This window comes from Apostichopus japonicus, chromosome 2 (genome assembly GCF_037975245.1).
Source record: "Apostichopus japonicus isolate 1M-3 chromosome 2, ASM3797524v1, whole genome shotgun sequence".
Lineage (NCBI taxonomy): Eukaryota > Metazoa > Echinodermata > Holothuroidea > Aspidochirotida > Stichopodidae > Apostichopus > Apostichopus japonicus.
The window spans coordinates 22,475,193-22,609,053 of record NC_092562.1 but is presented as its reverse complement, the minus strand read 5'-3'; the positions used below and the strand labels follow the sequence as shown (position 1 = coordinate 22,609,053).

General features: G+C 36.4%; 7 protein-coding genes across 13 annotated transcripts in view; 3 read left to right on the top strand and 4 right to left on the bottom strand.

Moving 5' to 3' along the window:
- Nucleotides 1–3,147, bottom strand: part of LOC139982592 (alpha-(1,3)-fucosyltransferase 4-like) — a 4,613-nt gene extending 1,466 nt beyond the window's left edge. Inside the window, exons 1-2 of the mRNA XM_071995521.1 lie at nt 2,961–3,147; nt 502–877 (exon numbers count right to left, since the gene is read on the bottom strand). Of these exons, the coding sequence (XP_071851622.1) occupies nt 502–877; nt 2,961–3,036 (452 nt within the window). The 5' untranslated portion in view covers nt 3,037–3,147. The remainder of the gene's footprint in view (nt 1–501; nt 878–2,960) is intronic.
- A 9,724-nt stretch (nt 3,148–12,871) lies between these two features.
- LOC139982569 (4-galactosyl-N-acetylglucosaminide 3-alpha-L-fucosyltransferase 9-like) lies at nt 12,872–34,103 on the bottom strand. 2 transcript variants are annotated; one of them, XM_071995486.1, is made up of 7 exons: nt 33,869–34,103; nt 29,155–29,521; nt 27,598–28,457; nt 23,974–24,160; nt 21,879–22,025; nt 21,097–21,215; nt 12,872–15,959 (listed from the first exon to the last, which is right to left on the bottom strand). In XM_071995486.1, exons 1-3 carry the CDS (start codon nt 33,960–33,962, stop codon nt 27,698–27,700), a joined length of 1,221 nt encoding a protein of 406 aa, XP_071851587.1. In that variant the 5' UTR covers nt 33,963–34,103; the 3' UTR covers nt 12,872–15,959; nt 21,097–21,215; nt 21,879–22,025; nt 23,974–24,160; nt 27,598–27,697. The 2 variants fall into 2 exon arrangements, with proteins under 2 accessions (XP_071851587.1, XP_071851578.1); XM_071995477.1 differs by lacking the exon at nt 12,872–15,959 and having other exon boundaries at nt 19,485–21,215.
- Nucleotides 34,104–43,142: 9,039 nt separating this feature from the next.
- Nucleotides 43,143–64,022, top strand: LOC139982554 (uncharacterized). Of its 3 annotated transcripts, none has more exons than XM_071995448.1 (11): nt 43,143–43,232; nt 44,230–44,338; nt 52,625–52,742; nt 53,537–53,721; nt 55,810–56,009; nt 56,662–56,830; nt 58,225–58,307; nt 59,062–59,290; nt 59,985–60,260; nt 61,315–61,454; nt 62,189–64,022. In XM_071995448.1, exons 1-11 carry the CDS (start codon nt 43,158–43,160, stop codon nt 63,155–63,157), a joined length of 2,553 nt encoding a protein of 850 aa, XP_071851549.1. In that variant the 5' UTR covers nt 43,143–43,157; the 3' UTR covers nt 63,158–64,022. The 3 variants fall into 3 exon arrangements, with proteins under 3 accessions (XP_071851549.1, XP_071851559.1, XP_071851566.1); XM_071995458.1 differs by lacking the exon at nt 43,143–43,232 and adding an exon at nt 43,748–43,810; XM_071995465.1 differs by lacking the exon at nt 43,143–43,232 and adding an exon at nt 44,010–44,030.
- A 6,212-nt stretch (nt 64,023–70,234) lies between these two features.
- LOC139982534 (adenosine receptor A3-like) lies at nt 70,235–76,094 on the bottom strand. The gene has a single exon (XM_071995429.1). The coding sequence runs from the start codon at nt 75,150–75,152 to the stop codon at nt 74,085–74,087; it is 1,068 nt and encodes a 355-aa protein (XP_071851530.1). The 5' UTR covers nt 75,153–76,094; the 3' UTR covers nt 70,235–74,084.
- A 4,400-nt stretch (nt 76,095–80,494) lies between these two features.
- LOC139982519 (dimethyladenosine transferase-like) lies at nt 80,495–91,915 on the top strand. The gene is made up of 11 exons (XM_071995414.1): nt 80,495–80,985; nt 81,668–81,741; nt 82,747–82,833; nt 84,338–84,399; nt 84,967–85,110; nt 86,794–86,917; nt 87,525–87,617; nt 89,192–89,256; nt 90,037–90,100; nt 90,816–90,922; nt 91,089–91,915. Exons 1-11 carry the CDS (start codon nt 80,928–80,930, stop codon nt 91,129–91,131), a joined length of 921 nt encoding a protein of 306 aa, XP_071851515.1. The 5' UTR covers nt 80,495–80,927; the 3' UTR covers nt 91,132–91,915.
- Nucleotides 91,916–92,807: 892 nt separating this feature from the next.
- LOC139982484 (mesoderm induction early response protein 1-like) lies at nt 92,808–109,174 on the bottom strand. Of its 4 annotated transcripts, none has more exons than XM_071995396.1 (10): nt 109,083–109,174; nt 107,096–107,120; nt 106,340–106,461; nt 105,794–106,082; nt 104,962–105,041; nt 103,329–103,398; nt 102,614–102,765; nt 99,930–100,106; nt 99,087–99,214; nt 92,808–98,787 (listed from the first exon to the last, which is right to left on the bottom strand). In XM_071995396.1, the coding sequence occupies exons 1-10, from the start codon at nt 109,089–109,091 to the stop codon at nt 98,247–98,249; spliced, it is 1,593 nt and encodes a 530-aa protein (XP_071851497.1). In that variant the 5' UTR covers nt 109,092–109,174; the 3' UTR covers nt 92,808–98,246. The 4 variants fall into 4 exon arrangements, with proteins under 4 accessions (XP_071851497.1, XP_071851485.1, XP_071851490.1 ...); XM_071995384.1 differs by lacking the exon at nt 109,083–109,174 and adding an exon at nt 107,992–109,062; XM_071995389.1 differs by lacking the exon at nt 109,083–109,174 and adding an exon at nt 107,998–109,062.
- Nucleotides 109,175–109,283: 109 nt separating this feature from the next.
- LOC139982473 (dynein axonemal intermediate chain 4-like) lies at nt 109,284–133,133 on the top strand. The gene is made up of 23 exons (XM_071995377.1): nt 109,284–109,470; nt 111,354–111,561; nt 114,786–114,902; nt 115,552–115,622; nt 116,641–116,756; nt 117,199–117,380; nt 117,969–118,076; nt 118,581–118,650; nt 119,226–119,333; nt 119,819–119,937; nt 120,563–120,665; nt 121,254–121,411; nt 121,612–121,698; nt 122,147–122,224; nt 123,734–123,807; nt 125,928–126,069; nt 126,662–126,816; nt 127,280–127,367; nt 127,684–127,812; nt 128,592–128,689; nt 130,011–130,086; nt 130,952–131,029; nt 131,632–133,133. Exons 1-23 carry the CDS (start codon nt 109,445–109,447, stop codon nt 131,695–131,697), a joined length of 2,457 nt encoding a protein of 818 aa, XP_071851478.1. The 5' UTR covers nt 109,284–109,444; the 3' UTR covers nt 131,698–133,133.
- The last annotated feature ends 728 nt before the right edge of the window (nt 133,134–133,861 follow it).

Genomic DNA, 133,861 nt, shown 5'->3' with positions numbered 1-133,861 from the left:
ATTACTTATACCCCGAAACGTAGAATAGTACACTGAGTGTGTGACATCGCGAAGAAGAGAAAAAGGACATGATTCCCAACACTGATCATTTGAATGTCTATTCCTGTTCTACGACGTCTAAGGACAGTAGCAGAACAAAGTTCCGAAAAAGCTATTTTTAATACAATTTTTTAAGAAGGAACATGGTAGATGACATAGTTCAACGAACACTCACATGACTACTATAGATAACATATAACATACCACTGAAGTAATAAGTAACCACATAAATGTCATAATCTAGTCGGAAATACAGTACTATGTGTAACGATGCAATTTTCCTAACTGTAATAAAAGCCAAGCAACCCAGTGACTAAGGAATTTTTAAGCTCGTTATCGATAACAACTTATGAATTGAACCAAAGTTTTGTTGTCTCCGTTGTCGACGCTATGAAATTTTTCTAAAACAGATGGAACGGATTTCACATTACATGAAAAAAGGAAAACTAAATATTTCCAAACCTTTCGAAATCTAAAATATTCCAATTTCCAAGATGATGAAGTATAATCACGTGGCTCTTCTTCGAGACAGAAAAGCTTCGCTGAGATGTGAAAGATGCAGAGCAATTGATGTCTGGACAGTAGTATTTGCCATCCCGTAGATTAAATGTTGGCCCTCCCCAGTACTGGATTTGCTTTGAACAAATAGGAAGAAGAGGAGCTCGAAAGGTTTGAGTTCCGTTGACGGTTGGTATTCTATGGTACTTTATTCGTCTCGCTGCATCTGTAAAACTAAGGGATCGTTCCGTTCGTTCGCTCCTCCTTGCAAGATAGTATATAATGGAACTGCATAAAACTACAACAACAAAACTTTTCGTCCTCGTTGAAAGAGCAGAACCTGTTAATGACACAGACACAAGAAATTCTAAATTAATATCATGTATCAGCACATGTTGTACTACGAGTAGGACAAGTACAAGGAACAAAACAAAAAAACTACCGAAATTGTAGCTGAAATATAGAAAGACGATTGTCTCAATGTCTTAAATATGTTAAAAAAGTTGTCCCACGTATAGGTTTTTATATTAATAATCATAATGTGATTACAAGAAAAAGTAAACAAACCAAAAGGGAGTCCGTTATTGGCATGTTGTGTAAAACACAGAATGGTTATATTGTAATGTGGCGTTCCTAAGTATAAGTTATATTTTTCTTTGTCTGAAAATACGGGTTCCTAAACTAGACCGTCAAAAAATGGACCAAATGTATTTCTTTACATGGACACCGTTGGAATTAACGAGGGGAAACTTGAAGGTCAAAAGTGCAAAAGGGTTAAAGACCTTGCAGGAGTTTGAAATGAACTTAAAGGAGGTATAATATCACTTCATGACAATATATAGCTATAGTCCTACCCTCAACGCATTATAAGAAAATATATATCTGAGTGTAAGTATCGTCAATGAAAAAGTCGTCGCAACAAAAGTTACTTCTACCAAGAAATGTGCTTCCGCTAACAACATTGTCTACAGTCCCGGCGATCGTCATCGGTTCCCTGTTCTTGTTCGCGTTTGTATTCTTTATAGTGGTCTCGGTTATGAAAAACGTGTTGGTGTATGTGCTTGTGTTTGCTTGTGGGTTCGCATTTGTGTTTGCAATCATAGAAGTTGTCATGAACAATCTGTCCCCATTCGTATTTGTGTATTTTTTAGTGGTTTTGGGGTCGTTTTGGTGATGTTGTTCATGGTGGTTAATGCATTGTGACATCTTGGTTTGCGTTTGTGTTTGTTTTCGTGTTTACAATTTTGGTGATGGTCATCGTCGTGTTCACGAACCTCCTATGCGTGTTTGTGCTTTGGGCAATAGTCACGACTATATTACTGTATAACCTTTCAGCCGGTGTAGCAGTCGGGTTACTATGAGGTTTGAAGTTACTCATCTGATGAGCCCCTGTTTCCCAGCCCTGTACCAGCCATTTCGGAATACTATCCGAATGGCCATGCTTAACGCATGTATTGGTCAATCTGATTTAGTCATTGACAGGTAGGTAACTTTGGGCAAAGCCTAATATTGGAATGGCATTCTAAACGTCGAAGGTTTATATTTGCAATTATGTTCATTATATGTCAGTTATAGGCATAAAGATAATATGTGCATCAGGCATAACAATAAATGACTTGCTCTTAGGACATCCACATTACGTTCGTGTGTCATTGTGCTGTGGCGTCGAGAGCCGATCAGGCCCAGTGGACAATTGCACTTGTCACGGACCCTTTCCTAAAGTCTTCGTTCCCCCCAAGTATATAAATGAGAATACATTACTCTGTATCCTACACGATTTCCCCTGCCACCTAGTAAACCCATGCCCTCGTTGCTATATGCCCCACCTCTTGTCCACCTTGACCCACCTCTTGTTGGACCGGCCATTGTCTGCGCATTTATATAAACTGTATGTTACAATCAGCTATAGGCCTCACTGATTACTGCAAGAAAGACTGCAATGTAAGAAGTTTGTGATCCAAGCAGGGGATGAGGTGGGGTGGCTTAAGGAGACGTGGAGGTATATGAGGTATGTCTTTCCCAATACATTAAGCAAGCAACACGAGACTGTAACTGTTTAATCCCACTTAATCTTGGTTGAGTGATATTCATTGCGTACACAAGTGTTGGCGCTATACTACTACGTCATTATTATCATTGACAGTCACCGCAAGTGGGAATGGCCAAGCGAAGCTAAATCAGCGATGAGTGATACGCCAAACCGAGAGCGAAGTGAGCCAGTTATATATATAGTTGCAATTATTTCAGGGAGACTGACTTGTATCCGCAGAATTGGGCAATATAACGGGTTACTGGACCAGGTTTCTATTGGGAGACTTTCACGTAATATATAGTTCTGAAATGTTTGGTACTAAAAGTTTATTGCAAATCTGATTTTGCTGAAGCAAGGTACATTAGGGAAGGATTAATCATGATGACCTTACTTTTGATTATCTTTGTATGCACTTCCATTTTGGTGGTGATTTTAGTATCTACCGATAGTTGTCTCTTGGGCCACATCTTCCGAGCAATCGTAGATCCGCTATTGGTTAGTACCACTGATATATGTTAACCTATCTTGTCTTCTGAGTTGCTGTTGCAATCTTGCTTTCCTCTGACGTATCAATCAATCTGAGTAAAAACAAAATTGTCAACCCTTGATAAAACACCAAGCTATACGATATTGAAACTTGTGTCATATTAGATCTAACTTTCTAAGGAGAAACGAGTACGAAATATTCAAGTGATGTCGCCTTAATAGTTCAAATTTAATCTTTGTAGATCTGTATTTAAGTTTGTCTGAAATCAAATTTGTAGCTACCAATCTCACGATTGGCCAAACTACAACTCCAAAATTAGAAACTGGTCATCCCTGTTTTTGTTTTTCTTTGTTATATCTTATAATAAATGCAGAAAATTGTTGATACCAATCCTTAAAACCTAGCTTAGTAATTAAAATGCACTTACCTTGGACAAGGTTATCAGAAAGAGTCCCTAAACCTTGACATTATAGAAAATTTAGTGCCGGTAGCCAACAATGCTAGCGTGCTGAGTATTACTTCACTTTATATTTAACTAAATCAATGTTAAAAGGATTTTATGCTTGCTCAAATTGATTGAGTTTCTGTATCTGTTGGTCAAAACCATATCCTCATATCATTTTGTATAACAAATATATGACGTGTTTTTAAAAGTTGGTTGTATTGTGTAAATGTATCTGGCAACAGCAGAATGAATGATGTCATCAAGGCATTTGCGTAGGTCTTGTTTTTTTCTTTATAATATTTCAATAATTTATCCACAGAGGAAGTTTATTTTTGCACTTTGATGAAACTCTAACTATACAAAAAGTACTGAGGTTAGCCAAACACTCCAACGTCATCAGCTTTCAAGGATATCATCAACAACAAAATTAATTAGCAAAATTAAATCATTGGAAGAACATTTCGATCGTTTCCGACATGCACAGCAATGCAAACATTAATGAAAGCAGCAAGGCGTTTATTACGGGCTGTGACGTTATTTATATAGATGTTCCTATTGGAAAGTACAATGATCTTACCTTTCAAAAGCATAGATATGTACAAAAAGTCGGCAAATGCAGTTCAAATGGACTTGGCTGTGATTGGCTCTTCAATATACACAATGGTACGAACCTACCTGTATAAACAAAACTCACTAGCGGGCAGAGAGCAATTGAAACCACCTAAGAGTAAGACATAGGCTAAACCTGTAGTTTTGAATTTCGTTAAGCTAAGCCTATAGTCTTGAATTTCGCTAAGCTAAGCCTACAGCCTAGTCTTGAATTCGCTAACCTAGTAAAGCGTTACGGCTGTTTACATAAACATTTGTTTCCTTATTCGCCTGGCTCCTAATATTAGTCGCATAGCAAGATAGAAGGCCAAAGCAAATAATGCATATACATCCTTATTTTATCAAGCTGCAGGTGAATACTCCTAGACCTAATCTTATTGAACAGTATTTTCTTCTTACCTTGCTGCTAGACGCCAGACTGTAGGCTGCTGTTGGTCTAGCTTTAACTTCATAGTTAGGCATATGCTACTTGCTAGGACTGGGTTAGTGTCATTGTGTTTCGGCGACAGATAAGTTGACATGTGACGTACTTCCGTTTCCAAGACACTATTTTTTTTTTTATTTATTTATTTTGTTTGCCACAAAAGTACAAAGTGGAGGAAGTCTTCCATAAAGCTTAAAAGCTTAACAATGTGGAAGACTCCCTGAAGAAAGAAAAGAAAAGAAAAGAAAAGAAAAGAAAAGAAAAGAAAAGAAAAGAAAAGAAAAGAAAAGAAAAGAAAAGAAAAGAAAAGAAAAGAAAAGAAAAGAAAAGAAAAGAAAAGAAAAGAAAAGAAAAGAAAAGAAAAGAAAAGAAAAGAAAAGAAAAGAAAAGAAAAGAAAAGAAAAGAAAAGAAAAGAAAAGAAAAGAAAAGAAAAGAAAAGAAAAGAAAAGAAAAGAAAAGAAAAGAAAAGAAAAGAAAAGAAAAGAAAAGAAAAGAAAAGAAAAGAAAAGAAAAGAAAAGAAAAGAAAAGAAAAGAAAAGAAAAGAAAAGAAAAGAAAAGAAAAGAAAAGAAAAGAAAAGAAAAGAAAAGAAAAGAAAAGAAAAGAAAAGAAAAGAAAAGAAAAGAAAAGAAAAGAAAAGAAAAGAAAAGAAAAGAAAAGAAAAGAAAAGAAAAGAAAAGAAAAGAAAAGAAAAGAAAAGAAAAGAAAAGAAAAGAAAAGAAAAGAAAAGAAAAGAAAAGAAAAGAAAAGAAAAGAAAAGAAAAGAAAAGAAAAGAAAAGAAAAGAAAAGAAAAGAAAAGAAAAGAAAAGAAAAGAAAAGAAAAGAAAAGAAAAGAAAAGAAAAGAAAAGAAAAGAAAAGAAAAGAAAAGAAAAGAAAAGAAAAGAAAAGAAAAGAAAAGAAAAGAAAAGAAAAGAAAAGGAAAGAAAAGAAAAGGAAAGGAAAGGAAAGAAAAGAAAAGAAAAGAAAAGAAAAGAAAAGAAAAGAAAAGAAAAGAAAAGAAAAGAAAAGAAAAGAAAAGAAAAGAAAAGAAAAGAAAAGAAAAGAAAAGAAAAGAAAAGAAAAGAAAAAGAAAAGAAAAGAAAAGAAAAGAAAAGAAAAGAAAAGAAAAGAAAAGAAAAGAAAAGAAAAGAAAAGAAAAGAAAAGAAAAGAAAAGAAAAAGAAAAGAAAAGAAAAGAAAAGAAAAGAAAAGAAAAGAAAACAAAATATATATATGTGTATGAATACATACATAGATATAAGTACAAATTAAATGTATATATATAGTAATTACATAGAGGTATAATTTAGTTTTAGTCAGTAACTAGCAATTATTTCCTTACAAAACCACTTCTTAAAGGATGTGACTGACTTTTTACTCTTTAAATCGTTCATTAGAAGATTCCATGTTTTTGTTGCACGGTTTTGTAGGCTTAAAGTTCCAATGGTGGTATTGTAGAGATTATAGTGGGCATGATTAGCATGCCTCGTGTTATGATTATGTATATCTCTGTTACTGGTTAAAAAATTGTCAAAGGCAGCTGGTAGTAATCCATTCCAGGTCTTGTAGGCAAATAATGCAAGCTTAACTTTAATGAGATCGTGCAATTTTAGTAAGTTGAGTTTCTTAAATAGGGGACTGGTGTGCTCACGTGGGGCTGAGTGTGTTATGTGGCGAATGGCTGCCTTTTGGAGTATTATAAGATTGTTATGGTTGGTGTTGTATGTACCAGACCAAATAATGGAACAATAAGTGAGATGCGGGACAACCAGGGTCTGGTATAGTGTTCTGAGTATGTTTTCCGATAGATAATATTTCAACTTAGATAATATGCCAACATTCCGTGCAATTATACTGCAAATAATTGAAATATGGTTGCGCCAGCTAAGTTTACAATCAATATTTACACCTAAAAACTTAGTAGTATAAACTTGCTTAATTATTTTACCATCCATACATATATCTTTATTCCAAATAAGTGTATTACGAGTATTAAAGACAATGTAATTACTTTTTTGTACATTTAGTGATAATTTGTTGGCTGAAAACCAATTACAGAATTTATTTAATTCATTTGACACGTTGGAAGATAATGTGATTATGTCGTCGCTCTCGAAGAAAATACTGGTGTCATCAGCAAAGAGAATGATTTTGGCTAGTTTGGAGACATGACAAATATCGTTAATATATAGAATAAATAACAAAGGACCTAAGACTGAACCCTGTGGAACGCCGCAACGAATTTTAGCAAGATCGGATCTAGAGTTTTTATACAAGGTATACTGATATCTGTTCGAAATATAGCTTTCAAGCCAGTTGAGAGTAGTTCCTCTAATGCCGTATGAAAATAATTTATTGATAAGGATGGTATGATCGATCGTGTCAAACGCCTTCGAAAGGTCGAGGAATACACCAATGCAATTTTTGCCATTATTAAGACTAGTATGTAAACTGTTAAGTGCATCTGCCAAAGCCAGTTCAGTAGAATGTTCGGGTCGAAAGCCGTACTGTTCTTTACAGAGAATATTATATTGGTTAAGAAAATTAAATATGCGATTGAACATAAGTCGTTCTATGATTTTAGAAAAACAGGAAAGCAATGAAATCGGTCGATAATTCTCATGTACATTTGAATCTCCCTTTTTATAGATTGGTATAACCTTTGCCGTTTTAAGTTTATCTGGGAATACGCCAGTGTTAAATGATAAATTACATATATGGGTCAAAGGCTTAGCAATAAAAGGAATAACATTTTTTATAATACCAGGTTTGAAATCATCATATCCTGCTGCTTTATTGGGTTTCAAGTTGGAAGTTGCAATTTTAATAAGTTCTTCTTCAGTGACTGGGAATGTGAATATTGAATGACTATTGTTATCACGGATGGTTTCATGTGATTTACCTTTGTTTTTTATTTTACTAGCAAGCGATGGTCCAAGATTTACATAGAAATTGTTGAAGTTATTCGCAATGATATTTTCATCACTGGTTTCTTGGTCACCATCTTTGAAAACAGCAGGATATGATGATTCTTTACGGTTATTGTGCAACATTTCATTAATAGTACGCCATGTATGATTTGTGTTATTTCTGCTCTGATTAAATTTACTGTCAAAATAGAGCTTTTTCGAAAGTCTGATTACTTGATTGAGCTTATTACGATACGTTGTATACATAGACTTGTACATAACTGTAGGAGACTTTAACTGACGTCTGTAAAGTTTGTGCTTCCTTTTAATGGAAGTCAAAATACCATTCGTAATCCATGGGTGTTTCTTTCTACGACGCTGTTTATGATTGATTTGGCGAATAGGAAAACAATTATTATAAGTTGAACTGAGATAATTAAAAAAGGTATTATAAGCAGAATTGACATCATTTTCGTTTAAAACATTATCCCAATATGTGTCCCTTATTTCAGAAGTAAACCGCGTTACGTTGTTAGTATTGTAATTACGTCTATAGATGGTGTTGTTAGATCTGATTTTCTTCCCTACCACTTTTAGAAATATCGGAAAATGGTTACTTATATCAGTGATGAGAACCCCTGAAGTAATCGTAGAATCATCGTTTGTAATGATGTTATCTATCAGGCTTGTAGTAATGCTACTAATACGAGTTGGGACATTTATTGTGGGGATGAATCCGTTCGAATAGAGAATATTTAAAAGCGTAGTTGATTTGATTGCATTCGTTAAATCAATATTATAATCTCCCATTATGTAGGTTTTACAGTTTTTATTCGAAATGATATTGAAAATATTTTCCAGATTAACATTAAACTCATCTAAAGAACCATTAGGTGGTCTGTAGACTATGCCGATAAGAAATTTATCTTTTGAATTTATGTTAGTAACCTCTATAAAGAGAGATTCTATAGAATTATTAAAAATTGATAGGTCGGGTCTACAAATAAAACTTATATCTTAATGTACAAATAGACAGACTCCACCGCCCCGTTTATTGTTACGATGTTTTTCAACAAGTTTGTAATCATCCAATTTTATGAGGGGAGAAAAATTATCATTGAACCAGGTTTCTGTGAATCCAATTACCGTAAAGTCATTATTTAATACAGAAATGAAAGTGTTAACATCGTCAAACTTATTGTTTAGGCTACGACTGTTGTGGTGGCACAGTGATATACCGTGATGAGGGGGCAGATTGTTATAAGAGTCTATGTTATGGTACTTACACGAGACATTATTTTCCCTGAGGCCGTTAATATCGTTGAGTATAGGTGACGCCATTAGTGATAACATTAAAATTGGTAAGTAAGAGAATATAAATCTTATTTTGGTTCTGTTCGTTCCCTTTCCCTAGTGTGATATCGCCTGGTGGTTGTGACGTTGGGCCTGGGGATGTTCTTCCTCTGTTGCTGGTTTGTGCTATTCTTTTTTACGACTATCCAGTCTGCTCCATCATTCGATGATAGGGTTCGCTTTATCTTTGCGCCGACTTGTTGATTTAATTCGCTCTCCGTTATCGGCTGAAATTTAGTCTGCCGACTTCTCTCTTTCAGGTCACTAATACATTCCTCATCTTTATCTTTTGTTAATACCCCAGTATTCGCAGGTCTCGATTCACTTTCCTGTGCTTCATAAGTCGTTGGTTTCTCTGTGTCCTCGTGAGTCGTTGGCTTGTCAATTGGGTTCTCGATTTCTGTGTCCTCATCCATTGTTTCCGTGTCGTCCTTTTCATCGCAGTGATAACTCGTGTGGCCCAGCTTGTTGCATTTGTAACAGAGGATTTCAGGGCAGCGGTTCCTTGAATGCCCTTGTTGACCGCACTCTCTACACGTGTATTGTGGGCAATCTCGCATTATGTGATCATCTGATAAGCAGAGATTACACACCCGTGATTGTCCATTGTGCTTTAATCTTAAGTGAGTTCCCTCTATAGTGATTGCGTACGGTAGAGACTTTACACTGTTTGGTAATTCGAGTCTAACGTATCTGATGCCATTTTCTATGTCGGGGTAGTCTTCGTAATATTTACGTACCCATGGGGATCTTAGTCTGCATCCGTATTCTTCCAGTTTTCCGGAGATTTCATCATCGGTAATGTACATTGGGACTCCAAAAACACTTACGGTTATTATGGTCTTGGTCACTCCCATGATGTCACATACCTCATTCCCTATTTTTAATCCAGTTTCTTGAATAAGTTCTGCATCTTCTTTGTTTTTTACCGTTAAGATCCACTGTCCTTGAGTCTTAACACACCCGAGAATATTTTTCTTTCCAATGTCGTTGGCCAAAGACTTCAATATGTCCGTAGATTTAAAATTGGCATCAACAAGCTTCACACTGTTGGTTTTAAACACGAAACTATTTGGCGGCATTTTCGCGGATCCGGTACTCATTTTCTGAGATAAAGCCTGGCGCCAAGTGGCGCCTTGGCACTTGTATCGTTTGAAAAAACTTGTACAAATTATATCGATGTTTTGCCAAATTCGTAATAAAATCCTCCTGTTTCACAGGATAATGTTAAATGCCTCAGAATGAGGCCAGAAAAATGCACGAAAGACAGAAAATAAGTAAATAATCGAGAGCCGTTGAAGAGATGTTTCCGCTCTGATGTCAATGCAATTAAGAACCCTATTAAGAACCAAGAGCCTGTACTGTGGCCATCACGTGTTAACGTGCAAATAGCTTGTACTTTAATTGTAGATGAAGGTGATGGCAACTCGGCAGCCTGGTCTTGAAGTAAAATGAGAGCAGACTTTATGTGTTCTCGCGACTTGAACTGTTTTCGTTTGGGAAAATTATATGGGCCAGGCTTTGCAGTTTGTAGCTGACGGCAGCTTAGGCCTCAAGAGGTAGCCTCAAGAGGTAAGATAGGTCTAACTGTATAACCGTTAGCCTGACAGTAACAATAAACACGTTCACAAATGAAATATCAAATATAAAATAAATATTAACGGGTGTGAAGACTCGCGCAAGACGAAATGTCTAATGTCGGTAATCTGACCTAGTTACGAATGAGGTGTAACAGAACAGTCTCCAGGTTGCTACGCAATTAACTCCGACGCTTTCCGTGATTCATTTTGAACGATACACATCCCCGATTTCCGTTACTCAAAATTTTACACGTGGTGACCAAATTTTTAAACTGCCGTAACTCGGCGAAATGTTATTCGATTTGACTGAAACTTTCGGTGCTATCTTAAAACATAATCATAATGCAGATTCCGAAAGATTTTTATAATCGGTTCAGTAGTTTTTGAGATATTAAGAGACTAAAAATCGTTACCCCAATAAACCTTGCTTAAAAAAAGCTGTATCCCGATATGTTGGGTACTTCTGTCAATCATTTTTCTGGCTTGTATATGTAAATGAAGGTCTATTCAATCTACTTGAGAAAGTTCAGCCCCTTTCCCTATTTAGTTTGAATATTATTCATATTTGAAATCTTGCTCCGTTTCGGATTGGTGCTGGCATCTGGAACTAGAAAAACGACATGACGTCATATGTAAATTTTGACCCCATATGTAAATATGTGACACAGCCTCATTTGCGAATCTGGGACAACAAATAAACTTTCCACCGCAAGTCTGTTCATGGACCGAAAATGTTGAAAATGAAGCGTTTACTCCGCAATATCTTCGCTTAATTGAAGGTAAGTGACATCTAAATACATTAACTACAATGTCGGAGGTAATTTTGACGTACAATGTTATGATTTTGTTGCCGAATTCAGCAACAAAACACTCGGAAACTGAGCTGGCAGTTGCGCGAAAATTATGTGTTGCACTGCAGTATAGGCTACGCAATGATAATGTCAGTGAAAGTAGCGTTACCTTAGTCCGTAGTACGCCTACACCATTGAACTTAACGAAGTCTACTGAGTGATAAAAATTGAACATTTATCGTATTGTTTATTGAAGGGAAACATATTCAGTCTTATTTTTGGTAGGGTTTGATTGGATTCGCTAGGGTGTGATTGAATTTGGGTCAGGTGTGGTTTAACTTTCTCTTAAGGCTGGGCGTCTTCGGAGAAACATATCTCAATATATTTCAGTAGGAACTTAAAACTGTTTACTGTTCAATCTTCATGAATATTATAGACCTAAGGCCCATTAGGCATTTACTTATGAGATGGGACTAAGTTATAACTGGTTAAACCCAATCAATGCCTAATTCAGATTTTCTGAAAGCCCCATTACTTTTTCTCTCTTACACTATAAATATCAGTCATTCAGCATCCATATTCTTCCTACTAAAATACAAAATACAAACGATGACAAATAGTTTTAAAGCTTTATTATGAACTTTAATGAATAAATTCGAACCTAGACCTAGTATAGGCTATGGAAGTTTATGTTGTTGTCTGGGAAGCTCATTCCAGGGAAATAATCTTCCTATTCCGACACACACCTTATGATATTTACACCGACATGCTAATATTTAGGCCAGATTTAGTGAAAATTATGTTACCTTTTGAAAGTTTCAGTGGGCACTTTACTTTAAAGTCCTGCATACGGCGAAGCCCTGTTCAATTGTTTTTTAAATGAAGTTTTTTAAGTATCCTCACTGTTTCAATGTGTTGCAACTCTCGTGATGGTCAGATGTATGGAAACAGAGTCACATTAATCAAAGAACTGATTACATTAATTTTTTTTTTCTTTTTGACAAAAAGTGGCCCCATATCTAAAAATGCAGTTTTTAGCTAAACAAGCCGGTTACAGCGATGTTTAAAAATTCACTGTTCCTGCACAAATCAAGCATTAATTCCCTAAAAAAGAGGGTGAGTGCTGCTTCGATCGATTGTATTATAATCCTGTAACAAAAGAAATTTAAGAATTACAATTTTTCCACTAAAGATGTAATTTTAAGGTATAGGATAGAAGTTTTTTTCCTGTTTAGAGTTTTCTTAGTTTTTTATATTAACAAATTATTCTTAATTCATGTAATTATTATTCAAGTTTCAATTTAGCTCTGGAAGTATGTGTCAAACACTCAAAATTTCATGGCATGCATGTAATGCGTACATATCAAAATGCTGATTTTTGTTTTTTTGTGAATTTGGTTAATTATTAGTGATAAACCTTTGTTAATTCTTAATCTTCTTCAGGCTATCTTTTGAAAGTTTTTTTCAAATGCTGTAGCAAAAATTCCCCCTGCTAAAATCATTACTTCTAACTCAAAAAAGTGAAATACTGTATAATTTTGTGTAAATGGCATACCAAAATTATATAAATTGGCCAGGAATAAAAAATCACTATTTGAGTACTGTATTTTGTGGAATAGCAGGAATCACGGATAGCTGTATTTGTGTCATGTGTTGAATTGTGTTCGCTTTCCAGTTATTAGAAAAAGACAATTGTTATAGAAGAATTTCTTTTCTCCCCACAGCAAACTGTATCATGCAGCATTCCAGACAGAATTACAAAGGAGCAAAAAAACCTTGAACAAATATGACTTTCACAAGAATGTAAAAGTGCAAGTTTGTATGTAGCATGTATTGGGTAAGCGAGACACCACATTTCTGATTGCTCCAGATGACTTTGCTGCAAATTAATATTAGCGTGCCGTGTTGTTAGTCTGTGGTGGACTTGCATCTCATCCTGTATTCTGATCTGCTTTCTTCAAGGAAACTGCGAGTCGTGAGGATAAGCACTGGACTCTTCAAACTTTATGGAAATTCAGCAGGATTGAATCTACAAGAACATTATTTCTAGTTGCAAGTTGCTCAACACCTAAACGGAGACTGGATGTTGTAATATTCGTCACGAAATACAATTAAGAATAAAGGTGATTTATTTTCCCTAAAATGCAGTGCAGAATCAAATATTAAGATGTTTCAGGGTTTTTAACTAGGCTGTAGTCTCTTATCTTCACACAAACATTTTGATGACCATTTTTGATTGAACTGCTTTGTTGTCTGTTATTTCATTAATATTTTGTGAATTTTGGGGAGGGCCCAGGAAACTTGATGGATAGGTCGTTTTGAGTACAGTAACTTGCAACTAGCGTTTTCCTTTGTTTTGACAATGCATGTGTATACAACTTTATGGGTTTTATTACGTGCAAGTATTTTTATTCATAAAAGAAATATTTATCTTTGTCGTTAATTGTTAAGTATACAGCACAGGTACAAGAAAGAGCACAACAGTTGAAAGGAAAGATTTATGAAAGAAGCAGATAATATATGAAAGAAAAGAGGTTATTTTACATTTTAGTCTTATCTCTTTTTATATTAAATCTATTTATATTAGGATAAAAAATCAATGGTGGATCCAGAAGGGGGTGGAGGGGCAACCACCCCCTTGCAGCTCGTGAATTTGTTTTATTTTAAGCCAAATTTTGTGAAATCATCATGTGGCATGCACCCTGGGCCGTCGTCGATAAGGAGGTGGACTGGCCCCTTGTTAACCATTTTAATGTAGTGACCTTTCTTCCCCTTTAGAATATTGGTTTCCAAAAATTAGGATTTTTTTTTGAAAATCTGGTGGGGGGGGGGTGCGTCAATGAAATAGTTTATAGAATTGTGTCGTCTATGGTGAAACTGCAGACAAAGTTTTTCCCTGGTAAGCATTTTGGAATTGTTAGGATTTGGATGGCATGTTGCCCCCCCCCCCCCCAATGTGGCACTGGTCACCATGTGCACAAATATCCATCTATAAGACTAGAAGTTATTAACAAATGCCTCTCTACACCAGGGCTGTTATCCTCTTCACAAAGTGGGCAGCCTTAATGAAGTGGAGAGGGGGTTGGGGATCATAAATTTTCTCCACAAATAAGGGGGAACAGTATTTTTCCGAACATGCCAGCTGGAAAGTGAATGGAATTGGTCCCACCCTATCACAAGAATTTTTACCGTGCTGTACAACCACCCTGCTACCCCCGAAAAAGTTTGTGTTTCCGTTTATTATGATGTTATCCCTCCCCCCCATGAGACAAGCCTGCTTCATGATCCCCTATCAACAAAATCCAAGCTCTGCCATAAAAACCACCCAATTATGAATAAGATGCGACATGGACCAGTATCACCAACTGCGGCCCACAACAACCTTATTTTAAAGCAGGGGTGGTGCCATGATTTCCCCATGGGGGTATGACTCTCAGACAGGGGGCTAAATTGCACAAAATTTGTATTAGTATTAAATTTTTTTTATACCTTCCCCCTTAAATATTTCAAAAAATATCTCCAACGGGGGCTAGAACTCTCCAACGGAGCAGGGGGTGAGGGCCTAACCCCATGCTGGCACCACCCTTGTCTCCGAGTTCTTGTATCAGCGTAGGATGATGATTGGGGGTGGGCCGAGATCGATTTTCCCAAAAAGTTCCATATATGTAAAGATAAAAATCCAAATTATTGGGGCTACACCTTCCTGAGTACTTGGCACCACCCAGACAGAATGGGTAAATATTTCGCTAGAATGTTACAATAATCATGTATTCACTTCAACTGTGTCAGTGTTGTTTACTTGTTTAGGGACCACTTTAGTACAAAATGTCAAAGTCCGGTAGTCATTTATACGTTGCAGATTTTATTCAGTCAGCATTTGTGCTAAGAAAAATGTAAACGTGTAAAAACGAACCATAAATCTTCCCAAACAATATTTTTAATAATTAAATTTAATCACAATCGTTACACAAATTCCATTTTGGTAGGTTTTGATTCCCATGATTAGTATAATACATCAACCCCGTACGAGATTACGTCATTTCGCGGAACCGATATAGCCCGGTGCATTTTTTCACAGTTCATTTACCCTTAGTGATAGAAGAAACTGTATCGTGTTCGTTTGCGTTATACTTTCTTTCCGAGACTTACGTATTTTGTAGTTGATACATATGTTCAACTTGTGCAGAATGGAAAAATTTTAGAAAGGTTGGAAAAGATACTTTTGGGAACGATTTTAAGTACCGTTTTGTTAAGTTTGTGTCGATTTTCATTTGGACATCACACGTGAGTTTCTTACAGAGATTTCACCTACTACGAGTTGCCAATTCTCGTGATATTTACGTGAGTGAAAGTTGAATGTGTTCTTAAGTCGTCTTTATCGTAACTTGCAATATTATTAATTAATTAATCCACAATCCACAAAACAAAATGGGTTGTAATTCGTATCAAATTTCACTGGGGCTATGCAAGCCTACGTTGCCGTTGCGCACTATTACATAACCCAATTAACTCACGGTTAGTAACGGCCGTATAATGACCTAGCAACCTGGAGACTGAGAAGTGTTAATCACCTCCATCGATCCCAGAAAATACACAAACAGCTTGCTACCGTCGGTAATTAGACACAAGTGTACACAGCACAGAATACAAACGATACAGCGATGGACATCTCAGGTCCAGCTAAAGATAACAAGGTATCACGTTTGATAACTGTCTTCCTTTTTTTTCGACACGCACAAAACGTCACTTGCAAGCAACAGAAAGTTAACTTTTTCAGATGGCCACACGCGGTTTGGGGCGAGTCTTCAATGCCTTTAAATAGAACATTAGCACAACAAGCAATATTCTATTCGAGTTCAGCTAGAAGATAAAATTTCTGTAAACCGTTACTATTACCAAAATAGGACAAGAGAGAAATACGAAAAAAAAAAAAAACTCATGTGCAACGTTGGTCTTTATAAAAAATTATAATATAGATAGGCCTAGGCCCTACGTTAGGTCTACTCTAAGGTTGGTTTGGAGACCCAAGTATTATAAATCTTGTTGTAGGTTATTTCAATATGCAAGGTGCCGGTAAACTGCAGTCGGCTAAGTAAATGATTCTTCTTGGTGATTTGTTTAGCCATAATAAAAATCTCTTCAGGTGACGCAGAATTTATTCAGCAGGTGGTTCAAGTCCACCAACAGGTATCAAGATCATATATATATATATATATATATATATATATATATATATATATATATATATATATATATATATATATATATATATATATATATATATATATATATATATATATATATATATATATATATATATATATATATATATATATATATATATATATATATATATATATATATATATATATATATATATATATATATATATATATATATATATATATATATATATATATATATATATATATATATATATATATATATATATAGTAGGTTGGCGTCTATCTTGGCGCAGAGTGCTCTATGTCCATTGGACAGAGCGTAATATATGTTGATACTAGATGAGACTAGTGGAACACTAGTAGTTGTTACTCGGAGTTTCACGCGTTATAGCGATCTTCAGACAAAAGAGTTGTCTGAAGATCGCTATAACGCGTGAAACTCCGAGTAACAACTACTAGTGTTCCACTAGTCTCATCTAGTATCAACATGTTAATGCAATGGAGGTAAACGACAATATATATACGACGATATATATATATATATATATATATACATATATCCTTACCTTCCTTACCGGTTTCGAACCTCTGGACACACAATCAGCGTCCATAGCCTAGTGGTTAGGGTGTCCGCGTACAGAGCGGGAGGCCCGTGGTTCGAATCCCGGTGGAGGCTGAAAGTTTTTTCACTGTTCTTGATTTTCCAACTCATTACGATTTTCATTTATATATATTCATTTGCCTTTGTCGTTTTCCTCCATTTCATTAACATAAAGTCTGTTCAAAGTATCTCTTTCGAGATCCGGCTTTAGGAATCACAAATGATTTTCGAGTTGGATAGCATCATATTTGATCTCTAGAGTAAGGCAAAATATGTCACTAAAAACAGAACTAGTATTGTTCGATACAGGTGACAAACGCCTACAGTGGAATTACGACCTTCCTTACCGGTTTAGAACATTTGGACATACAATCAGCGTCCATGGTCTAGTTGGTTAGGGTGTCCGCGTACAAAGCGGGAGGCCCGGGTTCGAATCCCGGTGGAGGCTGGAAGTTTTTTCACTGTTCTTGATTTTCCAACTCATTACGATTTCATTTATATATATTCATTTGCCTTTGTCGTTTTCCTCCATTTCATTAACATAAAGTCTGTTCAAAGTATCTCTTTCGAGATCCGGCTTTAGGAATCACAAATGATTTTCGAGTTGGATAGCATCATATTTGATCTCTAGAGTAAGGCAAAATATGTCACTAAAAACAGAACTAGTATTGTTCGATACAGGTGACAAACGCCTACAGTGGAATTACGACCTTCCTTACCGGTTTAGAATCTCTGGACATACAATCAGCGTCCATGGTCTAGTTAGTTAGGGTGTCCGCGTACAAAGCGGGAGGCCCGGGTTCGAATCCCGGTGGAGGCTGGAAGTTTTTTCACTGTTCTTGATTTTCCAACTCATTACGATTTTAATTTATATATATATATATATATATATATATATACAAGTAAAAGCGTTCCCTTCGATGGTCTCTTTGAACTTCAATCTGATGTTCACTATATAAAGCATGAAAATTAATCAATTTCTTTTTTTTTTTTTGTGTTTCATGAGCCAAATGTATCACTTGGAGAAAACTTAATTAAAACCAACAAATTCCATGTTTAATGGTGGAGTGAAATGATAGCAGTGATAATGATTATTGTTGTGATGATGAAGACAACGACAAGGAAAAGGTGACGATGTGAAGGATACAGAGCAATTGATGTCTGGACAGTAGTATTTACCATCCCGTAGATTAAATGTTGGCCCTCCCCAGTACTGGATTTGCTTTGAACAATTAGGAAGAAGAGGGGCTCGAAAGGTTTGAGTTCCGTTGACGATTGGTATTCTATGGTACTTTATTCGTTTCGCTGCGTCCATAAAATTAAGGGATCGTTCGCTCTTCGTTGCAAGATAGCATATCATGGAACTGCATAAAACTACAACAACAAAACTTTTCGTCCTCGTTGAAAGAGCAGAACCTGTTAATGACACAGACACAAGAAATTCTATATTAACATCATGTACCACATCAGGCTGAAATATAGGAAGACCATTGTCTCAATGTCTTAAATATGTTAAAAAATTTGTCCTACGTATAGGTTTTTATATAAAACACCACCATATTGTGTTTACAAGAAAAAGTAAACAAAACAAAAGGGAGTACGTTGTTGGCCTGTTGTTGCAAACGCAGAATGGTTATATTGTAATGTGGTAAATATCGCCGGTAGCTCGGTAGGGATGGTACTATCGTTGTCCCCGGGGAAAATTATTTAATAGTTTATTCGAAAGCCTAGCTCCAAAAAACTCCACTCAAATAAATTAATAAAACGTTCTGTTGAATTATCCTCTTTGGGACAATTAATAGTTCAATTAAACGGCGTTAAATTACCTTAAGATATTGATTGGAAACATTAAATAGGTGTAAATTATTTGGTCATAAACTACTGATCGTGAGTACTGGATGATTCCTTTCTAGAACTAATTTTCCTCTACAATAACTACGCAGAAGTTCAAAAACCTCGCGTTATGGGGCATCTGATCCATGATTGGTTCAATATTATCTACTTCGGAACATCAATAACATTCAGCAAATTTACACTCTAAAAAAGCCCTGGTTAAAATACACCAGGATGGGGTCAAAATTTTACCAGGTTCCGGGTCAATATGCCACCTACACAATCCTGGTCAACTTGACCAGGAAATCCTGGTCAAATAAGCTTCACCAAGATCCTGGTTAATTTGTGACCAGGATTGATGGTCAGTTTGTGACCAGGATTAATGGTCAGTTTGTGACCAGGAATAATGGCCAGTTAGTGACCAGGGACAATGGTCAGTTTGTAACCAGGAAAAATGTCAGAGGTTTAACAAATTACCTGGTTCTTTATCCATAGCATAACCAGGGTTTTATTCATTATTTTATGAGACATCATTGTCAGATTGTAAACCCACCTCTTTATCAAATAACCTAGGCCCAGGACAAAAAACAGCCTATAGACTTCCCTGGATAATGCATAACTAAAGCATTGTAATGTGGCGTAGTACATATTCGGAACAACAAACTGAAACGCCAACAAGTAAATACGTGTACAAAAATTAAACAAGTACAAAAAGTAGAGGGTGTAACTATCTATTTATAAAACATCTTTAGTAAATCTTCAATAAACAAATAGTAAAACATGAATGTAAACGTAAGAGAATGTTTGATGGCAAGTGGTGTAAATATATACATAGTTTAATCAGGCAATGCATTCGAAGAATGAGAGGCATAATGGACGGATATAAAGAAGGTAAAACTTCTACTAGTGTTTGCATCATATTAATAAGTAAACATGTAAACTTTAAAACAACATTATGGCAAGTGTTTCACATACTTAAAGTACAGCTATTACGCCTAAAAAAATACAGCTAAACTTACTACAAAAAACATGGATAGCACACATGGTGAAAGATTTGAAGTTTAAAGTAAGCATATAACTACAAGTAATTAATTACTTTTAAACTGTTAAGGAAAATAATGTTGTACTACCGCCTTAAGTCATCTCTTCTTAAAATATTCCAGCAGGAGTTGAATAGGGAAATCTTTTGAACTGCTGAAAAGGTTTAGTCATTATTATTCAAAACCCATAGAGAGCAATCAAATACAACGTAGGTGTCTTATACTATGATGAACCATACATGAATTTCGCATCACATGTAATTTTTGTGCTACAAGGTTGTCAGATGTTGACCTTTGTTCCTTTTTGACATGGAACCATGAAAATTATGTACTTCAAACAAGTTTCGATTTCAGTAAGATTTAATCATAGATTGAACTTTTCATAACGGTTTCAGTTTGTCAAATGACCCTTGATTCCATGAACAGCAATACCATGTCTATGAAGTTTAAAATATACAACTAATTTTGATTTATCATGCTATGAGTGAAAATAAAAGTGTTAAAAGTCTTGTCTATGTAAAACAAAAAGTATTTTAAAGGACTAGAGGAGAAACTTGGACTGACCTGTCCCTAAGGTTGAACAATGAATACTAACTGAATGCATAGTTCTGGTCTTTGACAGATAAGTACACACAAATTGAAAGCAACTTTACGATGTATTGAAAACTTAAAAACCTGTATGTAGGACTGTAGATTCCTCTTGGAGACTAGTTGGAAGAATTGCTACAAATGTTGACAAAGATAGGCCAACTATGGTACTGTAGATAGGGAGAAAAGTTATAACAAACGAATGATATCCATGGCAAGTTTCCACATGTCACAAACCATTACAAAGAAAAAAGAATGAACAATTGTTGGAGATAAGTGATGTTTCAAGCTTCTGGCATCAGTCATCCATTCCTGCTTTCAATGCAGCCCTCATTGCAATCACGGCAGGTGATGTTTTCGATTTGACTTTAGTGTCCAGTCCGTATAGAACCTTCTGGACAAACTCCCATGTGACCACACATTGCCACGGATAGTGAAGGTCTAATACATATAACAACTTGAAGCAAACATCAAGAGCCTTTAGTAGGGTCTGCTGCTCTAATCCATGCCCAAAGAGCATCATGAAAGACGAGTTGCAAAGACCCGATTGGTCGAAGATACTGCATAGTCACTGCAATTTTCACAGCTGATAGTGTGTTTCACTACAAACTCATCAGTCTGCATATCAATTGTTACAAATAACAACTGTTTCATTGATTTGTGACAACTTGAGTGTAACTGTAGAAGCCATAATAACTTACAGGTTGAAGATCCACAAAGGATTTCATCGCATCATCAATGCTGCACCTCTTCTTCTCTTTTCTCCCAGATGGTAAAATGCAGGGCAACAAATTCAATCCAATGTTACTCTTATTTTCATCTGAAAAATACAGAAAATGCAGAAACCAATCTTTGAATAACTACTTCAGTTTTAAATAATGTTGACTCCGTTTTGCTTATCACACAACGCAAACTTCAGCTTGTGCATTTTTTACCTTTCTGTCAGCTGCAAACACCATTAGTTAATGTTTGAACGCTGCAACATACATGTATGTTGCAGCCTGCCAAATCACATCTACACACATGTGTACAAACATATGCTTATGTATGTAAATCCTGTATCTAGTTTCCCAACACAGGATTAAGATGTCATAAAGCAGAAGAAGGAATATTAACATAATTTTGGGAAACATGCGGGTTAACATATTTTGGCATATGTTAACCCATATTGTTCAGAGTCTTAAAGTGACTTCATGCATCATCTTCACATCATCTTCACAGTGATTACTACTTTAATACATTGATTAACAATAGTTGAGCAACTGCAAGTGTTGTCCTTTGGTGTACAAGGTGTACATCAATATCAACTTGGATCTACTGGTTTTGACTACATTACTGCTGTTTGTTATATTATAAAATCTTGAAGCTCCAATTTGAACTTCTCTCTGGAAGTATATTACGTAAACAACTATAAGCAACCAAACTATCAATGCAATTGCATGATATCTTGTTGAAATATGTTATGATAGCAATATGTACATACCAGAATCAAGCCTGTTTGCTTTGACGTTGAGTAGGATTGCCACTTTCCCTGCAGATCTGCAAAACCAGTTTTCAACGAAGGGCGAGGTCCACTGCATGAAAAGGTTATCTGCAACATTAGGATTAATTCTGCGAAATCCATCTCAATCTTAAAAAGAGAGGGAGAGAGAAAATGCAACACCTTCATACATGGGTTGTACAAGATATATGAAGCCTAGGAAGAAGTTCTGTTCAATTTTCCACCCACCTATCCACCTTTCATTCATCCGTATATCTTAACACAACACATATTTAGTCAAGAGAGAATGACAAAAAAATGTGTACTTTCTTTTAAGGACAAGGGGACCTGTGAAGTTAGGTTGTCATAGCAAATGGGCCAATTTTTTTTTTGATAAGCCTCTCAATTGCAATGTTGGATATTACTGGGTTGATTAATGGTTCAGTGGGAGGCCTGTTGTTATATTATTATTGGCCTGACACATACTGTAGGCCTAGTAATAGCCTAACTTAGTAACAATTAACAGTGGGGACTAACATTAGTATACGCTTAGCCATTAGTATCAGCAGGCCTAGCCTAATACTGTTAGGATATGCGTAGCGTATGCACAAACTAAAGAGAGTTGCAATCGTGATATGGTAGTTGCTACAGTAGGCTAAATTTCTGTCGTCAAATTTTGCAAAAACAAACAAGAGTTACCAATTTTAGTGGCGGTTCGCTCCTTTTTAGGGCAGTTATTTACAGGGCGGCATAAGTGACGGCAACTGGTTTAATGTAGGCCTAGCCTTAGAATTGTCTGCATTATATTAGCCTTCGAACAGGACTGTGCAAAATTTAAGGTACTAAAGTAAAGCACAGCCCTGTTCGACAGCTAGCAATGTATAGGCTTATCCATTGCTAGACCTGTCCTAACGTTGGGCCTAGCCCTTTTACTAAGTCAACTTAGTGTTAGCCCACTTTATTGGCCTACCGAACGTCTGTTAAGACAATCGCACGTATTTCAAAGAAAATAGGTCAAACCTTTCTGCATCACAATAATCAAAACAAACTTTACCTTCAAATATATCATTCAGTGATGATAGATTCCATTCTGCTAATTTTTAGTGGTTTTGGGGTCGTTTTGGTGATGTTGTTCATGGTGGTATATGCATTGTGATGTCATGGTTTTCGTTTGTGTACATTTTCATGTTTACAATTTTGGTGATGGTCATCGTCTTGTTCACGAACTTCCTTTTCGTGTTTGTGTTTTGCAATAGTGACTACCATAATACTATATAACCTTTCAGCCGGTGTAGCAGCCTGGAACTATGAGGTTTGAAGTTACTCAACTGATGAGCCCCTGTTTCCCAGCCCTGTACCAGCCATTTCGGAATACTCTCCGTATGGCCATGCTTATCGCATGTTTTGATCGATCCGATTTTAGTAGTTATTAACAGGTATAGGTAACTTAGAGCAAGGCCCAATTTTGGAAGAGCTTTCTAAACGTCGAAGACTTATATTTGCAATTATGTTCATTATATGTCACTTATAGGCATAAAGAAAGCATATGCATCAGGCATAACAATAAATGACTTTGCTCTTAAGACATCCACATTGTGTTCGTGTGTCATTGTGCTGGTGGGTAGGGCGAGGACGTGGAGGTATATGAGGAATATCTTTCCCAATAAATTAAGCAAGCAACACGAGACTGTAACTGTATAATTCCACTCAATCTTGGTTGAGTGATACTCATTGCATACACATGTGTTGGAGCTATACTACTACGTCATTATTATCATTGACAGTCACCGCAAGTCGGAATGGCCAAGCGAAGCTAAATCAGCGATGAGTGATACACCAAACAAAGAGCGAAGTGAGCCACTTATATATATATATATATATATATATATATATATATATATATATAGTTGCAATTATTTCAGGGAGACTGACTTGTATCCGCAGAATTGGGCAATCTTACTGGTTACTGGACCAGGTTTCTATTGGGAGACTTTCACGTAATATATAGTTCTGAAATGCTTGGTACTAACAGTTTATTGCAAATCTGATTTTGCTGAAGCAAGGTACATTAGGGAAGGATTTATCATGATGACCTTACTTTTGATTATCTTTGTATGCACTTCTATTTTGGTGGTGATTTTAGTATCTACCGATAGTTGTCTCTTGGGCCACATCTTCCGAGCAATCGTAGATCCGCTATTGGTTAGTATAACTGATATATGTTAACCTATCTTGTCTTCTGAGTTGCTGTTGCAATCTTGCTTTCCTCTGACGTATCAATCAATCTGAGTAAAAACAAAATTGTCAACCTTGATAAAACACCAAGCTGTACGATATTGAAACTTGTGTCATATTAGATCTAACTTTCTAAGGAGAAACGAGTACTAAATATTCAAGTGATGTCGCCTAATAGTTCAACTTTAATCTTTGTAAATCTGTATTTAAATTTGTCTGGAATCAAATTTGTAGATACCAATCTCAAGATTGGCTAAACTACAACTCCAAAATTGGAAACTGGTCATCCTTGTTCTTTTTTCTTTGTTACATCTTATAATCAATGCAGAAAATTGTTTGATACCAAATCCTTAATACTTAGCTTAGTAATTAAAATGTACTTACCTTGAACAAGGTTATCACAAAGAGGCCCGCATTATGTTCGTATTAGGAGAGCCTTATCCATTGAATAACAAAAACATTGTGCAGCAACAATATTCTACCCATATGAAAACGGTTTAAATTAACTATATATACCAAGTATCGTTCTGCAACGCAGACGTTGTGTATGTAGGATAATACAGAAGCGCAACCAGGCGTGAACCGATTGTAAATATAATAGAATAGGCCTAAACATTGTTTTTCACTGCGGTTAGCCAACAATGCTAGCGTGCTGAGTATTACTTCACTTTATATTGAACTAAATCAATGTAAATATACAGGCTCTCTAGTGGATAGGCAGTTTGCTAATAGTTTTATTTTATTTTAAATCAATGTTAAATGGATTTTATGGTTGCTAAAATTGATTGCGTTTTTGCATCTGTTGGTCAAAACCACATCCTCATATCATTTTGTATAACGAATATATGACGTGTTTTTTAAAGTTGGTTGTATTTTGTAAATGTATCTGGCAACAGCAGAATGAATGATGTCATCAAGGCATTTGCGTAGGTCTTGTTTTTTTCTTTATAATATTTCAATAATTTATCCACAGAGGAAGTTTATTTTTGCACTTTGTTGAAACTCTAACTATACAGAAAGTACTGAGATTAGCCAAACACTCCAACGTCATCAGCTTTCAAGGATATCATCAGCAACAAAATTAATTAGCAAAATTAAATCATTGGAAGAACATTTCGATCGTTTCCGACATGCACAGCAATGCAAACATTAGTGAAATCAGGTAGGCGTATATTACGGACTGTTACGTTATTTATATAAATGTTCTTATTGGAAAGTACAGTGATCTTACCTTTCAAAAAGCATATATATACAAAAAGTCGGCAAATGCAGTTCAAATAGACTATATTTGAAAAATGCAATCAACTTTTGTTATGTTGAGGTTATGTCTTGCAGCTTTATGAAATGAATGCGTAGCAAGTGGTTTATTAATAATACAATATTACCCCAGTCAACGATAACCTGTCAAACATAGGGAAAATCTCTCCACATGGCAACAGCTAAACAGCGCCCAGCTGACAGTTTCATCTCACAGGTCCCCATTTATACACCTGGGTGAAGAGAGGCAATGGAGATAAAGTCCCTTGCACAAGGACACAATGCAATGATCTGGCCAGGACTCGAACCTGCAATCCTTAGATCACAAGTCCACTGCCTTAACCACTTGAACACAACGCTCCCACTAGTATGACAAATATTAAAAAACAAAAAAAAACAAAACTGCAGTGTGGTTTCGATGATGCTACATAAATAATCTGATATGAATGTGGCACGATAGGCTATAGGGTATAGCCAGGATGAACAACAAACTTCAATCTAAATGGTACAGTAAAAAGGGTTGAGATATGACAAACAATATTCACATTAGCAGCTGATGACCTAGATGGAAACTTTTCTGGTATTAAGCATGCAGATTGATCTCTACCAAAGACAACATGATTCTTCTACTTAATGTGGTACACTTTCAAGTCTTACATTAAGCAGGCGCAGGGCGACCTTTACCCGCTGGTCCCCAAGATTTTGCGTCTGGTTTGCCTCTAGAACATTTAACAGCTAATTTTCGTTAACGGCGCCTGGTCGTTTTCCCAACGTTACTACATCCAAACCTGAAGTTTTTATTTGGCACTGAATCTCGATAATTGCGTAATACCACGGAAAAATACGTGGAGAATTTAAATGACATTTGACCTCCGAATAAAACAATATGCTTCGTGTCACGTGTCACAACTACATACTAAATATGAGATTGGTCCAAGTTTGCCTTCTTGAGATATCGTGTTTACAAGGTTTTCACTATTTGGCCCCTGGTAATGCTTTGGACAAGTACTTTAAGCATTGTAATTGGGTCTGAATTTTGTGTGTCTTCTATTTTTTCCCTCTCCTATAATATCCTTGACAGGGACTTGATTGTCCTTCCTGATCCTTTTTTTCCCCTACCAAACTAAACTAAACTAAACTAAATGATTTGAATGGAAAGAGTTGTTATCGCCACAAGATATGTATGTGCGAAATTGCCAAAATTTCTGAACTGAAGGTATCAGGGCAGAGAGCAACTGAAACCAACTAAGACACAGGCTAAGCCTATAGTCTTGAATATGCAAGGTGCTAGTGAACTGCAGTCGGCTAAGTAAATGATTCTGCTTGGTGATTTGTTTAGCCATAATAAAAATCTGTTTTCAGGTGACGCAGAATTTATTCAGGAGGTGTTTCCAGTCCACCAACAGGTAACGTTAAGCCTCTCAGTTTCCAAGAAGAATGTCAAACCTTTGAGCACTTAATGTTGCTATAGAAAAAAAGGCTAATCCTATGATAGAAATTTTGTATGGCAATTGGCAAAGCGATCAATGTGTTCTATAGTAAAGATCATATATATATATATATATATATATATATATATATATATATATATATATATATATATATATATATATATATATATATTTATATATACACACACACACATATATATATATATATACATATTTATATATATATATACATATATATATATATGTATATATATATATATATATATATATATATATATACATATATATATATATATGTATATATGTATATATATATATATATATATGTATATATGTATATATATATATATATATATATATATATATATATATATATATACAAGTAAAAGCGTTTCCTTCGATCGTCTCTTTGAACTTCAATCTGATGTTCACTATATAAAGCATGAAAATTAATCAATTTCTTTTTATTTCGTGTTTCATGAGCCAAATGTATCACTAAGAGAAAACATAATTAAAACCAACAAATTCCATGTTTAATGGTGGAGTGAAATGATAGCAGTGATAATGATTATTGTCGTGATGATGAAGACAACGACAAGGAAAAGGTGACGATGTTGATGTCATTAATAATGATGATAAATCAGGCAACAGGATATTGAGCACATTGTCATGCAATTTTATTGCAGCGTTCATCGTGCTTTAATGATAAGCCATTATTACAGAGGTTGTTGTTGTAGATATGCTGCAGAATGTTTTTCATTCAGCGTATAGCCTACTACCTGAACATGTTTTATCTTTAACGTGCAAGACCGTTATCGCCCGTCTGCCCAACATCATCCAACCCTCCTTCGGTACCTTCGCTTTCAAGCTGAAATCCAATTAAACTGGTTTAGGCAAAGTTGCTTTAACACATGATTTTAACCATGCGGTCGTGTCTTTTGCCGAAGAAGATTCGTTCACCAATTTTTTCACCATCGAACACAATGTGTCCGCAGTAATGACTTCAGGCACATATGTCGTTTCTACATCCCATTCATTTCTCCACTCAAAGAATGAGTTATACAAAGTATCGTTAACGTCCAGAACTTTCAGATATGAAGCAAGTGATGACATGTTAAGAAAATCATTAACATGAATAAATGAATTCTTTGGTGCAACTTTCTCGTAATCACTTTTTGTTGCACCGTACACCACCGGTATCGCATCATTCTGAAAGGCGTTTCGCCACATCTTTTCTGTGATATAGTCGACACATAAATGATTTTCCAAAGCAAGATAAAATTTGTAATCAGAGATTTTCTTCAAGCAAGTCCTATCTTTACAGACTAAGTTCCCACACTTACCAAACATGTCAATGTTAATAAATTGACTTAGGTTTTTGACAAATGTAGTTCTTGGCCAAGACATGCGGTCGCAATTGGAACCGAACCAAGCGGCGAGTTTGGTTTTACCTTCAGCCCAATTTTTGTTTGGTCCAAAAGTACTTTTTGACTTCTTCAGAACACCGTATGGAATTGGAAAATCAGACGAAGAGCGATATGTTATGGTCCAATCAAAAGCACTGAGGTCCTTTGATCTAAAACTCAGTGGTGGACTTTCACGTGTCATGTAAGCGAGTATCTGACCAGTAGAACGAGCCCTGTTTAAAAGATTGGGAAAAGACTGAAAACTTTGAACAAATGTTGAAGGACATACTGTAGTATCGAAGGTAGATATTGTTTTCAACTATTGTGTTTGTATTAGAACTATATACAAGTAACTACTTCGAAATGCACTGAAGTATCGTCCTTAATCAATAACTCAAGGGTATCTTTGTCTTAATGCTATATTACATTACTTATACCCCGAAACGTAGAATAGTACACTGAGTGTGTGACATCGCGAAGAACAGAAAAGGGACATGATTCCCAACACTGATCATTTGAATGTCTATTCCTGTTCTACGACGTCTAAGGACAGCAGCAGAACAAAGTTCCGAAAAAGCTATTTTTAATACAATTTTTAAGAAGGAACATGGCAGATGACATAGTTCAACGAACACTCACATGACTACTATAGATAACATATAACATACCAATGAAGTGATAAATAACCACATCAATGTCATAATCTAGTCGGAAATACAGTACTATGTGCAACGATGCCATTTTTCAAACTGTAATAAAAAGCCAAGTAACCCAGTGACTAAGAAATATGTAAGCTCGTTACCGATTGCAACTAATGAATTTAACCAAAGCTTCGTTTGTGTCCGTTGTCGACGCTATGAACTTTCTCTAAAACAGATGGGACGCGTAATTTCCACATTCAATGAATAAAAGCAAACTAAATTTCCAAACCTTTCGAAATCTAAAATATTCCAATTTCCAAGATGATGAAGTATAATCACGTGACTCTTCTTTGAGACAGACAAGCTTCGCTGAGATGTGAAAGATACAGAGCAATTGATGTCTGGACAGTAGTATTTACCATCCCGTAGATTAAATGTTGGCCCTCCCCAGTACTGGATTTGCTTTGAACAATTAGGAAGAAGAGGGGCTCGAAAGGTTTGAGTTCCGTTGACGATTGGTATTCTATGGTACTTTATTCGTTTCGCTGCGTCCATAAAATTAAGGTATCGTTCGCTCTTCGTTGCAAGATAACATATCATGGAACTGCATAAAACTACAACAACAAAACCTTTCGTCCTCGTTGAAAGAGCAGAACCTGTTAATGACACAGAAACAAGAAATTCTATTTTAACATCATGTAGCACATGTTGTACTACGAGTAGGACAAGTACAAGGAAAAATATCTACTGAAATTGTGGCTGAAATATAGGAAGACCATTGTCTCAATGTCTTAAACATGTTTAAAAAAAATTGTACCACGTATAGGGTTTTATATAAAACACCACCAATGTGATTACAAAAAAAGTAAACAAAATAAAAGGGAGTCCGTTATTGGCCTGTTATGTAAAACGCAGAATGGTTATATTGTAATGCGGCAAATATCGCCGGTAGCTCGGTAGGGATGGTACTATCGTTGTCCCCGGGGGAAATTATTTGATAGTTTTTTTTTAGGAAACCTAGCTCCAAGAAACTCCACTCAAATAAATGATTTGACCTTTCTTTTGATTTATTCTCTTGGGGACAATTAATAGTTCAATTAAACGGTGTTAAATTACCTCAAGATACTGATTGGAAACAATAAATAAGTATACATTATTTGGTCATAAAATACTGATCGTGAGTACTGGATCATTCCTTTCCAGAACTAAGTTTACCTCTATAATAACTACTCAGAAGTTGCAAAGCCTCAAGGGATGGGTTATATGATCCATGATTGGTTCAATATTACCTATTTCGGAACATCAATAACATTCAGCAAATTTATCAATGAATACACCAATCATGAGTGAGAAAGAAAACAACACCCGGTCATAAGTATTAGTTATGTTTTTCTTTGTCTGAAAATACGGGCTCATAAACTAGATCGTCTGAAATGTACCAAATAATTTCTAATGTATTTCTTTATATGGACACAGTGGGAATTAACGAGGGGAAAACTTGAAGGTCAAAAGTGCAAAGGGTTAAAGACCTTGCAGCCTAGTTTGATGTAAACTTAAGGGAGGAATAAATATCACTTCATGACAATATATAGCTATAGTCTTACCCTCAACGCATTAGAAGAAAATATATATCTGAGTGTAAGTATCGTCAATGAAAAAGTCGTCGCAACAAAAGTTACTTCTACCAAGAAATGTGCTTCCGCTAACAACATCGTCTACAGTCCCGGAGATCGTCATCGGTTCCTTGTTCTTGTTCGCGTTTGTATTCTTTATAGTGGTCTCGGTTATGAAAAACGTGTTGGTGTCTGTGCTTGTGCTTGCTTGTGTGTTCGCATTTGTGTTTGCAATCATAGACGTTGTCATGAACAATCTGTTCTCATTCGTATTTGTGTATTTTTTAGTGGTTTTGGGGTAGTTTTGGTGATGTTGTTCATGGTGGTTAATGCATTGTGATATCATAGTTTGCGTTTGCGTTTGTTTTCGTGTTTACAATTTTGGTGATGGTCATCGTCGTGTTCACGAACCTCCTATGCGTGTTTGTGCTTTGGGCAATAGTCACGACCATATTACTACATAACCTTTCAGCCGGTGTAGCAGCCGGGTTACTGTGAGGTTTGAAGTTACTCAACTGGTGAGCCCCTGTTTCCCAGACCTGTACCAGCCATTCCGAAATACTATCCGAATGGCCATGCTTACCACATGTTTTCATCGATCCGATTTTAGTAGTCATTGACAGGTAGGTAACTTTGGGCAAGGTCTAATATTGGAACGGCTTTCTTAACGTCGAAGGTTTATATTTGCAATTATGTTCAATATATGTCAGTTATAGGCATAAAGATAATATATGCATCAGGCATAACAATAAATGACTTGCTCTTAGGACATCTACATTGCGTTCGTGTGTCATTGTGCTGTGGCGTCGAGAGCCGATCAGGCCCAGTGGACAATTGCACATGTCACGGGACCCTTTCCTAAAGTCTTCGTTCCCCCAAGTAAATAAATGAGAATACATTACTCTGTATCCTACACGATTTCCCCTGCCACCTAGCCGTAAACCCATGCCCTCGTTGCTATATGCCCCACCTCTTGTCCACCTTGACCCACCTCTTGTTGGACCGGCCATTGTCTGCGCACTTATATAAACTGTATGTTACAATTAGCCTAGGCCTCACTGATTACTGCAAGAAAGACTGCAATGTAAGAAGTTTGTGATCCAAGCAGGGGATCAGGTGGGAGTGGCTTGAGGGGACGTGGAGATATATGAGGTATGTCTTTCCCAATAAATTAAGCAAGTAACATGAGATTGTAACTGTATAATCCCACTTAATCTTGGTTGAGTGATATTCATTGCGTACACAAGTGCTGGAGCTATACTACTACGCCATTATTATCATTGACAGTCACCGCAAGTCGGAATGGCCAAGCAATGCTAAATTAGCGATGAGCGATACGCAAAACCGGTTATAAATATATATATATATATATATATATATATATATATATATATATATATATATATATATATATAGTTGTTTTATTTCATGGAGGCTGACTTGTATCCGCAGAATTGGGCCATCTTGCAGGTTACTGGACCAAGTTTCTATTGGGAGACTTACACGTAATATATAGTTTTGAAATGTTTGATACTAAAAGTTGATTTGCAAATCTGATTTTGCTGAAGAAAGGTACATTAGGAAAGGTTTTATTATGATGACCTTACTTTTGATTATCTTTGTATGCACTTCTATTTTGGTGGTAGTTTTAGTATCTACCGATAGTTGTCTCTTGGGCCACATCTTCCGAGCAATCGTAGATTCGCTATTGGTTAGTACCACTGATATATGTTAACCTATTCTTGTCTTCTGAGTTGCTGTTGCAATCTTGCTCTCCTCTGACGTATCAATCAATCTGAGTAAAACAAAGTTGTCAACCTTGATTAAACACCAAGCAGCATGATATTGAAACTTGTGTCATAGTAGATCTAAGGAGAAACGAGTACTAAATATTCAAGTGATATCGCCTTAATAGTTCAAATTTAATATTTGTAGATCTGTATTTAAGTACGTCTAGAATCAAATTTGTAGCTACCGATCTCACGATTGGCTAAACTACAAGTCCAAAATTGGAAACTGGTCATCCTTGTTTTGTTGTTGTAATATCTTATCATAAATGCAGACAATTGTTGATACCAATCCTTAAAGAGGTTATGAAGTGCTGGGTTTTCATGTCTTGGAATGGTTTATCTACATTACTACAACACCACCCATGCACAACTTTTCATAAATGCGGCTTAAAAAAGATATTCGCTGTCAAAGTATTCCGTAGAAACCTCTCGAGCTGCCAGTCATAAAATAATTCAAAGTTGCCCATCTCAGTTCATATGACGTTATCAAATGAACCATTTAGCCAAAGCCGACTCCCCGCTTTTACCGATACGGCGTCATATAGTTTACTACATGTAACCACAACACTCTCCTCAGTCATCAATTGAAAATGTCTTCCTTTCGAATCTTCCGATTTGGAGGAAATGTGACTTCACCTCTCAGAAACTTCGTCAAGCTTTGACGAAAATGATTTTCTTGTAGAAGAAGATGAGGAAATCGTTTTCGAGGGTGATGAAGATATCGGTGTTTTGCCCTATATATTGAGCCCCTTGCAGAAGAATTGTAAAACGATCCCGATGGCAGAGACGCGTCGCTACCGATCGAAGCCCCCGACTATCCTGTACCAAAACTGGTCGGTTGAGCATAAACAAAACCACCATTTTTAAGACAGCATTATATGATTTAAATTATCTCCAATGTCGATGATCCTGATACTTAACTGTTACGTAAAATCATAACACAACTAAGTTTAACCACAAAAAACTATTGCAAATCTAGTATTGATTGTTCTAAAACCAACTGGCTTTAAGTTTTGTGCAAAATATTAGGAAACCGATAAAAAAAATCGTCAATGCTGCATCAAAGAGGCCTCGGCTATGGTCATAACAAGTAATTTGGCAATAGTATAGGCACACAGGCACTCATAACGTTGTGTATGTGTAGTGTTTTGAACGAGTCGTGTCCAAATTCTTCGATTTCTGTCATGCCGGTGAAATCCGTCTTTACTTGTGGTGGAGGAACCTGCAACCACACATCAGCTCGGCATATTTAACAATTACGAGATAAATTTACGTAAAAGCAAAACTCCAAACACCAAATCTCAATTACTACAGAGCACTGCAACAGTGTATTGTTGTGTCTTCCCAGACGTTTAAGAATGTAAACATAGCGTCCTGGAAGTGAGTTGAGTTCCTCGACTGACGTCACGCCGCATTACGGTATATACAACAATTTTTAGAAAATTGTTATTACCCTCGAATTGTTGATCGTTTATTCCTCAAGGATGCAAGCTTTGGGTATCATTGGAAAGCTACGAGTGTATAGAAAACGATGATTTATAAAAAGTATTCCATTTCATCCCCTCTTTAAAACCTAGCTTAGTACTTCAAATGTACTTACCTTGGACAAGGTTATAACAAAGAGGCCCGCAATATCTTCGTATAAGGAGAGCCGTATCCAATGAATAACAAAAACGTTGTGCAGGCAACAACATTCTACCTATATAATACGGTGTAAATACTAACACTATATTCTAAATATCGTTCTGCAACGCAAACGTTGTATATGTATAATAATATAGAAGCGCAAACAGGCGTAAACCTATTTTAAATATAATAGAATAGGCCTAAAGCTTGTTTTCAGTGCCGGTAGCCAACAATGCTATTGTGCTGAGTATTACTTCACTTTATATTTAACTTAATCAATGTTAATACACAGGCTCTCTAGTGGATAAGCAGTTTGCTTACAGTTTTATTTTATTTGATTTTAAATCAATGTTAAAAGTATTTTGTGTTTGCTAAAATTGATTGCGTTTTTGCATCTGTTGGTCAAAACCACATCCTCATATCATTTTGTATAACGAATATATGACGTTTTTTTAAAGTTGGTTGTATTTTGTAAATGTATCTGCATGGCAACAGCAGAATGAATGATGTCATCAAGGCATTTGCGTCTTGTTTGATCTTGTTTTGTTTTTCTTTATAATATTTCAGTAATTTTTGCACAGATGAAGTTTATTTTTGCACTTTGATGAAACTCTAACTATACAGATAATACTTAGAGTAACCAAACATGCCAACTGTATCAGCTTTCAAGATATCATCAACAACAACATTATATTAGCCAATTTGAGGCATTTGAAGAATATTTCGATCGTTTGCCACAGGCGCAGCAATGCCAACGTTAGTAATCACATATAGGCGTATATTACGGGCTGTGGCGTTAATTATGCAGCTGTTCCTATTGAAAAGTATATCTTACCTTTCAGAAAGGATACAAAATGTCGGCGAATGCAGTACAAAAGGACTGTATTTGAAAAATGCAGTGAACTCTTCAATAGGATTAGGATTTGTACTGCAGCTTTATGTGTAGCGAGTAGTATGGCAGATATATAATAATTATTAAAGGTCAGCACATCAGAAACACTCCAATTTATGACCGGTTTAGTCCTTTTGTGACTTACCTTTTGTGACCCAATCATTCGTATCACAGACCTAAGGCTGTGACCCTGTTGAAATGCTGAATACGGTGTGAATTTCGGGAACCATGAAGGTATATGAAAAGGAAAAAATCTAGGGGCATTCCCCAATATACAACCGTTCATCATCGATAGTAAAAGTAAAACTACTTACTTTTTCGGTCACGAATTGTTTAGAACACGAATGCACCGAACATATGGGAAAGTAGCGCAAAGTAATGGCCCATAAAAGCAACCAGGAAATTGAAAAAGATTATTATACCTAGTTTTACGGTTTATACGGTTACGGTATACGGTATATATATATATATATATATATATATATATATATATATATATATATATATATATATATATATATATATGAATGGTCCTCCTTAGGTACCGGTACTTTGTCTAGTCCTCTGGTATTCAAAATGGGGTCGCGACTAATTTAGGTCCATAAAATATGAAATCACCGATATTTGTGGGAATGAAATGGAAAGTCTTGAACATAAGTTACTTCCAAAGTTGCAAAATATAACACCATTTGCAAGTAAGCACCCGTAATCATATAGACATTTCTCGAAAGAGTGGGGAAGGAGAATACCTCCTTCTCGTAACCCGTGGTGCGAGACCACAACCTCTCCCTTTGGAGGGTTGCAGAGAGGAAGGTAACATCAGCAAGCAAGTTCGTATACCAGGGATTTAGTCTATGCAGTGCAAACATATAACTGGTTACGTAACCTAATTCGACAGAAACAAAAGTGCCCTTTTCTCAAACATAGATTTTTTATCTTGTTTTACTTGATATACTCTGCCAAATAAGGCGAATATAACATCATTGCGTGTGTTCTCCTTATGTACTGTACTTTCTTTTGCCCTTTCATATGATCTGTGCTTTTGGTTTTACTTATATATATATAATAATGATAATAATAATAATAATAATAATCATGCAGTTATTTTACGACGCTTAATCAAACACGACCTCCTCTGAAGAAACGTGTCAATTCACAATTGATTTACAATGATATCCTTTGAAATTCCTGTCAATTATGGATTTATTGAATTTCTAAAGGACAACTTGTTATTCATACAAGAGTTATTTACCCACTTGGCTATAACTGCAAGCCTTTAACATTGGATTTCCACTTTCTAAAGTACAATTTAATATTAAGCTACTCATTAGTTTTTGTCATGTTTTGTTGCAGCAGATAAGGAAAGAATTATATTTGTTCTCTCTAAGTAACATTGATAGTTGGGAAAGTAAAAAAAGTAAATATGAGGCGTAGTTTTCGTACATCCCACTTGTTCATGTAATACAACCTTCTTTAACTATCGCAATGAGAAGGAACTTGCAGATATAGCGTTTTGGCCGTGACTTGTTACCACACTAGCACAGGACAGTGGGCTGATTTATTGTTCGCGGGTTAAAAAGTATTGCGGGCCGGGATCTGGCCACCTGGGCAAAGAAATACATTTGCACATCGTCAGGCTTAATGAAACAATTCACTACGTTACCTTATGAGCTTCAAGCCGCTTCAGCGACAGAAATGTACCTTCAAACATAAGTACGTGAGTAGAGCCAATGTATTAATTAGGCCTGCCTATTGAACAGCGATGGGAACGTTCTGTGTGCAATGTGGAAGTGTAATCATAATGGTACGTAGTTTGTGCCATGTACAGGCGCGTAGCTAAGGGGGCGGGGGGGGGTCGAAGAGGGCGACCCCCCTTGAGCATATTTTTTAATTTTTTTTATGATATCGCTAGTAATTTCAAAATAATTTTTTTTAGATGCAACTTAAAAGGCCTGGGAAGTGCCATTTCCAGCGATCTGGGAGGCATTTTCGGCCAACATTTTCTTCTACGCTTCGCGCCAACTAATAGTTGAGCTACGCTTAGATAGTTTGCCTACAGACTTCGCCCCTCCCTTGGCAAATTCCTCACTACGCCCCTAGCCATGAACATGTCTGTACTACTAGTTACTGTTTTAATCCCAGACTTGATTTGCAGACCACAGGCAGTGTTACTGCTATATAGTTTACACATAGCCTATAGATTATTGTCAATGTAGGCTATATATAAACTATGTAACATTGTATTAAAAGGCAGAAGGAATATTATTGAAGAATTGCCTTAAATGAGGTTTACGTTATTTGTTTTATAGGAACAAGAACAACCTAACAGGGGTGGACTTCCAATGAAAACAGGAAGAGGACAAGATAGGGGATGTTAAATAGTTCGAAGAGGAATGAGGGCGTGTTGGCGTACAGCAGCACAAAGAACAGAGAGGCAGAGAACGACAAGAACGCATTAAATAAAAATTAATAAAGTATATTAAAATTCAATCTGTTCACTTCTTTACGTAGAGCAACTTTGAAATAGGATACAGACTTACATAGAATTATACTGAGTCAAATAGATCATTCTATATAATTTGTTGATGTGACGTTATACCTTGTTTGTCATTTTATAATGTTGTCGGAGCAATATTTCTTATTTAATTGTAAAAGGCATTCATTAACGGTGCAAAAGTATTTGTCACTCATTACTTCTCTCTACATGTGCTGGTTGACAACATGGACAAGGAGGCAATGAAAACATTTTTCTAAAAGAAATTGAGCAGAGAGGAAACCTGGACTGCTCCTGGACATATGGGAACTGCAGCTTTTAGATGAAGGTCATTGGCACCACGTTTAGTCTCCCTGGTGTACCTTTGGAAGGTGCCAACCATCGAAGAAGAAGAAGAATCGTGTCACACAGGGGGTCAGAAAAGCTGCCCAGCAGACAGGCCTGAAGCCAGACAGGGGCATCGGAGCCGTTCCCTTATCTCGTGCAGACCTCGGTGCCCCTATTTGGAAAATCGATTACGAAACGATTTAGGCTACAAACAAGTTTTTTTTTCTTCAACTGAGCGTAATAGCTTCCTATTAGAGATTATGGAAAACTTTTCACCGGTATTTTGATTGTTTTTATACCAAATAAGCTATAAAATAAGGGATGATGGTGTAAATGGACACTTGTGTGAAACGAATAGGCTGTTCTTCTCCGGCATTGGTGCAAACTTGCTTGAGATTGATTTGGTGAACGCTCGATTGGATATATTTCCCTAGTGTGTACAATTTGAGGGTATAATATCCTGTTAGACTTGAACGTTAAGTTTGAAAAAAAAGGTATGGTGAATTCATGTGGATTTTCCAAGAAGAAGAGTAAACATCTATTTTTTTTGTCACAATCGTTTCCATTTGTATAACTGAAGAAATTTAAGTAATCTTTGAGGCTCCTGATAAGCAAGGGAGGATACCTTCCCGAATACTCTTCCAAGAACATGTCCCCTGTGCAATGCCCCCCCCCCCCATCTAAACATTTCTGTCCAAGAGCCTGCTATCTGAAGAACCGGTCAGTTATTTATCTCGCAAGCCATGTATATACATGTTATTGTAATCATTACATTTTACTCTGAAAATTAAAACAGATTGAAGGTTTCCTAAAATGCAGGATAAGATCTACCAAATGTATTGCTATCCAGCACACCAGCTGTTAAGCCTCTCCCTAAATCAGTTTGCTTCATTGTGCAATCCAGCACTAACCGCCGTTCCCACAGGGTATGTGTCTACTTGGCGGGTTTCTAACAGTAGTGGATATGTTTTCTTCTTTTTAAATTGATAAACTTATTTTGGTTGTCTACCCTTCATGACTTGTAAATAATTATACCCTGACATATGACATAATCTGATTATATACCTTTCAAGTCATCGGCAAGTGGCTTAAAAGAATAACCCACCCACTAAAAGAAAGTTGATTTTTTTTCAACATATTCCGTTCTGTATTTTCAGGAATAGTACAATGTTCTTGACAATGTTATAAGAAGTCATTCCACTCAGTGGTCATGTCAAGTAAGTTACATCTATTTCAATAACTTGAGCCAGCCTCCATTGACCAGAGTCAAATGGTAAAGTGCTCCATCCATAACACATGCCATTTCTTCTCATTCGTACACAGTATTATTTGTCGTTTTCATAAACATGTACGTGGTTTTGTTTTGTATATAAGGAAAACTAACCTCTTTCATGTTTCACTTTGGCATGTTGTCTGTATAGAGTTTCCTCTACCCCGTGGCTGAATTATTGAGTGAGAAGAGAACAAATAAAACTCTCAGATTCAAGAACATTAACAGTCGTTGTACTTGCTCATTTTGTACCCCTTTTCTCTTTTAACTGCAGTTGTAGTTTATGCTAAGTACACAGTGGTAAACGTCATACTACTAGAGAACAAATCTGAGAAAAATTCAAAAGTTTCATTCATAATGGCTTCTTGATCCCTTAACGAATTCCCTCTATCGTCCTTTATCACAGAAATGCATTTATTAAGGGCAGACCTCTTCTCAAGATTCAAGAAGAATTGTGAGGGTTTCTCCCCAATTCCAAACAGCAAGACTGTCTTCTTATCATGGCACCTTTCATAGTAGTATTCCTAATTACTTCTAATTCATGTTTCTTCTCATAAGGAAGATCACAGTTACTCTCATTAACATTTACTTCCAATAATGATATCTCCCGCAGCAACAAGTTCTCCCGTTTCTCATTCTCTTTCTTCCATCTAGAACCAAAGGAAATAGTTTCACCTCTTACAACAATGAGAAGGGTTTCCCAAAACAAATCTGCATCAATAATGAAGTGCAGATTTTATATAGGGATAGTAACAGCATCAGAGTTGTAAGGTGTAGCGATATATTGAATAATAGAATAATCGAATATCTTATTCACCAAATATATGTAATCATTATTCTGCAAGAGAGAGTAATTACACTTCCAGTAACTGTTACCCTTGTGGATTATGCTCATTGAAGTATTAACATGTAATAAAATGAAAGAGTGATCTCTACGATAACCCGGTAAAGTTTTTTGTAGCATTAATGAAATTTAACAAGTTTTCTCAGAAACTAAGAAAATATCAAGTCTAGCTTGTTTCATGAGAGTTTTCCTTCTTCATGTAAATTGATGCAAAAAAGGATTGAAGTTTCGCCATAGGTCAACAAGATTAGACTCATGTTTTAGTTGTATAAGTTTAGAAAGAGCATTCGGATTGTTTAATCACAATCTAAATCAAATTTTTTGACCAAATTCCAATCATCGCCAAAAATTGTGAAATCACAATCAAAATTTACTGACTGATTAAAAAGGTTGTCCAAAATATGAGGTTCATCATGACCATTCAAACATGACCATAGATTATCATATTAAGGGTAATAAATTGCCTTTTCTATCCAATGCAATATTCACAAATTCAATTCATAAGCAAGATTTTTGTCAAACAAAACAACAACCCCCTTGAATTGGAAGGAAAAGAACTGAAGTAGATATCACTTCCCCATTCTGAATAATAAATTTACTCATTGTCCCTGGTCTAATAAACCTCCTGGAGACATATTATATCAAACTTGAGGGTTGTGCAAATGATTAGACAGTTCCAATCTTTTATCTTTCTCCCGAAGACCTCTACAATTGAAGGAGCACATTTGCAATGATTCCATTTACTAAGAAATACAACAAGTTTATTTGTCACAACAATGTACCTTTGCAAATGTCAGAAATACTTATCTTTTGCATGAAGAACTGAAGGATATAAAAAATTATGCTACCTGCAACAGAACAGATACTCTCAGTATCAAAACAAATACGAAACACAACTTCTGTTTTGGTGTAGAAAAAAACTGGCAATCAGGAAAACATGGCAGGCACACATGTCACCATTTAGAAATACGGTAGTCAACAATCAGACGGAACACCTCAAAACGAAAATTGTGACTCTAGCTTCCAATAACCTCGTATGCAGTAATTTAACTTGACAATTCTTTCATCGGTACCATTAATTCTCACAATCACAATAGCAGCTGGTACTGTCCATGGAACATATGCATATTTCACCTCCTCCTTTCTCTGATGCTCTTTAGTTGATAACGAAGCTCCTTTCTTGACTTACGAACTGAGGCCGAGACGTCATCAGAGATGAATATTTGCTTGTCTCTGAATTTCTTTGTTTAAGGAGTTTAGGGGCAAGAAACATGATCCTTTCTTTATCAGGAAAATGAGTGAAGGCGACAATCACTGATCTTGGAGAAGATGCTGGCTCTTTCGTATGGTGGATTCCACGACCTACTCTATGTGACCTTTCAATTGCAATCATATCACAGTCTGGTATCTTCATAAATTTATGAAGAAACTCCTTCATTATGAAATGAGTACAACCGTGAATATCTTTACCTTCTAAACCTTCTGGGATTCCATGAAACAAACGATAATTTCTTCTGGATCTATTCTCCATATCGTCAAACTTGGTTTGCATTCTTTTATCAAGAACTAACAACTTATCTTCTAAACTACTTACTTCCTCCTTGAGCTGAAACTTCATCAATTCTGTTTTCTAAAAATTCAACAGAGTCCCAAAGATCTTTTTCATCCCTGGAGATGTGAGCCAAAGCATTCTGGACACCTGCAAATTCTTGTTTTCAGATCGTCAAACTGTTTTGGAATAGATTTCAATGACTGGGGGCGGGAAATAAAAGCATTTAGTTTTGATTCCATAGTTGGTTTAGTTGAGCTTCTTGTATTAGGCCTAGTTATTTTCTCAAACTGCGATTTTCTTGATATAATACTGTACCACAGATTAGTTGACTGTCTGGACAACTGTGAACAATACGCATTTAGTTATTATTCATTCATCTGATCAGAACGAAATTCACAACATTGTAAGCAACTGTCACAAACAACAAATAGATTTCGCTCAACTGGTATAGGCTAAGTGTCCATGCATTTACTCAGTGTGGGAAAAGTAATTCGAATATTAAACAATACATTGTCCGCATTTTTCTTTGTTTCTCCAGGCACGGTGTGAATCGAGAGATACTTTACATTGTATATAGTAAGCAGATAGATAAGAACAAAACGTATGATTCGTGAACCTGGTCGATACCGTAGATTTCACGATAACACAGTCACCAAAGACGAAAAAGAATTTTCGCTAAACTGGTATAAGCATCACGAAACTGACATCTCGTACAACGTCGTCTTTACAGACGCGAATTTTACTCAGAGCAGAATGAAGAAATCCGCAACAACACACTGTCTACATTCATCTTTTGTTTCTCCACTCTTCATATTATAATGTGTTTCTTTCCAAATAACAATTGTTGTTAAAATTAATGTTATCGCTGTGTTAGCGATTCAGTTCTAGCCAGCAGCCATGTTGTTCTTCACTGGCTGAAAGTTAAGTCTTTTGCACTACCTGTATTTACTTGTGCAGTTAAAGTTTGAGCATTTCGGTGTTAGATTTCACTGACAATTGCCAGTGGGCCCGGACACTTGTCATCTATTGGGCTGAGTTCTTCGCGATATAGATTCGCCTTTAACTATATTCCCTACTGGAATCTTCTTGCTTAGTTCCTTCGTTCTTTTATCAGGTTCTTGCGAGAACTACTTGCTTCCATGTTTACGGAAGAGGACATTAGCGAAACGCAGTAACGTTTCGACAGGGCTTAGGCTACTATACATATAACCTACCATGTGTAGTTTAGTACATGTGCATTTGTACTATATAGTGTAGTTGTTGTGTTGTATCAACGAAAAGTTGTGAGTTGGTTCGACTTATACTGGATATGAATTACCTAGTATATGTTCATTGGCTTGTTCAACAAGGAGCGCGGTTAACTTGAGTAACAATTCCCCGAAGTTTCTTTATTTACCTTAATTGGTCGGATTCGACTCATGCGAAACGATGTGCCAATATTTTGGACCCACAAATTTTAGGTATTTCTTGTTCAAACACACATTCCAACTTTAATTCTTTGTTGAAATTGCAATTTCCTCCCTGAGTCAACTTTCCAAAACATGAGACGGTAATGTTTTCGCTATGACCATATGTTACTCCGAATTATAATGCCCCCAATATGTATTGGATTTCCGCTGATATTAAACAGTTTTTTTTCTAGGCAGAAATGTTGATATCCGGCCCTTCCGCTTGTTTACAAATATGTCCCCTTTGGTAGACGGAAATATACTTCTAGCTCGCGCAGTTTACTTTTATCCTCGAATCGACGAAAAGTCAACCCGTCACGCGTTGTTAGTACGAATCGCCTTGAGATTAACTCTGTCAATTATCATATACTTTGGACAAGATCTAATAAGCGTCTTATAATTATGACCAGTGTTGTGATATAAATCAGTAGATCCGATGACTTTTCTCTATATTTCTGTCATTTCTTTACATATTGCTTCCTTGGTTGTACAAGGGTGGCAGAGCCGGTGTGTAAGCACAACAGTTTCTGATCACCCCTTCGCCCATCCCGACCCTACAATTTTGTGGAAAACCATGGTGAATAACATCATTTACATAAGACTGTGGCATATTACATTGAAATTCGTGCCATGAAGGTTTACATCGTATATATGTTCAGATAACTGTACAGAAACTGAACGGAAAGTAAACTGATATGGATTCCTTTCACTTTGACTGATTGTTCTATCACAAAAAGCAAAACAAAAGAAGTTCAAACTTCGTCTAATGAAAGATTGAAAGAGCTACTTTCTTCTTTGATAAGTGTTCATACTTCCTGTTTAAATGGTCAGCAAGACTTTTAAATATCAATTGAGGCACAAATCTGCAAACCATTTACTCCTCAAATTGCGAACGTGTTCAAATTGTCAAACCCACAACAAACAAAAAACAAGCCAATAACGTGGGCGAGAAAGTATGAAAAATGAAATTGAAAGTGTCGAGTTACAGACGAGCGTTGGACATAATAAATAAAAACGATAAATCGTTTATTAATATATTATATGGGAAATTACCATGTTCAGATATACTGTCAAGTTCATTGGCCACATGTAAGTCTTTTTGCTGATTCTTTTGTATTATGTGTTACGGTATTGTAAAAAAAAAATAAAAAAAAAAAAAAAAAAATAAAGCTATCTTGATTTCACTACTATAAAAAAGAAAAAAAAAAGAAAAAAAGTTCATTGGCCACTGAAAGAATGTTACACGCGCTAAACCAACCCTTGTTGCGACCTTGAAAAGGATGCTCCTCAATGCACTATTATGATGCAGGCAAGTGTATTACTTTTTAAAAGATCAATTTCCTTAAAAAAAAAAGTGTACTGAAAACAGTAACACTTTCTACTGAAAAAGAAACTAAAAACAAAATAACTATCAGCAAAATTAAACAGGGGGCGGGCATTGAAGGAGTATGTTTTCAAGCTTTCACTTTTGCAGGTTGACAGTTCGTGTTTGTTTTGTTTTTCGTCAGATTAACCTTGGCCGTGAAGACGTACGGTTGGTCAAGATGTTCTTTCCTGCTCAATTGAGAGCCCTCTTTCTGGGTCTGGTACTTTTTAGTAAAGTCAAAGGGGAATATGGTAAGTTGCTCTTTATCACTAATCTACTGACCACAGATTAATATGTTTTGCAGAAGATAAATACGGGTATTGAAAACTCGGTAAGGTAGTTTTTGTGTCACATTCAGTTATTACGCAAGGACTTGTAATATGAGTGCACGAAGGCTGCAGGGTATAAACAGCAGTGTGGCGGACACAACTAGTTCGTATCGCCTAGGTTATTTATTTATCATTTTATGCACCTTGCATTTTGGGCAGGGAAGCTTCCTTTTGTATTTTCTTTTTGTTCTTCTCGTTTTCAAGTTGAACACAAAAGTTGAAGCCATTTTAATAGTTAATTATGAGTTCATTACTTGTACAATACTCTGTGCTAAAGGTTTTATGTCTAAACAGTATACTCTCTGGGCAGGATTTCTGTATGATGTATATTACATATAATGACTCTTGAGGCAGCTTCCCCATGCTCACACCATCTCTCCCCACCCAAATTCGTGAGACCGCTTAACTGACATGGCAGACGCAGCAAACTTTTCCAGGAGTTGCCTTAGTTCAGAGTTGCAGATTTCAAGTCAATTCAACCCTGATTTCCCTTCAATTTGGGGTGGTCGGATTATATTGACTAAGCTTATCAAACTGGTTGTGTCGTTTACTAAATCAAATATGAACTTCTGTACCGCAATAGGTGACAATCACATCCTGTTTTATAGACGAGATATGAATATTTTACGATTTTTTTCCAATTTCTATCTGACAATCGCAAAGGGAGCTACACAATCATAGCAATGTTTTTTTACACAAATAGTTTTACAATATTATGAAAGAACAAACATATTTTGGCCAAAAACTTGCTCTCATTTCGGTTAGTTATTTCAGTGAGGGGAGGATTTTAGTTTTCGAAAGAGGTCATTTGCTTTTTTTCTCCCTCTTGAACTTCCTTGCATGTCACAGAGAATAATTATTCTGACAAAAAGTGGGGTTGTCAGCATTTACTCTCATTTTCTTCTTCATGCAATCTTCCATATCTCAGCTCTTTCTTCTCCCTTTTCTTTGCGGTTCCTAACGACTAAATTTGTGACGTCTCTTTTTGCATTATCTCAGTTTTTCTTAACAATTTGTATCTCAAATGTACTAACTGTAACTTTTCATAAATGCCTATTTTGGTAAGCTGCAGTTGCTTTGTTAAGGCTATAGGAAACGTCGTGCATTCTAGTTCACGACCACATTCTCATAGCATTTTGCATGTCGAATGTATTTCAAATCCCGTGATATTTTATGAGCAAATCTGGCAGCAGGACTATATATAGTCAGAATAATGTCACCACTGCAATTGAGAGAATAGCGACAGCTTAGTAAACATTTCACATGTGGCCCATTCACTAGTAATACTTAACCAGAATAAATCACGGACCACCTATTGTAATCCAATTCCTGGAGTGTAAGAGACTGTTTAACCCGTCAAACTAGCCTGACTAACCAATATCTCGAATTAGGTACAAGTTACTGAAATGGGGGTTATAACCTAACATCGTGAAACATAAATTTCTCTGTAAGATAAGGTTTATACAATATGTGCCATGGGGGGGGGGGCAGGAAGGGGAGGGGGAGGGATTGGGAATATATCCCTTGTTTTTTCATCTCCCGTTTACGTAACGTGGGACGCCTTTCCATGAAGTGAAATACATTTATATGTTGACATGTAAAACATGACTCATGCTGTCATTGTACTTAACTACAACTTAAGGGTATTTCCAATTGCTGATGTGCAGCATTTGTGCCTGGCTTTTTTTTTTTTTGCTGTTTACGTAGCACTGTTTTGTTGTCTCTTATGTTAGATCAAACTCCTGCGCAATAACATATATTTCCCCCTCACAATTGACCTATTATGTAGGGAAATTTGTACATCTATTTAAGGAGCATCTTCCGTTTAGCACGGCAACAAATTTGACAGAACGTGCTTGATTTTCTTCCTCCGAAAGCTTAGGAGGTTTTTCTTGTTCTTCTTTTCTTGTACTTATACCACGGTATTTACAAATACCCGCATTGTCTAAAGAAATCTTAGAACATTATGACAATAAAACTGACGATTGTATAAAACAAAACAAGCCATCCTCAAATTTGACCTGAGTTTGATAAGTGTATATATTCGGCCATATTTAATGACAAGTGGGAAGTCCCTTTAAAACTAATATAGTTATTCATCAGCCACGATTTATTCATCCTCGAAACGGAAATAATATGTGGGTTCCTTTTCAAACAGAATTCAATGCGAGAGCAGATGGTTAATCATCAAACACGATAAGCAAGTTTCTATTTCATTTTGGTTAATGCGGTTGTTTTATAACCAACTGTAGGTTTCGTGCGAACTGAGACGGCCCACTCTATATTGCACAGTAATTGCTAGGTTTTAATTAAAGGTCATTAGCATTGTCTCCACATTTAGCGTGTTAATAGTGTTTTTCCCTCTTCCCTTTTCTTCAGTTAAAGTAGTCTGCTAGAGTTTCTATAGCTTGTATAACTATTCCCAGACATAGAGGAAGGTATAATGAGAGAGTTCAATGTCTAAGAGATGTACATGTGCGTCCTGAGGGTGCATGCAGTAAATTGGCTGAAGAACTTCGAGTATGGGGAGACCATTACTTGACGTTTCCAGCAGATATTTGGCGGTAACATACCAATGACCTGATTTCTGATATGTTGCATATTTAAAACGAGAGTAACATGAGGAACTAAACATATTCTATGAAAACTAACCTATGAGTAATATGCACAAAGTTTTCTGTGTCTTTAAGGTCGACAGTACCCCCCCCCCCCTCAAAAGAGTTGCTAAAACTTACCAACATTGCATTCTGGAGGTTCTGTTCTCCGTTTTCATAGATATTCACGATTGTTAAAATGGACGATTAAATATCTCAATGTGGATATCTACATTTAGTGTTACAGTAAAATGATTGTACTTTAAATATTAATATTGTGTCCTTTAGGATTATCCGAATTTCTAACATATTTGCCGGGGTTATACTGGGTGACATATAATCAGGCGTAGACCATGAACTATGTTGTATATGTCAAACGAGTTGCTCCACACATAACACAGGGTGCTCTTCCGAGTTGCTGCTCACTCTGAAAAAAGTTGGGCAAATACTTTACTACCTAACACTGGGTACGTATTTATCCAACCAAATTTGGTAAAATATTTGCCCAAAAACAATTGAATTTTACCATAGCTTTACCACTTTAATTGTCGCTAAAATGTGATAGGTTTGTCCAAAATTGTCTGCATTTTACCTGTTTGGGGTCAAACCTTGACCAACCTTCGGCCGATATATTCGTACCGTTGTAGTGTTGGGTTAAATATGTGCCCACCTTTTTTAGTGTGTTCAGTGCCATGTTTCTCATTTCCTGTAAACTGCAGATGCTTTTTCTTTAACTTATAGTTCTGTCAACCCGAGTGCTCATTTCAGTTATACAGGTTCATACGACGCAATCCCCATCTCCTCTCCTCTGTAACCAGATATCTTCAGTATATACCTGTCAAGCTTTATAATTATGATTTAACTGTTATTAAACAGAACGTTTTTAGTCGATTACAGGCTAATTAGGTAGACTGAAAGTAGTAATAAAACTCAAAATAACATTATAGTGATCATAGCCAATATACGGACAAAGGATTTCGCAAGCGTGTGCTGAAACATAACATTTCTTGTCAGTGGCGTAGGAAGGTACTTTTGAATGGGGGGGGGGGGGGGGCTGAAGACTGATGGCCGGCCTGGGGGAGGGGAGGGGATTTTTTTTTTTTGCATTTCCAGGTGGCCTCAGATGCAATTTGGTGCAATATAGCACTCTTCAACCCACCCACTCCATTTTGTATATAATTTTGCATTTTCACCTGGCCTTAGATGCAATTTGGTGCTCCAAATGAGATTTTTTTCTCATTTGGAAATGAAAAAGGGGTTTTCTGACTTGCGAAGCGGGGGGCGGAATGATACTTCCGCCCTCCATATTTTTCACTGGGGGCTGGCGCCCCAGCCCCCCCCGGTTCCTACGCCCTTGTTTCTTGTGCTAATTAACGAACATCTATATAAGTCTCTTTATTACGAGCACAAACAATCTCAAAAATACTGCATGTCAAGTGTTAAAGTCTCAGTACTTGTTTTGTCCCCCCCCCCAAAAAAAAAATCGACCTTTCCAGCTTACTGCTTTAAAAGCTCAGTGTAAACCGTTCTATGCAATTTCCATATCAATATTCATTATTTTGATTGAGTTATATGTTGTAAAAACATTTTGAGCTGAATAAAATTTTCCAAATTTATTAACGAGTCCGTAGATTCTAGAAACTTCAATCAAAATTTGCAAGCTCCGCTCAACAGATCATGCGCCAATCAAATCTCTATGTTTTGTATACGACCGTGCGGCCTAGTAGGACTACTTTCACTTTCGTGGCTAGCCTGCTTTAGGTCACTTTTCTTGAATAGTATATTTCTCTCGATCTTAACGATGTAGCTTGCAAAATTGTGTCATTTCCTTCCATTGCAATGAATTAACAGGTGTTTTCAGACGTTTCCTCTTTGGAATTGGGTAAAAAAAGTGGACGATGCAAGTATAGGAACGTTTTAAAATCTTGATCGGGCCACATATGTAGACTATTTTGTTAACATTTGTGTAATGAACATGCTGATATGGGCGGTCGCTGTGATTTTTAAGGTAAATCGTTCTCGCCATTAGGGCAACAGAAAATAAAAATAAGTTTGTTTTCCGAAATTCATCAGCAAACATGTATTCAGACTTTAAACGACTCGAGATGACTCCGTTTCATGACAAATAAGTTTTACTTTAGTACATGATTTATACCTATAGATAAGATAGAGAAAATCTAAGAAAATTGCTTTTAAGTGTAATCTTGCTGTTGCAATTATTGAATCTTGGCACAGTTTGGTTTTACGACGTAACCGAATCGCATTTCCTGTAACAACTTAAAGACGCAGTTAATTGTCATAACATAAACACATTTCTCATTAACTTCCCTTAAGTCATGTGATTTGTTATTGTCGTATCTTGGGAGCCCTAATGAGAATTCAACACACAGTTATTAAGATGGCGGATTTGCAAAACGTGCGTCAGCGTCAGCTGATCGAGGTTGCATCGTAATAAACACTTCCCTATGCACATAACAAGCATAAATATGATAAACCTCTACCTTCTTATAAGGCGAAACTATACAGTATTTAAGAACCAACAAAATACAAGTGAAACAAAATTCAAACACGTATTTTCATTTTCTATTATTATTAGAGTACACATGCATTTAAATATTCAAAGAGTCATCTGACTCCTGACTAGGAATACTTGGTTCTACCAAATGGGGTGGGGGTGGGGGGGGTGGTGGAGGTGATTGCTTGAGAAGGGATGGAATTTTAACCGCCTAACTCTGTCAATGATTTTATACCGGTTCGGATGGTTGTCTAGCAGACCTGGCACAGTAACAGGAATGCCACGTGGTTGCATTTGGTGGTTTTCACATTTCTATAATAATCATAGTCTTTCCGGACCCAGATAGGTCATCAATATGACAAATCTTGTACTAAGACCACCCTGATACCCTTAAAATGTAGGTACGTGGTCAACAGACTTTGATGACCTTTCAATGGATTCATTTGACCTTTGCCCTCTAGTGTTTCTAACACATACTCTGTCATTTACTTCTTTTTTTGTCTCTACTCTATCCCTGTTGTGATACTTCTCTTGGGTTATTTGCCAGTATTTCCCAAATCTGGTTTCCAGAGGATTAATCAAGTTTGAGGTTTCCCCTTTAGGAATAATTCTGCCGGAGTGTGTCCATTTGTTGCCTGAGGCGTATGTGTGTAAGCCGAATTTCCGATTGTGGACAATAAATTCAAATTCAATTTTCAGTTCCAATGCCATTTGAGTATATCCATTCAAGCAGTCGAACTCAGTACAGCTGGAGCTCAAGTAGCGTATCACAATGTACACAATGTACATAGACACGAGAAGCAGACGACATAATTCGTTGTTTCTTAACACCACAATGCTCCATGCAGTATACTATATGGTAGGAGTGACTGTCGTTAATAATTTATAAGACTAGATCTGACAGAAGATGTTCGAATAGTAGCCATCGTCCATGCAGAACAATTTTTTCATGAGGACGGAAAGTAAATCTCTACAACATTATCACTCAAATTGAAGTAAGCACTTATTCTCAAAGTTACAGTAAAGTCTGCCCTGTTGTCTACGGAACGCCTATCTATCGGCGAAGAGACAAAGGGTTCAATAATATGTTAGTAGCACCTGGGAGCATGTCACATGACTCTCCATGGTTGGTACGTTTTCGTACTGTGGAGTGCTCCTTTATTACATTAAGATTCGATGGCACTATAGCTGATCAAGTTTTGCATCGTAATAAACAGTTCGCTATGTATAACAAGCATCAATATACAAATAAATATGGTCATTGACTTAAGCAGATTCAGAAAGTAATTTGCCCTGCACGTCCCACTGCATACCCGCCCCGCTCCTCGTCATTTATGTTTTGTAAGTGTATCTTACTATTTTAAAATCCGATCTGGCCAAAAGGGTGTAACCAACTTTCAAGGCATTTCAGGTTTCTCAAAAACAAATCAAATTACATAATTAAGATATAACTATATCAAAATGGAAAGTCATTAATAGATAGTATGCTATTTTAGCAAACTGAAAGTAGAAATATCAATCAAACAAAACACCTACGGTGAACATTGTCGACATTGGAACATAATATTTACCTGTATGAATTTCGCTAAAGGTAAGTGTTCTCCACAAGTCAATTGATTTTCCAAATGAAAACGTAGATGAGCCTTAAGAGACCGTAAATAGGTGAAACACACGCAATGTATTCGGTAATCACTTCGGAAGACTTATTTTTTGGTTAACCTCTGGTAACCTCAAACTTATTTTGATGTCCAATATGTTCCTTCACCCCCAACAAGAGGAATGATACTTGTCGTGATTTGCTTCTTAAATGTTCGGTTTGTTGTTAATTAACTCTGTTGACCTCAAATGATCATGCATTTCTAATAAAATAATTAACCGATCTATGCGTTTTGCTCTCAGTGGTATCTCGCGGGGAGTATTGTCCAGGCAAAGTGGACTCCCTGTCTGTTTTGAAACTCGTTAACATGCACTTTTGCAATAATAACTACCGGAAACGTAAAGGAATGAACTTTGCAACAATAAATACCGAAATCGTATAAGAATTTAGTGGCAACCAAAATCAAAGTAAAGTATATGTTGTTTACCCTGGGCGGGAAAGAAATATATTTAGAGAACAGTTAAAGAATGTAATTCAAAGAAAACAAAAACTTCTCCTTTTCCTTATAATTCTCCTTCTCATTCTTCTTATTCTCGTTCTCATTCTCAGTCTCAGACCCATTCCCATTCCCAATGACTCCCACTCCCATTTTCATTCCCATTCCCACTGATTCCCATACCCATACCCACACCCACACCCATCCCCATTCCCATTACTATTACCATTCCCATACCCATACACATTCCCATACCCATACCAATACCCAACCCATAACCATTCCCATTACCATCAACATCCCCTTTCCCATATCCATACCCAACCCATACCCATTCCCATTCCCCTTCCCATATCCATTCTCAGTCTCAGACCCATTCCCAATTACCATTCTCATTCTCATACCCATACCCATTCCCTTACCCATACCCATTTCCATTCCCATACCCATTACCAATACCATACCCATACACATACACATTTCCATCCCCATTCCCATTCCCATTACCATACCCATTCCCATTCCAATTACCACACCAATACCCATACTCATTCGCATACCCATACCCATACCCATTCCCATTACCATTACCATATCCATATCCATTCCCATTCCCCTTCCCATATCCATATCCATTCTCAGTCTCAGACCCATTCCCAATTACCATTTTCATTCTCATACCCATACCCATACCCATTCCCTTACCCATACCCATTACCAATACCATACCCATACACATACACATTTCCATCCCCATTCCCATACCCATACCCATTACCTTACTCATACCCATACCCATTCCCATACCCATTCCCATTACCATACCAATACCCATACGCATTCCCACACCCATTCCCATTACCATATCCATTGCCATATCTATTCCCATTCCCATTCAGTCTTCTTCTCAGTCCTCTGTCATGTATTCGTCTCCTCCTCCTTGACCTTGCTTAAAGAACTTATTCACTCGGCATTTGTTTCTATTTCTTCATCTTTGCATGCGTAGGAATAACCAATATGGTTTTCAAGGCATTGAATCTCAATGTCACATTCATGTGGGATCCGTTGAATATCCCTCCGCTGGAAAACGAAGTAATCTACTACACAGTAATTCACGAGGAACTGTAAGTATTACATAATTGTACACTGGCATTAATGTGTATGTGTATGAGTCATGTATATATTAACAATATATTATATAATATGTTAATAAGTAATAGTCCACACTCAAGTTAGAACTTAAGACTATAGATCTATAGTCTTAAGTACCTAACTTAGTAATTCGCATTCATATACTCGCACTCAATGTACTAGTAATCGCACCCGGGTTATTTTGGAAGTTATACTTAGTGTATGATGAAGTACGTATGGCAAGGTTGTCGAATTTGCTATTCTGTAGTATTGGGTACAATGCATGATTTCTGTTGGGATCGACTCTTTCATGCTACTATAGCAATTGTTTTACATTGGGGCGCCCATTGTCTGTCAATTGAAAGAATTATCTACCCAGCAACGCTAAATACATTAATTTTGGCTAAGTATGCTTGTCGGACTAAGGGTTTGAAAATAATGAATTCGAAATTTCATGTTGTTCTCTTACTCACAACACTCTTATTTAGGTCAAAACGAAAATGACATCGAATTGGGACAAATGATTTTAGATTACATATGTATTAAGCTTTACAACCATGTAGGCCTAGAAAATGTGCCGATTGCTTCAGTAGTTTTATCGAACTCTCCTATTTATTGTTACGAAAGTCAAATGACTATAAATTGGTATGACTTGGAAAAACTGCCATGTCAAGAAAAGAATTACCAGAAAGGAGACCGTATAATGAGTAAACTTTAAGATTTTCTTCCGATATGTTGTACACAATCATTATTATTGTTTTCTGATGGTTTTATGGCTTTCTTTCAGGGACACAGATATCAATGTTCCCGGCTGCATAAACATAACAACGACTGTTTGCAATCTCGTTCATCACTTTTCCACCGAGAATCCATTTAGTATGAATGAACATTTTCGAGTAAGCTTCTTCTCCAGTGCAAGAACAGATGTGAAGGGAGAAACTGGAATGAAGACCTTCAACAATCATTATGTTGGTATGATGTTACGTAATAAAGATTTACGAAAAAACAAAATATCAAACAAGATAGAAGTGCCGACTATAAGCATTGGTTCAAGTTCTCAGTAGGCATAGCGTGCTACTAGGCCATATTAATATAGCTATACATCAAACATATACACAGGGGCGTATCCAGGGGGCGCAACAGGCGCGCGCCCCCCCTCCCCCTATTGGCCGTCACCCCAAACAAAATGTTTAGCAAAAAAAAAAAATTGATGACGACCTTTATGTGAGATGTCGGTGATCGCTCAACCCCCCCCCCCCCCCTCCCGTATGCTTTATTTTTTGTTTGCCAAAAAAAGGTTCTGGCGAAGTTCGGCGGCAGAATAGTTTTAGAAACATAGATGGTAATTGTGTTTGTATTATCACTATAAACACTAAGTGACATGCCAGCCATACTAAATTGTGCATTTTGTGTCCATATTTACTGGAAATGTTGCTTATTATTAAGGTCGAAAAATGGATCACATATGGCCATGGGCGGCGATCCTGGGTGGAGGGGGGATATATCCCCCCATGATATCCCCCCATGAAAATGGGTGGAGGGGATGTAATGCACCATATCCCCCCCCCCCACCACCAAATGCCAGGGATAAGAATATTTTCATGCCTACATTTATGCATCTTCGTTAATGTACGGCTCTTTTAGCTTCATTTCTCGCCTACCATAAACGCAGTGCGATCTTTTCAAATAAAGCGTCTTTATAAAGCAAAAGTAGTTGACTGTAGGCTTCATTGGCCCTATAACAACAAAATGTATTATTGCGCCCACGGTATTGATATAGTACATATATGCACCCTCATAGTATTCATATAGGCCCTATAGTAGGCCTACACACGTACATGCATGTTCCCTCGAACAGCTGAGAATCTCATGTAACCAGGGTAATGCTTAATACACGTTTCACCTGGATGCCCTAGCAATCGGTACCTAGGAATGTAACTATGTGTAATTGTGTATTGCATGTGTATAGGCCTATAATAGCCTGCATGAGGCCATTTTCTTCATCGAATAATATAAAAGAGCTGTCGAACATTCTAACGTTGCGCCTGAAACAAGATTGACAGGGGCAATTTTCCCAAAATAACACCCGAAATTAAAAAAAAAGTATTTTGGATCCTGATTATGAGATATTTCGGACATGACATCCCTATTTTAAAGTTGGGTTTATGCCGCTTGGAAACCTCGGGAAGTGCCGTTTCCGGCCATCTAGAGGGTTTGTTAATCCCAAAATTTTCTTGAACGCTTCGCGCCAACCCATGGTGGCGCTACGCTTAGATAGTCAACAAGGTCATATCCCCCCCCCCCCCACTCGGAAGTACGGATCGCCGCCCATATATATGACACCATTTTGCATTTCAGCCCTTCTTCGAAAGCAAAAATTGTACACCCCTCCCCTTAGACCCATCCCCCAGGACGGCGATCATTCATGCCTGACGCCCCCCCTATTGGAAAATCCTGGATACGCCCCTGTATACATGATGATTAATTAGAACTGCACATATCTTTATAATGTCTACAGTGAGCCTTCATTCTTGGCAAATTCACACTTGCTAGTACTTTCATAATAAAGGTTACACACAGACATCGTATTAACTGTGTTCTTTGACGATATTTTCGTGTGGAAAAAATAAATTATCGTATAGTTACAGAACAGTTGGGTGGCCACAGAGCACATAGAGATACCCAATCCCCAAAATTACCATAAAAGTCAAGGGACAATAACTTTGTAACAATGACACGTATCCCATATTGTGCCTCAACCCTACCACAAACCCAACCCCCTTGTAACCCTCCCCCACCCCAACGAATTTGGAGGACCTCGCAGAAACTTTCATCCTGGCTGCTTCGCAAATGTTTTCTATCTAAAAACCTATTTTGCTAAGTAATGAAATATTGACGTCATATTTTACTAACTGTATGTATCTAATATACATAGACCTACTTGCACATTCGATAATGGCACAATATTGCAGAACTCATGTGTTAAGGGCCAATTCTCTTGTCTTATTATTATTCTTCATTTCTTTAATTATGACGCTATCGCACTTAACATTTATATAGATATTTCGGGTCCAGTTATATACAAATATGTCGTGAACTCGCGTAACGTCACAGTTTGGGTCCACGGACCGTGGACGCCTTTCACAATAGACAACAACACACTCTACATTGGTAACCACGATCCCATCGCAAGGAAAATGTATTTGGGGGTTCTCTGCTTCAGGTCATTTCTGTCAATTCTCGATCAACCCAAAGCTTCAGTGAGTATATATATATATATCTTCTTCGTTGTTGTAACTTGATATCAGCTTCAGTGAATATTATGTTCGGTGGTGTAAGACAATGGCGGTTTATTGAATATAGGTTCGCTTTTGTAGGTGTAATGTCAGCTTCAGTGTGTGTATTGTTTGCTAGTGTTAGTATATGTTAGCGTCACCAAATATATGATCGTTGTTGCAAGTAGAAGCCTGCTTTACTGAATATATTATATGGCCGCTGTTGTAAGTAATACCAGCTTCACTGCATATGGTCGTTGTTGAATTGCAGCTTCACTTAATAGTTTTCTTAAAGTTTGAAAGCATGCATGCCAGTTGTCATTGGAATATGTCGCGAGTATACGTATAGTTGTGCCGTCGTCAGCATACAGTGTTGCTATTAGTATACGTGAACGGCGCAAGTGTTGTAGGCTTATACGTATACCCTGTGTTATGAGTAGGCCTATACTGATGTAAGCTGTTGCATTGGTATAAATATTGTAACGTAAAAATGTGTGTATTGGCAATAATACCTACCAGCTGGGGAGGCCTACATGTGATCTTCGTTGAATATATATATGCAATTTCTTATCAACAGACATGATGGTGAATTTGGTAATAATACGATGTATAAATGTACTGTATTGATTCATTTCAGGAACAATCAACCGAAACGAACATTGCTGACAATGGTAAAGCTGTGCTGGTTTACACTGGCTTGAACCCGCACACCAGATACACCTTAAGGGTTGGAAGTAAACTTGGTTTTTTTAGTGAATTTGAGCCTGATGCTGAGACAACATTTGAATTCCGTACAAAACAAGAAGGTATAAATACGCTTCTATGCACGGTTCACGTTTTCCTTCTCCCTCTCACTATCCCTTCCCCTTCTTCTATTTCTGTACTTCGCTTCAGTATTTCTTCTCCGTCTCCTGCTAAGAGCCTTATACACTTAGGCTACTCATACAAATGGAATTCTATTTGTACTCGTCATCATGCTGGTGTGCTAGTTCTACCCAAATCTGCTGGGAACCGAGAGAAATATTCAGCATCGTCAGTAAAGCAAGAATCTCAATATGCTATCGTTATTTCAATGTAAATTATTGTTACCATATATAAATCATTCCTTACTCCAGGATGTGGATCATACATGTGCTTCAAAGCTTATTATACAACACCTTATTGTATTCTGGTCATTTGATTGGTCAATTGCTCGTTGATTGCACGCAAAATCCGCTCTATTCCACTCTATGAAATAGAACCATGGGTTATACGTTTTTGATAGCACTTTTTTCAATGGTAAGAGAGCAGAGAAACCTGTCTGTTCAAAACATGAGTTGACAGATGGAATGTTCCATTCAACTCAGCTGCGCCTCGTTGAATGGAACATTCCATATTTCAACTCATGAAATATTTGCACTATTGCACTCATAACTATTCATTATTTGTATACTATCCTATCATCATATTGTTGTCGAATAGTCCCTGAAATGTTATAGATTTGAAGTATATTTGCTGGGTTGCCCAATGTTCTCTCCTCATTTCGAGTTCCATACCATGCAACCTGTTTGGTAATTGCATTATATTCTTCAGTTTAGAAATATTTTGAATACGAAATCAAGGAATTTTGCATGACTTCATAACAAACTCTACTGTTGCCAAATGCAATTAAAGTGGTTATATGATGTCATATCGAATTATTACAATGCAGACAATTTCTAGCAATTTGGTGAACGATGAAAGTCAGCCACCGTAATATCCCTTGGGTATAGCGAACTGGTCTCAACTGTAATGTCAAAGGGTCAAATCAGCTAGATCATCGGCTCTCGCCCAGGGGGTGTGAGACAAGGCTCCAGTGGATACAAAGCTATATAGGCATAAACAACAAATTAAAGTATTCATCCACATCTGATAAAAAGACCTGTCTTCAATTACTAAAGTGGTACGAGAAGTGGCACGGGAGGTGAATCAGCTCAGCTAAATCACGGTTAACCCTGCGGCTGATTTGCTTATTCAATGTCCGAATCAAGAGGTAGTACCGATACCTTCCAATTGTTGATCGCATAGTTTGTCTTGTTATACCAATAGGCTCTACAACGGATTCAACTTCAAATCTAACGTATACGTGTAGGAGACAGGCAAAATTTGTTTTCTTTCCTTCCTCCGTTTTCTTTTTAAAGTTCTCTCTTACGTATTAACTTTATCTTACCTTCTTCCACAGCGCCCGATCTCGGCCCTATTATCACTCATTATAAAGAGACAAGGCGCAGTTGTGATATGAGAGACATTCGGTTAACGTGGAAGGTATAGGCTTACACATTACGTTGCGAATTAATTAGTCATGTAGTCCTGATAGGGGCAAAGTCTTAAACAGCAAAGTTTGCCCAAATTTCATACAGACTAGGCCTCGTCACCCTGACTTTATATAAAATGATTATTCAACTAGATTATAGACTAGCTCTAGCAATTTCATGCTAACCTCATTCAATTCTTGACCATTTCGACAAGGCCATTCAGATCTAAACAGTTATCATTACTTCTTACGTATTAACCCGACAGAGACAAATGCACTAATACCTTGTTGCGTTGTGGCTGTTACGTTACTACTTTATAGACCTATCGGTATACCGCATATGAACATATTGACCTAACGTTATGTTGTAAACGAATAACATTAAGCTATTAGATACTGACGGTTGTCAACGGATTTCACATCCAGTTGCGCACACCGATGCGCACTAAGTCAGGACACCATTTATTAACGGTAGTTTCATGTCATAGGCCTACTTCAAAACACTTGTAACGGCAGTTTGAGCAGTATGCATATCTTGTATGGTTTGGACCTTGTCAGTGCCGTCAGTACAAATGCTTTAAAGCATGATATATGAGTGCAGTATAGAGTGGTATTGGTATTTGAAAAATTGGTCCAACTTGCTGGATGAACTAAGCATCTGTGATAACCTTGTGACGCTGAACTTTTGACATCTTAAAATATTAACGGGAGTTATAAGTCGATTTCACTGAGTCTCCATGTTTTTTCGTTTTATTAATTTTACAGGAGAACAAAGGGTTAAGAGATAACGTTGAAATATCGCATTACGTTATCACTTGCGAGAATAAAGAATCAGGAGAAAAGAAACAAGTAAAAGTGACATCTGCGTATCAGTCAACACGCATATTTGATGTGTATCGCTGGGCAGAGCAGGTTGTGACGTTGCGATCTGTAAACAGCGCAGGTACTGCGTCGAGCGAAATCTACAACATACCGCCAGACGATGAATATCCAGGTAGCTTAAAACGTTCGCTATTTCGTTGTGATTTGTAATGATTCAACGTGTACTACATAATTGGCTACTACTATAATTACAAAGCCATGACTGTTTTAGGTCTACACTTCAAGACCACGTAATTTGAATAGCCTACTTAGATTTCGTTGTTGGATTCATTTACTGGACTCATTAACACACACCACTACATTTCGTGCAACATATATAACCAAAAGGTACAATTGGCCATTGTAACAATATTGATGGACGTTTTCTGGCCACACCATAACACATACTGTAATGCACTAAGAAAATATCAGTATATATTTATTGACTACAACTCTTACATTTACCGCGGCGGGGTGTATACCCCTTCCTTTTTCAACCTCACACAAAAATCCAAAAGTAGTTATAAGTACAACTTTGCGTTTTAGAATCTTTATCATAGACATATTTATGGTCTAAATATGCTTTGGAATGCACCATTCGATGTATAAACTAATATTTTGGGAAGATCCCCAAGCCCCCTCCCCCACCCCCATGAGGGGGTCGGCTTCAACGACTCCAGGGTCACATCCTCTCATTTAAAATGTCCTGGTTCAACATCTGAATTCTGCAACAAAATAAGCTAAGGAAAGGCTGTACCAGTTTCTTCTGTGGCATTGATAATGTAGACGAATGGAAAACAAAATTAATGATGCTTTTTCGTGTTTAGAGACTTACAGAATCACGAAAATGGCGATTTCGAAAGAATCTGCCATGAGATGGCGCCTTACTTGGGATCCACCTTCACACAATATGGAGTGTATCGTAGGATATAACATAAGCACTTTCTATGACGGAATATTAGAGGAGACGCATGCGCTAAAAGATACATTATCAACTACGCTAAGTTTTCAACGGGTCGGTAGATATATCGTGGATATAGTCCCTGTGGTAAACAACAGTGTAGGAACAACGAAAGTATCTACCATGGAGTACACTACTGCGGGTAAGTATAGGGCTGACATAGAATTTCCCTATGCGTGGCATGGGTACAAAAGAATTATTATTACTATTATTATTATTATAATTATTGTTATTATTATTATTATTATTATGATTATGATGATGATGATTATTATTATTATTATTATCATTATTATTATTATTATTATTACTATTATTATTATAATAATTATGTGCATATATATATATATATATATATATATATAATTATGTGCATATATATATATATATATATATATATATGTATATATATATATATATATGTATATATAAATATATATATATATATATATATATATATATATATATATATATATATATATATATATATTTATATATATGTATGTATATTTATATATTACAATTACACATATTTATTATAATGACGGGATTGGAACACGGTGACCTCTGGTTGCAAAGCCATCGCTCTACCAACTGGGCTGTCCAGTCCCTATATTTGGTGGCGATCTCTGTATTATGCCAGTTTCAAACCAGAAATAGGCAGGAAAGGGACTTATACTCTATATATATTAGTAAATGAACTTCAGACAAATGCCTGTGTTCCAATTTGAAACCTGTGAACCGTGTCTAAATAGATTAATATCGTTGGTAATTTGCTTCAGCAGTTAATGATAACACACACATACATGAGCCAAAACAATCCATTTTGAAAGCATCACTAAAATCACTGGATAAGTTTCAGTCTTCACTATCACAACATTCACTGACCCAATTTCAGAAAAAAAGATCACTAATTGAGAGTGAGAGAGAGAGAACCTTTTCAAACAAACCCGAAACAACTCAATTTCAAGTCTGTATAATAATGTGCACACTTTCCACACACAACAAATCGATTTGGTGAATATCACGTCATTAAGACGGTGAACGGATGGGATCATTGTAATATTGTTAACAAATATATTTATTCCTCAAGGCCGTTCTGACGTACAACATGCGTTAAACTGCCGTTAAATATCGGATACTTACTGTAGATGAACAAAATAACACTTTTGCTGTTTAATTCAATTTCCTGCTAGGTTTGAAGTGGCGTCAGTGGACTATCCTGGCATCCGTGCTCATCCTTGTTTGTTTAACACTTTCGGCTGTCATTGCTTTGTCCAGAAAAGTTTGTTGTGATGCATCTGGTCTTCCGGATTTCACCAAGTCCCTGTCGGTGGTAAGTGACGTTGTATTTTGGGACTATCAAGCTACCCAGATCCTATAGTGATATATGATTACAACTGGCAGACTTACCGAAACAAGTCATCCGATATCCAGTTTGTGACAGTGTTGGACTTTGGAGTCCTAATTGTTACAACGTGCTTCTGTTACGCATTTTTCTGTTTAACTGTTGTACCTCTAATGAGGAAAAACAACGTTCAAGCACAATATAGTTGCAATAACACTTGTAAAGTTGTTGATATTTTCAAATACGAAGGTCAGACTACACTAATTTATATACCTATAGAATATGTTTAACTGTTGTGCCTTGTACGGGAAAATTCCACAAGAAAAATACAGCAATATTTTAGCATAACAGAGTTGCCATTAAAAGTATTAATAACACATGAGGAATGGAGTAGCATTCCCAGTCCCAACGTCCCGATATAAGGCAAAGAAATTCAAGTGCAGATTTAATTATTTTTGCATCGTTTTTGACATATTGGTACCTATCAAGACATTGCTGAAAACTAGTAGCCTCAAATGGATTATTTCAATAGTACAAGTCAATAACTATTCTGTTTATCTTTAACCGTATAATATGCATTTAATGCATTAGAGACATTCATGGAGTAGTTGATATTATATATTATAATAATTATGTTGATTTATCCAACCATCCATCAAATCATATATTCATTCATGTATTCCTTCATTCATTCGTCCATTCATATTTGTTGTGTTTTACAGCGATTGGCAGCTAATCGCAGCGTCTTCGTTCATTCTCTAAAGTCACCTCCAGAGAAGGAACTTTTCCATGCGCCTCGCAACAGTCATACTTCCATCGTAGTGACAACACAGTATGATGAAGACGTATTTGAACCCAAATCTACTTCTTCAAGTCAGCTGATAAATTCGAAAACTCCCAGTAAATGCAAAGACGAAATCGCAGCTACGGAGGTCAATGAGAGCCGCGAAAAAGCGAATACTGATTCCACATACTTGAAATTCAGTGTGAATCGTCCTCAACAGAAGACAGACACTTCAGATGCACCTGCAGCAGTCACTCGCAGCAGTATTGGTAGCCATCCAGATGGCTATGTGTCTCATTCTCTTTCTGTAAAGGCTTCGTTGACGGTATACATCCCCAGAGAGGAACATTCGATGAAACCCGGGTCACTTTCTCCCCAATCAACATCCTCTGATTCCGGGATCTCTTCCTCAGCTTACACCGGTTCTCTTTCAGATTATGTTCCACCCTCTCCTTTCTCTGACATCGACTCTGCACATGACACATCACGTGACTCATGGAATGCCTATGACGTCAAAAGTCGATTTCCGTATGTAAAGCATGGCGTCAGAGAAAATACCTGTTATGGAAATGACTTCGACGGTCAATCCCCGTATATCAAGGAAGATACTGGATGTCAAAGTGACTCTTACGGATACAACTGCTCGAAAGACTCGCCTTATGTAAAGTCTAGTGCTGTACAAAACAACGAGTCTGGGTTCTACGGCAAAGAAGACTCACCATACGTGAAATCTGGGGTAGCTGGTCAACCAGGTAGGATCATATCTACGAGTGATCCGTTGCAATCTCCTGGCACCAAAAGTTCAAATCAACCAGACGTACAGTTTAAAGGATACCTACCAATGACGTCATCTGTTACACACATTGATGGCTATGACCAGTACGCAAAGCTCTCATCTAAAAGCTAGATTAATCTGAAAACAAGGTTCCATCCAAAACAAAATTAAAGAGAACGATATGAAAGTTGGGAGAATAGTCATAGTTTACCTTTGTACGAGCAACTGGACACAATTCTTGTTTTTATCGACTGAACCAGTAGATAACGGGTATAGTCTACATTTTAGTACTTGGCTAGATACACACTTACTACAGTACTACCAACATTGAGACATGTTGAGTAATACATTCATTTTGTTGTCTTCCTTTTTATATGGTTTGTTTGCTTGAAAGCAAAAACATCTAGTTCAATTTAGAAGTACTGCATACTTTTATACTAATTTCCAGTGTGTAGATACAAAATTTTAAGACATTTTCTCTCCAAACGAATATTTTTAAATGTTAAACGAAGTAGAATACTTTTTGAAATTGTTCATTTTCATATAGCCTATATATATATATATATATAAATATATATATATATATATATATATATATATATATATATATATATATATATGAATAGAAAACGAAGAGAATGATTACTTGAGCTTTAAACAAAAATGTAGCAATTTTAGAGAAAAATGTATTCTCTTGAATGAAATCATTTTTGGTTAAGATCACGTTTATGCTAGTAAAATTTGTAAAATATCGCGATGCCCGTACACGAGTGAACCATTATGATTAACCGTGAATATAGTGTTCTTCATAAGGCCAGTAAACGTATAAATCTATGCACATGAAATTTTGTATTTTGGCTACAATATATACATTTTTATACCGTGCAAGCATGCTATATTTGCAATTAAAGGCTATGCAATGTCTTTATTTCCATGTAACATTTTTAATCATAGTTTTATAACTGATAAAAAACTATAAAGATTTGCAGAAATGGCAGATTTAAGTGCATGTGATGTTTTGCTTCCTGTTGTATACTTTTCAAATATTAACTTCAATGAAAAGTTGTTAAGATGACGTCAGACCTAACGGTTAATATCGAACTGATTTCTAAACATATATGTCAACAACAAGGGCACCAGTCCCGAACTGACCAAGCTACCCCCCCTCACCCTTTCCAAGTTCTGGAACATATACACACTTATACATATCTATCTATCTATATATCTGTATATATATATATATATATATATATATATATATATATATATATATATATATATATATATATATATATGTGTGTGTGTGTGTTGAAAGACTGGTCCATATCACTGTGTGTGATAGTTATGACGAAGATGTACCTATTGCGGCACAGGGAAACCTTGGAGGAAAAACCAGTCAAGAAACTAACCAAGATGACCAGCCGTGATGACTGCACTACTGCGCTATTACCAAACTAAACCCTTCTATCACTCGGTCCCCTTATACACTAAGCACCCAGCCTAGCCTACCCAAGTTTCTTTCCAATATGACTGTAATCATGTGATTGTATCTATGTCACAGCTAGTGCAGCAGCGGTACTTTAGAGACAATCGACGCATGTAGAACATGAACCGGAAGGTCAAATTAACATGATATCACTCGGAAACTGCCCCGATTAATAAAACACGTACCCGATCCCCACACCACACAGCCACGCACTGTCCCTCACAAAATGACGTTGATCGTTTCATCTATTTAATTGAGTAGAGGTTACGTTACGTACAATACATCAACATACTTACTTCAATGTGTTGCCAACTCATATTGGTTAGTAATATTTAATATCTCACATGAGATAGATTACTTGTTTTCTGTATTGAATATTTCAAATCTTAATAACGCAGGGTCAGCTCCTTTATGCTATCATTGTGTACCTTAACTTATATATGCCGATGAAGAAACGTAGGTGAGGACCGGAACAGTACTTTGAAGATATTTTGTGTGTGACTTATAATACGATAAATTAACTATTTCTGTACATTTATATACGATTATTCCCTCTCCAATCATCAATACACACTCAGATAACCATAATCATGGTAATATTGTAAATATGTATAGGAAATAATTCACCAAAGTATTAAGAATGACACTAGATCCAGCGCTATAAAACCTGTGGTTTGTCTGAATCAAACATCAAATAGTACCTCAATACAGAAAATAGACAGTTTGCCCCTAAGCTACACGTATAGTTGTAATAAATAATAATGTTGCAATGATAAACTACACATTTAGTCAATAAATATTAAGGGATACGAGAGAAACATCAAATGCAAGGAATATTTTTTTCACCGATAACTATAGTAAAGTATATTACTTTATTTGATAATTTATATTCGAATATTATAGGTAAACGGCGAGATGAAGTTCTACGTTGTGCCTACATTGAAGCTATAGCCTATTTACATCCAAGCTATTTAGTTTAGCCTTTCAGCATATTAGCCTATTAGCCTTTCAGCATATTAGTCTATTAAGCCTATTACTCCTTTCAAGTATTAATACTACATATACTACTGTTATTTAACACACATTTGAACTTTGTCTCAGTTGTGTAAACCAACAACCATCAATACAAACTCACATGAACTCCTACATAATGTCATATACGCTAATATATAACAGGTTTAATACAACACAGATAAAGACTCAACGCTGGTTTTCTCTCACATCCTACCATTCATCCAACATCATCATGTGGTCCATTTATAAGAACTTTACCAGACTCCCTGAGTCCCTATACAATAAGGGGTGTCGTTTGTTCATTGTGGCCTTTGGCCATTTGAATTTGACGTTGTCGCCGTTTTAGTATCAGTGACGACATTCCCTTTTCGAAAGTTAATTTTTTTCTCAGTGAGTTTCAGTCCTTCTTGAAATTGCTTATACTTGCAGGCGTAGATGACTTGATTTATCCAAATATTAATGAAAACCACAATGATTCCTACCTTATACGGCTTCCCTTGGATGTCGACTGGTACTCCGAAATAATACAAAAGGAAAAATATTGAGTGGGACACCAACATAGTCCAAATACAACAATTACCAAGAAGAGAGTTTTCACGATATTTAGTCGAAGTTTGTTGTTCTTCTTGTACCTGGTAGCCGATGATTGTTGTCCTGGTTAGGTATATCTAGATTTGTTCGAACTTATACCGCGATTTGAGGATTCTAACGCTGGTCGAACGTTTCCTATTGTAGATTTTATATTCGCAATGATTGCGATATAAACAACAAGCAATATCAGGATTGAGATTAACTTTTTTAACGAAACACGAAAATTCCGAATAATACCACAATATTTTTATGGCGAAAACTTGGAGAGCAAATGCCCCCTTCAAAGTGATAAGCTGCAGGTAAGCACAGTTGGAAGACGAATCCCAGTAGCCACGGTAAGATGACAAACACCATTGCAGTCTTCCAAGTGACGCGATTTCTGTAAACCAAAGAATACACCACAGCTACGTATCGCTCTACGGTCAGAACAATCAGGTTAGAAGTTTAAATTACTTAAAAGAGACCAGAATATGTACTGAGTTCCCCAAAAGGACAGACGAAATATGCCCAAGATTTATTGTTTCAGTCTGAGTAGTCGATTTGATATGCGTTAAAGAACGTCATTATAAGACACCAAATCGATAATTGACTGATTGGTAATGAAGGAATTAGTTATTGATCGCAAGGATCGGACTCGTATCATAACAAATAGAACCAAGCTATTACCAGCTATTCCAAGTATTCCAAATATGAGGTACAATATTTGTAATATGTCATCAAGTGATATTCCTGCATGACTGGCAGGTGCACCTTCTGCGCTATCATTGTGTCCAGCCATTATCAATACACGTTAGACTTTTTATCCCTTTAAAACGTAGGAATCAGGGATCCCCTCAAATTTAAGAACCACATTAAAACTGTATACGAAGATGTTTCCATCAGCATATCCTGTACTCCATATATTTATTTACATATATATGTAATTTATATAAATTTGCAAACTTAAAGTACTTTCGTTCCAGAAATTTACATTTATCTACGATACTTGAGTTCAATTTTTGGAATAATGCGTAAATATCTATAAAATGAATCTAGAAACTTGAGTATAACAAATTGGCTTCTTTTATTTCACTTTAACGTTCAGTTTTCCCAAATTATGCTATGAAATCTTGCGTTCTATATTAATTTGTAACATTGCAATGTCGACTTTCCAGTACATGCCAATTAAATTCACCTTAATGGTGTATTCCAATGAAATGTTTCCAGGAGTCACGTATTTGAAATCAGAACTTCTACGTTCATTTGCTTTTGTTGCCATGGAATTGTTAAGACATTAATCCATATCGTCACTCAAATATATAAACACATACACAATACGCACATTTTAGCTAGGAGTATTGATAATATTACTGATCATTACCGCCAAAAGACATTATAAATATAGGTTCGTTGCTATGACTCGACTAATGGACACGTACAGCTGAAAAAATGCATGTGTTTATGTGGTATTCTTATAAATACTTTAACATAATAGAAGTTGAATTACAATAAACTATGTTTTTTATTTCATAATGAACGCAATTGGTTTTGACCTTTAGATGTAATGATGTTTTGACAGTTATAGTAGTTTTACTTGGGGGTGAGGGTCGTGGAGCTGGTTATGCTCACCTTGATCCTTGATAACTTGTTTATCTTACTCTTGGTAATATTATATTTAATATTTTCAACTCTATACAGGAAGTGAAATTAGTACGGGAATACATGAACATTTAGTGCTATCGTTATATTCAATGGTGCAAATAGTGAAATGCATTTATTTCCACACAACAACAATAAATACATGTTATAAGTCGTATACATTAAGTGAAGACTTTGTCTTTTGTGCTTTCTTACGTTCAAGTACCAGCTAGTAAGATACAACTGAAAGTTGTTACCATATAAATCTGAAATTTTCGTGACCTGAACAATAGGTTTCGGTTGAACATAACTTAATTAAACATTTTATATGATATTGCAGGATTAAAACAGTAAAGGGGATTATGATCATGATCCCTAAGAACCAACGCAAGCTTTCATATTTGGTTCGTTCCAAACCACATATAATTTGGTTCCCCTTTTGGTGCTCCGTGGTATTCCTTATCCTCAAGTTTCAGACAATGTCACTTTAGGTGAATAGTCACACAAAGTTTGTATTTTGAAATCATTACTTGAAGAGATTTTGTTGTCATATTGCATTTGCAACTGCAAGTTATAAGGCCAAATATACCACATTAGGATTTTAAAACTACATTGAGCCATTATTTATTATATAGATCAAAAGACATGTAAAGCAGTAAACTATATTTATGAGGTGGATGAAACAACGAGACGAAGAAAGCAGCTAACTTTAGTAGTTCCAGTAGCAATCGTACTAACTTCCACAAAGCGTATATGCTACACTATATACTTAGGTTCACTTAATAAGATCAAGAGTTTAATGATGTCAGGGTACCACGGGGTAATAAAAAAGCACTGTCCGCTTAATAACATCTAATGGAGGAAAAAAGTGGGAAATAATCATGGTTGGAAAGTATATGTGTGTATGATGATCTTCAATCTAACATGAAATTACTGGAATAAAGTATAAGCCCCCTTTTCATACAAGCAGGATAGTTATAGGCCTCCTAACACTACATGTAGTTAGATGACGAGCGAATTGCAAATAAAGTTAAAAACTACAAACTTTCGCTTATCCACTTCGAGTCCTAACGAGTCAATTTCCCTACTTTATCCATCACGTCCCAATATCATTGTTTAAAATATTTTCATTTTGACTTTACAATTCTGTTTCTAATTTTAAATGCCACAATTTAAACAAACAATAAATGAATCATATATTCCGACAATGCAATATACATATGAGGAATAATTATACAAATTATATACTTGTGTACAGTTTGCGGTCATTGTTACCTCAAACAAGTTGAGGACTTTTAGCTATAGTCCCTCGTTCAGTATGTGTTGCAGCAGATATAAAGAGCATCTACAATTAACACGTTCTGTCATAAGTGACTTCTTATACATATCATATTAGAATATTGATCAGTACTCTCATAACCCGTGTATATTTATACCAATTAAATAATTATGTAACAAAAAAATCCACCTAAGAGGTCTTCGTCACTTTTATTTCTACCTCGTACTACCAGATACATTTAAAAATAAAAAGTATTCTAACATTAGTACTCCACAGCTGTCTACATTATAGCTATGTAGGATTTGTCGCGGCACGCTGAGATTTCTTAAACATGTGCTGCAAACTAATGCTTCGTTTTACTCTCATCTATCGATCGACGATACATAACTCAGCTCTGATGTTCTCATGCGCTTTTTTCCATCGATTTTCACAATTGACAAGCTGGATAATACCTAGAATAGAGTAATTAACTTGGGGATTGATAATATATCACACAACTAAATCGTGCGAATATCACCTATACAACGATTCAAGCTAATTATGATAGAGATTTTGTATTATTTTCATGTTAGCGTGATGAAATAGAATGCATATTTCGGCTGAATATTATAACATTAAATGTACGATCTAGCGGTAAACAAGGCATTTCATCATAAAATTTAATGACCACGAATAGAAGAGGTAGCCTTTATCTATATCTATATATATATATAGTTAAAACACATAGTGATATAAAGGACTAAAAACGGGACATGCGAGTCATCTTGAAATATTTCGTGCCTTCTGCTGCATAAAAACGTAAACAAAAACTAAACATATGGTTTCGATATTGGTACTGCACACGTACATGCGCTTTTTTCCATCGATTTTCACAATTGACAAGCTGGATAATACCTAGAATAGGGTAATTAACTTAGGGATTGATAATATATCACACAACTAAATCGTGCGAATATCACCTATACAACGATTCAAGCTAATTATGATAGAGATTTTGTATTATTTTCATGTTAGCGTGATGAAATAGAATGCATATTTCGGCTGAATATTATAACATTAAATGTACGATCTAGCGGTATACAAGGCATTTCATCATAAAATTTAATGACCACGAATAGAAGAGGTAGCCTATATCTATATCTATATCTATATATATATATATATATATATATATATATATATAGTTAAAACACATAGTGATACAAAGGACTAAAACGGGACATGCGAGTCTCCTTGAAATATTTCGTGCGTTCTGCTGCATAAAACCGTAGACAAAAACTAAACATATGGTTTCGATATTGGTGCTGCACAGTCTACGATATCAGATTTGAGTGACATAGCCTTGACAGAAGATACATATACAACTATATTGACCAAATATATTATAGTTGAGATTTATTTCCAGTTTTATTTGGTCTCTGCCGATACCGTATTTGTTAGGTTTGCCGAACTCATGTTCGTCTACAAAGGGAGTCCATTTTGCATTAGGTAAAAAGGAGGGTGGGACGGGGTGGAATGAGACCAAGATTTCTCGAACTTTGTCTTGTGAAAAATGTTTTAAAAAAAAAATGTGAAAAATAAAAGTAACGGGACCTGAAAAACACCTCAAGGCCCTAATCAAAACCAGCACGCATTGGATCACCAAACCAATGGGTAACATGAACTCTAAGGACATTGTATAAGAGTACCCTAATGCGTCTTGCCCAATCCAAAGAGTGCTTGACCAATTTAAATGACCACTACACCATCACTTCTTAAATTAATGTCCATCTCATATGTTATGTTTCGTGCGTTTAGTGTCAACCGGTAGCATTACAAATAGCACTTTGGACCCTCAAGGAATGAAAAAGAAAGAACTAGTTTTAAGTGCATTCCAATTAATAGCCGCATGTCTATATATGGCCAAATTCTTTAGGAAAATTTTTACAATTCGGAAAGTTACCTCTAAATGACTTCCGAATTCATCGATATATAACACTCTAACTTGCGCAAATCACTAAATTTCAGCCTAATCAAAGGGGGAACATTGCAATGTGGCAGTTATTTGAACACAATGGCATAAAGCGACAGCATCTTTCCAGGGCTGTAGCAAGGCTGTAGCAGGCTTGTAGCAGGCATGCACTGTCATTAAAGCTCAACTGAAGCTTACAGCCGGACAAACAATCAAAGAAATAAAGCATCCCATAGGCCTACCATGTATTAATGGCACATGCAGTAACGTTCAAACATTGAACAATATCACTTTAACTCTCCTATAACGTGTGTCAGAGCATGGAGAGACATTCGTAGAAGGAAAGAAGGAAATTGTGACTATTTCCGATATTTAATTCATTTGGGAATACAAATGCGAAAAAGCAGTTAAACTATCAACATGCTGCAGATTCTTTCAGTTATCTATCACTTAAGAATTTTAATGGTTCGACACAAGGGAGCAATCACGCTATGATAAATATGAACTCTCAGCCTTTTAAAGGTAATTCCATGGACGTTAAATGATGGTAGGCAGTCAGTTCGTACATCGATATCAATTAGTTCGAGCCTAATGTTCAAGCGCTCTTTTACGAAAGAAAACTTCTAGAAAACATCCTGAATGAATCATTCAATTGCAATCAGAACGCATGGTCCTTTGTTCCGCTCCTTCATATTTGTCTTATGAAGTATAGTGAAATGGAACATCTTTGCACATAGATTGGTTAAATGTATCAATTCTACCAGATTAAAGTAATTTTGGCATGAAAATTGCTCTTCTGCAAGTACATTTCAATCCAATCAGAGAATAAATGGGGATGGGGTGCGGGGGGGGGGGGAGTGGATATTAAGCATGTAATATATCTCCTGACGTCTATACTTCCATAATTGACTCAGCATATATATAGCCTAATTTATATTTACCGGAGAATTACTACATTAAATACAATTGTGTAATTTTGACTTAACTTAACAAACGCGAAATTGACCTAAACTCTGGGACTTTTGTTAATGGATTGAATGTGTATTGTGTCTTGAGTAAAACTTGTATAGCTAGATTATGGAGGTTATATTTAATATTTATGTAAAACTGAATAAAAGGAAATTTACTAAAAATCACGCTAACTCAGATCTATGTTTAGTTGGAATAAACCCAGTGAAACTTCTTATGGTGAATGTGCCTTCTACACTCCAACAGAACTTTGCATTGAAAAATCGCTAAGAGAAAGGACAAGCACATGGGAACACGATAAAATAAAAATGCATAGAATGGCACTATAGGGTAACTTGGATTGGTTCATTACCAAATATGACTAATGGAGACCATAAGTTAATCAGAAAGGGATTTCGGCATAAAAAAACATGTCTGTGTAGAACTATTTCACTTGAAGACTATTTTGCTATATAAACTATTAAAGTAAGTTTATCTCCGCTTGACCCGAGATGACTGATTGCCTTAGTCAGCTCTTTATAGAACGTCTTGTAATCGCGTCAAAACGTAAATTTTCTGAAATTTGTCGACATGGTAGTAAGTGTGCAACTGATGCAACTGAAAATTGATGCATTGACGAGATCCGTTATCTCGTCAAAACGTCAATTTTCTGAATTTTGTCATTTTGTCGAGATGGTAGTAAGTGTGCAAGTCGTCAATTTGCAGAAAATTGATGCATTGACGATATCCGTTATCTCGTCAAAACGTCAATTTCTGAATTTTGTCATTTTGTCGACATGTTAGTAAGTGTGCAAGTCGTCAATTTGCAGAAAATTGATGCATTGACGAGATCCGTTATCTCGTCAAAACGTCAATTTTCTGAAATTTGTCACGTTACCATCTCGTCAACTCGTCAATTTGCAGATAATTGTCGTTTTGTCAAGTCGGTAACTCGTCAATGCAATGTCCCTTCTACGCTTCCGTAATAGAGTCTTCAAATGGAAACAATTGTTGTATTGTAATCTTAGTTTTATTTTTGTACTTTATCTATATCCACAGAAGTTCAACTTGAACAAGACCATTTGATAGTGTCAATGTGTGAGGTCTTCAGAGGAAGATTCTACCTCCACGTATGTATCCCAGAATGCATCTACTGGGCTGACCTATACACGTCCTCCCCGCGTCTGTGATAAATCATTAAATTTATCTGGAATATTTTAAAAATAAAATGTTTTATTTTCTTGAATTACACCTCAAGGGTATTATGTCTTTAGTAATAGTTCATTCATATAGAAACCCATTGGCACAATCGACTAAGGCCAATCAAACATTTAATCACAACCATTGAGAAAGAAAGAAAGTTAATACGAACATTTCATCCACTACACATTTAAAACAGTAACTATATATACAGTATTTCTACCATTGGATATATCGCTGAACAATACTATGCCAAAGTCATGAATCAACTCGTTAAATCGATGAGTGCCGAAGCAGAAGCCCTCTCTATAGTAGACCGTATCCTGCAGGGAGCGATTTAACCTGTATAGTAGCAGATCTTTAAATATTTACCAGACCTTCCTTGCCTTTAAAAAAAGTGAGTATTCTACATCTGAAGAACATTATCATAATTTTATTCACGAGGACGTTTAAACAACGGTTGATACGTTGATAACAACAATCTGTTTCCTTCAATATTTCAAATCTATCCTGATCATAATCTATTGCCCATTTTTGTCTCATCCTCACATTACTGCCAAGAAGAAGGATCGGTTTTTAGAACCGATATAAACACCAACTTCATTAAACCCAAGGAAACCATCTTGAAACTTCGCGTCATCCCAAACAGATGGTGAAAAAACCAACATGCTTTTAATTGATTATTTGTGGCGATCAGTCTGCATTTGAAATAAATATACGCAATTTCCTACCACCAACCACCAACCACCAACCATCAACCAACCATCAAAATTTTAGGAACTCTTGTATCATCTTGTTTATATTGTATCACAGGTTTAATCCAAATATGAAGAACATAAATACACCAAGTCAAGTATACCTTCTACAAGTATATGTGGCCCTGAAGCCTCTCTTAATTTGGCTTTTTCTTATACTCTAGCATATATCGTGCAGTAGACAGCGATTTCCTTTTTTTTCAGAACGTGTTGCTTTTTCATTGTGGCCGTTGGTTATTCGGATGTGAATTGGTCGCCAGTGAAGTATCTATATGACTACTCTCCGTTTTGGCAATACAAAATGTTTTTTTCAGTCCATCTTGAAATTGCTTATATTTGCAGGCGTAGATGACTGGATTTATCCAAATACTGATAAAGACCACAATGACTGCTATCTTATAGTTTCTTCCTACGACATCGATTGATGGTATCCCGAGATTATACAAAAGGAACCAAATTTGAACAGGACACCAGCAGAGCCCGAATACCAGAACTACCACAAAGAGTGTTTTCAAGATGTTTAGTCGAAGTTTGTTGATCTTCGCGTTCCTGTAAATCGATGATTGTTGTCCTGGTAACTCATTGCTTGAACTTGTACCGGGATTTGCGGTCTCTGGGTGAATGATAACTGGTGCAGATGTTATCTTCTTTATGATTGCGACATAAACAACCAACATTATCAGCATTGGGAGTAAAAATTTGACCAAAAATACAAAGATACCGAGCAATATCTGAATATTTGTATTACCAAAACTTGCTGAGCAATTGCCATGCATGTCTATATCATGAACTACTGGCCAATACAGTTGCAAGATGAATCCCACTAGCCACGGTAAGATGACAAACACCATTGCAGTCTTAAAAGTGACGCGATTTCTGTATACCAAAGGATACACTACAGCTACGTATCGTTCTAAGGTCAGAACGATAAGGTTACAAGTTGAACAACTTAAAAGAGACCAGAATATGTACCGAGATTCCCCAAAACGGCAGACTAAATTTGCCCAAGTTTCATTCTTCCAGTCAGAAAAGTCAATTTTAGTAGTGAAGTTAAATGTGACGATCAGACATATCGATGACACCAAATCGATAATTGATTGATTGATTATGAAATAAATAGTTTTTGAACGCAAGGATCGGACACGTATCATAACAACAAGAACCAAGGTATTTCCAGCTATTCCAAGTATTCCAAACGTAAGGTAGACTATATTTAATACGTCTTCAAAAGACATCCATGTAGAACTGTCAAGTACACCTTCTGCGCTATCATTATATCCAGCCATGATCGATACACGTCAGACTTTATAAACCGTACAAGAGTAGGAATCAGTGATTGAAGGTATTACCTGTTAGGTATTACCAGAAGGTATTAGCAGTTATTCCAAGTATACCAAACGTACAGTATAGACTATACTTAATACGTCTTCAAGAGACATCCACGTAGAACTGTCAAGTACACCTTCTGCGCTATCATTATATCCATCCAACATCGATAGCACGTCAGACTTATACAAGAGTAGGAATCATTGATTGAATCAATTTAATAATCGCATTAAGTAATATACACAACGATGATCACATTAGACATCCATATATTTCGTAATTCACTAACGGAAAACGGAAAACTTGAAGAAACTGACTGCCGAAGAATCGAAGCAATTGTGTTTGTTGAATCAGATTTATACGAATTTAAACGTAGGAACTGCAAATCAGACCAATGATTCATCTTTTAAGAACTCCGCTCTGTTTATTTCAAATTTATCGTCAGTTTTCGCTAATCCCTTACTAGTCCGATGATGTTTCTCGCTATATTTATATATGTTAACTTTATAATATTGTTGTTGTTAATTAATATCCGTTAACATTTAACAGTAAAATACGTTCTTCTTCTTCTTCTCCTTTTATCGATTTAATCCACCGTGATTGAGTTACTATAAACGAATGCAAACTACACACATCTTACCTTATTCCATGCTTTATAATAAGTAGGCCCATAGAAGGAAGATTTGCAAACCGTCATATCATGACTAACAGCCACTTCCAAGAAAATCGTGATTCTGCCAAGCTATTTGTTCGACCTATGCAGTCAATATCTTTTGTGCGAAACTCTTCAAGCTTGTCAATCCATTCCGCTCCAAAAAAAAAAATTCTGTTATAATGTATTCCAAAGACATAATTCCATGAGCTACGCATTTGAGATGATCAGAAATTCTATTATCTTTTCCGTTGCTATATGTGGTGATGAGATATATATATATATATATATATATATATATAAGATGCATATACTCGAAGGAAATGTTGCGCACTTTTATGAAAACAGGTAGATGTGACGTTAATTGATGACAGTACATCTCAGTCTATTAGTGTCACTAAAAACATATTATTATATTATATATATTATATATATTATTACTGCCACATGTTGCGTGCACTTATAGGAAAGTAAGTATATTGACTGCGTTTGGCTATTACAAAAATAGATTTGAATGTATAGTGTTGTAGTCGAGTACTTGTATCCGAGTACCAAGTATACTTCCGAGTACTTTGGGTTCCGAGTACCAAGTACCACTTTCCGTATCCGAGTATTTTATGATCCGAGTATCAAGTACCACTGTTCGAGTCCGAGTACTTGGGGGTCCGAGTACCGAGTACTTTATCATCCGAGTACTTTTCGAGTACGTTCCAATAGGCATACTGTTAAATAAAACTGCCAGCATTGTATGTGTATATTACAGCCCATATAAACTGTTACAACTTGAATTAGCATATGTTAATGTAGGGAAACAAAATATGAAATATTTTGGACCCCTTTTAGTCACATCGACAAGTCATTGTGTTACAATGCACATTAATGTGAATCTACATCACGCAACCAAATTAGTTAACAGTTGCCCCGTGACCGGACAAATACCCCCCAGACAAATACCCCCGGACGATTACCCCCAGTCAATAACCCCCCGGACGATTACCCCCGGACAAATATCAGCCGGGACCATTCCCTCCCAGGATAACTACCACCCGGACAGAAACCCCCGGACAATTACTCCCGAGGACAAAAACCTCCCGGACAACTACCCACCCGGACAACTACCTCCTCGGACGAATACCCCCTAGACAATTACCCCCCGGATAAATACCCCCGGAAGAATTTCCCCTGTACATATGCCGTTAACTATAGGGGACGGATGCAGCGACGGATACGCAGGTCTTTTTTCGAGTTTAGTTTCCCGCGGGCCTCAACATGTATACCTTGGTCCCTCGGGCAACTGCGAGAGGACATTTACAATTGGGTCAGGGTGCCGGTTAAACTGGCACCACTAGGGTCATCGTGTGCCCTGGCACTTTTAACCTCCTCCCGACTTTTTAAAATGATTCGACCTTTTTATATATTAGCCCCCAAACTCCTGGATAGTGTTTGACAATGGACCGAGGCCCGGGGCAATATAGGTGGGGACGGCGGTTGAAGAAGCACGAGGGGTGGGGTTGGGCATTGATCACTGATGGTAGTAACTATTAATTTACTATTAGTTATAGTGACACTTTACTGTATTATTATTTTTTCCCCCTCCGTTTATTTCAACTATACATTAACATACAAATAACGTATCCAATCAAATATAGCAAAAATTAAATAACAATGAAGTTGAGCATTACCATTACCTTTACCATTACCAACAATTAAATATGATAAGAACAATTAGAAGAAGTACTACAATTTAAAGAAACACTAAAAGAATCCCAGACTTACTACAAACATATTACAACGAACAGCAGCAATATATAAGAATTGAGGATGCGGAAATTGCGAAATATTAAATATTTGAGATATTTTTTAATGAGGAAGAAACAACCTTGAGTTCCTCGAAATTGATTTTATACTTATTATTCTCTTATTTTGTCATGTCAACAAATATAGTTCTCCACCTTTAATGCAAACGTGAACTTATGAATAAATTTATTCTTGTTTTGACGCTTGGTACTGAAAATATAGAACTTAAAATGAATAATGGGAATTATAAGGGTGACGTTTCTTTAATAAAAACCTAAAGCAAAAAATCCTCTTTTGTGAAGTGAAAATTTATACCAATAACCTTACTGATCACTTCACCTAAAAAAAAAGAAGTGCTGTGACACTCCCAGAAAAGGTGATGAATGGTTTCAATTTCCAATTTTACAGAATGAACATAACGTGTTGTCAAAGATACCCATGCAGTTCTGTATTATTGATCTCCGAACAATTCCGGCTTATTGCGACTTACCATTTTAAAATATTTTCTTCTGAGTAATATTATTTGATGATTTGCTATGTTATGGTATGTTAGTTTTGTATAGCGCTTTATATGGCACTATACTAAATTTGGTTATATCTGAATAATCATCTGATATATAATTTTCTTTCATACTACGGGGTTCACCAGCTAAAGGTCCGCTTAGTTCACAGGCTCGGGCGGGTGTGGGGGGGGGGGGGGAACTTGGCCGTGTTCTGGTTTAGTTCGGGTAGTAACCTGGGTGAGGTATCTGCATGTGCAGGTATATTTGCGCAGGTGGAGTTTTCCCTGAGGTCATTGCCGGGGGAGGGGGTAATTGTCCTCGGGGGTACTTGTCCCGGGGTATTAGTCCGGGGGAGGGGTAATTGTTCTCGGGGGTACTTGTCCTGGGGTATGAGTCCGGGGGTATATGTCCGGGGTATTTGTCAGGGGGATAGTTGTCCGGCAACCAGTTGCCCTACTGAAGACGATTGGAATATGCAGATATGATCATTTGGTGAAAGAACAGTATCAGATAAACGATGATAAAAATATTGTAAAGCAAATATATGTGGATAACTCATATATTATACTTTAAAGTAGTACACCTTAAACACTTTTTAAAAAAAAATTAAGCTGTGGTTTCTTATATTAAACGACTAATTCCTCCCTTAAAAATCTCCCAAAATTAATATTTTACAACGGTATATATGACATAATCCTTGATACATTTTGTCTATCAACATTTGTCAATAGAGAAACATAATACAATACCAGTCAGGGCTGAAAATACACAGGGGCAATGGACGTTTTGTCCCCAGAATGCCCAAACTTTCACCCAAAACAATTTAGGTGGGCATTTTTTTTTTAAGCCTAAAATAGGCTTCATGTTACAGTACAACCTTGCCAATAGTCCTATTAAACCACTTTTAGAAGTACATATAATGTAGCCTATATTTAGGCTAACATAGAAAATTTAAAATAAATAGCCCCTGTGAAATGAAAAAGAGCCCATGTGAACTTGCTCACGAGGGCGGTTTTCTATGGAAAGTAACCCCTCTGAGCAAAATATTAATTCCAGGCCTGATACCAGTAATTTAATATGTGAAATTGTGAATATTAGAGGAAGTAATGTTTACGTAGTCTGCTGAAGCTGTAACAAATGTTAGCACAAGTACGTAATTTACTACGTGTTATGGAGCTCATAAATTAAGTAATTGATTGCCGAAAGGAAGAGCAAATTTTAGAGAAATGTTGCATATATTCGGCATGTTCCGGATGTACTCGTAAAGTACATGTAACCTCGAGTACTCTTCATTCCGAGTATCGAGTACCTTTGTACGCAGCACGAGTACTTTGACTGTCGAGTACCGAGTATCGAGTACCGATGGTCGAGTCCGAGTATTTTCCCAAGCGTACGAGTACATTTGTACGAGTACGTCAAAAATCGGTACTCGAGTGGTACTTGAGTATCGAGTACGTTTCGAGTACGGTACTACAACACTGATTAAATGTGCTTGAACAAACCATGTAGCCTACATGGACATAATCAACGGTTGTTTGCTATTATATAGCTGACAAGCTTTGGTCTTTAACTTTACTTATCGTGAGCAATATGGAAGACCGTATAGGGGACAAAACAATAAACCTGGTCAACAGAGTACACACGGGACTAAGGGAAACTATAATTGAGTGTACCATATACTAATTCAATAGGAAAGCTTTCAATGTGCTACATTAAAATTAATTATCTTTAAAGAATAGATACAAGAAAACTAGATTTTTTTTCACCTTCAAGTCGGTGCGCCACAACCAAAACAACACTTGGTTTAAAACGGGATTGCGCAATCCCGTTTTAAACCAAATTGCGCAACTTCTATAAGATCAGTACGGTACATCTAGCAAAAACTACCCAGATATAGATCGATATGAAAAATGAATGTGTACGTTCTTTCGATTGAAGTGGATTACAATGCATTGACAGTTCTGGCACAGCTCGCTTCTCCAAACATAAACATGCGAATTCCCATAAGAGAAGGTTCTTTTAGCGGTATCGGGTTAAAAAATTCGATAGTGTAATTACGAGCAATTGAGCAATAGACACAATACTAAAGATGCTGTACGTGTTTGACCGGACCCCCATGCATGAGGGTTAGCATCAGCTAAGAAGGTAACCAATTTCGGCAACACTGTTACATACAGGCTCCCCTTCCCCTACACCCGGACCCGTCGGAAGCATTAGGATAGGGGAAGTTTGGAGAGCAATTTGCGAACATTTGGATGTACATAAAACTAGCTTATAATATGAACAAGGATATAGATCTCATTGTTTTGTCCAATGGTCTGGCCTATGTTTGTTTTGAAAAGATGTATATGCACCCTCCATATCAATACTCATCTAAATTCTAAGTCAATTACCACCAATTTATATTTTATAACAGTGTTGCCGATCCATGATTTCTCGGAAGAGGGAACCGAGGTACAAGTATCGGTAGATGCCGAGATTAGAAAGTCTTGGTAAACTAACAACTGCACGCCAACGTATTTCTTTTAGGCTCTTTTTGCACAATGTGCAAATTCCTAAAATTCGATGACGAAAACCGTGAACGTGGTTGCACCCATCTTTTTGTGTTCCTATACGACCATAGTCGTACGTGAACCCGTGAATTTCGAGAACATGTGGAAAGAGACGTAACCAGAGGATCTGCACAGCAAGTCGGTATTATTGCAAATAAGTTTATTACATTTTGAGGAGAAGGGCTACAATTCAAATCTTTAGACACCCCATTGACAAAAGACAGCAGAATCATGCCTAAAGTAAGGACTCAAAAGAAATCGAGGACACACGACCAAGTGTATCGTCAAGGTAATGTAAATTTCGCATAACCAGTTTCTCCCAATGTTGTTCTCTACAAAATTCATACCGATCAACTATTGTAACCGGCATGATAGAGCAGGATAGTTCTTACATCCTGATATATGATCTATGAATTAATCTATGATACTGTTATACCGTCTAGGCTAGTATGTTCATACTCAGTATAGCATTGTATGCGCCCGCAAACCAACTCCTGAATTACTGTGTAGTATCTGCTCAGTTCATGTACACAGTATACAGAATATGGTCCATCACCCTACTGTACCTTAGTCCCCATGACCATGTACAGTAACTGTTCCTTTTCAAAGAGACATGAGATAGCCTAGCCTAAGTTACTTCCTTTCATATAACACTGGACACCACGATGGATTGGAACCTTACAATCTTACGCAATGTAAGGTTATGTTATAGTTACACAGTCTTATGGGTCAATGTCATATGACCTTAATGCTTTTGGGACGAGTACTCACTACATACAGTATCTAATAATCTAGGTCCTACAGTATTTGACTCATCCCCATAACCAGCTTTATCTCTAATTAATCGCTAACTGTTAGGCTTCTGCGAGGTATTTGTGTCAAAATCACATGAAAATCAAAGTTTATATCACAGAGATTATACAGCACAGTGATTGCTCAAAGATGGGCCTTTTGACATCTTCCCTTTACAGGTATTCTTTTCAATACTGGGATTGGACAACATATCTTGAAAAATCCTCTAATTGTTGATGCTATGGTGGATAAGGTAAAGTTACTGACCTTAGCCTTCTCTGATTACTTTCATTCACCTAAGTGTTGAACAAGTGAACTTCAATTTGTCACACTTTGAGGTGTAACTTTTAAGCTTTTCTGTAATAGATCCTTTCTATATTCTTCAGCTTCCTTCAAATTTGGTATGAATATAGTACAGTCATCACTCATAGTCAACAATTACAGGTATCTCAAAACAGGAAAAGAAAAAACCAAATCACTATATTGACTATTTTAGTGTAAAATTTGGTTCCACAGGTATAGCAGACTTTTGTCTTCCAAAGATGGAATGATAGGCAATGTTATATAATAAAAGACTACACACAGTTGTGAAGTACAATGAAGCATTGTAGGATATACCACTCGTCAATGAAGAGTTTTGATCAGAACTTCATGAATGTCTACATGCAAATAGACATTCCAGATCTGTCAAAACAATGTGCATGAAACTCTGTTAGACATGTGGATCTAAAAGTCTTTTCAGGGATTTTTTATCAGGTTTCGAGAACTGTACAATTGGTTGTCAGGACTGCAAGGTTAGTGTACAGTATATAATGGAAATATAACATTTGACTCTGTGAAAGTTTTTTTTTTTTTAACAACCTTAAGATGGTTTGGTTGTTCATATCGAAAGAATGAAAGATATCATTCGGTTACTGGTGACAAACTTGGAGAAACTTTTCACATAAACCATGTAAGAAGTTTATGAATTTTGTTTATTCATACAAAATTTACTGTAAATGCTATGGTACTGTACTATGTACAAGAAATACTTAACATCTCTATCTCATTTGTCTAGCAATTTGCCCATTTGCAGATCATTTTGATATTTGATAAACCATAAATTATTCCCTTCAGAAAATAAACAGTTTGAATCTGACCACCTTTTCCTTTTTTAGAAAATGTTCTCCGTTTAGTCCATTGTACTGTACTCCCTTGATTTTATAATGTTCATCTCTCGTTTTTCTCTGCAATTTTGATTTCTTTCCTTCCAACAAAGGCCTCGATAAGAAACACAGAAACTGTTCTTGAGGTTGGACCTGGCACTGGAAATATGACCGTGAAGCTTTTGGACAAAGCAAAAAGGGTGCAGACTTGAATTTAACATTTTTATATTCAAAGAGTTATAAGTTCACAATACATCACATGTGTTACACATGTGTTATGTGGGGAAGGAGATGTTTGTAACATTTGGTGGATTAAGTTACGACCTATCTGAGGGTTGTTATGCAATAATAGTAATAATAATAATAATAATGATGATCATAATAATAATAATAATACTGTAACGATGATAATAATAATAATAATAATAATATTTTTCAGGCATGTAGTGAGTCTGTATGAGTTCATACTCTATTCTGTCATACAACTTTACTTGTACTCATATTTGCCTAGGGGGATTTATACTCAGGCTTATCGGAAACTACAGTAGTTAGTGATAAACAGTGGATACTAACTGTACTTACACACAAGGTTACATAATACATAGTACAAGAATCCACACTCAAACTAGTGCTTACAGGATGGGCCTTGTACTCAAAATGGTATGGTAGTACTCATTACGGTATGGTCGTACGCGTTATAGTATGGTAGTAATCGTAACAGTGTAGTAACACTCATAATGGTATGGTAATACTCACAATGGTGTGGTAGTACTCATAATGGTATGGTAGTGCTCGTAACGGTGTGGTAGTACTCACAATGATGTGGTAGTACTCATAATGGTATGGTAGTACTCGTAACGGTGTGGTAGTACTGTACTCATAATGTTATGGTAGTACTCATAATGGTGTGGTAGTACTCATAACGGTGTGGTAGTACTCATAATGGTACATGGTAGTACTCAGTGGTATGTTAGTACTCATAGTTGTATGTTAGTACTCATAGTGGTATGGTAGCACTCATAGTGGTATGGTAGTACTCATAGTTGTATGGTAGTACTCATAGTGGTATGGTAGCACTCATAGTGGTATGGTAGTACTCATAATGTTATGGTAGTACTCGTAACGGTGTGGTAGTACTGTACTCATAATGTTATGGTAGCACTCATAATGGTGTGGTAGTACTCATAACGGTATGGTAGTACTCATAGTGGTACAGTATGGTAGTACTCAACTAATCATACCAAGGTGAATTTTACTTGTACAAGTATGGTTTTTATGTAATATCTTGTAATGCTGATTATTATCGTTTAACATAGAGAATCGTTCGGTAGAAAAGGAGACTTGCATTGAAGGACAAACACTTGTGTTGTCTAAAAGCAATTCAGAGTTTGTCATAGGACTATGTGGAATGTACAGTATGTAGCTGCTAAGTGATTTTTTTATTTATTTATCTTTTATTTGAAGTTAGAGGTTTTAAAAAATGTCTTTTAAATATTGTTTTTTTATTTGGAGTTAGAGGTTTTAAAAAGGTCAGAGTACTTAGTAAATTGAGGTTTCAGTATATTTAAGTACTTACGTACATTCAAATCAATGATACCAAAAGTAAGAACTAATACCTCCTGTCAATTTTGAAACTGTTTACTGGTTATGTGACTAATTTAGGAAATTTTCATGGAAAAGGTATAATTTTGATTTCTAATCTAGGTAGTCGCTTGCGAGGTGGACCCCCGACTCGTGGCGGAGCTTCAGAAAAGGGTTCAAGGAACGTAAGTTGAAGTTATCTCTACCTTCGTTTGGTTTCTGTTGCGTCAGTTTATATTTTGGAACAAATTTGAAACATAAGAAGAGCGATACAAAATGTTAAAAATTGTTAAAAAGGCCACAAAAAAGAGAAAGCAAAATAGCAAAAACAACATACAAAGTCTTTCTGTTGGTTCTCTTCTTTTCATTTTCATCATGATGAATATGGTTCTATAAGTTAACAGTGATTTTTGGATGTGGCATGTGGAATATCTGTTTTGAACAATCAGTTAAACAACCAAAGTAGCTTGTACACATCATTCCTGGTGTATTACCATGGCTTCTAGTTTTCATGTACACCCTCCTTGATTTTACCGACAGTGTCATTAGTCTTTCAGTAGGTTTTCCTGCAAGGCACGTTGAATATGAAATCCCTTGTAATCGGAATCATCCTGATCAAAGCTATCGATCAATACTGATCAGTACTGATCAGTACTGATCAATACTAATCAATACTGATCAATACTGATCAATACGCTTTCTATGAGTTCTCAGCAAAAACTTAAAGTTCTTCTATGCGTTTTATTTTTCAGACCTTACCATAATAAACTTCATGTGGTAGTCGGTGATGTTTTGAAGACAGACTTACCTTACTTTGATGTTTGTGTTGCCAATTTACCCTACCAGATATCATCACCATTTGTCTTTAAACTGTTATTACACAGACCTTTCTTTAGGTGAGTGTGACAGGAGTTGTATATGTAAATGTCAATAAAATGGTGATATATGAATAATTAAAATGGTGATATATATGTATAATTAAAATGGTGATATATGTATAATTAAGATGGTGATATATGTATAATTAAGATGGTGATATATGTATAATTAAGATGGTGATATATGTATAATTAAGATGGTGATATATGTATAATTAAGATGGTGATATATGTATAATTAAGATGGTGATATATGTATAATTAAGATGGTGATATATGTATAATTAAGATGGTGATATATGTTTAATTAAATTAAGCATGTGTCACCGTCAGCAAAAGATATGAATCTTGGTATCCAGCCAGTTTTGTTGTAATATTTCATTCTTAGAGTCCTCTTTGTTTGTTTTTAATATTTTAGTGATAGGAATTACAAGTGCCACTCAACATTAAACATTCATGGTTAGACCTGCTATACACGCAAGTTGCATTTCCCTGATTATCTTTGCTTCACAAAACAACTCATCGTGCAAAATTATCAAACAGCTTTTAATGCTGAATAAGCAAAAGTGAAATAAAAGTAAATTAAAAATGAAACAAAAGTGAAATAAGCTAATGAAAACCTAAACTAAAACCGTTATGGCCGAGATATTTTATATTCTCAGAAATCTTCCTCTTTTCATTTGTGACTACAGACTCATCCAATAACAGCATGCACTGTTAGGTTAGGTAGGCGAGCGAGGGTCTATGATTTTCATCAGTGTTCATTCCGCATGGTGTGAGGTGATAGTTGCGTGCTCTCAATAATGTGTGTGTAACATGCACCAATGGATATGAACAATCGGTTTAACAGCCAGCATTCAGTATATGACATAGGTTTCGATAGTTATTGCGTAACAATGATATGACATTTGCAAACTTTTACAAAGGTTGCAGCACTGCAAGTGCTGATAGATTTGATTTTGAAGAAACCAGATAGAAGACCAAGCTGTATGCCTCTGAGAATATGAGGGGTGGGGCGAGGGAAGCCTAGAAGTGAGAGGGATCTTGTGTCTTGTCTCAGGGGCAGAGTTACCTTTGTTGCATTGCATTAAAAAAAAATGCGTTCGTGCTCTTGTGGTTCATATGATTGAGTTGGCTGCATTCAGTGACACTAGCTGAACACAAAGAAAGCTATAAGCAAATGATAAACAGAAAAATGTCCAAAATATGATAAATCATTTTGAAGATCATTCAGATTAAAAAATAAGAGGATAACTTGTGCCTCAGATGGCGCTATTGCTATTACAGTAGTTTACAGCAGCATTGTTCCAGCCCAAAACTTTGTTCCCCATTCTAATAATTTGACTAATCAACTGAAAATAGATATTTGTTACAGTCTCAAAGTCATGAAACCAATTGTACAGCTCCATGTTGTGGCCGTTCACTCACCTGATACCATCTCAAACGCATTTCATTTTGTCTTCTAATCCCCTTACATCTATCTCTTTGTGTTCACCATGCTCATTAACCAGTCTGTATTCTGTGTGTGTTTTTGTCCTTTTCTGTTACTGTAACTTGTCATTTAGCCTCTGAAGAAGATCCTGCTAGGATCGAAACGTCAGGCCAACTTACTTTTACACATTCTCCTACACAGTCTCTCTAGTGGATAAGCAGTTTGCTAACAGTTTCATTTTATATTGCATTTTATTGTGCTCTTTGCAGGTGTGCAGTACTGATGTTTCAGCAGGAGTTTGCTCAACGTATGGTAGCCAAACCAGGTGATAAACTTTACTGCAGACTGTCTATAAATACACAGTTACTGGCTAAAGTGAACCATCTCATGAAGGTAAAGAATTTTACTTCAATATATGTCATAGCTTGAAGAATGAATTATAAAATCCAAATTTTGTAATCATACATGCTATATTTTGAGGCAAGTGCTGCATTATCTAGAAAGAATAAATCTAGAATTTAATCAAGTATAGTATTTGGTAGACCAGCTGGTGTGAACATTTGGTAAAAACATAAACTTTATACTAGATACAGTTTGGATCCCCTTGTAGTAATTTGTTGAAATCAAAATCATGTGTAATTTGGATGTATGATATCTTTATATCTGTTTTCTGAAAAGATACAATCTTGAAAATGAGACTAGTCACACTTCATTATGCTACGAAATGAAATTGATATATTTTTTGCTATTTCTTCAGTTCATAATCGACCTAGCATGTAACAGACAGTTTCATTTTTCTTTGTATATGAACATTTGCAGGTAGTCCATTAAATTTGTTAAAAGACATTAAAAGTGTGTTAATCTGTTCCCCCCATATTGGATATAAAATATATTTTCGGGCAGTTTTGTCGTTAGCCATACTTGAAATTTTTCTTCCCTAATAAATCATAGTTTGTCCATTTTGGCAAAGTGCCAACTACTGTTCACCTCTCTCTTTCAGGTGGGTAAAAATAACTTCAAACCTCCTCCTAAAGTAGAATCCAGTGTCGTCAGAATAGAACCACTCAACCCTCCACCACCAATCAACTTTCAGGTAAGATATTTTAAATTTGAGCCAGGGATATGATCCACCATTTAGTGAAGTTGTGTTGGATATGTTGACGACCCTCGATAGCATTCAACTGCACAGTGTTTTTCTCGTGTACAGTAGCAGTAGTGAAAGATAGCGAAAGTTCAATATTTCTTGGTCAATGTTTGCAATTTAATACCTATAAAATACACAACAGTGGCTGTATCAAAGAACAAATTCTATTTCCATCAACAGAATTATGAAAAGAAACTGAAACATGCAGAATAGTCCACATGTTAAATTATCTACTATTTGGGACTGGTTAGAAAAAATTATCACATCTTAAATATTCATGAAAGAAATTAGACTTTTGTTGTGTAATATTGTGAAATATACCGGGCTGCCATGCTCAGTGACATAATTAGCCATTAACATTAAGGGCTAGTCACGAAGGCCCATCTATGTGAACAATTCTAGGAAAGACATACCAATGTCTATTTTGATGTACCGTTAGTGAAAGGTCTCCAGAGGGAACTAACCATGTCATTCGAAATTGGCAGTTGTCATTCGTTGAAATGCACATTTACAACCCCAAGTTTTAATTTATGTAGCCATGTATCTTAGCATCATTACCACCATACTATTATTATTATAATTTGCCAGATTTATATAGCGCTCTTTTCATGCTTAGCATGTTCAAGAGCGCTTTACAATGACAACAACATGACAAAACCCTTAAAATATGAATAGGAAGAATAATATGGTTGCAGCTTAAATATTAATATAAAAATATATATAAATAGTAAGGAATAATTTTAAAACAATATAGATTTACGGTGATATTTCTAAAAAGAGAAAGTGAGTTTTAAGTGATTTCTTAAAAGTGGCTAATGTTTTGGCATCACAGATATTATTTGGCAGTGCATTCCATAGCTTGCAAGCAGCAAAGTTAAATTGTCTGTCGCCGTATGTAGCAGTCCTTACTCTGGGGATCACTAGTGTAAGGGAATTGGCAGGTCTCAATGTTCTGTTAGGCTTGTACACTGTTAGCATATCAGTAGGTATTGAGGTGCTTGAAAATGAATGGATTTATATGCATGTACTAATAGTTTGAACTCGACACGACGGTGAACAGGCAGCCAGTGAAGATCTCTTAAGACAGGTGTGATGTGAGAGAAACGCAAAGTTCTGGTGATTATATGTGCCAGGGTGTTTTGGACACAATGCAGCCTATTCAAAGTCGATTGTGGTGCACAAAAAAGCAACGAGATGCAGTAATAAAGACGCGAGGTTACTAGGCCATTCACAAGTGATTTGGTTGAATCGTCTGTTAAATAACGCCTTATGTGAGCTATATTTCGAAGAATACTCGCGTATCCAGACCTACAAACACTGTTAACTTGTTGGGACATGTTCAGATGAGAGTCAAACATTACACCAAGATTTCTTACCATTGGCGTTGGTGTGAAACAGAATCACAGATATTTAATGAAATGTTATCGACACAGTTACTATATTAAGGTAGTTAATAGAGTAGATGGCATTTCAGTAATCTTTGTATTAACGATTATGTTTGATCACTTTCTTCATATTAATAGGAGTGGGATGGCTTGGTTAGAATTGCCTTTGTGAGGAAGAACAAGACATTGGGAGCCGCCTTCAAGTAAGTGAGCAAAAAAAATGTTTTTCAAAAAAATGCAATTAAACTGGACACTGGGAAAGAACTGCTTCAGCACTCATATGTAAACAGAGTCAGGTTTAAACCTCAAATATGCTAGAAGATTCAAAAAACTTGGTCACTGTTATATTTCCTAATGCATGTCTTTATCTTAGTTGACCTGTTATCTAAATTGACCTATCATGTAGAAACAGTTTGGTGATTTATAAGCACTCTTTGTCAAGTGTGATCTGAGTTTTCAACAGTTTTTGTACGATAAACATTGAAGGGCTAATAATAATAATGATATAAGAATTTGTAAAGCGCTTTTATCCAGTTAAAAAAAACTGCTCAGAAGCGCTGCAGGAGCAAAGTACACAAAATGGACACAACAGTTATCAAACAAATGGATACGCATTCATGGATAAGAACGTGTTTAGTTCTTTCTGGAAAGTTGACACATGCTGGATTGTTTTCAGATGTAAGGGGAGACTGTTCCAGGGCTGTGGAGCTGATCTAGCAAAGCAACGTTCCCCATAGGTTGAAGTGCGAACAGTAGGAACATAGGAACAGATAGCATATGTTGTAAGCTTGAACGAAGCACCCTGCTAGGTCTGTATATGGATGACATTCAATGTAGTTGTGCATCAGTCTTCAAGTTTAGTACTTGTCTTCTCTAAAAAGGAAAAGCTTTTTCTTCACATTCTTGCGGTAAATAATGTTGAGTATGCAAAAAAAGGTGAATATTTAAACAAAGTTTTCTTCTTCTTTTTCTTCTCTCTACAGAGCCAAACCAGTTATTGAGATGTTAGACAAGAACTACAGAATACACTGCTCTGTGAAAAATATTGTGCGTGTGAATCTTATCATAAAAAATGTTAATATTTAAATTGGCTGGTTGACTATTTGCTTCGGTAATATTGATCTTGAAACTAATTTAAGTTTTAAGAGGGATGAATAAGTTATATATATGAAATAAGAATATAATGCAGGTGCTTGTTTTGAAGTAGTCGGAGTACCTTGCATTTTACTTTCTTTGTCGAGGAAATGTCCTGTTTGTCCGTGATAACGAGAGAAAAGTGAAACGAATTTGCACACTACCCTGTCAGAGACACAGATGATCTTGTTCCTTGCATGTAACTCTGGAATGTCTCTTAAAAATGCATGTATTTGTGACTGGAGGAGGCAAAGGGGGGAGGTCGGTAGGGATAAGGGGTGGACAGTTGGAACATTTAAATGTGTTATGTAATAGGGTTGCGACTATGTTTTGTAAGCTAAATTAAATACTATAAACTTTTATATGGTGTGTGTGTGTGTCTTCAAGTTGGTGTAAAGTACATCGAATCAAGGTTTTTACTTAGTTCAGAAAGAGTGAAGTCAACTGGTAGTATAAATTCAACGTGACCCTATTTCTGTTTTATTTCTTGTCATTTCTGCTAGAACGCAAAAGACAAACTAAATGGTATTCGTGTAGTCAGTATGATACGTTAAAATCTAGGAAAAGAGGTGATCAATAATGTATTGATAATGAGACAATAAAAAATCTGTTTTTGAACTTTTCACAGCCAATTGACCAGGAACTTGACATGAAGGCTAAACTTCAAGCCATCTTGGATGTCAACGATTTTACTCTAATGAGAGCAAGGACAATGGACATTGATGACTTCATCAGGTAAATATTAACATCTTACATTTTACAACAGAAATGGTTTTGCTTTCACATTAATGTCTTTTGAATCCATTAAAGATATATTATGTAGTTGCATGGAACTGACGAAAGTTAATGATCTTGTGAGAATGTGGTGTTGACGTACTTTGTGTGCATTTTTTCTTTGCAGGCTGCTGAAGTGCTTTAATGAAGAGGGAATCCACTTTTCATAAGTTTTAAGTGTCGCAGTCTCAGAACCTGAGATTATCAGCACACTTATATGCTACCTTGCTGAGGTCGGAGATTGTTGGATGTGCAGTACCTTTGAATTCAGGATACGCCACTTGGGTGCAACCAATCGAGAAATTGCCATGCTTACACGATGACAGCATGAAGGCAGCCAAGCAACAATTCTGGACCGGTCGCAGAAAACCAGGAGGGGCTATCAAACAGGACAATGTTTCCAGACCCAACATCGTAGCTACCTTGTCAAAAGTTGACTATAATGAAAAAAAAAAAAAAAGTCTACAGTTTCAGGGAACTGTTTAGTGGCAGTCAATTAAAATTGGACCTGTCCGAGAATAACAAGAACAGGAAGAGGGCAAAGAATTGAAGTTGCTTATGTTTTCAGGTGATGAAGGTTACTCACAGGAAGTCGGCAAAACACAGTTCTCAGCCCATTTAAATTGACTATGTGTTATTACATAAAGGGAACAACCATTGAAATGTGGATCTGTCATGATCATTTTTCATGATTCAAATATGGAGGGTAGACCTTTAAATTAAAAGGTTGGCCAGGGTTTAACACAACACAAGGTTAGGAGTCCATGAGAAGTTAACTGTGCATCATTATAAGTACTTGATAGGCAGGGACTAGTTGTTAAAGGGCAGGTGTCATTTGCCACAAGCGACTCCTGTTGTAGGAGGCTTACTAAATAAAAGACTTCTGGGATCAGTTGTTCAGAGAATTCAACTGAGAAAATAAAGATTTATATAAATATTTGAAAGACTAACCTATTTACCTTGTCTCTAGTCAATTTCTGTCTCTTTTTACTCTGGAGAAGATCCAAGAATGGGATTTGAACCAGTGACCTCAGGGTTACAAAACCTGCATTCTGCCAACTGAGCTGTGTAGCCCCTCGGTCGTTGGGGGACCTTAGGTGTGTAGCCCTTAGTTTTGGCAATACCTATAAAGCTATTCCTTTGCTGGGTATGGGGGGTGGGCAATGGCAGAGCTAGGGGTATTGGTCAGGGGGGGGAGAATGATCTGTAGGGTCGCTTTCGACACGATCTAAGCGGAGCGCCACCACAGGTTGGCGCGGAGCATACAGAATTTTTTTTAGTAAAGATACTCCCTAGATCGCCGGAAATGACCCTTTCCGGGCCTTGCTAATTTGCAGATAAACGGAGAATAAATAGGTGTCATCACCAACAAAATGTGACAAATGTCAATAGGAAGATGAGAGCGCAATAAAAAAAGTAAATAATTGCGAATAAGTAAAACTGGTAAAAAGCTGAAAAGGGCACCAGCAGTCCATTTGAGTCCGTCGGGGTGGGGGGGGCATCCCCCCTGACTGTATGGACGCTCCGCCACTGGGGGTGGAGGGAGGAGGTGGTGAGCCAGACAGAAGCCACAGTACCTTGCATACTGAGTAACCATGGATCATGGCCCAGTTCCACTTGATGCAACCAGAAAGTGGTGGGGAAGGGATTTCAAGTCCCACTCTACCCAAGTATTTCTTGACTCTATTCCATTGTTCATTTATTTATACACTTGACACCACTGCCACACAAAAGCTCTGCTATGGATATGAGACATAACTGTACCAGGGGCCCATATGGTTAACATAAATGCTGTCCATATTAAAGATTGGAAGACAAAAAGAAAAGACAAAAGAATGCATTGTACTATCTTGTGATTTGTAGTTCTCTGTTCATGAAAATCTGTAAAATGCTACAGTGCTCTATTTACATTACAAAACATTTCTTTTGCTGAAGAGTGGCAATATCAGCATGAATACTGCTAGGATTGAAACTAGTCAGCCAGGAAATAAGAACCTGGTTTATAATTTCACATTTAATTAACACACCTATGTACCTGTCGGTAGTCACTGTCCAAATATAAACAACAGGCATCTCTGACAACAGCCAACATGTAATCAGTGAAAGTAAAAGACAATCCGAAAATGGAATGGTCTGTAAAGATAACACGCCAGGTATAATTTTTTCCACATTGCACCTTTACAGTTTATGTCTTCAATCAACAATCAAGCTTCAGATGTCCATTTACATTAAATCTATCAGGAAAAAAAAAAAAAAAAATTGGAAATGAGAATTGTGCAATGTTATATTTCAATAGAGATATTTGTTGATACTTGTTGTTATTATACAATTTAAAAAGTAAAATAGAAAAGAAAAAAAGGATATCAAGAACTTGTGACATTATTATTGTTAATTTACTCATTCCAAACAACAACAACACTGGGCTGATACTGCATCAAAGAATCCACTTAACTACAATAAGATTGAGACGGCCAAAATCAACAAATATGGAACTGATATAAACAATCTTGCAAAATGCAATCCAAACAAAAGCTCTGAAAACTTCATGTACGTCATTCCTTCTCAGACTATGTGCTGGTGAGAATTTATGGTGCACAATAGGTTCTCAATATTTCATATATCCAACTCCAAACAGTAGGTATTACACATACAATTATGTTTTACCCATACAATTAAGTTTAATAGGGCAGAACCAACTGGGATAGAGTTGTATACACATTTCAGGTTTGCATGAAGAGGAATTTCATCTTAAACTGATTATGGCAATGTAAATGCTACACTTATTATATCTAGTACATGCATTCAACACTATGCCCACGACAAAAGTCTGTAAAGAGTGCACTATGAGAAAGGTTTTCACTTTGAAAAGAATCCCAACACTGAGAATTTGTCTGACAGTTCCAATACAGAACAATTAAATAGTCAAAAGATTCTCAATCAACAAAGTAAGCAGGGGATAATAATACAAGTGTCACTGTGAATGATCTCAGAACTAACATATGAAATAGTTTGGGAAAGCATTGACTCTACCGAGAACTTATAAAATTTATTTTGAAGGCACTGTTAATGTGTAGGTTCTTAAAAGGATGCTACTGTCTAGACACACAGCAGTTCATATTATTCTTTCATCTTCTACCTTGCTGTGTCTAGCTAGAAACCCTTACAGATATCGAGGGACTATCTGTTTACCATAAATCTGCTTCCATCATCAATCTCTCTCTACCATGACAACCATGTGACCTCATTCCATTCACAAGGTGGCTTACAAACCCTCCCCCCCCCCCCCCCCCAACTTGAACTAGCTCATTGCAAATAGAATATTTTTTATGGGAAGCTTTCCTACAGACACATCTGAACTCACTCTTTTAACTATAAAACTACTTTCATCAGTAACTTGATACTTGCTACCAGCAGAAATATTCTACCTTCCAAAGATATACTTGGAATCATTTTTTTTTGAAAAGCTGGCTAAGATATATATATATATTATCTCCGGAAGTGTTGACAAAAGATATTGTGACCAGTGATTTAAACATGACTATACATGTATAACCTCATTATTCATACAGGTGCATTGGTTCAAAGACCTTTCACATCAAAAAATAAAAAGTAATATAGTATCCAGGCAAATTTTTTAAGGATTTCTTCTTGTCCCTAGGACAACCAAGTCTTACGCTTTGGTCGTCCCAACAGCAGACTTGGTTGTTCTAGATAAATATTGTAGCCATATGACAAAGAAAATGATCAATATTTTACTGTAGGAGAAAGTTGTAGGTTTGGTGAATAGAACACTAGGCTTTGGGATAGTAAACAAGTTTCATTCAGGTGGAGCATATGCCCTCCACTAGTTTTGTTTTTTTCATTTCCCTATCTCCAAAGTGATGGAACATTTGATGTGAACAACAAAACAACCCCAAAAACTGATTTTGGTTTTCCAAATAAAAAACGACCAGAGACGACCATTCAAAAAATTTGCTCTTCACATTAAACCGTACTCCTAAACGAGTACTTTGTCCTGATGCAACAGTACACCAGACTTTATTACCAGTCCGTTTAAGTTTAAGCCCACGCTTGGTTTGTACCTGAAAAAAACAGCCATTTTTGGGTATCAAATGATACACAGAGTAACCAAAGCTGTCTTCCTTATCTTAGCTAATGAAATAGCTGCAGCAGGAATTAACTTTTGCAAGAGAGTTTGACGAGTAAGATAAGAGAGACAGGTTTATTTACTTCGTAGATCATGTGATACCCGGAAAATTGCCATTTTGTTGCCTGGTATAACCAAGCGAGGGCTGACCAGATTTGAACTCATAACGTTACCAATCTGAACTATTGATCTAGCCTTATCCTGAAGCCCCAACATAATTCCTTGAGAGAGAAACAAATACTATATATCTGGCTGCAGTATATTCAATCTAAACTTTCATCACTTTTATCAACCAATGGTTTATTGAAAAGCCTGTTATCCAACTAGCACACTGTTTCTCCAACAATTAAAGTTGAATTAGCTTAATGCACATGTGCAATGTCATTTCATGTATGGAATAATAATAATAATAATAATATCCTTTGCCTTCTTATGGATGAGTATAAAGTTGTAAATTTTTAAACATTGAAGAGGTCAGCTATATTCTGTTACTCAGCATCTGCATTATAATCTATATTATCAGCGAAGGTGTACGCTGACTATGAACAATTTCAACCATATGAAGACATGAGAAAGAGGGGATGGGTGGGTTTGGTTAATACATCCAAGTACTATGTGCACTTATTAATCAATACAGACAATGCCCAATCGAGAAGCACTGTGATAGAAAGAAGAAAAAAAATCAAATGAACCATTCTGTACTACAAATGAAATATCATTTCACAATAGAATAATTGAAAATTCTGATTTCAGTACAGTCGTAGCTCTTTCTTGTAAACTCTGAGTAGCACACCTTACACATACTCTGCAGAAATGCAACAAATTCCATCCCTTTCTCCCTGTATATATGTATGTACATATATACATATATAAAGAACTTCCAGCCAGGGGATTCGAACCCGGTCCCATTATATATATATATATATATATACTCACTACAATTTCAATTATATCTATATATCTATATATATATTATATAATTGAAATTGTAGTGAATATTTAAATATATTATTTATATATATATATATATAATTGAAATCGTAATGAGTTGGAAAATCAAGAACAGTGAAAAACTTCCAGCCTCCACCGGGATTCGAACCCGGGCCTCCCGCTTTGTACGCGGACACCCTAACCAACTAGGCTATGGACGCTGATTGTACGTCCAGAGGTTCGAAACCGGTAAAGGAAGATCGTAATTCCACTGTATCGAACAATACTTGTTCTGTTTTTGGTGACATATTTTGCCTTACTCTAGAGATCAAACATGATGCCAACCAACTCGAAATCATATATATATATATATATATATATATATATATATATATATATATATATATATATAACATGTACAAAGGCATTTCATTAGTGATGTTCTCTTTTTCATTTCACCCAATTAACACCTGAGGTTTCTGTGTACATGCATTCATACTTTTCTGTTGCCACATGACCATGATTAGAACTTAACGGGCTGAAAAAACAAGAAGAAAAGGCATAATTCATATCAGAATCCCCAAATAAAAACAAACACTACTAATAAATTATTGTTTCAAATTACATATCATACAAATATATACAGTACCACAAATAATCTACTTACAAATATGCAACGTACAAAAGCACTGGTGAAGTACAACTAGTGTTTTACACTACCAAAAAAAAAAAGAAGAAAAATGGAACCGACTTCAAAATCTGTTCAAGTAGAAAAAAAGTCCAGCTTGGTTTGTACAAAATGAATTCTAACTTATAAGAGAAAAGTATAAATGCTTTTCCTTAGTTCAGAACAAAATTCCAAGTCACATGCAAAAAAGGATGAAATTAATCAATACTCTGAAAACAAAAGGCTTGAAAATTTTGGAATAACGAAGGTCGTACTGTACACTGATTACCTCTACAACCAAACAGTGTGCCTATTAGCAAAGACCAATAGTCCAGTGTGATATATTATCTTTGATATGGCACACACACACATCATTATCAGGTATACATAGAACAGGATCAGGATAACAGAAAGACTCACATGGTTCCGGTTTAGCTGAACAAGAAAGTAGTATGAACTTCTTTGATTCGAAAAAGAATTTTTTAGCAAATGAACAAATATTCCCATGTCAGAGCAAACATACAATTTCCTAAGATCTTTGGCAAGGTGAGATCTTACTTCAAACAAATCAAATTATAAATGTTTGGTGATGACCAATAATTCCCCCATATAGCACCTTTTTTTTGTTTCAGCTTTAAACCGATGTCACTGAGACATTAATTACAATCAAAAGTGAAGAAAACAAAGCAAGCAATGGCAAAATGACTGTACCCTCATCAAATGTATCCAAACTGCTTCTAGATGTAATGGTATTTAATAAAGTTACATTTTTACAAAACAACCATTTCTACACATTGATTTCATACTGATATGATCTCCACCCCATTATGACGTTTTGACAGATTGACATATATTCTACACCTCGCTACGATCGGCTCACATATGACAGGATTTCAACATGCCTAGGCTGACCACAGGCCTTGGAAAACAAACAAAAATGCAACACATTAAGTGTGACAGCCATATTCATTATAATGCACCTTTGTCACAGATCTAGGAGGCAACAAAGGAAAACATATCAATACACACATAGTACCCATGATAGGGGGGGGCACATCACTATTGTTTAATGTTCAAGCTGTTTACAATGGTGAGTTGAACATGATCAACTAGGCATGTTTTTCCTTTTAGGGAAGAAAAAAGAAAAGGTAAGATGAACTAAATATTAAAAAATTTCAAGGGAAGGTTTGGGACACATCATGAAGACTTTGTTGCTGAGCCTAATACTTTTGTACAAACAATACACATCAAAAATATACAGATCTATATATGTATGTATATATATATATTTAAATGTATATGTTTATCTCATCTAGATGTCGCTTCCTGTAAGCATCAGACAAGTATTCCATCTTGACATCATTGTGATGTAAAATAGACGGCAATCACATCAGATTACCTTCCGTTAAAGCTTCACCATATCTATCGGTATCACATCCTTCTCACAACTGTGGTGTTTTAAACAAAAAAACAATTATTGTAACTCCATGAAACTCGGTTCTCTCTTCCACAAAACTATGGCCTTAATCTCTGACACATCATTAACTCGGCCAAGGATAATTTGCAGGAGTTGAGTTATTTGAGTTGGAAGACTGAATCTCTGTCCCATTGAATTCAGTGACGGGTTCACTGACTGGTCGTGGTGGGATGTTTTCACCATTGTCACTTATTGGTCCATGAGCAGTTGATATAAGTTCCTGAGTTATGCGGTTTGGATTCTGTAAAGATCCTTCGAGTAGATCTGGAATGGCAACTAGGGAATCCAAATTCTTCAATATTTCAGCTTCCACCTCCTTGTCCAATTTATACCGTTTGATGGGTGGACCCATGTCCCGCCCCGTTGGAATCTGCTCTGAGACTCGAGTGAGCCGGACAGACCGGTCATCAGAATGAGACGTTTCCTTTGGTAAATCGCTGGTCACAATACCTCCAATCTCGGGTGAGTTTTGAAGTTCCATGGATCCCCCATTTACTGATGGGAGCACCGTGGGTTTGTTTAGTCTATTGCGATCTAGCATTGAATGAGCTGGAGTTGGACTTAAAACACTCTCAGAGTCATCCAGAAATCTGTCCATGTAATCACTGAAAGAGAACATGAGAACAGTTCAAGTTTATATGATAACTTCAACTTACAAGAGTGATGGGGGAATAAAAACAACCCTGCTCCTACCATGAATATGTTCACTGCCTTCAAAACATCTTTGTTCGACATACCTGTCAAAGAATGATTATTCCATGTTCTCTTATCAAGCTACAGCCACAACCACAATGCCAGAGAGAAGTTGAGATTTCAGGCAATTCAACCCCCTCCCCTCCTCCCCCTCCCCGCAATAATTGCACTGCAGACCCTGATGCTAAGAAAACCTGTTGGCCAAACTTACGTTATACCAGGGTGGACGTGATATTTCTTCTTCGAAAGTCTTGTTATATGAGAAAAGGCATCGTGTCTTTCGGTCTTCTTCCAGAGGTAATAAAAATGTACAAGTTCTCCTACTGACCTGGTTCGGACCTGTGAAGAGAAAGGACGTTAACTAACTATGTTAAACCTTACTATTAATCTAAAGAATGCAAGTTTTCATTTGTAAGTGTCTACTGCCTAGCAAGGTCTTACCCAGAGAGGTTTATAATTACAAGTGCAGGCCTCCCATAGTAATCGTGACAAATGGCTGAATGCAAAAGACTATTTCATACAACTAGAAAAGCACTAAAATATACCGTAGTGTCCACATCAGGTACCCAGGTAACAGGGTACCCTCTTAGCATTTCCTAGGCCACAGATGTTTTTCTTCATTCTATTTTTCTTGATTTGGTTAGGGTGCCAATTTCTCTAACAAAACCAGACAGGTCATCTGTCAACGTGTTATGCACAGCTAATGGTACATCTCACACAAAAATGACAAACGTTTATGTGACTTGTGATACAACTAAATAACTCTCCAGAGGGAAATATTATCGAGTATTGAATAGCAAAATGCTCTGTCAAATTGGCAGATTTGCTAGGCAACTGCAAGGATGTGCAGCAGTTTTATAAACTGAAGTATAATTTTTTCGGTACTTTATGAGAAAGACAGTTAATAAACAGGAAGACTGATTTATAAAGTGTGAAGTTGTGAACACAAACTGTTTCCCTGAACTCTCCCTCAAAACTCTCAACAGTATATATATCAAACTGAATGATCTACACGTTTCCTCCTTAAACCTCAAAAGAATGTTGAAGTTCCTACCTTGTGTCTATGTATGAGGTAAAAGTTTTTTCCATATGTTCTGAGACCACTCTCAAAGTTTCTGCATTCCTCTTCTGACCATAGACTTAATTCGTCTGTTGGAGCTACAATCTGCATCCTGTTCCTTCTGAGGGCCTCATCCACACTGTGACCACATTGAAGGAGTATAAACAAAGCCTGAGAATGAAACAGAGATGGATTTATGTTAGTCTTATTTAAAAACCCCAAAGTACAAAACAGCTACAGAACACAAAATCAACTAAAATGATGCAAAATTGTTGAAAAACAAACACTCCAGATATTTGGATATTGACAGAAAAGCCAATTACTAAAATTTATATCTACGACAAAAATCTATGGATTTAGTTAAGTTTTATTTGAAAACCAAAAAGTAAAATATACAGACAGTGTCGCAAATACAAGGGGGTGATGGGAAATTCGCCCTTGTGAGTGCTAAAGAGCCCTTGAAAGTACAACTGCGAGGGCGTAAAAAAATATATATATTAAAAAAAGTTGCTCTGGTAATATCAAAGGGGTCAATGTATAATTACTTTTGATATATGTTCTTCACTTGTTAACACTAATTTATGTAACCAAGATTCTTTAAAACATGATATATCTTGTTTGCTACCAGTTTTCCTTCTTATGACAAGTTTTTCCAGTTCCGAGCATTCCAAATTCATTGTTTGGGAATTAAGTGTGCAAAATGGTTCCCTATCTGCACATGCATTATGTACGAAAATTTTTCATGTGGGGAGGTTGTTCACAAACTTCTTGGAGCATTTATAAAAATTACAGCACAAATATTTTAATTCTAATATAAAAATCAATTACAGTGTTGAGTTTAGGAAGTACGTCATGTGTTTTGAAGGCATTCATAAATATATTAAACAATTAAAACAATTACTGCAATAAACAAAACTTGAATAAAGTTGTAACCACTTTATTCCAAGTTTTGCAATATCAAAATTCATAAGTTAATGACTCAAGACCCCTATAGAGTTGATATGCAGAAAATCAAATCCACAGTACACGATTATCTGTCATTTTGGTAAAACATTTGCAACGACAAAAGCATGGAACTGCCGAGTTGGTTAGGCCTAACTGTGCCATACACTAACAACGGTAGGATAATATTAGGTTCGTTAATACAAAAAGGTGAAGCAACAAATGTTTCTTGCCAGAATACCAATGCACTTAAGGTGGCCAAACATATCCTAACTTATTTCTTGAGGCATGTTCTTCATGCCATCTGTCATAATTCGAAAAATTTACAACAATTTAAGGAGTTTTGAGACAAGGTTGCTATTATAGCTACAATGATTTGTGGCAAACAGTTTTAAGATTTTCACTGAACACCAGTTGCGAGTGGAACATAGATGCTTTGTCAACCTTAGATTTTCATTGCGTGAATATTGCTTCCATTAGGTAGTGTAATAGAGTAATAGTGACATTTTTCGTGTCCCATTCTGTAGCTTAACCAAAGATAATATTTTGGGAAAATATACGAAGTCACGCTAAATCGAATAGCAGCTCAAAGTTGCAGGGAGGTACTGCATAGGCTCACGACTAGCGCACACCTACCTACTGTATAGTATATATATGCCTAAGCAAGTGTTTACATACAAATTCAGTGTTGATAGAAAGCGTTGATCAGGTGGGTTAATTGTGTTCTTTTAGTGAATATTTCGTGAATGCAGTCTGCAGGTAATTACAATGTTGTTTAATATATTACTATAAAATAGCCCTCGCAAACAAAAAAGTAGCCCGCGAAGAGGCATTCACACAGGCTCTTAGTTCTTAATTCTGACCCTGACTACAGAGCACAAAATTAAACTACAAAATACATACAGAGCACAAAATGAATTGAAATGATGCAAAATTGCTGTAAAAAAGAAAATAAACACTGGAGCAATTTGGACATTACTAACATATATTTCTATGGCTAAACTCTACGGCTTGATGTTTGTCTTAGAAACCAAAACGTACAAAATACATACAGAGCACAAAATGAATTGAAAAGACACAAAATTGTTGAAAAAAATAATGCAGGGATTTGGATATTGACAGAAAAGTCAATGCCTAAATCGGTCTCTGATAGATATCCCATTTTGCCTGTACGATTTGTGAGTTGAGCGGGGGCGTCCATCCCATTGAAAAGTGGGAGGGGGGGCATAAATGACTGAACATGGATAAAACAGAGGGACTGTGCACGTAGCGCTTTGGCATAAAGCCTTTATCAGTTGGAGTCCAGGGCCCACTTGAGGGCCCCTGTTAGGGTCCAGGGTGAAGCCCTGATGGAGGCCCAGGAGACAGACTCACATCTCACTTCAAGTTTTCTTCTGTTTGGTCTCTGAATTGATATGTCAGTCCTAAAAAATATTTTAACAAAAGTCACATCTGACAAGTGATTAGATTTAAATTAAGAAAGACTCATCTATCTCACATCCGGGTGTAACTAGGGCCTTCATCATGACTTAATAACATAAACTTAAGCCAATACGGAAACCTTATCAAACTTTGCATCTTGTGTGTTGCTTTGTAAAAACAAAACCTCCCATTGTCCATCTGAAACACCCCCGGTGGTATAGAAGCTCTTATTATCAGGAAATATGAGTTTTGGAACATTTTTTTTCCAAAATAGAATCAAACAATCAATCTTACTCTCTACCCGTCACTCTCACCTTTTCGTCATCTCTGACATGAGTTCCGCTTGGAATGGAATTACCATCTTGTGGACCGTGGCTGGGAAGTTGAATCTGACTGAGGAAATCTTCAACATCACCGTCTTCAAGTTTGGATGGATCCCACAATAGTGCATCTTCATTTTCATAAACTGGACGACAAAAAATAGACAAGAGTGACGATTCGAGGACAGATTGTTGCTGTCGCTGAAGTAAAATCACTATTTGTTGAAGGATTTATGATTTGCATGCATGGGCCATTAAGTTGGAAGTTGCTTGGGAATGTACATGAGCTGCTATATGGCAGACTCAGTAGGAAGCATGCATTTACTAATTATCAATAGGTCTGAAATTAGCAGTCTTCATGTCCAAAAAAGGGACAAAAAGACACTTGTAAAGAAGAATGACCAGCTTGAGAGGCAATACAGCAATATCACAACTTGTGTTATGTCTCAGCAAAATTCCTTATTCATAGTCCTGTGCAGACTATTTTGTTCAACCATTACAAAGTAAACAATTTACCTTAGACCTACTGAAAGTGATGATGGTTTCTGTCATCACCAGGACTATGAATAATGCACAGATGAGAATAGACTGAATGATCTAAAGATGATCATTGTGTCTGAGCTTGGTATGTGCCCATATACATGGCCAAGACCTGGGTTCTACTGATTCACTAGATAATTTTTGTAAGGGATCAAATGAAACTTCCTACCTGGGCCGTCATCGTAGGGACTTAGCCCCTCTGGAACTGCAGCCTGAAAGTCTCTACCGACATTTATATCCTGAGCAAATAACAGAAAAGACAAAGGTTTATATAAAAACATCTGGTATAAACAACCATACCTAATTTTCCAAGTCAGCACATATCAACTATCATGTAACGCAATGACAGCCTATATTATTATTATCGTGTGAAAGTGACATTTCTGACAACGCACAGTTATTAAGGGCTTTTGACAGAATTATTCACTTCGAAAAGCATTTTTTTGTTTTGTAGACGTGTAATACAAACAATAGACATACAAGACAATCGCTCGATCACAAAATAATCATAATTTGAATGGAAAAGAGCAGCGTAAATAAATGTTATATTTTGAATAGAAGGTTTGATTTGTGTTCTTTCTAAGTTTACACCGAGCATGCTAAAAATCCTTCACCTGAATAATTAGTCAGGTTTTTTTTTTTCTTTCTCTTCAGACGACTAGATTTCAAAGAATGTTTGCATTTTTCAGGGGGGTGAAATATTTGAATATTAACTTAATATTCAAAGGCACAAAGTTATGCTGATCTGCCTTGTATGACAAGTTACCCAAAAATAAATTCCCAACAACAGCAACAAAAGGTCATAGTTTCTTCCACCTTCAGATACATGTTACTTTAAAGTAAATTTTTTAGTGGTAGTCAATTGAGTACATGAAAAAAAAATGCCAGTCCTTGTTTGGGGAATTTTCATCCTATGATTCAGGTGAAGTGAATTTTTGAACCCCACGCCAACTTAATCTAATATATTTTGAACAGTGGAGAACCATGAGCGACGGTAACGTCATCGCGGCACTTTGTTTCGGGGGCTGTGGGGATGCTATCATTAGCAAGCTTCACTATAACGAGGAAAATTAAAATTTCTGAAAGTAAAAGAGCGATTTAGATGGAAAATTTCCCGGTCAAGTTGCAAGTTAGAAATCTTAAAACGTTCCAGAATTCCCTAACTGTTCTTCTTCATAATGTTGTTCAGATATTTGGTATTATTTGGTATTTGAGAGAGTTTTTGAATCACAGCCGCACGCAAAGTCTGTACACATTCCTGTGAATTGTATCAAGGCCAAGCGTAGAGTGAGATCTTTTGCATTCACAGCAGTACGTGAAGTCTGTACACATTCCTGTGTATTGTATCAAGGCCAAGCTTAGAGTGAGATCTGATCGAGTCTGACCAATGTGCCGCACTAACGTCACATCTCAGCATTAGTCAGCGTTAGATTAAAATTTACCTGGCAGGATGGGCCAACATTTCAAGCAATTTATCACAGAAAAATCAAATTCATCAGAGGGCAACGCTTCGGGCGATACAAAGACAAAAACTGATATGACCGAAGGACTGGATACCATTTTTTCACTAAAAATTTCCTTTAAGACAATTCTTGGACAAACTCGGTAACTTCAAACTCTGATTAACAAGATAATATCATAACATATCGACAATGCTGTTCTGCCGAGATAACCTCTATTGTTTGATATTGATAAGCCTAGCTGGGACTTTGCAGTTGCAGCTGCTTTTCATAATTGACATGATCCTAACACAACAGCCTTGAAGCCTGTCCATGATTATATGTGTTGAGGGAAGAACTTACCTTCTTCCATTCATCAAGTGGCACATATTCAGAATCTTCTGAATCCATATCAGATTCATCGTCAGGTCCAGCGGTTGAAGCTGATGTAAAAGTAAGGAGAGAAGGGTACCAAACATGATTACAAGTAAACCTTTTCGACATAACATGGATAACCCTTAATGGATTATGACCTACTTTTTCAAGCCTTTAAATATTTAGTTTATCGCTATAACATATTTGTAGGAAAACTTTCGGCAAATTTATAAGGAAACAGATTTCTTAATTATGAACCTTCTGTCAGAGATTCAAATACACCTTTTTGGTCATGTTGTAGATATTGTGAGCTTAAATCAGAAGGCCAATATGCTTGATATCCTGCCATGTTTTATAAGAATACTTAATTTGCCACTGCACAAGATTTCCAAGATCATTTATGAGTGATCTGAAAGGTTCTTACAATAATGCTGATTTATCTTGTTTATAAGTTTCCAGGCATTGACTACAATTGACCTCAAATGACCTTTTACTGCCACAGAAAGCAGTAGGATTTCTTTCACTCACTACAGTGGATCTTTTGGCTTTATCATGTTTTCTAGGTTTTCAGTCTTTGACATCTGTTGACCAATGCGAAGTTCACCAAAGCTTCACGTTTGTGGTTACTGTGTGTACAAGAATTTCAGACTTTCACCTCTGACATTGACCTTGAAGAACATTTACCCCAAAAGCAGTTCTCTAAAAGTGGTGCTACCTACCACACTTAGATGATTTGATATATTCCATGCAAAAAGTTCATCCAAACTTTTTGTGGAGTTGTTGTTTACAAGGTTTCTAGATTTTCCAGCTTATAACTTACATCTCAGAAGTCTGTGCGTTCCATGTCCAAATGTCCCTTCACCGTTCCCTTGGAAACCGCTCTCGGGACTTTTCTCCGGGGTGTCCTCCTCCTGCTCCTCCTCCTCCTCCAGCTTGGTTTCATCTGGGAGAAGGTCCCTGGCCACTTCTTCTTTATCAAGAGACAGGTCGTTGCTACTGAGGATCTCTCCTGTGCTGTCATCCGTGTCGTCGTCATCATCCACAGGACTACCAGCATTGCCAGCTGGATAGTACATAGCTATTAGATCAGCAACAGGGATGTCGGCTTCCTACAACAGAAACAGATGATAAAGGTTTGTGAAGTTTATGACTCAGAGTCAACACATAAATATACACAGCACCAAGAGAGAGAGAGGTGCATTTACACCAACCAGATCTATGATGCATTTTCTCATTTTGCAGCTACATTAAAATATTTTGCTCTTTTATGGAGGGGTGAGAAAACAGCAGGGTTGCATTGGGCTAATGTATGTAAATTTTCTGTAAACTGCAATGTATTATTTTGTAGGTCACAATCAGATCTTACCTGTTGTAAGTCATCTAACTCGTTGGTAAAACTCTCCCTACTGTCCAATTGCTCCTCCTCTTCTATCGTTCTTTCGTCATCGTCTGCTGTTTCACCTTGAAAGTCAAAATCTCCATCAGATTCTATCCATAAATAAAAAAGAAACCATTGAAAATGAATGAAACTACACAAACCCACAGTGACAAGATAAAAATGTTCTAACATCGTGGACCTGTCCAGATACAATTACTTGAGTTTTAAAGCAATTCAAATTAAATGTCCTGGGAAAACTGCTGTGCACCACAGTAGGACTGGTATTGAGGAATTTTTTGGGAACTTATGTAGGTTATCTGGAAGCATGCTTGGGTTATCAAATAAAAAATAAAAACCAGAGTTTTAGTGTAAAAAGAGAATTTAGCAGTAACCCAGACTTGAGGTAAAATACTCACTACTTACTCTTGGGAATAGATCCAACAATAGTATTTGACATAAGGCCTACTTTCTATCAAAGTTTCTAATGTTACTCTCCATCTAAATACCATACGAAATGAAACCTCCAGAGACCAAAGATTTAGCAATATTATTAAGCGAATCTGGCATGAAATAGTTTCAGAGAGCATATGATCTCACTACTTACGTTCTACTGATAGAAAAACTTTACAACCACACATAATTACTGTTGTGTTACCACTTGGGAAAAAACAGAGTTTCCCATTAATATGCTTATAAATGAGAACATTCAAATAATTTAGCATTTTATAGTAAGGAGGAACTTACCAGGGCTAACAGCCTTCAACGATACCTATGAACAAAGTGACAAAGATGTATGTGCATGATCAACACTGGTAACATACTAAGTATCTCAAGATTACAACACTTTTATGTATATAATGCTCAAATAACCTTTCAGAAAACCTAACGTCACAAGTAACAGTACAAAATTATTGAGACCAAGACTTAACTATCTTACAATGCAGGTAATAATTTATCTACTGTAGCATAACAATGTTCAACATGAGTAAAAAGCTACAGAATACCAGTACAATCACATATTTTGTACACAGAGTACCATTGTATTCTATCCAATTTAAACATAAAATGCATTAACTTACAAATTGCTATCAAACATGTAAACTGTAACTTAGTCCTTGTCAATCGCATTCTAACTGTGATTATTTATGACAAGAGGTATATACATCATAAACAGGAACGCAGATTGGAGTAAATTCTCTGTTTGCTGTAAGCTTTCTCAGGAGAGTAAAGTTGAAATTCCAGTCAATTACTGTACGAAATCTTCACAATGACCAAATTTCTTCAGGAACTTTCCTGGTCAAAATTGAGTCAAATACAATATTTAATCAGAAAATTATGTTTGATTCGGCAGTTTGGCATATACATACTTTTAAAGCAGAATCTTGCAAACATAAATTTAAAGAATGCTTGGGTTCATTGCCAATACCGCTTTGTGTAGCCAAACATTAACATAAGCTCCAAAGTATAAACCTTTTTGGAGATTTGCAATGGGCCTTGACACAAAAGAATGAGACTGATATTGATAGTAGCATATATGGCTAATTCCTGATGCTAAGTACACAAATATTCTTTTGAAGCTTTGTGCAATTAAAATGATTTGTACTTCTAAAGCCTGGTCCTAAATTAGAACAACAATTAACATCTACATCTACATCGGTACTCTGCAATAGACTGGTGTCCATCTCGCAAAGGATGATTAGTGACATCTCCAAGTCATGTGTTGCATATTAAATCTCTGCTAAGTACCTAGATGTTATCACTTTGAAATTGTCAGCAGATGTTATTGAAATCTAAGCAAGTCAAACTTCCCTTAATTTGCCCATGCATCTTAGTTTGCTGTATTATTCTGGTAAATTATTTCCTGAACGTTTCAAATATAAAATCTGTGTAGGAAAGATCAGAACTTGCAATAGAAAAAACAAATAAGGCCTACAACTACTGTACAATGGGTACCAATGCAATCACCATATTCTTACTTTAATTTATACCCTGACCTTAACTAGTTAGTAAAATAGCAGTATTAAAAAAAAATTAAATGACAGTTATTAAACAAGTTAAATTTCAAGAAATCACCCAAAGGGGCCTATATTTACAATCACAATTATTTTCATACTAGGCTAGCCAAGTTAGGCCAAATGTATGGTCAGTGTACTGTAGAATGTGTTTGGCCAGCCAAAGTAAGTTAGGCTCAGCCTGCTTATGAATATCATCAGTATGACATGTATGAAAAGTATATGCAACTTTGGCCTTAGAAATGTAGGAGATGAGACCATATCTTCCAAATTTTGTCAAAACACACAAAATCTGCGCAGAAAATGTGTGAACTAAGGTGAATTATTGCATAACTATAATTCCAATGTAATGCAACAGTACTAGGCTAGTAATGAGTATTTGTAATGTAGCCTAACGTTAGTACTGGTAGTAACTTAGTGCATAGTGCGAGCGGACCAATAATACGAGTCACGTAATGAAACTTTCCGATGAGCGGTTTACTATGTAAAGCCTAAGCATATTATCCATTAACTAAACGTGTTAGGCTACTGATTTATCATTGATTGAGCTATCTGCGCTTTCACAGTGTAACAAAGAACTTCAATTATATATCTCTAATGTTCACGATGATAACGAAACATTTCTTATGCTAGGCCGACAACGAAGAGATTCATCAACAACAAAAATTATGCGAGTGTTCAAGATACATGGAGACTACAGTGAACCGAAAATTACGTACCTCCGCCATTATTAGGATACTAATATGGGATAGGCTAGATTTTACCTGTGACCTGCCTCAACCGGTTTGGACTCTTCTATGTCAAGGCAGCTGTGATTGGTCGACAGAAGTATGTGTCATTAGTTTTATCCAATAAAAAGTTTTCTTCTATACCGAAAAGTAGGCAAAATTAGGTTCATCGAACTTTCAAAGAACCTTAGCAACGAATTTGGCGTCGGCTCTCACCATAATTGAGATGAAGATTATAATTAAAATCGTCCATAATATGTGTGACCTGTTGGATAGCATCTAAATAATATTTATATAAATCTGCGTATCATTTGGTGAATGGCAACATAGTCATAGGTGCAAGTAAATTGAATATGTCAACGAACAAATCAAAAGGAGGGTCAGTTCTAAACTACGTTAGGCATAGCCTATTCTAACTTATCGTAAGAAATAGGCAAGGTTAGGCCAAGTCTATGGGGTTTATTACATGGACGTTAAAGTTCGTTGGGCTATAAAGTATAATACTATCCCATACACTATGACAAGAAAGATTAATTGTAATTATTTATTTTTTCTAGGAAATGTAGCCCAAGAACTTTGTTGTAGGCCTGTGCATGCCTAAGTTGTAAAGGCTAGTCAGTGATGTACAGTAACGCTGCGTGTCCCCAAACAGAATGTATTGTAGCATGGTGACTTCGAAGTTCGGACACTTATGACTTAAAACACCCCCAAACTAAATCTTCTGGTCTAAATCACCGGAAAATATACTTCATATGGTGGGAGAATTGTGTTATAGTACGATACACGGCCAAACTTTCTTTCCTGCAAACTGTTTTCACGTTGTTTTACAAGAAGATTCTTCGTGATTGTGGAACTTGTATTTCTGTGCTAGAGTATTGCGAAGTTCGGACACGCAACCCACAGTGTGGCGCTGGTGATAAAATTGGTGGCGCAGTTGCTCTTTCAGTAATTATAACAGACATCATAGATCTTCGTCATTTTATTGACAAATATGTAAGTAATTTCTTGCACACGGGTCATTTTGGAGAGAAAATAACTGTAGCTTCGTACTTTTTGGTGAAATTTGGCTCTTCCTGTAGGTTTTCATGGTGAAATCGTGTATTTCTTAGGGTGTTCGAACTTCGCAGTATGCCGAACTTCGCAATACTGACTATACTTCTACAGCTACAAGTTGTATAATAAAGGCTTCATAATTGACACACCTTTGTAATTGATGCACCTCCAAAAATTACTAGCAATGATACAGCAGGCAAGCAGAGTTACATATATTTGTGGTATATGCTGAACAAATTGTGTTTTTTTTTAAACTTATAACACCCTCCCCCCAGTTTTGCATGTTTCTTGGCATTTGGAAATCTCACAGTCACACCCAAAAAATAACCAAAATTACCTAGGCCTAGGCCTAAGTACTGTAATACCACTACCTTCTTGGACCTGACTTTAGTGCACTAATAGCTCAATGAAAATGACAACATTCTATGCAACTTTCATACCAATATTCATTATTTATTATTAGTGTTCTGTCGATAAAAAATTTGTGCTGAATAAAATTCGCCAGTTTTTTTAACAAGTCTGTAGATTCTGAAAACTTCAATCCTTCTTTTGAGCAGTATCTTTCTCTCAATCTTACCGATATAGCTTGCAAAATTGTGTCATTTCCATCCATTGCAATGAATAAACTGGTGTCAGAGGTTTCCTCTTTTTTTAAATTGTATAAGTTGACGATACGAGTATAGGACTGTAAAAATCTTGATTGGGCTGCATGTGTAGCCTTTTTCGTTTACATTTGTCTAATGAACATGCTGATATGGGTGTTCCCAGGGAATTTATGGTAAATACTTCGTGCCATAAGGGCAACAGAAAATAAATTACTTTCTTTTGGTTGCGACAGCTTTTCTTCATTAAATCCACCTGGTCAGGGTGCATTTAGAATGAGAAAGATTGAATCTACTTCTGAAGTATGTTTTCCGAAATTCATCAACAAACGGGTATTGAAACTCACTTTAATAGATCTATAAATGTTTTAAAAAAAATCTGTAAACTTTGCAAAGAGAATTTTTCAGGAATTTGGCAAGAATTGTTTTGAGTATGTGAGAGGTATAGTGTGTGATTTTGGCTGCCACTTCAAGATTCATCAACATTTGTAGTCTAGGAGATGAAATACAAAAGTCAAGAAAAATATTTGAACTTGTTTGGTAACATGAATTCAAATTTGTTTGATGACAGTTTCATACTTCCATAATTTAAATTCCTTCCATAAAGAGGATCTGGACTGAAGGTGCCAGCAGGAAACCTAACCAGAAGTAAAGCTGCTGGATCTGTAAGCCAGAGTCGCCTCTTTAAAGAGAAAAATGTCACAATTGGTATGGGATCACGGACAACGGTCAATTCCTCAAGCCGTAAAAGTCAGACTGGTATCGATAGCAAACTTGAGAGCAAGATTGGGTTGAAAGTACAGACAGCTGTACAGGTAGGTGTGACTTACTGCAACATGTGCCTTTTCTCTTTAAAATGCCAGGTGTGCTAAAAATCATACTCAATCTTCATAAATTTAGTGGTACTGTTGGTGTGTTGAAAATCACCTTTGTGGTGACAGTTTTGTGTGCTGTTTACATTAGCTGTGTGATTTCAATTGCCTGCCTGGTGTAGGATGTATGCTAAAGTGCAACCATCTGCCAGACCTTCGGCCTAGGCAATAATTTTTGGCTTGCCAAGAAATTTACAATTTTTCCAGCCATGGCTGAAAGCATGGTGATTTAACATTGTTAACTTGTATAACTAAAACAGCCATATAATAGGCCTTGATCAAATTGTTTAACACTACTACTACTACTACTACCATTTGGCAATCAAGACAGGGATTCTCCTCTCCAAAATTAAAATCCCTCTCCACTAAATCAAGCTACTTTTCAGTCTCCATATTTGAAACCTTATAGTACAAAATCCAACATAAATACTTTCTAAGATATACATGCTGTCATGTACTGTAATGCACATTCGAAATTTGTACAGGGATCTCAAAAGAAAGTAGTAAACAAAGTATAGTACGATGTCACAGGATTAGTACAGTAGCCTCCTATGATGACAGCACCTATGTTGTCCCAAGCAATTTCCAATGAACATCTGAAAGGATACTGCTGCATTAGCAAACAACAGTAGCTTGGCTTCTGTACCACTAAGTACTGGAATGCTATTTACTCTAGTCTTGGGCGAGTAACTCAACTACAATTCTCTGCCATGACACTCAATTTCTTTCCAAGTTCTTTTTACTTGTGACAAAAAGCCACTGTTACTCCCTTACAGCTATGCTAACATCAAATGATCTCTTATGCAATGAAATCTAAGTTTCACACTGAAGCATGCATTGTCCACAGGCAACCTGCATCAGCATGTCAAGTCCAAAGCTGCAAGTTTGTTTTTCTACCTCTTTTTGTGTTCACAAATCCAATGATATCCTTCCATTGCTTGCATATATGTCACATTGCAGCCTAACCACCTCGGCAGTTTTATGCTTAGTTGTTGAAAACATTTTTACCCAAAATAAATATTGTGTGGATTTCATTCTCATCATAACAGCTCTACAAGCACTTGTGTGGGAATGATCATGGTTACAACTTGTTAGAAATTTACCTAATATGCAGGGCTCAAAATAATTTTTTGGTGACGAGGGCTCTTTTCAGCACAAGCAGATTTTTATGAGGGCTGTTTTACTGATGACGGGGGCTCTTTTTGGTGTTGCAAGGGCTGTTTTTTCTGTACAAATTGTAGCTACAAAATTGATTAATTTTACAACATTTTATCAGTAAAATCCATATACAGGGATGAGCCTGGGATAAAAAAAAAAATCACAGAACTTTGTGGGTGATACTATACTAATGCAGAGGGCGTCAGTCAGCAGGCAGTGCGACACAATTATAGGTGGGGACCATGGGCCTGCCTTAGTGCCCGTGGTAGGGTCCATGGGCAACGCCTTGGTTGGGGTATGGGGATCGAAGCCCCCAGAAGCTCTGAGAAAATTGAGGTTTAAAGAATTTTAAATTTATTAGAACTCTCAATGCAAAGTTTCACACTCAAAATGCGCACACTGAAGCCACATGCCTAGCCTGTTGTTTGCACCCGACTTGATTATATTAAATCATGGCGACCCATAATTAAAAAGTAACTGTTCATTAAATGTACACAATGGTCAGTTTTAATCATAATATTCAGCAGCTACAGCACTACACTTCTCCTCAATTGTCCCTAATCTAATGATACTGAAATATTGAAAATCATGGGAAACTTATGAAAATATCGTTGCAATATTGTTGGGAACGTTATGAAAATCCCGAGAAAAATTTACGGTATAGGCTCCAGTTTGCGTATGCTACAGTGTGTTAGGATAATAGTTTTGTCCCCCTGCAGGTTGGATATGCATCGATAATGAAAAATATAAATGACGGATCAAATAATATAGTAATGCTTTTGTTAGAAATTCACAGAAATTGGCAGGTGTAAATTTTGGAGGTAGAAAAGAAATCACGGAAATCCGCAATATCACATTAATATACCCCTCCCCCCATTGGTTCATAGGCCTATATCTTTTTATCATGTTAGTCATTTGATCAATTCCCCTATATCGAAACAAGTCTGTTCGCTGTTCATAAATAACCCACACGGCACCATGTCCTACGACGTAAGTCAGCTGCGGTTCCGATTTTTCTATTAAAAAGGAGTCGGAAATTTCCCGCCATTTTGTAACTAGACAGACTGCATGGTCGTTACTACGACGCAAAACTTTCCCTCCTGCCTTTTGGGTATATTAGGAAAAACATCGCAGGAGCTTTCAATGTTAGCTCACTCTTTCCACAGTACCGTGATACACAACACCTAGCTGGGAGAAAAAAAATACACATACACGGGTGTGCGAAAATGATCACGTGATGAACCGATATTTTTTTAGCTAGCTAGGTGGTTGGCTATTGAGTGGGGGTTTTCGTATTGCATTGTTGACTAGACTAGATTAATTCGTGTGTGAGCGAACGTACAAACCAAGCTGTTATAACGAAAGGATCGGCAGTTAGGGTTTTTTTCAGTGATTTATTTCACAGTATTGTGTCATCTTTTTAAACTTGCAGTGCCTGTTGACTGAAAAGTACATTTGGAGGGCGATTTTAGCGTTATTTAAATTTTTTTTTCGCCCCTGTGATTTCTTTTCTGGGGCGATTTTTCAACTTCATAGGGCGAATCGCCCTTCGCCCCTGTCTATTTTGAGCCCTGCTTATATGTAGTAGTTTTGTGCTGTTAGGAGTTATAAATAAAGCCAAAATTATAAATAAAGCCATATATAAATAAAGCCATTATAAATAAAGCCAAATAAAATTATAAATAAAGTAATTTTGTGCTGTTGGGAGTTATAAATAAAGCTAAAATAAAGCCAAAACTGTCATGATATTGATGTTCAACAATTTTTTAACAACTTGAATGAGTAAATGAATATAATATTTGTGAATAAACTTATATTTTACACATTTGTCCTCTACTGAGAGGGGTCTATTAGCAAAAGGTAAATTTGTAGTAAAGTCTTACTTATATTCCACTTTTTTGTCTCGTAACTATCCAGTCTGTCAGATAGTTATTTTAGCATATGAAACTTGATTTGCGAGAATATGAGAAGAAATAATGGGCCCACTTTGATGTTTATTTCTCTGTTAGGTGTTTGATGAGGATGGCACTGACGTTACTCCTTTGCCACTGTTCATCGTCGATCCAACAACCGTCAAGCAGAACCAGAGCAAAATATTTGCTGCTGGAGAATCCAGCACAGGAACAGTAAGTTACTATTTGTGCTCATTACACCATTGTGTGCAGGTACACCATGGTCAGCAGTATGAAAGGAACATGAACAGGGATTAGCCCAGGCCAACGTACAGCTGTATCTAGTTCAGTTTGGTGGGATACAACTTTATCTTAAGGATAATACACTGTATATCTTTCCTCACCCAATAATATTTTTACTATGGGTTTCCAACGTTCTACTCGAATTCAGAGTTTACTTTTTGCTAACGTCTATGTTTCTTTTATGCGTGAAATCAGTAGATTTAATTCTGTTTGTAGACGGCTGTATACAAATAAGAATATATGTAATGATGGATGATAGGTCTACTTTGCAGATCTTGGCCAACTCTTGATTCTTTGGGGAACGAGCATGCATTATCAATTTGAAGAGTGCTTGTTACAAGCTGAAATGCTATGATTTTGTTTCTTTGTGTTAGATGTGTGTGTGGAAGTATTCTCTTTAGGTAAAAATTACAATGACAAATGATATGTTATTTTTGTGCATTTGTTTGGCATGTAACTGATACATAGTTATGTAACTGTGTAACTCGAAGATATTTTTCTCAGTTGTCATTCAAGTACAATTTGAACTTGCAGTGTTGTGTCGGGTAGTGTTTAACAATGATTTGTTCTCTATGGAAAGCCAACAGATCTGATGTCTCAAGCTTCAATATATCAGACTGGAGTGACAAGCTTTGCTGCACCATTTACAAGGTACAGTGGTGTAAACCACAGGTTTCTTACATTGTTACTAAACAACTGCATAAAACATTAAGTATTCATTCATAGAGGTCCAGGTTTTCCAGTTGTCCCCTTTGTGTCCCTGAGTAAACCTGACTTTTTTTCAAAAATTGTCCAACTAGCATCTTTGGCTCCCTAATTAAGAATTAATGTGTGTAATGAAAGGTATCACTTAATACTTTTATCACTTAATACACAAACTGGTGGTCCCTGGGACAACTTCAGGGTTTCTTGTTCCACAGACATTTATGGGTCATAATATTCTTTCCGTTCTTTTGAAGGGGCCGTGAGAGGCAGGTCAGGCCCTGAAGACAATAATATCACCAGGTCACTGTTTTTGTAGTCTCCATTGACCCCAGGGCTGTATCCCATATGGCCATTTTATACGTCAATAAGTGTAATTTCTATTAGAAATATCAATACAGGACACAACTGTAGGGATTTTTTTCTGGTTGTCCCTCAGTCAGCCAGGACTTACATATCTGTTGTCTGAACAGCAATTTGGTTGTCCCAAAAAATGTAACAAAATTACAATGACCTGCAGCTTGTCACTGTAGGAGAGATTTGTAGGTTGGTTGACAGAACCCCAGCTTTGGTGGTAATAGCAATTTATAATATTACCTATTAAGTGATAGCCCTAACTGTTTAAGTTTAATGAAATTTTAACTTAATGTAGACAACTAGTCATCCATTGGACAACTTCCACAGCTGATTTTAGTCATCCAAACAGGTTGGTCCTATCTGACTACTGGAGTACCATTAGAAATTTGAAAAAAGATTGGAAGTATTCTAACAGAAGCTTTCAGGTTTCTCAGTAGTCCACTTCCTAAGAATTTATAGGCAGGGAGAAGAAATTACATGGCTATCAGAGGTATTCCATCTTAAAGCAGTTCAGCATTTGAAACCTTAGAAATAGATATGTAGCTAAAGCATTGATGAAATGAAGACGCGTTGGTTCAACTTTCACATTTTTTTTCACAACTTTTTGTAGGTCACTCTTCGGAACCACCTTGTCTCACCAGTCTAGTCGTTCATCTAGAGATTCGTTCGCAGAAGAAATCACAGAGCCTACAACTGGAGTTACAAACATTGTCTCTGGACTGGCAGGTGTGTTTTCCCACTCCCCAACCCCCCCCCCTCCCTGTCTTTATGGTTGGGTAAGTCAACAAAGAGTCCCCATACTTTTGTCGAAGACTGCCAGGCAGAAGGAAGTAAAATGGCAAGAGAGATGGTTGAAGACAAAAAAAAATTTGCAGCAAAGTTGATACCATACCTTAACTGGAGATTATCAGCCAAAAGAATTTCAAAGTAACACTGATTGACATTTTGAGCCTGTTATTAATCAATGTTCTTATCATCAATAAGGTAAATATCACAAGATATGGTGAAGAGACCAATGATGCTAGAGAGAGAGTTAGAATATTATTTTATGAAGCATCAATTAGTTATTATAATTACACAAATTTGACAAACCTTGTTCATTTTTTGGGGTATTTTTTGGGGGACATTAGATATTTGACTCATGTTTCTGAATTTCTATGACACGCAGATGTTCAAAGGAAACATGCAGAAGTGCGGGAGGAGCTCTCAGAGGCAGACCTGGACAAGATCGTTGACATCACTCTCACTGAATCTGAAATGATCTGGTTATTGGATATTACAGGGACGTGTGCCTCTCAAGAGACAGATGAGGCAGAAGCTATTCGGGCGAAGAATCAAAAGTATACAGAGGTGACAATTTCTTTTGTATTGTACAACAGCTTGGCAAATGTGTAATATGATACTTGTAAGAAGGAACAAACAGAGATATTTTACATTTCATGTTATGTCATGAAGAATTCCAGTCAAAATGACACATTCATCTGTGAGTTTGGTCTATATTGTTCTTACGTAGGTAAGTGAATTTAGCTAGTTACTGATTCAGTTAGAGGATGCTACATAATATACAGCAATAAAGTGTGTATCTATAGGAGGTCAAAGGTGATTTTAGGCCAAGAGATGTCAAAGAGTTGAAACCTTGTAACCTTGGTGTATCTCGGGACGGAAGTATTCAGGAATAACTGAGCCATAAAAAAGTATGAACTAGTTATGGCATTGAAACCTCAATGTTATTTCACGTTTCCAGTTGAAAAAGAGTTTGTTAAAAATTGAATTATTTTTCATTTATTTGAATTAAATTCGCATTTAATATTTTATAGTTGTATACTATATCTGAAGTCTGCTTGACAGTGTAATGTTTGATCAGCCAGAGCAACTAACCAAACACATTGCCTAGCTGTGTTAAAGTGTTGAACAACATTGGGTTTTTCTTTCTTTCAGTTATGCAAAGCAAGAGATGGCAATGACAGATATGCAGACAGAGGTATGCAAACATTCAATGATGCGCCAAAACACAAAGATGTACAAACAGCCAAGGTGGAACACATGGTATGTCATCATTTCATATTTAAAATAATAATTCCTTGAAAATAAATACTGTTGATGAAAATGAGTGACAAGTCACAAGCAGCATACATGTGGCAGTTGCATTGATTAACTGTAATAATAAAATAATCAATAAAATGCTGTACGCATCCCCTGCCCCCCCCCCACCCCTTCCAATCCCACAGACTACCCTCTCCTTTGCTGCAGTTGCCATGGCATAGATATGTACAGCTGAATACTAGATACATCCATGGTAATTTCCAAGAGGTCTGAAGGACTTATCATGAAGAAATTAATGACACTGGTGGATTAATTCATAGGCAGCAAATACCCTTGAGTGACTGCTGCTCCTTGTGTTGATTACAATGAAAGAAATTGATTTAAGTCAAGTGAATTTGAAGAACAGTCACTAGTTCTATATATAACGTCATTGATGAAAGTGCATCCAAACCATGGCAACCTTTTATACCAGTTTGAACATTCTATCATTGTATATTTGTTTCCCAGGATGCTGGCAGTATTGCAACCACGTGGGATTTATATGATACTTACAACAATGAAGTCTCTGAAGGAACCTGTAAGTTGCATTTATAATTAAAGGAACTTGTATTTACAGTTTGTTAACATTGTTGGCATTTCTCAGTAAGATGAAAACAGCAAAACTGTAAGGTGTGTTAAATCCAGTCTCATTTATTTTGATTACATTATGAGAAACTAGCATAATGGCTTTTATCTAATACAATCCCCAGCTTCATTTTAAACTGTGTTATAGACAATATCATTGCAGTTTACAATTGTTAGAGTTTCAAGTTTGAAGTGATTAAAACGCAACAGGTGTATGCATAGAGATGTAAGTATCTGTTTGTATTTAGCATGGTTTTATAGTATTTATCATCAAACTTTACCAGTCGTTAACATGTCCAAAACAAAAAAAAAACCTTTGGAGCAGCTGCACATCTTAGAGATAACAAGATTCAAATCTCATTCCAGAGCTTTCCAACCTTAACTTGGGGTCAATTTTTAGGAGCCATATCCTTGCCAGACGTATCATTTATAGTTAGTTTGAACAGCATTATATGATTTATTCTGATCTATAAACTATTGTTAAATTATTCAACTTTTTTTTTTTTCTCCTTTTTTTTTTGGCAATAGCTACAGCAGAGATCATTCCTGAAGATGCAGAAAGTGACACATTTGAGGCAGCAGAAAACAAATCCAGCTCAGATGTTAACAAGGATTCAATGGGTAGCAAATCTGGAGGTAAGTTGACCATTTCTGAAGGAGTCGTTACAATGAGCGAACAGCTGTGCATGATTAGAAATATATGAACTCATGCAGTCTTGCTTAAATTGAGCTTGCCATGTGTTCTTTTCAATTATTTCAAATTTATAAGACCTTTCTATCTGTTGTCTTTGTTTACACGTAACAGTCTTCACCTTGCTTTCGTTCTCACTATATAAAAATTGACATTGCATGCCTGTTGGTTGCTCAGTTGATTTTCTTATATATTATCAGATTATGTGTAGGCAAAAGAAAGCAATATTGAAATTAGTGGGTTGGGTGGGGGGGGGGGAGATGGGTGGTGGAGGCTTGGAGGGAGGACAGGAGTGATATCATAGCATTATAGTTTTAAAATCTTTACAACAACTTTTAAAGGTAACTAATCTCTTATGTCAGCCACTTAAGACTCAAAATGTAAAGCAATTTTACCCTTCATTTTGATTCTTCTCTTGAATGCTTTGTAGGAAGTGAAAACAAGTCCAGCATGCTAACCTCCTCATCAGTTGACATGGATAATACTGCTGAGGAACAGGACAAATCAAAGCAAGAACACTCTAAAGCTAGAGATGAAGCCATTTTGGAGGTTGGTTACATGGGCTAAATTTACAGTACATGTCATGAATCCAATGTACTTTGTTCTGTTTAAATGGCAACAAATTTAACCAAGTGAGATTGCTTTTGGAGACTGTCTTAAGTTTTCATGACTACTCTACATGCAACTTTTTGTCGGTTGTGTTGAGTCTGTGAGTGCAAATTTCCTTTTTTACCATAGTTCCATTGTTGCAATGTATACTGTACAAATGTTATTGGGTGTGATATTGTGGGAGTTCTTCTCTTTGCTCTAATGAGCAATGAAAGGAATGAACACATTTTATTACGGCTGCTATAATGAGAATTGCTCTAATGTGTTGAGATTATAAGGGGTTTCCACAGTGAAAGGAATGATCACATCTGACAGGTACATAATAAGAATTGTTATAATGAGATGCGGTCATCAGCAATTCCACAATGAAAACAATTTACGGATTTATGAAAGATAATAATCAGTGACAAACAGAGTCAAAAATATTTTCTGTAAATCACTCTATACTTTGTCATGAAGTCATGCCATGTGCTGCTACAACTCTCTGATTCCCACTAAAGATTTCCTACTCTGACTGCTTCTGTCAGTGTTCTAGCCTGATTCTTTTTGTTGCTTCTGTTTATAGTCTGAAGATTTAGTTAAAGATCTGTTTGTGATGGAGAGGGTCGTGACCCTTAATATTTACCAGGCTAAGCTGGCAGCTTACAGGGGACTGGATATCCTCCCAGGTGAGTGTCATAAGTGTACTTCAACCACTTATAAGATGATTCTCCTTGTAAAAGTCATTTCATGGGTTGGAGTAACAAACTGAGGCACAATTGACAAGAATTCTCCTGTTCCATCCCATCACCATGTAGAACTTCTGAATGGTTTCCAGAAGTGACTCAAACTCAAAACAAGGTGACTTCCTCCTCTCAAGCCTTGAAAGTCTGTTAAGACCAATTGGTAGTGTATTAAAAAATATCATTCTAAGTCATGACTGAGAAATAGCTCATTTTCTCTAAAGAAAAAATCTTGTTAACATCTGAGTATACATTTCATTTTCCAAACTTGCTGTTCCAAATCATCTTTAGAAACTGGTGGAAAGAGGAATATTACCTCAAACACAATGGGGTCAATATCTGCACAAATTATTGTTACCATAAAGCAGTTCCGAAAGTATCTCTGCTGTAACGAGTTGTACCATTGTTATGGGAAGCCCCTTTTTATCCTCCTTTTATTGGGGAGAGGTAATGTGTGTGTTTGGGGGGAGGGGGGGGGGATGAATTACATACAAACAGATGAAGCTTCATGTGTGATTTATATTTTTGATTTAGACATCGATGCTGTTAAAGAGGAGACACCTGAGGAGCAAAAGAACGCACCTGTTGACATCGCTCAGCTCGGACCAAATTTAGACAGACTCTGGGCGTATTCATGTTTACTCACAAAGGGTAGAAACGTCAGCTGTATGGCTTGGAATCAACTGAATCCTGTAAGTAAATACCAAGATCACATTCGATTTTACTATAGTATGTACTATGTGTATGTCTGAAACAGAATGTTTCTGGGGTAGCCTATCACATAAACTCTATAGCATATAGATCAGCCTTTGTGCATGTTTTTTATTGGAACACGTTTTGCTTTTTGTTCATGTTTGTCTTATTTTGTTTTCTTGTTTATTTTCATCGTTAGGATCTGTTGGCCGTGGGCTACGGACAGTTTGGTTTCACAGAGCAGAAAGGAGGCATTGTTTGTTGTTGGTCTCTGAAAAACCCAGAGGTATGTAACTTGTTCATTTTCAGATAATGTTTTCAGGTATTTTAGAAACATAACATTCAATGGGACCTTCACTCAGAATGCTTCAACTAACTTATACAAAAAAAATAATAATGTTAGAAGATTTACAGATTTCTGCTATTGTGGTATATAGAATATTTAACGACATAACAGTTGATCGTGAGTATGAAGAATTGAGTAAAAAAAAGTAGGTTCTATTATTTAAAAACTAAATAAGTATTTCTTTGAACCTTAGAACTTGCTTCAAATTAACAGTACTAACTTACTGTTTGCTTTTATTAAATATGCCTGAAGTTGTCTTCGCAAGTTACGTGTTGTGGACATTAATATTTATTTTTTTCTGAACAATAAAAGCTTAAAATGCTTTAATGGTCACCACTTGTTGAGAGGCACATGAGACACACTGACAGTCATACTTGTTCTTCTTTAGTATCCAGAGAGAGTCTTCCAGTGTGAAGCGGGAGTAACTGCCTTGGATTACTCTCTCACCAACGAAAACTTGTTAGCGGTAAGTGTATCACCTCTTCACAACACTCCAACGTGATAGCTGTTTACCCACAAACACATGGTTTGAAAAGTGGCCCCCTATTTGACAAACTCAACTTATATATAATGTCTGTGTTTCACTTGCCATCTTTTGATTTGCTGCATAAAAGCAAACAGATACAGAAGGAAAATTTAGGGTGCTAATATATGTCCTGTTGTTTAATAATCTGGAATTAAGGTTAGGTCAAAGTAGTAGTAAGTTGAGTCTCGTGTATCCGACATGCTCAGTGATTAACCTCCGCCACGTATCACAATCTTGCGCAAGGTTTATTGCTTCCTCGAAGGTTAGGTCAAAATTTCTAGAATTTTTTACATGCTAGTTTACCATATGCACTTTAGCTAATTGCAAACAGTTTGATATAATAGGACAAATGTGAGCTTCACCTTGTAGAGGGAGTTGTGGTCAAGTGGTTAAGGCAGTGGACTTGTGATCTAAGGATTACAGGTTCGAGCCCTGGCCAGATCATTGCGTTGGGTCCTTGGGCAAGGCGCTTTATCTCCATTGCCTCTCTTCACCCAGGTGTATAAATGGGGACCTGCGAGGTAACTTGTAAATATAGTTGCGTGCGCCGGTTTGTGGCTGCACCCTATGGGAAGTCCCCCGGGGGACACATGGATGTGGTGCACTGTGGTGCCCCAGGAGAGATTGATTGAATTGTGCACACTTTGGTGTGTCGGTGTGACAAGTTACCAATGACCAGGGGTTAAGTTGTAAAGTCGTGTGAGGAGGCATTAGCCTCATACAAGACTGTAAACCTTCAACTTCAACTTTTAACTTTAGAGTGTTATTAATTTTAGTCCACGTTAATCAATTTTGTGCATAAAAGAATTGCAGAGGAAATAGCTGGTAAGAGTTTAATTTAAATAATCCTCTCCTTGTCCCCACATTTTAATATCCAAGAAGCAAAAGTCAGGATGAAACAAATCGTCATAGCCCTGTGTGGAGAATTTATCATGTTGTTGCATCTAGGTGTGTTGCCAAGGTAACAAATATTATGCACACAAACTCTTTTCTTTGGGGTTGCAGGAGTTTTACAGCATATCTTTAATTGCTGCTTTTCAAAAGCACTTGTAGTTAATTGTATGGATACAACTCATTCATAGATGATTTATTTAAACATAAGCCTAATTTGTGCATAAATCATTGTTTAAGTTGTTATTGTCATAAATGGCCAGCTAATTGCACCAATTTATGTTAGAAAAATAAAAGTGTTCATGAGGAAAAAAAGTGAAAGGGAATCCTTTAGATGGGATATGCACTAAGGTAATACAGTATAACTTGCAGGAATGAACCAACACCAGCTGCCATAAATATAGTTCACAACTAGTTGCTTATTTCCTTCCAAATTTGATCTTCCACCTGATCATTTCTTCAGGTGACATTTTGGTACAATATTGATTTTGAGATTCTCATAATGCTTCATGATGCTTCATACTTTCTTTCTTTTTTCCTCTCTTTTTTTTGCAACAGGTTGGCATGTACAATGGATCAGTTGCAATATATAATGTGAGGGCTTCCAGCGATGAACCCATACTGGATAGCTAGTGAGTTTTCATGTGGTCATTTTTTCTAGCACTTTAGTAAAAAAAGTCTAAGATTATCGGTGCTGTCTATTGGCAATACCTTTTGTTTGCCACAAATTGAGAAAAAAAGCAGAGGGCATTTCTTTAGAGGCTTTTAGAAAATACATCTTAAAGACCAACTATGGAGACTTTTCGATGAACATAAAATCCCACCATTTTGCATGTATGTAATCCTCAACTCACTCCAATTACATTGCTGTAATTAACTTTACCAATTTCGGACGTTAAATACGTGAAAAATGGGAAGAAAAGTCAGCTTTTTATGAAACCTGTTTCAGACATTCCAGAAACATTCCGAAGACATCAGGTGACCATGTGACGTCACTGTTTGTATACCTCACTCACAACAATACTTTTAGTGTGTAAAGTTGTATACTTGAGCTGCCAAAAACATCAATGATATTACTCCTTTTCCCCCGAAATGCCACAATTCTGTGTTGTTGGAGGTTGCAGTTATACCTCATCCAACAAAAGCATCAGGTTTTTTTAGATTTCCGAGTAAAAGAACCGACGTAAAACGCCGCAGACTTTGGATCAATTTTTGAGATCCACGCGGAAAGATTTTTCAGCACCCGGAGTATCTCATGCCCATGAGTCCACATGCATGACCCTGCCTCTGTGTAAGCTGCAAATGTCTCATTCTGCGAAAGTTATATTCTGTGGATAGCTGTGTCGGATCATGGCCGGACATAGCTAATGTGAAATTGACCGTAAACAAGCTCTGGACGTCCTTACATGTAACATTATATCACGCAATTGACAGTATAATATTTACCGTAAAAGATGACCGTGTATATACCGTGCCTATAGGGTAGCATTGTTAGTACATGCATGGAGCTATAGCTCCATGGTACATGTATGGCTCACAGCATGTGTAAATAGTCATGCTATAGGATTTCATCGCATTTATCTATTTCCTTTGTTGTATTCCAGTATCGTGAGTTCGTGATACATTGTGTTATATTGTCCGTTATGTTTATTCCGGCATCTGCATGGTCCAAGGAGTTGAATAAAAACGGTTCTATGTAGCGATCGGACGTTTTATTTCGTTAGTGACTGTCTTGTGATTGTGGGATGTAACTGGTCAAGGCCTGTTTCAACTAGACCTAACTCTATGGAATTACACAGAGTCACGGTAGTATTTCGCCCAGGATTGAACGAGAAACGTGGATTTGGATATTTACTGCTAAATTTTGTTTATTGAAAGGATACTTTTTCTGTGTTTGTACTTTTGGTTAAAACGAGTAAGTACTATGTTCAGCTGAAGCTTAGTCATGTATATGCTACCCTGGTCGATTCGGGTCAGCGTCTTCTCGTAGTTGTTCGATTATGTTTAGTGTCTTTTTGGTAATTCGTTGACAGTAACGTAAGCCATTTTCCCGTCACATATCACGCATAAGGCATCTTTTAGGTCTATTCTTCTGTTCAGTTTACGGTATCTTGCGATCAAATTGTATTACGGAATCGCCAAGCTGCTTGCATGTTCTACAGTATATTGTACCGTACGGACCTATTGACGCTCCGCTATGTAAAAGATGCTTCCATTTGAGTGGAAATTTTGCTAATGAAATAACCAATTTAACTAAAATTTCCTTTTATAATTGTCTTAAAACTAGTTGTTAACCTTCATGTGTTCTTGTTTTAAGCTAATAGCTTTTCAAATGCTCGAAATTGGAAGTCAAAAACAGTACAATTGATCGCTATCTGTGTACAAGCAGTGCCTATATCAGCGTTTGATTTTCGCGGTATACAAACAATGACGTCACACGGTGACCAGAGGCTCCTTTGGGTCAATCTCTGTTTTCAGACATTCCAGAGGTTCATGTCACGTGACTACCCAAAATGTCCATTTTCGTGGTCGTTTTTTGATGGGTTATAGTAGGTTTTCGAAGATTATTTTTTACACATGTTGATTATGGGTATGTAAACTCCTAAATTAATGGAAAATCCCCCCAAAAAAATTTGCCTCCATAGTTGGTCTTTAATATATGATGAACTTCAGCAACCCTTGTTTAAAATATATTTAAAAATATTTAGAAATATATTTTAATATTTATTAACTTGTTTTGATTATTTCCCAGTGAGAGCAGAGGCAAACATGGCGCCCCTGTCTGGCAACTTCAGTGGATTGACAAAGAAAAGGGTTCTTCCGGGGAAGAGAAAGGAGAAATCTTAGTATCAATATCAACAGATGGACGAGTTACTCAGTGGCAAATTAGAAAGGTAACTCAACCACGTAACTATTCAAAAATGCTCTCTGTGAGTCGTGCATGTTCACTTATGTGATCCAACTTTCTGTAGTGAAGCAATGACAAATGCAATTTTTTCATCCATTAATAGAAGATGTGTCCAGGGAATTATTTGTTCGGCATTATTTACTTCAACATCTCGCTAGCTAAAGGCAAATATAGAAAGTTTGATGCAAGCAAAATAAGGGGGGGGTAAATGAAAATACCATCAAATAATTAGTCTTTGTTTACATCTCAAATGCATTTCTGTTAAATTACCGATAGTGATATTTGGAGGCGGGAAAAGCTGCAACAATTTAACTACTTTGTTCAATAAGCACATTCCTTTTTTTTTCACATTTTAACCAGAAATCCCCCAAGAAAGGTTATTTATAGAGATTTACTGAAAAGTCATCAACAATTATAATGTGAAACTGGTAATTGTTGCCAACTGTCCAAAAGATCAGTAAAAACTTATACCAATCGTGTAGAAGAGATTTTGCAATATTCTATAAAAGATCAAATGATGATGTTATCCATATAAAGCGTAAAAAATTCTGATATACAAACATGGACTCTTTTTGCAGGGCTTTGAATGTGCAGATCTGATGAAACTAAAGAAGTTAGCTAAAGCTACCAAGAAGAAAGACAAAGAATCTAAAGATGGCCAGAAAGGAGAAGCTTTCATATCAAGACAAGCATCGGGACTGTGCTTTGATTTTCATTCTGGTGACCCTAATATGTAAGTGATAATGTTAATGAAACAGTTTTGTAGTGATGTTTGCCACTAGTGACATCCCCTGGGGAGGCGGCTGGCTCCTATTAGGAACCACTCTCTTTCCTCCACCCCTTACTCTGTCCTGTTCCCCATCAGTCACATAATACTAATATACTATAATGACCCACCTGGTGTTATTTATAATGACCTTAAGAAGTTGATCCCAAATTAAGCCCTTGAAGTTGTTCTTCTGTTATGAAATTTCTGATGTAAATCAATTACAGTATAATATTGCAGTATACTTTATGTCTTGCTTTGTTATGAGACATTTTTTAATGATTTAAAAACATGTTTTTTTTTATCCCCTTTTTTATTGTGGTGGGGGTGGGTGGGCGGGTGGGTTGCTTGCTTGCTTGCTTTACCTGTTAGCTACTTAAAACCCAGTAACAAAGTGAGTTACACTTGCTTCTTTGGTTTGCTTGCATAGATACCTCGCTGGCACAGAAGATGGTCACATCCATAAATGCTCTTGTTCCTACAATGAACAATATCTGGACAGTTATGATGGCCACACAGTGAGTATATATATATATAAATTGCATATTTGTCTGTTAACAGCTCCTTTAGTCATATTACTACCCTTGTTTTGGCCTAAAATTGATTCACATGATCTGACCTGGTATGTAGATGTGTGTTGTTTGCAAGACTCAATAATCAGATTCCTTGAATCTTTATAGTACTCATTTTTTAATTTCTGTTGAAGTTACTCGTTGTTTATGGTTTGGGTTTAGGTTAGTTAAAAGTCTTAACAGTATGTGATAGTTTTCACTGGAAAATTAGCACCTTGTGGATCCGATCGGCCTATTTTATAATCTCCTTGTTTGTGTTCAGGGTGCTGTCTACAAACTCAGATGGTCTCCATTCCTGCCCGACGTCTTTCTTAGTTGCAGTGCGGACTGGAGTATAAGGCTGTGGATCCAAAACAGGATAAAACCAGTGTTTAATTTCTTCTCATCCACAGTGAGTTTTGGTGTCATGTTTATTAACTTTGATCGATATTTTGTCATATGTTTTGGTGCACAAGATTGAATTTCATTGCTACTTTGGTATGTCAACAGGACTGGTTCAACGTCCGGTGCTTTACATAAAAGATTCAAGCAAACAGAATGAGTACAAAATCCATTGTTAGCTTTTGCCTCTATGTAAGAACTAATGTGAACCGAGTGAAATGAGGATACTCCTTATAGTACAATAAACAAATCCAAAATGGAAAACATCAAAGATAGTAGCTGTCTGCTTCAACCAGTCATAAAGGGCTACTACAGTGCTATGAAAAAGTTAGGTTCACTAGCATAATACAAAATATTTGTTCTCTACACGACATGCATGTCCTTGCAATAATGCAGAAACTATTTTCTCTTTTGGACATTGTTTTCATTACTTTATAATAATTGTATATTTATGTATTACATATGTGATGTATTAAATAGCATAATGTTAACAAAAAATGCAAAATTTGCAATATGCAAATGCTAACATAAGTAAACATAGCAGTTTTGGTACACATCACCTTTGTATTTCAACATCATATAATAAACAATGTTGTTAATGAACCAAACAACTGCTTGGACAGTATTTAAGTATTATGTCATTCCCTGTATGCAACTACATTGTGTAATAAGTAAAACCCATTTAGATCTGTGACAGTTCTCATCTGACATACGCATTTACCATTTCCTTGTTAATGTCATGTAATACCAGGATTACAGCATGACATCCATAGTTTTATCTACCCATAGAAATCAGTTATGGATGTTTGTTGGTCACCGACCTCAGCGACTGTCTTTGGTTGTGTTAACGAGGGCGCTGTAGAGATATGGGATCTAGCAGTAAATACGTAAGTAAACACGACATTCATGCAGTGTAATAACATTCAGTTGAAAAATGTCAAATCAAGGTTTCTATTGTAATTTTGCTATGTTGTATCACATGAAATCTATTGTTCTGCCTGTCTGATATCGAATTCTGAAAGTTGTAACTTCACATGTTCCCTAACCCCACATACTGTGTTATACATATGTAGCTGCACTGATGGGCACTGTAGTTGCCAGTTGTTCATAAGTCAAATTGTAACCACTTTTTCAACCGCGAGTTTATTCTGCAAAGCCTTAACGAAAAATGGCCAAAATTGCCACAGTGAACCAAGGAAACATCAATTTTGTTTGATGAGGCATTTTCGTAGATTATTACACTCACTTAGCTGAATTTACACAGAAAACTTCAATGCACGCACAAAGGAAAGATTTTCCTTGCTTTGAGCAGTTTGAGTTCTGACATTTCCAAGCATAATTCTTTGTATTTTAGGCAGAACCTGGTCAAACCATCGATGAAATCACATTGCTGAACCACTAAGCTAGACCACTGAGCAAAATCAATGATATCATAGTCACTGCTACGGTATTCTTTAAAGAACATTAATGCCCTTATTATCATGACATTACAGTATACCATCATAGGGAGCATTGCTTCTGTATAATCATTGTTAAATGTATTATGAAAGTAGCACATTCTTTCATGCACAGTTTTACACACTAAATACCATTTGAAAGTGTAGTAAAAGAAGAAAAGAAAGTGCTATTGGTGACGTTGGTCATAGTTTTGGTTGTTAATGTATGATCCTATTTATACATTTTATATAATTTATAAATAAAAGTAAGTAAAGAAAATGTAAAAGTTAAGAAATAAGTAATTTTAGGATCTTCCCTGTCTATAGCAAATACCACCCGAGTCCCCTGTTTTTGGCCAAACATGGGGGAGATTGAATATCTCCCCGAGTTGGTAATGAAATTTCATGATTAAATACACAGTGGTCAAGCCAAATTTGTCTTCACACAGGAAAGTAGTGCTGACCATTAGAGCGCTTGTGTGTACAATCATACAGGTGGCTGGTCAATTAATTTGCTGTGCTCAAGGATGAATCCTAATGGCAGTACTTTGGGTAGTTTATGCTATCAAGTAACAAAACATTAACCCTCGAGTGAATTTGAGGAGGACTGTTTTTTACTATAGGCAGGCTTGACCATCATGAAAAAATTTAGTAAAGAACTTGAAATTGAAACAATCCTTCTTTCTACCATTCTATCTATTGCTAAGTTCCATTTATCTTTAACATGAAGAATCTACTTTACATTCATATCGTTATTTACTGTCATCCGCAGGTTAGATCCTATTATCGTGAGTGTTCCAGCACCGGGTGTCAAACTCTCCTGCTTACTATTTGCCTCTAATTCAAATGTAAGTATTTTGTAATTGCACTTATAAAAAATGGAGCTTGTTTCGGATGGACTTAACAACACCAGTTTAGCTTTTCACTGGCGATTATTTCAAACTTTAGAGAACCTGACCTCCGGCCCTATAGTAGGAAACTAATACCAATACTCCTGTCAAATCAATACTAAAAATACTATAAATATTGGTACTTGTCCACAAACAAATTCGCGGAACTAGTACACACACTGTATGTATGCAAGAAGCAGCACAAACTGAAAAAGGCACATTTTGTTCTTATGAATGCAGGCACCAAGTAATTAGTGTTTAAATCGAGGCCTTCATCTATTGAACATGGCAAAGCATTCTCTTTTATACATTATAAAGTTTTTTCACAACAAAACTTTTTAAGTAAAAGTGTTGTCTGTGAAGTTACTGCATACCATGTTTTACCACTTAAAATCAAGAACTAAGGCACTAATATAAACAAAGAGGAAGATGGAAAGATCTTTGTCTTAATAGATTCTTGAAACCTATTGTTTGCCATCCTTTATCATAATCCACTCCACCTCCTCCCAAAAAAGAGGGTCAGCAGTCATCAGCTACAGGGAGGAGAATCTCATTTCCATTGCTCCTCCTTAAATTTTCCATTCTTTTCCCGTGACGTCCAATTCCTCCTTGCCCCACTTTCAGCAATATACTCTCTCACCCCTCCCCTCTCTCACCCCTCCTCTCTCATCCCACCCCTCCCCAATAATGGGGATTGAAGCAATCATCAGCTGTAAGATAGAAAAACTATTCTACTTCCCATCCTACATCCTCCTGACTTTTGTTGCTGTTCAGTTTATACTTGTTTTATAAAGTCACGTTGATTGTTTGATTTATTACACAGTCTCTGCTGGTCGGTGACAGTGAAGGTCAAGTGTCAGTCTATCAGCTGAGGAACATGCCTGTCGTCCAAAACAATCAGGTATGTTAGTATTGAGACTCAGGTAGGATCAGTGGCTCTAGAATGAACCAACCGGTGTCGTAATGAATCTTAAATCACATGCAATACGTCGTAAAGTTGTGAGTGAGCTGTATGACTTGCTCCACCAAGTCATTCTCAAATTCGAACACGTTTGATATAGAACAGTGACATGGGTAAGAAATCTGAGGTAATGTGGCAACGATGTTGTGTTTACTTTGATTAAATTAGAGTGGATAAAACAGTGGCCTGTTTAGTACTGTCAGTTAATCTGATAAAAAGTGATCATACTGAATTTAAAAAAATCTTTTGTTGCACAATTACTGTACGGGTGAGTGAATATGTGCAGTACATATGTTCTTGGCACATTACTACTTTGACAGACATGGCAGACAACTAACTTAGGTTGTCCAGATGTGTTGGAACAAACAGTTGGCAATAAATCAAATGCACCTTCATTAAAGGCACATACTGTCATATTTAAAAAGAGACAAAATAAATATATATATATATATATGTACATATATATATATTTATATATATATATATTTTTTTATTACATGTTCCTCCTGTACAGCATTTGTCTATCTCTTCTCCATTAACAGGTTGATATGTTGTCAGATCTCATTCATCAGACCATATCAAGCCAGCGAGGATCACATCACAACTAGAATGAGCTGTATCGCCAGCCTTTTACATTCCCATTAAGATGTTGTAAACTTTCACTGTGGCATCGGTAACTCTCACCCGTCTTGGCCCCGTAGTATACGGTTTTTACCACATGGAATGGTTATATCATGTTAGATTCTGTCAAGCATCTCCAGCCTGTTATATATATATATATCTTGCTGTGGTTATAACCTCGGGGCATCAGTTAAACTGATAATGCCAAATGATCAGAAAATATGTGAAGGAATTGAATGATCATTTGTGATTGGCGAGTTTTCAATGCCATTGAAGTATCCCTGTCATCTAACATCATCTCCAAGTACAGAAAGTCAATGAAATCAGAAATTCAGCGACATTTGTTCGTCACATTAAAAGTGATGTAAGTGAGACTAAATGGTAGTCGCTCTACCTGGTAAGCTGTTGGTAATATGCATGGAATGGAGCTAGAAAAGGTTGGTACCAAAACTCATAGATTCTATCAATTTCAGCACATTTGTTACCATTGCACAGATTCTGTGGGTTATTTTAATGCAAATTATGAATAGTCCTGACAAAATAAAGTACATTTATTAGTTGTATGTGAGTGAAAACAACAACAACATGGTGCCTTTGAGTGAAAATTCTATCCAATTACATTACATTTGTATTTGTGTGGTGTGAATGTGAGTGAGTATTTGACATGCAGCCTGAATATTTTGTGATGTATAGATTAAAGGAATACAAGATCAGATCTCATCATAGCTTTATATTTAGTATTTGTACTTCATCCCAAGGGTCTTGGACTGGACTACCAACATGAGTTATATTGTAATGTGCCACCCAGTTGGGACAATTTTTTCTATACTGCAGTGTTATGTCCCGCTTCAGAGCAATCGTATTGTCAGTACGAGCAGTATGAATATCATGTTTCTATCAGATCAAGGTAAGAAACTGTTTGTACTGACATACCAGTGCTTTGAGAGAGGTATTAGCATTAGTATTAGCATTAGGAAATTGTCTGAACTGGCTGAGTGTGCTATAACAGTTATGAATATTCATGAGATGAAGATCTCAGGGACCCAATTATCCACAGCCTTGCTACGAATTATCCATAGGAAATGATCATATTTGTTAATGATATATTCTTATGTTCATGGAAATGCACTAGCTATAGGATGTTTACTTTACAGTTTGAACCTCAGTGTGATAATAAGGTGTAAAGTTCGGTTACCACCATGATATATTTTTTCACATGTGAATTAAGGAATGCTAGCAGTGTATTCAAACTGGTATATTTTGTTTTCAAAGATCCAGTCTTTTTCATTTAATTTATTATATATTGAAACATTGAAGAATCTACATGATGGAAATTCCAAATTGTGGTAGATGTTTAATCCTTTTGTTTTTACTTGTACAGTGTGAAATATATTGAAATAAAATGTGCATTTACTTTCTGGCATGTAATAAAGAAAAACAAACTCTTCTCAAAGGAAAGACTTTTCCTTTTTGGTCTTTTTTCTGTGAATATGTATTTGGTTTTAAACAGCAAAATACAAAATATATAGCATTCATTCACATTTTAGACAGAGAAAAAACAAATAACTTCAAAACTTGACACTCTTAAAGGCATGTTGTATTGGCACCAAATATGCTTAATAATATATATATGGTCACCTTTCGTCAAATTTCTTGTACTGTTTTTATTACAACCTTCGATGAAATTTTCCTACTGGAACATTCAGTCATCTTGTGTGTTCCTTACAAATGTCTGAGAACAATTTGTAGAGTAAAGACCTCCAGGTAAGTACTTTTGAAAACTTCTAACAATTATAGCATGCTATAATTTGGGGCATATACTGACTACATTTAACCTTGCAACAGAAAAGAATAATGTTCCCTTACCTCATTCTCAAAGTCATCAGAAAGTGGTTATTAAACAGGCGCGTATCCAGGATTTTCAAACCCGGGGGGCGCGAATTACTATCTAAGCGGAGCGCCACCATCGGTTGGCGCGCAGCGTACAAGAAAATTTCTTGTTTTGAAACCCCCCAGATCACCGGAAACGGCACTTCTCGGGCTTGAAATGACCAACCAGATGTACACTTTTTGCCTGAGAACCAAGTATTTCCTAATAGTTTTTTTTTCCATCCATAACCTTTTTGAAGATTGTCAACCCGGCACACATCA

Coding starts and splice junctions, on each gene's coding strand:
- LOC139982473 (XM_071995377.1), top strand. CDS start 109,445: ATGTCAACGAACAAATCAAAAGGAGG. Junction 119,938..120,562: donor GAGATGAAGCCATTTTGGAG/GTTGGTTACATG, acceptor TTCTGTTTATAG/TCTGAAGATTTAGTTAAAGA. Junction 131,030..131,631: donor CTGTCGTCCAAAACAATCAG/GTATGTTAGTAT, acceptor CTCCATTAACAG/GTTGATATGTTGTCAGATCT.
- LOC139982534 (XM_071995429.1), bottom strand. CDS start 75,152: ATGGCTGGATATAATGATAGCGCAGAAGGTGTACTTGACAGTTCTACA.
- LOC139982484 (XM_071995384.1), bottom strand. CDS start 108,057: ATGTCACTAATCATCCTTTGCGAGATGGACACCAGTCTATTGCAGAGT. Junction 106,083..106,339: donor AGTTAGATGACTTACAACAG/GTAAGATCTGAT, acceptor TTTCTGTTGTAG/GAAGCCGACATCCCTGTTGC. Junction 99,215..99,929: donor ACCTCATACATAGACACAAG/GTAGGAACTTCA, acceptor TTCTCTTCACAG/GTCCGAACCAGGTCAGTAGG.
- LOC139982519 (XM_071995414.1), top strand. CDS start 80,928: ATGCCTAAAGTAAGGACTCAAAAGAAATCGAGGACACACGACCAAGTG. Junction 80,986..81,667: donor CGACCAAGTGTATCGTCAAG/GTAATGTAAATT, acceptor TTCCCTTTACAG/GTATTCTTTTCAATACTGGG. Junction 81,742..82,746: donor TTGATGCTATGGTGGATAAG/GTAAAGTTACTG, acceptor CTTCCAACAAAG/GCCTCGATAAGAAACACAGA.
- LOC139982569 (XM_071995486.1), bottom strand. CDS start 33,962: ATGTTGTTGCCTGCACAACGTTTTTGTTATTCATTGGATACGGCTCTC. Junction 29,522..33,868: donor TTGTTATAACCTTGTCCAAG/GTAAGTACATTT, acceptor TGTCATTAACAG/GTTCTGCTCTTTCAACGAGG. Junction 28,458..29,154: donor AATATTTTAGATTTCGAAAG/GTTTGGAAATTT, acceptor TCTTTTAAACAG/GGCTCGTTCTACTGGTCAGA.
- LOC139982554 (XM_071995448.1), top strand. CDS start 43,158: ATGACTTTTCTCTATATTTCTGTCATTTCTTTACATATTGCTTCCTTG. Junction 43,233..44,229: donor AAGGGTGGCAGAGCCGGTGT/GTAAGCACAACA, acceptor GTTTTTCGTCAG/ATTAACCTTGGCCGTGAAGA. Junction 59,291..59,984: donor GCCAGACGATGAATATCCAG/GTAGCTTAAAAC, acceptor TTTCGTGTTTAG/AGACTTACAGAATCACGAAA.